Source organism: Monodon monoceros, unplaced genomic scaffold (assembly GCF_005190385.1).
Source record: "Monodon monoceros isolate NGI ecotype Baffin Bay Population unplaced genomic scaffold, NGI_Narwhal_1 Super_Scaffold_1, whole genome shotgun sequence".
Classification (NCBI taxonomy): domain Eukaryota; kingdom Metazoa; phylum Chordata; class Mammalia; order Artiodactyla; family Monodontidae; genus Monodon; species Monodon monoceros.
In genome coordinates this window covers 70,250,417-70,394,093 of record NW_021703765.1, presented here as the reverse complement: position 1 = coordinate 70,394,093, position 143,677 = coordinate 70,250,417, and the positions used below count along the sequence as shown (strand labels likewise).

Sequence of the window (143,677 nt, the reverse complement as noted above, 5' to 3'; positions counted from 1 at the left end):
TATCCCAAATAATGGATCATAGGTACTTTGCTAAAGATCATTTGTTAGCAAATATTAAGGCCAGACTACTAAGGAACATAAATAAATAAATATGGTTAACAGTAAACTAACCACCTGTACACTACCATCCAAGGACTCATTTAAAGTTATCACTATTAAGATGTAGGTACAGGGCTTCCCTGGTGGCACAGTGGTTAAGAATCCGCCTTCCAATGCAGGGGACACGTGTTTGAGCCCTGGGCCGGGAAGATCCCACATGCCGCGGAGCATCTAAGCCCATGCACCACAACTACTGAGCCTGCGCTCTAGAGCCCGTGAGCCACAACTACTGAGCCTGCATGCCACAACTACTGAAGCCCGCATGCCTAGAGCACATGCTGTGCAACAAAAGAAGCCACCGCAGTGAGAAGCCCGTGCACCAAAACAAAGAGTAGCCCCCACTCGCCCCAACTAGAGAAAGACTGCACAGCTACGAAGACCCAGAGCAGCCAAAAATAAATAAAAATTTATTAAAAAAAAAAGATGTAGGTACAAAACAAAAATTTTCTAACTTACTTCCTCCTCCATTCAACTCCCTCTCTACCATTTTAAACAATTACAAAACATGCATTATTTAAATTCTCTAACTGTTCTCAAACCAAATAATAGTCCAATAACACATTATGAATTTTACTAATCATGTAAACACAGACTAAATCATGTTTTCAAAGTGAAATAATTGAAATCTGTTTGGTACCCCTAATGGATCAAGTAAGTGTATCACACCAGAGCTTTTCCACCATATTGTGTTAAACAGACTACACACACATTTGAAATTAAAAAACAAAACCAAAACACTATTGCCCTCAATTTTTGCCACTTTTCTGCTTAAAAATAAAAATTGAAGAAATTTAATTATGGGACAGGATTCTAGAATGATGGCAGCAGCCAGGGCACAGTTGTTTTTGAATCCTCCTGAATTCTCCCATAAAAAACACATGGAGCAATCTGGATAGCAAAACTGAAAGCCTGCATTTACAACAATACTAAGTGATAAGGTATTCTCATGAAACCCAGAATACAACCGGGTGGGGACAAACTACTGACTGCTAAAGACTCATGTGGAACTACCATCTGTGTGAGAAAAAGCAGAGGGAAGCAACAGGGTATTTGAGGAACCTGAACTTAGGAAAACCCCGAAGAGACAACAGACACTCACTGGAAAGTGCACTGGGCCAAACTGAGAACAGCAGTTGAAAAGGAAAGGAGTTTTGCACATTTCAACTTATGCGTGAGCACAAGGAGACTGGCAGTCTGAAGGGGATGAAGTAATCTGGGCCCTATAAACTCAAAGTTAAGCATCTGAAGCTCCTTTCAGAACAGTCTTGTGCTGAGGAAAAACTACTGGGAACAGAATCCAAATTAAGCAGAATAGAGACGAGAGCGGTAAAGCAAGAAGGCAGCCCAGATACGGAACTGGGAGGAGAAAGGGCCAGGAAATGTATGAAAGTACAAGGTTCCCACAAAAAAACTCAGAAGAGGGAGCTCTAGAACCATGAAGCTAGATAAACTTTCACAACTCACCTCTTTTTTCTAATAGTTTAGAAAAATTAATCTAACTTTGAAATGAGCACAGGAAAGCAGTGTGGTTACACCTAAAAGTCATTATAAAGAAAACAAAAAAGGGGGGATGGGGGGTACAGACAGTATTCCTAAAAACAATGAAAGCATACTAGAAAAACAATACTTTAAAACACATGAATATAATTTTATATTTCAAAATCAGCTTTAAAAATTTAAGAAAATGACATAATAATGCCAATAATGCCCCAAAGGGGGGAAAAAAATCAAAGCAATGCGACGTAAGAAATACTAAAAAATCACAATTTAAGAAAAATTTCACGAAAAAAAATTCTATATTGAATCAATCAATCCCTAATGACCAACTCTGAGAAACAGTCTAGTATAATTACTGGATCTTTTAAAAAGCAGAATTCCCGGCATCCTGGCAAAAAGTCCAAGTCACTTGTAATGTTAAGACTATCAGAATATCATTAGTCTTTGACAGCAATGCTACACGGCAGAAGACAACAGAGGAAACCAAACGTGAGCCAAGAACTTACAGGCAGTCAAACTAGTAGGAGTGAAACTGTAGGGTCATATGGTAAATTTGTTTAACTTCTTAGAGCCAGTTTCTTTTTAGAATCTATTAGTGTTCCCCTTATTTATTAACTGTATTTAGGATCCTTATAGTACAGAGTTATATTTTCATTTTTTATCCTGTCTCATCATGTTTCTCAGAGACACAGTAAAACAACTTTCCAATGGGGAGATTTTATGTATAAATTTATAGCGTGCTACAAGCAAAATATAAAGATAAGTGCTAACATGTCACCTAAATAAGATAAAGACTGCCGAATCTAAATGTTTTTATAAAGCAGTAACTGAGGTTAAAATTGTGATAGTATAGTATACATACTATATATAATATTATGTGTGTGTATGTAGTTTACTTTGCCCTCCCGCCTAAAACAAAACAAAAAAAACAAAACAAAAAAAAACAAAACAAAAAAAACAAAACAGGGGCTTTCCTGGTGGCACAGTGGTTAAGAATCGGCCTGCCAATGCAGAGGACACAGGTTCGAGCCCTGGTCCTGGAAGATCCCACATGCCGTGGAGCAGCTAAGCCCGTGCGCCACAACTACTGAACCTGCGCTCTAGAGCCTGTGAGCCACAACTACTGAGCCCACATGCCACAACTACTGAAGCCCATGCGCCTAGAGCCCATGCTCCACAACAAGAGAAGCCACTGCAAATGAGAAGCCCGCGCACCACAAGGAAGAGTAGCCCCCACTCACCGCAACTAGAGAAAGCCCACGTGCAGCAACAAAGACCCAACTCAGCCAAAAATAAATAAATAAATTTTTTTAAAATTAAAAAAAAAAGAACCTACTAAATTCTTTAAAAAAAAAAAAACCCACCAACAGTACCTGAAACAGAAATTCTTTAAGAACCACTGATTTAAAAGAATTCTTTGAACACTTATGCCTACGGTCATATTGTCCCTATTAATAAGGAAGCTATGTTAAGTTTCAACATAATAGAAAAACATACAGAGTCCAAAAATCCTCTCAATCACTGAGGTGATAAAAGTATACATCAAATGACCTAGGAAGGATCTGGCTCACCACTGAAGAGTCACATCACTTTCATGATATATATTCATCATACTTAACCACAAGTGTATATAACGTATAATATACCTGGTCTACAAAAATACTTGCATGAAAGGGGTGAATAAATTGTATAAATGTCAAAGTTTTCTAGTAATACACTGACTACTAAAACAGGACTATTCAAAGGGTGGTTCAGCCCTGGTGTTGGTCCACGAACCATTCATTGGTAACCGATCCACTTCAAGTTAAGTTAAAAAAAAAAAAAGGAAAACAATAAATGTTTCAAAACCTTTACAGCAATTTGGTAATTTTATGCCTGTTGACCCTGATAATGAAAATTTGGGGCATGCGTTTTGTAAGGTTTTTTAATCTGGTAATTTATTTTTGGTGTATTTTAACAAAAAAATCTGTCTGTGACAAACTGGGAGGAGGGAAGGAGGAGGAACTGGTACATTACCAGAAATAGTTTGAGAAGCAGAAGCCAGCAAACTTCTTCTGTAAAGGGCCAGATAGTAAATATTTTAGGCGTTACAAGCCATACAGTCTCTGCTGCAACTACTCTACTCTGCCATTACAGCATGAAAGAAGCCATAGATGACATGTAAACAAAATGGGTATGGCTGTGTTAAAAGAAAACTTTACAAAAACAGGCGGTGGGTCAGATTTGGCTTGCAGGTCACAGTTTGCTGATTCCCGTACTGTAACATTCAAGAAAAATAGAATAAGAAAGGAGACAAAGCACAGAATGTTCCAAAAGAACAGAACCTTGGAAAGGGTTTTGGCAATAAAGTAAAAGGAAAAGAGTAAGATTTTTGGAAACCAATCCTGAAGAGACTGCTATCAATGTGGTCTAGATCTCATTCAGCTATGCGATCAGCCATGTTTCTAGTCATATGTTAAACAGGTTGTGGTGGATTCTTGCTTTGTTATAATAAACTACAGTGCCCTATGATGATACTACACAGGTAAGATGTCTTTGTTTATATACTTCTTAGCAAAGGACTGAATCCTGGTTTAACTGGCAGGGAAGAACACTGTCTGACATTACACTTATATAATCAAATCTCTGGTTGATTAAAAAAAAATCACATCCTTGAAATCATAACATATAAAACAATCCAATCTCCTAACAGATTAGTTCTGTCCCTCATTATCTGTGTTTTGAAATAGCTTTTGTGCCTAAGAGTTGCAAAGCTCTGCTGGTGGTATGCATTATTATGGGTATAAAAAGAAGATTTTGCCTTCAAAAAAGTTATATTCTAGTGATTAAAGTAAGATACATCCATAAATACCCAAAATGCAATGCAAAAATGACACTACTTTTCCTACTAGACCCTAAGTTACTTGAGAGCAGGATTCATGCCCGAGTCTTCTTTCCATCTCTTCTAACAAGCACATAAAATCAACCAACCAACCAACCAACCAACCATTTGCTGAATGAGTAAGGTGTGAGTAAGGGTGAGTAATTGCTACCTGCCTTTCACAGATGAGGAAGCTAAGGGAACAAAAATTTTATAGCTGGTTAAAAGCAGATTCAAGACCACAATCCAGATTTCCTAACCCCTATTATTCAGTTTCCCACCAGACCCTGATTGCTTCAATATATGTAAAGAACAAAATCCCACCAGCAGCAGACTTCCAACCATCTTAAATAAAATTATGAAACTTAAAAGATACCTAAAATATCTCTGAAGAACAATCTCTCAACTGTAAACTGTAGGCCAATAACTATACTACAGGAGTAACACAGGTAATCGATGTGGCAGAGAAGGAGGGAAGAGCAGAAAGTACCCTTCAAAATATGACCCGGATCCCTGATACCCAAGAGTTCCCAGATACCAAAGAACAAGAGGGCTACAAGAGAGTTAGGGGTAAGAGATAACTCTCAAAGGATTGAGACCACAGCTTTGGGTGGTAGCTCTCAACATTTTCATGTTTTCCTCATGGTTTCAATTCTAGAATTTTGGGCAACGTACTTGAAGGGACTAAGACTCAAAAACAACAATGATTTAATCAACAATAAGTATAATGCAATCAGTACTACTGTAAAATAATGTCCATAATGTCTAAAGTAGCTAGCTGTTCTCAAACTTTTGTTTATGTACATTATATCTATTGATATTTATGTTAGAATTAAAACTGTGAACGTTAAAAATATTTATTTTGAAACAAAGTATTACATATTACATAAATCACATGTTTTAATGAAACATAACTTTTCCAAGACAAACAAAAAATAGAAGAATGGCACTGTTTTACATTTTCGCAAATATCTTCAATGCCTACTTTAACAGAAGTGCATTATCATATCTACTTTTGCATTTAATCTGACGTGATCATTTGTTTTGGTTGAAGTATATGAAGAAGATCCAGCCTCACCCAAATCTGTAGTTTAAAAGGGGAGTATTGGGACTTCCCTGGTGATCCAGTGGTAAAGAATCTGCCTTACAGTGCAGGGAACGTGGGTTTGATCCCTGGTCAGGGAACTAAGATCCCACGTGCCGCAGGGCAAGTAAGCCGCGCGCCACAATTACTGAGCTCGCCCGCCTCAACTAGAGCCCACATGCCCTGGAGCCTGTGTGCCACAACTAGAGAAGAGAAAACCCGCAGGCTGCAACTAGAAAGAAGCCCGTGCGCCACAAAGAAAGATCCCGCATGCCTCAATGAAGATCCTGCGGGCCGCAACTAAGACCCGACACAGCCAAAAATAAAATAAAAGAAAGAGGAATTTTTTTTTTTTTTTTGCGGTACGTGGGCCTCTCACTGTTGTGGCCTCTCCCGTTGCGGAGCACCGGCTCCGGACGCGCAGGCTCAGCGGCCATGGCTCACGGGCCCAGCTGCTCCGCGGCATGTGGGATCTTCCCCGACCGGGGCACAAACCCGTGTCCCCTGCATCGGCAGGCGGACTCTCAACCACTGAGCCACCAAGGAAGCCCTGAAAGGGAAGTATTTTAATAGCCTTTCAGATAACTGGATATTCTTCAATACTGCAACAAAACTCAACAGATGGGGACTTCCCTGGTGGCGCAGCCGTTAGGAATCCACCTGCCAATGCAAGGGACACGGGTTCAAGCCCTGGTCTGGGAAGACCCCACATGTCGCAGAGCAACTAAGCCCGTGCGCCACAACTACTGAGTCTGCGCTCTGGAGCCCGCGAGCCACAACTACTGAGCCCACATGCTGCAACTACTGAAGCCCACATGCCTACAGCACGTGCTCCACAACGAGAAGCCACCGCAATGAGAAGTCCGCGCACCACAATGAAGAGTAGCCCCCGCTGCTGCAACCAGAGAAAGCAACGAAGACCCAAAACAGCCAAAAATAAATATATATTAAAATAATAATTAAAAAATTAAAAACAACTCAACAGATGGTAGTTTCTTAAAGGTTACATGCAGTGTGGAATCTGAAACCCTACCAATGAACTTTTTGTACCCTGTTACATTAAAAACCATCAGTCTATTTTGCACTTTGCATGAATCTTTCCTTAGCAAATAGTTCACTAGTGTTGTGTGACTCCTAAAACATTGATACACTTCATTATTCAATACCAAAAATCCATATTTAACATCACCACTGATCTCATCAGAGAAGTCTTTAAATAGTGGTAATTTGTCAAACTCAAATTTTATCATTGGCAACAAATACTACCAGCTCCTTCATTTTTGAGAAAATGTTGCCAAATATTCAAATCTGAATAACAACAGTTTTTCTGTCAATTATTCTCTCAAGTAAAAATGGTATCCCATGAAAAATGTTGCTAGGTCAGCATGCAACTCAAACAATCCTCCATGTTAAAACCACCACGGAACTTCAACTTGCAGAAGAAGTAAGTGCCTTATAATTTAAGGTACTTATAAGAAGTTATAAGCGCCTTATAACTTCCCATTACATCACACAGACTATTAAAAAGAGGTGTGCTCTAGTATCCACCTGTTAGTCACTTACTAGCCAGCCATCTAGCTCTGTCGAGGTATCACAGTGCTTGTATTTAAGTAACCCTTATTTTACTTAATAATAGCTCCAAAGCACAGGAGTAGTGATGTTGGCAATTCGGACACGTCAAAGACAAGCTGCAAACTGCTTCCTTTAAGTGAAAAGGTGAAAGTTTTCAACTTCATAAGAAAAACAATCATATGCTGAGGTTGCTAAGATCTACAGTAAGAATGAATTTTTGAAATTGTACAGAAAGAAAAAGAAATTCATGCTCATTTTGACATCACACCTCAAACTGCAAAAGTTACAGCTACAGGGAATGATAAGTGCTTAGCTAAGGTGGAAAAAACATTAAATTTATAAAATAAGGTATTTTGAGAGAGGGACCACATTCACATAACTTTTATTACAATAATCTCTTACGGTGCCTAATTTATAAACTTTATCATGGGTATGTACGTATAGGAAAAAACATTTAAAAAAAAAGTATATACAGGTTTCGGTACTACCATGGTTTCAGGCATCCACTGGGGATCTTGGAACAGATAAAAGGAGACTATACTATATCTCTACAACAAAAGTAGACTTTGGAACAAGGAATATTAGGAGAGCTATTACATAATGAAGGAGGGGTCGATTCATCAAAAGGACATAATCCTAAATATGTATATACCTAATAAGGGGTTCAATACTCACAGAACTGAAAGGAGAAACATGCAAAGCTGGAAACTTCAACGCACCTTTCTCAGTAATTGATAGAATTTTTAAAAATCACCAACGATCTGAACATTATCAATCAACTTGACCTAATAGATATTTATATAGCATTTCAACACATGTAAAGATGCTCAATATAATTGGTCACCATGGAAATACAAATGTAAACCAACAATGAGATGCCATTACACACCACTAGAATGGCTAGAAAATGAAGCAACTAAAACTCTCCACTATGAGAATGGAGCAACTGGAACTTACACATTGCAGGTGGGAATGCAAAATGCTACAGGCTTTGAAGAACAGTTTGACAGTTTCTTTAAAACTTCAACATATACTTACAATATGACCCGATATTCCCACTCTCAGGTTTTATACAAGAGAAATAAAATCATGTGTCCAGAGAAAGACCTGTATTTGAATGTTCATAGCAGCTTTATTTATAATAGCCAAAAAAAAAAAATGAGAAAGAGCGTCCATCAACTAACTGGTGAATGGTAAACAAATTGTGATATATCCACACAGCAATTAAGAACAAACTTCTGGGGAATTTCCTGGAGGTCCAGTGGTTAGAACTCAGCGCTTTCACTGAGGACCTGGGTTCAATCCCTGGTAGGGGAACTAAGATCCTGCAAGTCTTGAGGCAGGGGGGAAAAAAAAACACAAGAAATTTCTGATACACCCAACAAAATACATGATTTCAAAAACATTATCCTAAGTGAAAGAAGCCAGAATCAAGACTATTGCTGGGCTTCTCTGGTGGCGCAGTGGTTGAGAGTCCACCTGCCGATGCAGGGGACACGGGTTCGTGCCCCGGTCCGGGAGGATCCCACATGCTGCAGAGCGGCTGGGCCCATGAGCCATGGCCGCTGAGCCTGCACGTCCGGAGCCTGTGCTCCGCAACGGGAGAGGCCACAACAGTGAGAGGCCCACGTACCGCAAAAAAAAAAAAAAAGACTATTGCTGTATGACTCCAGTTATATGAAATACTAGAGAAAGCAAAATTATATATAGAGAGAGAGACAAAATGCAATCAGTGGTTGCTAAGGGCCTAGGAGTGAGAGGAGAAAATTAACTGTAAAGGGGCACAAGGGAATTTTTTGGAGTGATGGAAAGAATTGTCCTATTCTTGACTGGGACTGTAGTCTCCCAATAATAGCATGTATTTGTCCAAAACTCACAAATTATTACTTTAAAATGAGTGAATTTTACTGTAGGCAAATATACCTCAGAAAGTCGATTAAAATTTTAAAACTTAAATGGGAAAAGAAAAATCTCAAAGCTGGAAGTGGGAAAGAAATCATAAGAGCCAAAATAAAAGAGCTCAGAATTACTGGAGAATACCATACACATTTACATGCTAATAAATTTTAAAACTTAAGTTCAATGAGTAGTATGCTAGTAAAATGTTAAATACCAAAACTGATACAAGAAAACATGAAACAAATCCATAACAGAAGACGCTGACCAATGTAACAAAAAATTACACAATCATCCCTTCTTTACCCCCACAAGAGCACTAAAACCCAACAGCGTTACACGAAAATTTAAAGATTTCTAACAAAAATGTGGCAGGTATATTCACCTCCAAGTGCTGTGGAGGAAACAGGTCCTTAAATTGATAAGATAAAATGAAAAAATAAAACTATATGACAATCTTGTTTACAAATAATGATGTGAAAATCTTAGATAAAACTCAAACAATTAAAGCAATACCTCAGGAGACTTACTAAATACTACTAAACAGGTTTTGTTCTAAGAATGCAAGGGTTTTAAATAAGTATAACTATTGATATCATACAAGCAAAAGATTCATGCAAAATGTCATGACAGGACTTCCCTGGTGGAAGAAGAGAAGAAGTAGATAAGAATCCGCCTGCCAATGCAGGGGACACGGGTTCAATCCCTGGTCTGGGACGATCCCACATGCCACGGAGCAACTGAGCCCATGTGTCACAACTACTGAGACTGCGCTCTAGAGCCTGTGAGCCACAACTACTGAGCCCATGTGCCACAACTACTGAAGCCCACGCACCTACAGCCCATGCTCTGCAACGAGAAGCCACCACAATGAGAAGCCCGCGCACCGCAACAAGATAAAGCCCACGTGGCAGCAACGAAGACCCGTCGCAGCCAAAAATAAATAAATAAATTTATTTTTTAAAAAAAAGTCATGACAGCAAGACTTTTAGGGACTTCCCTGGGGGTGCAGTGGTTAAGAATCCGCCTGCCAATGCAGGGGACACGGGTTCGATACCTGGTCCGGGAAGATCCCACATGCCCCAGAGCAACTAAGGCCGTGACCCATAACTACTGAGCCTGTGCTCTAGAGCCTGCGAGCCACAACTACTGAAGCCCGTGCACCTAGAGCCCCTGCTCCGCAATGAGACGCCACCGCAATGAGAAGCCTGCGCACCGCAACGAAGAGTAGCCCCCGCTCGCCACAACTAGAGAAAGCCCACGTGCAGCAACAACAACCCAACGCAGCCATAAAAAAATAAATAAATTTATTTTTAAAAAAGACTAACTTTTATAAAATTCAATGAATCCCACACTTTTTAAATTTATTTTTATTTATTTATTTTTTTTGCGGTACATGGGCCTCTCACTGTTGTGGCCTCTCCCGTTGTGCAGCACAGGCTCTGGACGCGCAGGCTCAGCGGCCATGGCTCACGGGCCCAGCCGCTCCGCGGCATGTGGGATCTTCCCAGACTGGGGCACGAACCCGTGTCCCCTGCATCGGCAGGCAGACTCTCAACCACTGCGCCACCAGGGAAGCCCCTACACTTTTTTTTTTAAAAAGAAATGTGATTCATAATTTTTATTGGCTCCTCTCCCTTTTTTAAAAAAAATTATCTATTTATTTATTTATGGCTGTGTTGGGTCGTTTCTGTGCGTGGGCTTTCTCTAGTTGCGGCGAGCGGGGGCCACTCTTCATCACAGTGCGCGGGCCTGTCACTGTCGCGGTCTCTCTCGTTGCGGAGCACAAGCTCCAGATGCGCAGGCTCAGTAGTTGTGGTTCACGGGCCTAGTTGCTCTGCGGCATGTGGGATCTTCCCAGACTAGGGCTCGAACCCGTGTCCGCTGCATTGGCAGGCAGATTCTCAACCACTGCATCACCAGGGAAGCCCCTCCTCTTCCTTTTTATAAAAAGCAATAAAAAACTTTTCTTTTTAAATATAATTAAAACAATCCACATTACAAATATGATGCTTAAACATTAGGGGTCTTCCACTTAAAAGACCAAGGGACACCTGATTCAATTAGTTATAACAGTATATTACAGATTTTTTACTCCAGAGTAATTTTTTTTGAAGGGACAGATAAAACAAGAGAATTACAAAAATTACTGAAAAATATATATCACTACTTGATTCTATATAAAATTTAAGCAAAGAACCATTAGAATAATTTCTCTACTATAGTTGTTGGATATAAAGCAAATCTGCAAAAATCAATGCTATTTCTATACAGCAGTGATAACCACCTAGAAAAAGAATAGGGAAATGTCTCCATTAAAACAGCAACAAAGGGTCTTCCCTGGTGGCGCAGTGGTTGAGAGTCCGCCTGCCGATGCAGGGTACACGGGTTCGTGCCCCGGTGCGGGAAGATCCCACGTGCCGCGGAGCAGCTAGGCCCGTGAGCCACGGCCGCTGGGCCTGCGCGTCCGGAGCCTGTGCTCCACAACGGGAGAGGCCACAACAGTGAGAGGCCCGCGTACCGAAAAAAAAAAAAAAAAAAAAAAAACAAACCCAGCAATAAAAAGTATAAAATACTTGGTAATTAGTGTAGTGAATGTAAATTTAGTGTAGTAAACTTTAACGGGAGAAAAACTTGGTTAGTTGCAGAGAAGAAACATACTATAACATCATGAAGGAGACAATTTTGCACAAGTTAAAAAATAGATGTGCGGCGGAGCAATAAATTAGGAATTTGGGATTAACAGATACAAACCACTGTATATAAAATAGGTAAACAACAAGGATCTACGACAGCACAAGGAACTAAATTCAGTATCTTGTAATAACCTATAATGGAAAAGAATCTGAAAAAATACATATATGTATAACTGAATCACTTTGCTGTATACCTGAAACATTGTAAATCAACTATACTTCAATAAATAAATACACAAAACTTAGAAAAACAGATGTAATGTACTCCCAATTAAAAACACTAACAAGGGACTTCCCTGGTGGTCCAGTGGGTAAGACTCCGTGCTCCCAAAACTGGGGACCCAGGTTCAGTCCCTGGTCAGGGAACCAGATCTCGCATGCTGCATCTAGGAGTCCGCATGCTGCAACTGAGAGGTCCACGTGCCAAAGCTGAGAAGTCCGCTTGCTGAAACCAGGAAGCCCACATGCTGCAGTTAGGACCCGGTGCAGCAAAAATAAATAAATAAATGTTCTTTTTAAATTTAAATAAATAAATAAATAAAAATAAAAACACTAACAAGGGAATTCCCTGGCAGTCTAGTGGTTAGGACTCCACACTCTCACTGCCGAAGGCCCAGGTTCAATCCCTGGCCGCGGAACTAAGATCCACAAGCAAGGTGAGGCAAAAAACACAAAAAGCAAAAACAACAAACATTAACAAGATACTTTACAGAGCTTGAGAACTTGGAAAAATAAATGGGAAAAAAAATCAAAGAGCAATCAGTGAAAAAAAATAGGATTAGCCCTTTGGAATACTAAAAGCAATGCCTAATCAAGGGGTTGGGTCTCAAACTCATAAATGACTTTCTCTTACAAAATAAATGCAAATAGATGGCTGATTCATTCATTTGCTGACCATCTCTAACACTAGTTTCTGTCCAGTGTTTAAATGTTACCCTCATAATAGACACAATCTTTCATTTCCTAAATCATAGCTTATGCTACCTGTGGTACAGCTAAAATGAACAATTCATGACCAAGACAGAATCTTTAACACAAAGCTCATGTGTAAGAAGCACTGCAGGTCAAATGTTATTTTTTCTTAAATATCTCTAAATGAATGTCTTAGGTCATTTTGTTGTATTATAGTTTTATCATATCATACACACTGAAATAAAGCTAGAACTTAATGCTTGTCATGTGGACAAGAAAAGTTGTAGTCACATGCAATTCACCTCTGGAAGAGCACCTGTCCTTCTGAGTTACCTCACAGTAGACTCTGGGGTATAAGCTGACCCTCACTCTCCAAAAAGCTTATAAGCCTGGTCTGTGTTTGGTAATTCTATAGGCTGTTCCTTTTCACCAAGTTAGGATTTAATTTCCTGTCCTTAGCCTTTGAGATTTGATACAAGAGAACACAACTGTGAGTGGCACTTCCCAAAATAGTGTTAAGGGAGAACTGTTCTAGGTACTGTTAAGATGCCAAGCAAACCCCTCCCTTGAGCATGTGTCTTTTAACATTTAAAATAAAATTAAACAGGTTTCTTTTTTACTATCCAACTTACCAGAGCTCATAATATGCTAATTCAAACTATGAATTTCCAAAAGAGGGATTTAACAAGCAGCCTTTCTCAAGCTTACTTGATTAAAGGTTCCCTTTATTCTCAGAGAATCACTAATGGCAAAGAGCCTTGGCTTTAGAGTTAAAAATACTTGTGTTCAAATTCTAGCTCTGCCACCCAGTAACTATATAATCTTGAGTAATCAGTTTTTTCAACTGTAAAATGGGGGAAACAATACTTAAACTTCAGAGGACTTGACTTAAGGGTAGGTTATACACACAGAGAGTGTTAACAAATGTACATGATAAATTTTCAACAATACTGCAATTTGTCCTCCTGAGAACAAAAGCTGATGATACTTATTCCCATACACTCCCTCTCTCCTCACTTTTGTCTTTTCCTTTCAGTGGTCATTCCTGGGCTTAACATTCCTATTTGATTTTCTTTTAATTGAACTATTAAAGTCATACCCAAAAGCTCTCCTATGTATTGACTCACACCTTTCAACTGAATACTAGAGTATAGAACAAAAGGAAACAAGTTAGTGGGGCTGAGATACACTATTAAGTGGAAAAAACAAGATACAGCATCATAGTGTATAGTATGCTATCATTCTGTTAAAAAGGCATTACACAAAAGAATGAAGTTGAACGCTTACTACCATCTACAAAAATGGACTCAAAACAGGTCAAAGTGTAAAAAGCCAAAACAATAAAACTCTTAGAAGAAAACATACGAAAAAGCTTCAGGCTTTGGATTTAGCAAGATTTCTTAGATATGATACCAAAAGCACAGGAAACAAAAGGAAAAATAAATTGAGACCTCATCAAAATTCAAAACTTTTGTGCACCAATGGATACTATTAACAGAATGAAAAGGCAACCTATGGAATGGGAAAAAATATTTGCAAATCATACAACTGAGAAGGGATTGATATCCAGAATATGTAAAGAACTCCCACAACTCAACAACAAAACTAAACAACCGGAATAAAAAATGGACAAAGAACTTGAATACACACTTCTCCAAACATATACAAATAGCCAAATAAGCACATAAAAAGATGCTCAACATCAATAGTCATCAGGAAAATGCAAATCAAAACCACAGTAGATACCACTTCACACCCATCTGGACAGCTATTATTTTTAAAAAAACAACCAACCAAACAAACAAAAAACCAGAAAATAACAAGTGTTAGAGAAGATATGGAGAAACTGGAACCCTTGTGCATTGCTGGTGGGACTGTAAAATGGTACAGCTACTATGAAAAATGGTGTAACTTCTCAAAAAATTAAACAGAGAATTACCATACGACCTAGCAATCCCACTTGAGTATGCATCCAAAAAATTTGAAAGCAAAGTCTTTAAGAGGGCTTCCCTGGTGGCGCAGTGGTTGAGAGTCTGCCTGCCGATGCAGGGGACACGGGTTCGTGCCCTGGTCCAGGAAGATCCCACATGCCACGGAGCAACTAAGCCTGTGCGCCACAACTACTGAGCCTGCGCTCTAGAGCCCACGAGCCACAACTACTGAAGCCCACACACCTAGAGCCCGTGCTCCACAACAGGAGAAGCCACCACAATGAGAAGCCCGCGCACCACAACGAAGAGCAGCCCCCACTCGCTGCAACTAGAGAAAGCCCGCATGCAGCAGCCTGATGCAGCCAAAAATAAAATAAATTTATTTTAAAAAATGGTTAAAATGAAAAACTATGTTTTGTATATTTTACAATAATAAAAAAACAGGGTTATACACATACATGCCTATATGCATATATTTCTAGAAGAATGGAGAGAAAACACATGTTATAAATTTTCTTGTAGAGGGAGGCTGTAGGATCAGGAATGAACACAATAAAGAGGGGTTGAATACAGTGGTCTACTCTGTATGCACTAAAAACCGATCTATAAAATATTAATGGTATGAAAAGATGTTCATGATATATTAAGCAGATAACAAAATACTATTTACCATTTAACCTTACACTTACATACACACACACACACCTGCCCAGAAAGAGTCTAAGAAGTGACATTAAAGATCATTAGGGAAAGATGGGACTATTCAGTAAATGGTGCTGGGACAACCGGATTCCTAACTCACCCACAGACAAATTAAACTTTATTCTAGACGTCTTAATTTAGTCTTATCTAAAGCCATCTCAATTTAGACTAAATTCTAAGTTTGTGAAAGGCAAAGTATTAACCCTAACCCATTCCTACTTAAAGAAAAATATAGGAGAATATCTTTAAGACCCCAGGCCAGAAAAGGATTTCTTATGACACAAAAGCACTTGCCATAAAAGAGACTGATAAATTCTAGCCCTAGGTATAAACCCATGAACACAAACACCAGGAATACATACAAGAATGCTCACAGCAGAGCTCTTTGCAATAGCCCCAAACTAGAGGCCTAAATATCCATCAACAGAAGAATAGATAAAGTATGGGATATGCACAGGATGGAACAATATACAGCAGTGGAAATGAGTACTGTAACTCAGACAAGTCTTGGGAACAATATTTATTAAAAAAGCAAATTATAAAAGATAATATATATCTTTATAATACGCAAGTTTATAAAAACAGAGCAAAACTAAACATTACGTTGTACAGTAAAACATAAAAACACAGTAAACGTAAAACTCATTTTTTTAAAAAGCAAAGAAATGGTAAACACAAAATCACAACAGAGGTTACCCTGCAGGGGTAGGGGACAGAGGCAGGAGGAGGGACCAAGGAGTACATAGAGAACTTCAAGAGTATTCGTAATCCCATAGTTATTTAGTTATTTGGTGATGTTCCTGAGTTTTGATTATGCTTCATAACTTACATACACAGAACACATTCTTCTGTAGATAATAAACATCATATAAAAATGAAAACACAGTATGAAGCTGTTCCTATTTTTGTGTAAAAAATGATCTACCCCAGGGGCTTCCCTGGTGGCACAGTGGCTGAGAGTCCACCTGCCAATGCAGGGGACATGGGTTCGTGCCCCGGTCCGGGAAGATCCCACATACTGCGGAGAGGCTGGGCCCGTGAGCCATGGCCGCTGAGCCTGTGTGTCCAGAGCCTGTGCTCTGCAACGGGAGAGGCCACAACAGTGAGAGGCCCGCGTACTGAAAAAAAGAAAAGATCTACCCCAAAGGATAATATGAAATGTTACCATGAGTTTTCTAGGCAATTTAAATTTTAGGTAGCTATAATTTTTAAATTACTCCTTATCTGGGATTTCTGATTGTCAGTGAACTTTTGTGTAAATTTTTAAAAAGGGGGGGGGGTCACAAGCATATGCATTTTTTTTACAGAACTGAAAGACAAGCAACAAATTTAATGAAGGATTTCTGTGGGTTGGTGGGACTCTGAGTAGTGTTCTTACCGTTTTCTGTTTATCTACATTTTTCAAATCTGTACCAATAAAATACGTATTACAGTTCCATAATTCCTTATCTGATATTCCTGCAACTAAAGATGTCTCAGAATCCTGATTTTTTCACTTTAAGAAAGGCAACACAGTACATACATTAGCATTGCCCAACATCCCGAGAAGGGTTTCAGGCAGTACTCCACAATCAAACACAAACATTCCTGGGAATTCCCTGGCGATCCAGCAGTCAGGACTCGGTGCTTTCACTGCAGGGCCGGTTCAATCCCTGGTGGGGGAACTAAGATCCTGCAAGCCGCGCGCCATGGCGAAAAAAAGCAAAAGCAAAAACATTCCTGCAGCAAAGTGAAGAGTTACACTAAGTGTGATAAATAGGTCATATAACTAACTTCACATCAGTTAAGGTCTTGTGTTTTTACTACCAGAAGAGATCTAAATTAGGTTTTACTACCAGAGGAGTGGAATTATTTAGTATACAAGACCAGAGAAGAAGTAAGCCTTCCAATTCTGTCCACACTGGTCCAACAAACTTGAAGCTTAGCCACTTGCATACTGTGCATTCAGCTGAGAACAAGTAAAATAGCCCTTAAATTAATATTTCATCCCTCCAACAAACCAAAGCATTTAAAACTCAACAACTAAAAAACATTATTATTTCTCTCTTTGGCTAAAGCTTTCAAGCCCATTTCAAAAAATGAAGTTAACGAACAAGAGACAAACTTTATTTGGAAATTATCAAAATCATAATGTATATCAAAAACACAACAAAGCCACCAAATAAACTGTTGACCAAAAGAAATAGTACCACTCACAGTATTCTTTAATCCCACAATTGTGCACTGAGGACCTATAATACACAAGGATTTCACGTGGCCTTCAAATTCAAATCCGTAAACTCACAAACGGGCCCTGGGTCCACACTATCAAAAATGCCAAGAGCTCAAAGATGAGTGCATTAGGCTATTCCATGTAAATTAAGTACTGATCTTTGTTTTCTTGATCAGGATACCATTCATAGACCCCAATCCAAAGGCATGTGAATTCCACTTAGAATAACTGCATGTTAACACTTAGAAGACCAGAACAATGGCCGATGGAACATTTGTTAGAACATTAAGGTATCCGACTGTCAGTGATACTTAATGCAGTGGTCAAATTTGGTGAAAGTATTTGTGTCTTCAATATGCAAGTGCCCATATCCAGCGTCACTGGGGTACTGATTGCTATCTCCTTATCCCTAGCCCATCCTTGAGGCAACGAACTGATCACAGGGGGCCACAACCTGATTGCCTTTAGGGGCCAGGTAAATAATATAAACTAGTGACATAGAGACTCAGTGTACAGGAACAGAATGTGGTAGGGACTGAGGCAAATTAGAAAATGTACTCCATGGGGGACTTCCCTGGTGGTCCAGTGGTTAAGACTCTGCAGTTCCACCACAGGGGGCGCAGGTTCGATCCCTGGTCAGGGAACTAAGATCCCACAGGCTGCAAGGTGCAGCCAAAAAAAAAAAAAGAAAATGTACACTATGAGTAAAGGCACTCAAATATTAAGACACTTTTGACCAAATTCAGTCCTTCCAGTAATCAATGATTGGGACACACAGTCTATATAATGGCCCACCCTGAAATCTCCTTTCTCTCAAAATTGTCTTAATTACATTTGCTGGCATTTAACCCAGCAAATGCCAAACAGTCTCTAACAACACCGCAAACTCATGGAAGAGAGAGGATCCTGTTTATTCTGCTTTAGTTACTATGCTGGAGTCCCAGCAGGCATAAACTCATTCATTAATTATAGAAATCAAATCTACAACTTTTTCTGTCTAACCAAGTGAGTTATGTGGTCAAACAGTACAAGTAGTGCATAACTATCTAAATAACAGGCCAAAGCAGACCCTGAACATACAGAACAATTAGAATTATGACCAAACAACAGCAGATCCAACAGATTTCTTCCATTTGCTAAGAACAATGGAAACTCATACACCCTTAATGATGAGGGAGACCAATGTTTTTCTTCCTCTTGCTAACTAATCTCTACTCACCATAAAAATCTGACCTGTAAGGAGCTTGCCTCTCTGTACCCTTCTAAAGACTGTCTTCCACATTAAAAAAAAGGGGGGGAGGGGTCAGTAACAACATAAAATTAAAGAACCAGAAATACAGGCTGATAAAGCACTCATCTGTTTTTCCTAACGATACACAAACATCATACATGTGAGCAGAAATCTAGATCATAAACTCTTAGACCTCCAGGACTGTATTGTAAAATATGGTAGCTGCTAGCCACATGTAGCTACTGAGCTCTTGAAATGTGGCTAGTCTGAACTGAGAAGACTTTGTGCTAAAAATATAACATAAAATATTTCGTTAATAATTTTTGTATTGATTATATACAATAAATGATATGATAAATATTTCTGATATACTGAGTTAAATGACATTATTAAAATTAATTTCACTTGCTGCTTTTAATGTGGCTACTAGAAAACTTTAAATTATATATGTTCCTCACATTATATTTCTACTGGACAGTGCTTCCCCAGAGAAGGTCATATTTTACAACTAATTCCTCTAGTGAGTACCTTCGTGGCAAAAAGAGATATGGAGCCCCCCCCCCGCAACAAAACCACAACAACTTCAGTCATTAAACCAGTCCCAGGACTACTGATGATGCAGCAGGTTGCCAGAGCAATCTGGTCATTCACTTACCCAAAGGGAAGTAACAGTCATCTGAGGCTAATTTCTTCCTAAATGATTCTAGCATGTAAAAAATACAAGGAGTAGTCTGAAGAAAAATCTGTGAGCCAAAAGATTATATTTTTTCCCTCAATGCTGGATTTTTAGGTAACTAAAACTGAGGTTCAACTTTGGTACTACACTGTTAAGAACAAACAGATCTAACCTAAAACCACTGCTTTTTTCCTCTTTTATAAACTCTAAGATACAAACATTACACAAAAACTACTCACACCCACTAGGATGTCTATAATTAAAAAGATGGACAATGACAAGAATTGGTGGGCATTTGGAGAGATCAGAACCCTCAGACATTGCTGTGGGAATACAAAATGGTGCAGCCATTCTGGAAAACAGCTTGGCAGTTCTTCAAAATGTTAAACACAGAAACCCTAAGAGCCAGCAATTCCATTCCTAGGTATCTACCCAAGAGAAATGTAAACATATCTGCACAAAAACTTTTACATAAATGTTCATAGCAACATTATTATACATAATAGCCAAAAAGTGAAAACCCAAACAACCATGGACAAATGTGTATAAATAGACTAATGTGGTATATACATACAACTGAATATTTGGCAATAAAAAGGAATGAAGCACTAAAACATGCTACAACATGATGGACCCTGAAAACATTATGCAAAGTGAAATAAGTCAAAAGACCACATATTTTATTACTCCATTTATATGAAATAGACAAGTCCACAGAAACCATAAGCACATTAGCAGCTGCCAGGGCTGGGGAAAAGGGGGAAACGAAACAGGTACAGGGTTTCCTTTGGGATGGAAAAAATGCTCTAAAATTGACTGTAGTGATAGTTGCACAACTTTGTGAATGTACTAAAAACCACTGGATTGTATATTTTAAATTAGTGAGTTGTACAGTATGTGAATTATATCTCAAAAAAGCTATTTTAAAAACATAAACCATTAGAATGAAAATCATAATGTTATAGAAAGGGACCTATATGAAATCCTTCATTTTAGATAGAACAGAATGAACAAGTGAAAGCTAGCCATATGAAAAGGAAGAGAGAATTTCAACTATGGTTGTCTGCATTACTGGCCCGAATTCCTCACCCCTCCCCAAATATGCTCCTTAGCCCTGTGATTCTGCAGCTCCTCCCACAAAAACGGCAAGGTTTAGTTTTGTGGCTCCTTGTCTTTGGGTTCCACCACATGACTTGTTTTGGCCCAAAGAATGAAGCAGAAATGGTAGTGTGCCAGTTCTGAGCCTGAGCTTCAAGAAGCCTTGCATGTTCCCACTTGCCCTCTTGTGCTTCTACCACTGTCATGAGAAGAACTTCCCTTGGGTAGCTGCTGCCCATTCAGCCTGGGCTGCAAAATGCACACACATGAAGCAGTCACCCAGCTGACTTATAGATCTGAAGCAAGAAGCAAAGTTGTCCCAGCCAACGTGAAGATCAATTGATATTTTAAGCACTGAGTTATGGGGCAATTTGTTATGCAGTATTATGGTGGCAATAGTTAACCAATACAGTAGCCAATTCTCCCACTGTATTTTGAAAAGGTTCCAAGAATGAAAGTGATTATCAAGGTAAGTCCAGCTTAGCACCTTGAATAAAAAGTTTCATTTACTCAGCTTAAGAGAGCGATCTATGTATCTCAAAAGATATTTAATGCTTGTCCCTTTAAGCTCTTAAACTAAAGGTTGAGAGCAATTTAAGATATTACATACTCTTCCATCTTACTAATTTTATTATTTTAAGATTATTATTTTAAAAAATTAAAGACAGAATAATACTAATTTAAATAAACTAGGTACCAAACCACTGAAGATAAAGACATGAACAAACTATAACTCATGTCCTCAAAACTTTACGGGGAGATAAACAAGGAAACAAACAACTGAAAGAGGCAAGTGCAGTGTACTAAGAGAACAAAAAGAAGGGTCATCCAGGAGCATAGATGAGAAAGAATGAAGAGGTTACCTGTTATTCCCTTTTTCCTAAGTTGGTTGATAACCTTTAGTTTGGCTTTTAGAATTTCTGCTATCCATGAATACCAGCCTAATACATCATCCTTAGGCCTGCAGGTTATTTTCACCATCGTGCAGCATGCAAAGGTTCAAAAACAAACTCCTAATTCCCCAAACTTCTGGTTTATGCCTATCCCAGATGACTAGGTTATTTAATTAATTAATTAATTTATTTATTTGGCTGCGTTGGGTCTTCGTTGCTGCATGTGGGCTTTCTCTAGTTGCAGCGAGTGGGGGCTACTCTTCGTTGCTGTACACGGGCTTCTCATTGCAGTGGCTTCTCTTGTTGCGGAGCACTGGCTCTAGGCACGCGGGCTTCAGGAGTTGCAGCACTCGGGCTCAGTAGTTGTGGCTCACGGGCTTAGCTGCTCTGCGGCAAGTGGGATCTTCCCAGACCAGGGCTTGAACCTGTGTCCCCTGCATTGGCAGGCAGATTCTTAACCACTGCGCCACCAGGGAAGTCCCAACTAGGTTACTTAATTCTGACCTAAGACTGAATCACTACTGTATCTATGAAATTTAAAATATGCACACACCAGGGCTTCCGTGGTGTCACAGTGGTTGAGAGTCCGCCTGCCGATGCAGGGGACATGCGTTCGTGCCCGGGTCCGGGAAGATCCCACATGCCGCGGAGCGGCTGGGCCCGTGAGCCATGGCCGCTGAGCCTGCGTGTCCGGAGCCTGTGCTCCGCAATGGGAGAGGCCACAACAGTGAGAGGCCCGCATACCGCAAAAACAAAACAAACAAACAAACAAAAATAATATGCACACACCAAGCCATATATTTTTAAATTGCCCTTTCTGACAAATATATGATATCGCTTGTACATGGAATCTAAAAAAATGGTACAAATGAACTTATTTACAAAACAGAAATAGAGTCACAAATATAGAAAACAAACTTATGGTTACCAGAGGGGAAGTGGGGGAGGAATAAACTGGGAGATTGGGATTGACATATACACAATAATATATATATAAAATAGATAACTAATAAGGATCTATTGCATAGCACAGGGAACTCTTCTCAAAACTCTGTAATGACTTATATGGGAGAAGAACCTAAAAAAGAGTGAATATATGTATACGTATAACTGATTCACTTTGCTGTACAGCAGAAACTAACACAACATTTTCAATCAACTATGCTCCAATAAAAAATTTTTATATTTAAATTTAAATTAAAAAAAATTTAATTTCCCTTTCTGAATATTAATTATTAAACAAGAGACCAAAAAAATGAGTCAAAAGAGAAAACAGTGTTTTAGAAACAGGAAAAAAATGAAATGTAAGTTTCTACTTTTAAAAATGTTAACTTTTTAAACAGAAGCTTAAATACAAAAAAATATGAATTTCTTAAATAGAAGCAAAAGAGAGAAAACGTTAAATTCTTCAAAAGCTAGTTTCCATATAGCTTATAGCTCTCCTCACACCTCAAAGGAAGTTTCCTGCAAAATATTTTCATTTGAAAAAAATTTCCCTAAAACTGTTTTGCTAATTGCAGAAACAAAATAGCAGAGCTTCTCCACTTACATAGGTGTCATATATGTCACATATTTAACCAGTACCTGTTTGGGAGATAAATTATAAATAGTTAGCAGTCAGTCTGTGGGCAGCTGAAGAAGACTGGAGATAAATGGAGATGACTACTCTAAAGGGCCTGTGGTCCTTTGTAAATGTCTCCCTTAGGAGTTCAGTTCCCAGGCTGAGCCACTTTCATTCTCTAGGTGCTGTATGGCTATTAAGAAGTTAGGGGAATCTGGCCACAACACATGACCCAATTTAACAGTAACAATTTTACTTTTGTATTTTCTTCAAAGAGGAATGAGACGTTATGCAAGTTATTATTTTCTCTCTTCTATGTGCCCTGTCATTTTATTTTTAAGGAGACATTCTATTCTAAAATCCTGCACCTGGCAAACTTCACCTCTAAAGTATTCATTCTATAAAAGAAAAAAAAAAAAGGGACTTCCCTGGTGGCACAGTGGTTAAGAATCCACCTGCCAATGCAGGGGACATGGGTTTGAGCCCTGGTCCGGGAAGATCCCACATGCCGCGGAGCAACTAAGCCCGTGCACCACAACTAATGAGCCTGCAAGCCACAACTACTGAGCCTGTGTTCTGGAGCCTGCAAGCCACAATTACTGAAGCCCATGCGCCTAGAGCCCGTGCTCCACAACAAGAGAAGCCACTGCAATGAAAAGCCCATGCACTGCAACGAAGAGTAGCCCCCGCTCGCCGCAACTACAGAAAGCTCGCACTCAGCAACGAAGACCCAATGCAGCCAAAAATAAATAAATAAATAAATAAAAAATTTTTAAAAATCTGAGTCTCTATTATGCATATAGGTCATTAAACCATGAAATTAATGCCTTTGATCCTACCTTTACAGAGTTCACTGCCAACATGGGAAAAGAGCCACATAAATACATTCAATACAAGGTCAGAAAACCGTAAAAGCACTGCCATCTGACAGGATCAGATAAAGAACTACAGGCATCAGAAGAATATTTCTCCTGGGCCAATCAGAAGGCTCTGTAGCAAGAGGACAGCATTTCAGCTGGACCTTGAAAAGACAGGTAGGACTCACATATTTCAGAGGCTTGGGAGAAAGGCTAACCAGGTATACCAGCCAGCTTAAAGAAAAGGGGAAACAGCGAGTAATCCAGTTTGGCTGAAATAACAAATTTTAAAAGAAAAGTAGGGTTACAAGGCCAGATTATTTTGAAAAGCAGACCGAAGATTGGATTTTATACTGTAGGCAATTAAAAAAACCCTAAGAATGCAAATGTAATACAATCCAAACTAGTGACAATGTAAAGATCAAAAGAAACAAAGACTGAATGTACACTACATAGCACTCATTCCCCATTAAGTCCTCTTCACAACTCCTAACTGAAATCCAGGACTTAAAAAAAAAAGTAGAAATCTCTAAAACTTAAACTACAGTAAAAAACCAATTTCTTTCCAAGATCAATTTCTCCTCCTTGGCTTCAAATACACAGTTCTCTCCCTTATATAAAATAAATAAAAACAAAAGATCCTTATGACTCTGCTGTCTATATCAACCATCCTCCTTCCTTATGTCTTTCACATCCCATCTCTCAAACAAATGGCCAGTACCCAAAGGACACCTTTATTTCTTCACTACCCATCCCTAATTTGCGTTTCACCCTCACTCCTCTGATCTTTATTAGAGCACTTTCAGTAACGACTTCCTTTGCAAAGTCAATAGCCTGTATTTTCTTCATTCTCTTTGAATCCTGAAGCTTTTTACACTACTGCCCCTAAAAATTCTCTGTGCCTTTTCTTTAATCACCATTGATTGCACTTTCCTAATTATCCTACCTCTGATGGAGCTTCCCTTGACTCCTCCTCTTCCTCCCATTTCTCAACTGTGAGTTTCCCAGGCCTCAACTCTAGTCCTCCATTCTGTCCTCTCTACACTCTCCCTCCTGGTTAACTGACCTCATCTCAAATCTTTAACTAACTTTAGCTAACCTAGCTGTGGTCCCAGGATGTATTCCTGTAATAAGACTAGATTGAACCCTATGAAGTTAGGTTTGAAAATGCTTTTTAAGATATTAGGCCTTAATATTTTTAAGGTATCAGTGCTTGTGCTAATCAGTAGCATAAGTAAGAGCATTCACTCTCTAAAACTAGCTTTTACTTCTAACAGTAGTATTTTTGCAAGCACTTTCAAGAAATGAATGTAAATTTCTGGGCATTTATAAAATCAGAGTGTACAGTCAAAGGTTTAAAAGTTAAGGCTGTCAGGCAAGGCATGAAGATTTAGTCAAGTTTGGAAGGTCAAGCTAGACAATTCTGGGCAAAAATTAAGACAAGGAAATAACAAAAGGTCAAGCACTGTACTTAGGCCAAAATGTGTGTATAACCAGGTTGAAGAAACAATTAACAAAACTTTGCTACACATGTCTTATTTAGGTCAAGAGTGAAGCCCAAGCCTGAAGCCCTCAGATAAAGGGAAGTGAGCGTGCCTGGCAGACTTGGTGTGCAGTAAGAAAAACAGATAACCCACCACTAACAGCCCCTCCTCAGGCATTTTAAGGTAGAAAATTTTCCTGTGCATTTAAAAACAAAACAAAAACGAGACAATGACTAGGATTATCCACGATTATGAGGGAAACTGCCTTCAAAAGATCAAAATACAGTTATTACGAAAAATTTTAGCCTTTATTCAAGTCACAATTTTTCTTGTTTTGTGGTAAGCAGCACTGGACTATGAAACTTGTGACTAAACGGAGATGACCTTATAACACATTTCAAAGGCAACAACAGAAATCAATGACAACTTGCAAACTAATATTTCTATTTCTTTTTTTTTTTTTTTTTTTTTTTTTTGCGGTACGCAAGCATGTGGGATCTTCTTGGACCGGGGCACGAACCCGTGACCCCTCCATCGGCAGGCGGACTCTCAATCACTGCGCCACCAGGGAAGCCCTCTATTTCTTTTTATATGGCATTATTCAAACATCTCCACAGAATTCTTACTAGGATATCTCAAAGTTTAAATGCTGTTTAAATTGTGAAGCAAGAAAAATCTTTTTTGTGGGGGAGGGGAAAGATAGGGATAGGGGATTAAGAAGTACAAGCTACTATGCATAAAATAAATAAGCTACAAGGATATACTGCACAGCACAGGGAATAAAGCCAATATTTTGCAACAAGTTTAAATGGAATATAATCTCTAAAAAATACTGAATCACTATGTTGTAGAGCGGAAACTAACATAATATTGTAAATCAACTACACTTCAATTTTTTTTAATATTTAAAAAAAAAAGAAAAATCTTATCTGCAGTGAGGAACTCTGCCTGGAACTGGTCTGGGTCTAAAAATGTAGAGAACAAATAACTTGCTTCTATATTGCATGTAGCAATTTTCAAAGCATTTTCACATATATTACCTCACTGAATCCTTAGAGCAACCCTGTGGAGTATGACAGGCATAATAACCATTGTACAAAATTCAACACTGGGACTAAGACAAGACTAGGTCACAGTTAATCAGAGATGAAAATCACCTTCAAACTAAAGACTTCTCAATTTAAAGAAACCAGAACATGGGACTTTGCTGGTGGTACAGTGGTTAAGAATCCACCTGCCAATGCAGGGGACACGGGTTCGATCCCTGGTCCGTGAAGATCCCACAGGCCGCGGAGCAACTAAGCCCGTGTGCCACAACTACTGAGCCTATGCTCTAGAACCTGTGAGCCACAACTAATGAGCTCACATGCTGCAACAACTGAAGTCCACGCACCTAAAGCCCATGCTCCACAACAAGAGAAGCCACTGCAAGGAGAAGCCCATGCACTGCAACGAAGAGTAGCCCCCGCTCGCCGCAACTAGAGGAAGCCCGCGCACAGCAACGAAGACCCAACACAGCCAAAAATAAATTAATTTAAAAAATAGAAAGGAAAAGAAAAAAAATAAATCAGAACAGAATTAGATCCTATCTTAGGATTTCAAATAAAATTTAATGAGACAGAACCGAATACTTTGAGTGATCACTTATATTCAGTATAATTTATAAACATGTAAAAAGCAATTAAAACACACTTCTACTTTAGTGCATTTTTAAAAAATCCTTTAGTGGTTCTTCATTATCAAACCTGGAACTCCAAAACAGAGATAATCAAGTTTTCTTACCAAGTTAGGGTGAACCGGACCAATCAAGAAATGGGATTTTCTCTTAGGTCTCTATTTGGCTGCTACATATTCATCGGTCTAATGCCTTAAAAGTATTTTCAAACCTAACTTTTTCATAGGAGCTCAATCTAGTCTTATCACAGCAAATGAGTGGGTCTGATTTATTTTAAGCTGTGGCCCTAATGAGATCTACTAACAAAATCTGAGAGGTAATTCATTGTGAGCATCATGGGAACTAACTGTAGATTTTCCCTGTAAAACTGAATTTGGTCACATGGAGCCCCTCTAGACATCTAAGAGGTTAAAATTCCAGAAAAGTAGCACTCTGCCTCTAACTCTTTAAGTGAGGATTAGAAAATATGCTATAGAAACTCAAAGTTGCAAACGTTTCTTGATTTATACATACAACAAATAAAACCACTCTTTTCCTTTAACTCCTAAGAAGGAACCATTAAACTCCAGAAAATATAGAATTTTGAAAATAAAATTATACTTATGGCTCTATTGTCAAGGACAGCCATCACATTAAGTTTCAGGTACTAAATGTAGCCAACTAAAACAGCACTTCATTAGACGTTTTCTTCTTAGGGCATCCTTGATTTTTCATAAGATGCTTTGATGAAACAGGTAAGAATGATGAAAACTAAATAAGTTATTAATGTTGAAGTAAAATACAATTATACAGAACTACATAACACCTCAATTCAGTGGCATTTATCATCTCTAAAATAAATGATCACAGAAATCTATTTTGAGAAATGCATGAACATTAGGCATTTTAATTCGTTGTACTACTTGATAAATTACAGGCTGATATGGTTACCAAGTCCCCAGATCCCCAACGCTGAGGAAACATAAGAAACATTGAGGAAGGTTATTTCAATACAAATTCATGGTCTTATCTTTGGCTAATTTTAGCTTGAATCATGTATTGCCAAAACATTATTATCTTTTTTTTTTTTTAATTTACTTATTTTGGTTGCGCCAGGTCTTAGTTGTGGCAGAAGGACTCCTTAGTTGCAGCATGCAAACTCTTAGTTGTGGCATGCATGTGGGATCTAGTTCCCCGACCAGGGATCGAACCCATGTCCCCTGCATTGGAAAGCGGATTCTTAACCACGCCACCAGGAAGTCCCCAAAACATTACTATCATAGCACTTTACAGGCAAAACATGTTTTAAAAATAATAAGCAAATCTAAAGTCTATAATGCTAGACACACATTTTCAAGTAAATAGTTTCTCTCTGAAAAACTTTCACCAGATGCAATGATCACAAGACAATCAGATATGATCATAACAGATACAGTGATACATAACAGAAATCCAAAACCAGATATAACTTCCATTCATTCTAGAGATCTGCTTTGCTTTTCATTCTCCAGTTTAGCATTATTTGCAAATACCTGACATTGACAATGTTCACTGTCACACAACATATCACCTCAATATAATGCAGTCCTTAGAACAGATCTTCAGACAGGCAGCCCAGGGGGAGGCATGTTCATTCACTGTTCAGTAAATATTTGCCAAACCACCTATTATATGCCAAGCACTGGACAGAGCACCAAAAGAGAAAAACTTTTACCTCTGTGTAACCTGTAGTTTGTTTACTATCTGTCATCCCTCAAAAACACATACAAAATGAGGCCATGAAGAGCCCCACTAATGAATTTGGATTTTATTCTAAATGTGGCCAAAAGCCATTAAAGAGTTTTAAACAGAGGACTGACATGACCTGAGTTAGGCTGTCAGAAGACTACTCAGGAGAATGGATGGCCACTGTGCGGAGAATGGAGGGAACCAGTGAGGAGGCTAACAAGGAACTCAAGCAAAAGAGGGCTGGCTTAGAGTAGTGACTGTGGACAAGGAAGCAGACAGATTCAGTGTTGGAATCTTGGTGTGCAACGGTCTTGACTTTGAACCGTTTTTCTATTTATATCCTTGGGCAAGTCACTTACACTCTCTGAGCCTCAGTTTCCTTACTGAGCAATGATTGTAAAGCCCCAGCACACAGAAAACACACAATAAATTATGATGATACTACTTTGGTAATGAAATTCATGTGAATGAGGTTCACATGGACTGACTTCCTTTTCCCCCTACACAGCAACATTCACCCTAATATAAGTAATTTTTACCAAGATTCAAGTGCAAGTATATACAAGTACTGCACTGACTCCAAGAAGAGAGAAGGTACTATTTCTCACAGAACTTACGCTAAAACAACTGCTCATAAATATACATTGAGCAAGGTGTTTCTCTCAAATTCATAAAAGTCTAGTTTGCACCTTCAATGTGTGTTTTCATATGCACGCTTTTATTTCCTCAGTTTTTATGAATAAAAAGGATACAAGCAGAATCTTGTGGTTAATCGTGACCCTTGATAAAGACTGTGGTGTTACTACCAATTATTTTAATTTCTTCTGTCAATTGCTTTTATTTAAAACTATTAAGGGATGGTACCCTTCACTCTTACAACACTGAGACACCAGGAAACTAAGTTACCAAAAGCTCTCTTTTGTAAGTATATGTATTACAAACACTCATCTATCTGTAGCTTCCTCTTACACTTAATATTCTTTCAACAAAGCACGAACCACACTGAAAACCTATCATATTCAATTGTTCAGTATTTACTAAGCAGGAGCTATGGGCAAGACAATGTGCTAGGCACTAGAGGAGGACAAAGGTTAGTGTAACTGCATCCTTACCCTCAAAAAACTTACCATCCAGTGAGGAGACTAGGTATTTACACTTGAAAAGGAAGAAGTGAGGCAGACAAAACAAGTGTCAAAAACAAAGAGCTGGGACTTCCCTGGTGGTGCAGTGGTTAAGAATCTGCCTGCCAATGAAGGGGAGGCCTTCCTGGTCCGGAAAGATCCCACAGGCCGCAGAGCAACTAAGCCCGTGCGCCACAACTACCGAGCCTGTGCTCTAGAGCCCTCGAGCCACAACTACTGAAGCCTGCGCACCTAGAGTCCCGTGCTCTGCAACAAGAGAAACCACCGCAATGAGAAGCCCGCGCACCACAACAAAGAGTAGCCCCGGCTCGCTGCAACTAGAGAAAGCCCATGCACAGCAACGAAGGCCCAATGCAGCCAAAAATAAATAAATTTTAAAAAAAACAACAAAGCTTACTTTCAGTTGGGGTGGTCAGAAAATGCTTCACAGCTGGGTAACAGAACTTTGATAGAATTTGCTAGGAAAAAAGCAGGCACAAGAAACCAGAGAACAGCATGAACTTCTGTGTAGCGGCTTTTTTTTAAATCTATTATGAAAATGTTTAACACGTAAAAGTATACAGAATAAATGGACTCACCACTGAGATTCAACAATAATCAACTCATGGCCAATCCTGTTTTATAATTTACATGTCTTACTCCACAAAAATCCTAAAGGAACCTATTTTCATATGTTCCTACCTTCTTCACTGACTCCACCTCAGACATATCCATACCACCACAGTAGTCTCCACAAGGTTGATTTTCCTAAAGACCACCTACAAATAAAGTGCAAACCTATTTTCAAAAAAATCAACTCTTGATTGTTGATCAAACCAAGGGAACAGTGACAAAGATACTGCAAAATGACAATCCAAAACGGTTTACATGTACTTTGGGCATACCCTTTCCATACTTATATTTCAATGAGAATGAATAAAATCATGGAGAATTCATGCCAAACAACAACAAGAAAAAGCACCACAGTTGAAGTATCTGGGACAAATCATTTGGGCTCCTGAGCCTAAGTTTCCTCCTCTATAAAATAGGGAAAGATCACCTACCTCAGGGACTTGTGAGAATCAAGTAGGTGTATATATTAAATGTCACATGGATAGTTCTTTATATTATTGCCTGGTTGTCCTGGGAAGAACTACTCAGGAAGAAAGCTGCCTGGCTTCCCAATCCTTTCCCTCCATACACCACCCTCTTCCAAGATGCTGTAAAAACTTTCTCCATCTCAAAACATGCTAAAGGTGAGGAGCTAAGCATTCTGATTTCAAGAAGCTTCTTTCTTTACCTGTAAAGCAAACTAAGGGACCTGAGATTGAAGGAAGTATTTCAGGAGGATAAATCTTATAAACTGTCAAACTTCACTAAACAACCCTCCTTTAAGTAGCAGAGCCATCCAACATCACACAGTGTGTGGCCAACCTACCTAGTAAAACACTCTCATTATCCCCAATTCTTGGCCACTGTGCTTACTCTTTGAACCATCCACGGCCTCTCTACAGCACAGTACAAACAGAAGGATCGTCATCAGGACTCTCAGCTGGGCCAGAGCGTTAAGACGCTCAAGATGAGTGAGTTAGCACAAGGCACGCAGGGGCACCTTCACTTCCTTTCTTATTCTGTCCATAAGAAAGCTCTAATTCTTTCGAAACATTCTAATCCTGTGTTCCGAATCACCTGCTACAGAGAGGCAGCTCACTGTTGCTCAAAACAAAGTAGTTTAAACGTCTTTTAAAAATACATATGTTGTCACAACTGTTCACTAAGATTTTAATTCTTGCTTTAGCATTGCTTTCTCTCAATCTCTCAGTTATCTTCTTTTTGAGATTGTATATACATCACTGAAGTTCCCTTTTGAATTATCGTCTTCAATCACCAATCCTCTTCCCCTATGTGAAGACACAATGAGTTCCTGACTTCTCATAACCCCAACCACCACAAATCATCCACTCAGTTAAAGCCTTCTACCCAAGGCCATTCCTTATTTTCAGATATTACCCATTTCTTTGCTGTTTCCCTAAGATAATTATAATATACTAAAACATGGCACCTTACAGTTTACCCTGTGCTTTGTAAAGTTATTCATTTAATCCTTACAGCTTATGAAAAAGGTAATCCCCCTATTTTATAGGTAAGGAGAAAAGAATGGAAAACTTACTATCTTGTCTAGTTGTAAAGCGAGTTAAGTGCTGAACCCGGCATCCAAACCAACTCTAAACGCCATGCTCTTCCCACTCTACTATGCTCTTTTCTAAGAAGGGAAAGCCTCTAGTTCTATCCCAAACCACATTGGCTTCACAGAGTAAACCATCTTCGAACAATCGCTCTAGACTGCAACCAGATTTTCCATCCCTGCACCTACCATCATCCCATTTCTTGCTTCCTCCCCACTCCACTCCTCAACGATACTATCGCCATTCCTTCAACTCCCTCCTGCAAATATTCCACCTCTGCCTGCTAAAGGGAGGTGTCTCATCCCCCTTTCCCCAAACCGCAGCACTCCCTTCTCAAGATAGGTATGTTCTCATTCCATAAACTACATAGTACGCTTCTCAGTCCTTAACAAGATATTTTATAACTTTAAAAAGTCCCATTAAAATGGACATAACTTGTAGATCCTCCATCCCCATATGTGACCCAGGGCACCGGGCCACTTCATATTCTACAGAACAGGATACCAACCCTTACAAAGATTCTGCCCAGGCCCCACTGTCACCAATGACTTCCTGTCCAGAATCTAGTTATCCAAACAGTCTCCCCTTCCAATCTCTTCACCAGGGTGTCCCTCCAGGGTTCCCAAGACTCTCTCCTTCCGCAGCTTTCCTCCGCTCACACCTGGGCCTCTGCCCACCTTACCAACTCCCCATTCACTCCCCATCCCAAGGCTAAGCAGCAGCCCCAGTAGAGGTGGCTCCTCCTCTCTCACAACTTCCAAGTTCGGCCTCTTATCACCTGTTCTCAGAAGATGCCTCTTAGCTGCGTGGCCCACCTTTGCCCCAGCCCACCCCTCTCCACCTTTTCCATTGCTCCTGCCCATCAGCCACCCCCTCAGGCCAGTTCCGGGGTGCCCGCGGAAATCCACTTCCCTTCCGTGGGCTTCCCACCCCGGAGTCAAGCTCCCCTTCCCCATCACCTGCTCCGCCCATGACCAGATGACATCCGCCGCGGAGGCCTCCTCCTCCTCCAACCCCCTCCTCGGACGCTGGGTCCCCGGCCGCTCAACGCCTTCCCCGAGCGCCTGCCGCCCCCTCCGGTGGGGGTGAGGGGGGCGTGCACCCCTATCCCGCGGCCCCCCCAACAGGCACCTGTTCCTTCTCCTCTTCCCCCAGGGCTGGCCTCGCCGGCGCCCCGACCCCCACCCTCGCCGCGCCCCGGTCTCCCGGAGCCCCGCACTCACCACGAGTAGGTCTGCTCCGCCATGGCGCTGACTCTGGAGGGCTCCGCTGCAGGATATGACCGGGCCCGGCGGCGGGGGAACGAACGGACGGCGGGCTCGCTGAGGCCGGGAACGGAAGGCGCGGCCGCGGCCCGGCGCTTGCTCGCTCGCTCACACCGCGGGCGGGCGGGCCGGGAAGGCGGCTGGCGGGGAGAGGCCGGGCTCCGAGGCGGCCCCGCTCCCTGGGCCCCGGGGCGGGGCGGGCTCCGCTCTCGGCCTCCCTCACCGGCGGCGGCGGCGGCGGCTCCGCTGCGGCTCTGAACCCAACATGGCGGCGGCGGCGGCGCTGAGAACAAGGGGGCCCCGGGGCGGGCGAACGGCAAGAGGGCCCCGCTCTCACTGCGCGCTGGGCCGCGGGAACCCCGCGCTCGTGCGGCGGCGGCGGCGGCCGGAGGACATGGCCAGCGGGCGGAGGCGGAGGCGGCGGCGGCGGCGGCGGCGGCGGCAGCGGCTGAGGGGGGCGCTAAGCGGTGAGCCGAGGCCGCTCGGCTCACACCCGCGAAGGGGAGGTGAGGAGGGGGCGGGGGCGAGCCTTGGCCCTGCGCGGGTCACGTGTCCAAAACACGCTCACGTGATGCGCGCGCCCCGCCCCTCGCGCCGGGCCCATGCGCGGAGACGTCGGTTCCTTAGTTCGAGGCGACAGTTGCTCTCTCGGCTTCTGACTGTTCGGCCGCCTCCCGCCGCTTGGTGCCGCACCCTCCCAACGCGGAGCGGTCGCCTGGGACCCCCCCCCACCTCCCCTTACCCTTTCTGAGGGGCTGCTGCAGCCAGCCAATCAGGGGCCCCGATGCGCGTCTGTTGGCTGCCACTCAGCTGTCACCCATCAATCAAGAGTCTGCTGGCCGTGGGTTCCCAGCTGTCAGTCAACTTGTCAGTCAGCAGGCGGAACGCTGCATGCCTTCGTTCGTATGTTCGTTGGTTCATTCATTCGTTTAGCAAATATTCCACGCAGCCAGCTTTTATTGCGCCGACTCTGTGCCAAGTCCTCTGGGGCCAAGTCGAATACGCCACACTTGCCTATAATCAGTCAGCAGATATTTACGGGGTGCCAACTATGTATCAACTCATTCTGCTGGGTCTCTGCCCTCTGAGAGCTTACATTCTAGAGGAAACGGCATAGATAACCCAAGCCGACAAATAAGTGAAGATCATTTCAGATGCTGCTAAGTTTTATGAAGATTTTAACACAAGGTAATGGGACAAAGAGTGTGTAGGGGTGGGGACTCGTTTCTATAGGATGGTGAAGGAAGGCCTGGTGGAGGAGGTGACATCTGAGGATGAGGAGGAGCTGACCACGCAAGAGCAAATCTCAGGGAACAGCCCATCTGGAGGACTGGAGGCAGGCAAAGAAGTAAACTTAATAGAGCTAGACCCAGAGACCAACAGAGTGAATCTGGGGCTTAGGAGGAGAGAAGAGGCAGAGATGAACTGAGCCCAGGGGCTGCGGAATACTTTTCCAGGACCTGATGAGGCAGTCTGAAAGAGTGAGCGGCTTACTAGGAGAAATGACATTATAGAAAAAGAATGACATGAGGAAAGGCCCAAAGATGTGAAGGCTTGGAGTGAGCTTGGATCCAGGAGAGGGATGGATGATTCCTGCTGGAGAGTGTTGAGAGACTGAAAAAGTGCTCTGAGGCCAGAGTCTGAAGGACCTAGCTAAGCCTCCCTGCCACTTACTATGTTCACGAATGAAAATGAGCAGTGCAGCTCCAGGTTCTAGAAGCATGCCTGGGCAACAGACACACTAGACTTCCCAGACCCCCGTTCTCCACAGGGAGCAGAGCTGGCACACCTGAAAGCAGCATACTCAAGATCCTCTGCAGCTGGACCAATTTCAGGCCAGGATCTAGCACTGCTCCAGTTTCCCAAGACCTGCCCAGCCTTACACCACGGAACACCAGGGAACACCACGCCCTGAATCTATCTCCAAATGAATCAGTTAGCCATTGCCCATACATCTGCCACTTGCCCATTCCCCAGGGGGAACCCTTTCATGAGAAAACCAAGTACACTTTTCCTTCAGAAGCCATCTCTCTTTCTTCCTCCTTCCCCCACTGCCAGAGGCTAGGACCAGTCAGGTTCAATGTGTTTCCTGAAGCTCCACCAGAGAGCCCTGGAAAAGGGCAAGATGATAAGATCAAGGTTTCCCCAGAGGGTTAGAGGCAGGGCCCCAAGAATATACCAGATCACCAAGGGCCACTCCCCTGCCCATTCACAGAAAGGTACCAGCCTGCAAATATCTGCCCAGCTCTAAATGGCGCTGGATGTGGAGATATCATGGGAGACAGGAAAGCAAAGAGCCTAAATTTTTTATTTCATTTAGTTCTTACAGCTTTTCCAGGTGCTCTTACAGAATGTCAACTGTACGCTTGAATGTGATATACAGTCATTCTGAGTCTCAAATGGGTGAGGCTTCAGGCCCCATGAGAAAGGCCAGAAACTATTGGCACAAATGGCTTTGGGAGGTGCAGAGTCTCCTTCCCTGGAGAGCTAAGAACAAAACAGACCAGACATGTCACTAATGAAACAAAAAGACACACTGAGGCCCTGGGCAATTCACCTGGGCTTTCGTTCCCAGTGAGTCAGAGAAGGCAAAGCCAAGCGCAAACTTGGTATTGGAGGGATGGAACAGGAGGTGCTGAGGAAAGAAAGTCAAGGCCTTCCCAGAAGCAAAGGGACCATTTTTTGCACCGAGAAAAATCTGGTGGAAGAAAGGAGGGAGAAGGGGTCTGGGTGAAGGTATGGGGTCCGAAATGAGAAGTAAGGTTTTCTTCTCTCCGTGTAAACCAGAGGCCCTCCAAGCATCTCTTGGGAAGACATGTGAACGCAGACCGTATAAGAAGCCAAACAGCATTTGGCAGAGCTGGGAGGTATCCAGGCCATGGAAAGCCTATGTGCGTGGTCCAGGCAGATGGAGTGTGAGCCCAGAAACTGGTGGCTTAAGTGTCTCAGGCTAAGGTTGCCCAGATGTAGAAGGCACCTCCAGGTCCTGGTCAGGACCTCTGCAGGCTTGAAGTCCCCTGGAGAAGGCCAGGCTGAAATAAATCTCAAGTCTGTCCATTGGCTGGAGGCCACCCAGCCTGGGGTACTTGGGGAGTGACTTTCAGTTCCTCTGCCAGCAGCACTCAGCTCCAGGCTGGAGCGGTCCCAGGTGGTATCTATGGCACCTCTGGGCCTCAGCCGGGGAGTCAGGTGTGCTTGGCAGGAGACACAGGCATAGGCTCCCCCCGGGAGGGGTGACTGGCTCCCCCCACTAACCCCCAACCGCCACACAGGTGGGAGGGCCACAGCTTGTGAAATATTTGTTGAAAGAGGCGATGGAAGTTCCTCTAATTATCACCACGGTAATTATAGGACTGCTCCTTCTACCAAGTGTGTTCAAAAGAGACTTGGTGAGTCTCCCCAGGACGTGTCATCTGCCTCAGGTGCAGGCTCCAGGGAGCAGGCATTGCCAGGTTTGACTGGGCTGCTTAGGTGCTGCTTCTGAGAGGGTCAAAGGCTCAGGTCTGACTGGTCCCCATCTGCCTCTGCAGCCCATTTCTCACCTCTATGCAATACTCCCAACACACACACACACACACACACACACAAACACACGCACTGAGCCGCTTGCAGCTTCCAATGGGCTATGCTCTTCTTTGCTTCAAAATCTCTGCTTCTCAACTGCTGCTCATTAAGTTTGAAGCTTGGCTTCTATGTCCCCTCCTTCAGTAAGTCTCACTTGACCAAACCTAGGCTGGGTTAGGTACTCCTCCCCCACGCTCCCACAGACCCCTGAATTTCCCGGTGTCTTAGCACTTAGCACAGAGAATGGTCACTGCCTGTTTACTTGTCATCTTCTCCCTCTGGATTGCGAATGCCTTGTGGGAAGGGACTGTGGCTTGTTGCCAGTTCCATCTTCTGTGTCCAGCGCAGAACTCAGCTCAGAGAAGCTCAAAGTTTGTGGAATGAATGCTTGAGGGAGCGAGAAGTCAAACCAGGTTTCGGAACAACTGGTTCTGCCTGATAGTCTCATGATTCTGTCCATGATCTCAAATTCAGCACCCCCTCCCATCCCCCACGGCCTCCTCCCGGCTGAGAAAGAGAATCCTTAGGGGCAGAGAAATCTCTGTTAGAGACATTATAGGAAGAAAGATGATTGGAGGTAAGGTACATGGTAAGCTTATCAGGTATCAGCTCACTTGCAGTCTTTGATCATGAGGGGTTTTTTTTTTCCAAAAAAAATACTTTACTTTTTAAGAGCAGTTTTTTTTTTTAATATTTATTTATTTTGGCTGCACCTGGTCTTCATTGTGGTATGTGGGCTTCTTAGTGGCGGCATGTGGGATCTAGTTCCCCGACCAGGGATGGAACTCAGGCCCCCTGCGTTGGGAGTGCAGAGTCTTACCCACTGGACCACCAGGGAAGTCCCTTAAGAGCAGTTTTAGGTTTACAGAAAAATTGATGGGAAAGTACAGAGAGTTCCCACATACTCCCTCTTCCCCAACAAGGTTTCCCTTATTATTTACATCTTGCATTAGTATGGTACATTCCGTACAATTGATGAGCCAATAATGGTATATTCTTATTAACTAAAGTCCATAGTTTACATTAGGGTTCACTCTTTGTGTTGTACATTCTATGGGTTTTGACAAATGTATGATATGTATCTACTTCCACAGTATCATGCAGAATAGTTTCACTGCCCTAAAATTCCCCTTTGTTCCCCCTATTCATCCCTCCCTCCCTCCCTCCCTCCCACTAAACCTCTGGCAACCACCAGTCTTTTCACTGTCTCCATAGGCTTGCCTTTTCTAGAATGTCATATAGTTGGAATCATACAATATGTAGACTTTTCAGATTGGCTTTTTTTTCACTTAGCAATATGCTTTTAAGTCTTCTCTGTGGGACTTCCCTGGTGGTCCAGTGGTAAAGAATCTACCTTGCAATGCAGGGGACACGGGTTCTATCCCTGGTTAGGGAACTAAGATCCCACATGCCGCGGGGCAACTGAGCCCACATGCCACAACTACTGAGCTCACGCGCCTCAACTAGAGCCTGCGTGCCGCAAACTACAGAGCCCATGCACCCTGGAGCCTGTGTGCCACAACTAGAGAAGAGAAAACCCACAGGCCACAACTAGAGAGAAGCCTGCGCACCACAACGAAGAGCTCGCGTGCCGCAATGAAAGATCCTGCATGCCTCAACGAAGATCCCGCGTGCCACAACTAAGACCCAATGCAGCCAAAGGAAAAAAAAAATCTGTCTTTTCGTGGCTTGATAGCTTGTTGTTGTTTTTTAATCACTGAATTATATTCCATTGTATGAATGTACCAGAGTTTGCTTATCCATTCACCTATTGAAGGACAGCTTGGATGCTTCCAGGTTTTGGCAAGTGTGAATAAAACAGCTATAAATATTCATGTGCAAGTTTTTGCATGGACATAACTTTCAATTTATTTTGGAATACCATGGGATTTTTTTTTTTTGGTCTGTGTTGGGTCTTCGTTGCTGCGCATTGGCTTTCTCTAGTTGCAGCGAGTGGAGGCTACTCTTCGTTGTGGTGTGTGGGCTTCTCATTGCGGTGGCTTCTCTTGTTGCGGAGCACAGGCTCTAGGAGCATGGGCTTCAGTAGTTGTGGCATGCAGCCTCAGTAGTTGTGGCACACGGGCTTGGTTCCTCCATGATATGGGATCTTCCCGGAATAGGGATCGAACCCATGTCCCCTACATTGGCAGGCGGATTCTTAACCAGTGAGCCACGAGGGAAGTCCCACCATGGGATTTTTAGAAGAGTGTTGTTTAATTTCCAAATATTTGGGGCTTTCCCAGCTATCTTATTGTTATTAATTTCTAATTTAATTCTGCTGTGGTCAGAGAACATATTGTGTAAGATTTCAACCTTCTGAAATTTGTTAAACTTGTTTATGGCCCAGCATATGACTTATTTTGGTGAATATTCTATGTATGCCTGACAAGGATTTGTATTCCATTATTTTGGGATGTAGTGTTTTATAAATGTCAATTAAGTCAAGGTGGTTGCTAATATTGTTTAGGTCTTCTATGTCCTTACTTTTTCTTTTTTTTATATACAGCAGGTTCTTATTAGTTATCCATTTTATACATATTAGTGTATATATGTCAATCCCAATCTCCCAATTCATCCCACCACCACCACCCCTGCCATGGGTTTTTTATCTAATAGTTGTATCAATTATTGAGAGAAAGGTATTAAAATCTCTAATCATGATTGTGAGTTTGTTACTTCTTCCTTTAATTCTATCTGGATTTCATGTGTGAAGCTCTATGATTAGGTTAATACACACCTAAAACTGTTATATCTTCCTGACGAATTGCCTCTTCTATTGTTGTAAAATACCTCTGTTACAGTCTTTATTTTGAAGTCTACTTTATTGGATATTAATAGAATCACTCCAGCTTTCTTATGATTTGTGGTTTTATTTTTCTATTCCTTTACTTTCAACCTAAACGTGGCTTTGTATTTAAGGTATGTGTCGTGGTTGGACCTAGATATTATCATACTAAGCGATTATCATACTAAGGAAAGTAAGTCACAAAGGGGAAGATAAATACCATATGATATTGATATCACTTACATGTGGAATATAAAATACGACACAAATGAACATATCTACGAAACAGAAACAGACTCACAGACATAGAGAGCAGACTTGTGGTTGCCAAGGGGGAGGGGAAGTAGGGGTGGGAAGGATTAGGAGTGGGAAGGATTAGGAGTTTGGGATTAGCAGATGCAAACTATTATATATATAATGGTTAAACAACAAGGTCCTACTGTATAGCACAGGGAACTATATTCAATATCCTGTGACAAACCATAATGGAAAAGAACGTGAAAAAGAATATATATATGGGGACTTCCCTGGTGGTCCGGTGGGTAAGGCTCCATGCTGCCTACGCATGCCGCAACTAAGAGTATGCCTGCCGCAACAAGATCCCACATGCCACAATGAAGACCCAGCATGGCGAAAATAAATACTTTTTTAAAAAAGAATATATATATATGTGTAACTGAATCACTTTGCTGTATAGCAGAAATTAACACTATATTGTAAATCAACTATACTTCAATAAAATTAAAAAATAAATAAATAAAGTGTGTGTCTTGTGGACAGCATATTTGGGGATCTCGCTTCTCTGCCTTGTCTGACAATTTCAGTTGTTGTAATTAGAATGCTTAGCTCACTTACCTTTGATGTAATTATTGATATGTTTAGGTTTAGTTCTACAATTTTGCTATTTGCTTTTTACTTCTTCCATCTTTTTTTGTTGTTGTTCCTCTGTTCCACCTTTCCTGCTTTCTTTTGGGTGAACTGAATACTTTTTAATAGTGTTTTTTTTTATTTTTATTTATTTATTTATTTTTGGCTGCGTTGGGTCTTTGTTGCTGTGCACGGGCTTTCTCTAGTTGCGGCGAGTGGGGGCTACTCTTGATTGCAGTGCACGGGCTTCTCATTGAGGTGGCTTCTCTCGTTGCGGAGCACGGACTCTAGGCACGTGGGCTTCGGAGGTTGTGGAATGTGGGCTCAGTAGTTGTGGCTTGCAGGCTCTAGAGCACAGGCTCAGTAGTTGTGGCGCATGGTCTTAGCTGCTCCACGGCATGTGGGATCTTCCCAGACCAGGGCTTGAACCTGTCTCCCCTGCATTGGCAGGCGGATTCTTAACCACTGCACCACCAGGGAAGCCCCGAATTGAATACTTTTTAGTATTGCATTTTAATTCCTCTCCTGGCTTTTTTAGCTCTACCTTCTTTGAATTGTATTTGTGATGGTTGATCTAGTGATTACAACATGAGTCTTTAACTTATCACAATCTACTTAAAATTAGTATTTTACTACTTCACATAAGATGTAGGAATTTCACAACAATATAGCTCCACTTATCCCCACTCTCACCCTGTATGCTACTGTTATTATAGAAATTACATCTCTCTATGTTATAAACCCCACAATACAAAGTCATAATTTTAGCTTTTAAACAGTCCTATGGGGACTTCCCTGGTGGTCCGGTGGCTAAGACTCCATGCACCCAATGCAGGGGGGCCCAGGTTTGATACCTGGTTAGGGAACTAGATCCCATATGCCACAACTAAAGATCCCACACGCGGCAACGAAGATCCCACGTGCCACAACTAAGACCCGGCACAGCCAAATAAATAAATAAATATTAAAAATAAACAGTCCTATGTCTCTTAAAGGAATCAAGAGGACAACAAGGACCTACTGCATAGCACAAGGAACTATATTCAATATCTTGTAATAACCTATAAAGGAAAAGAATCATATATATATATATTCATACACATATGAATCACTTTGCCATATATCTGAAACTAACACATTATAAATCAACTATACTTCAATTTTAAAAATTAAAATTAAAAAAACAGAAGAAAAAAATAAAGTGTTTTATATTCACTCACATATTTACCATTTCAAGTCCTTTTTATTCCTTTCGATAGATCTGAGTGTCCATCTGGTGTCATTTCCCTTCAGCCAGATGAACTTTCTTTGGCATTTCTCATAATACAAGGTTGCTGGTGACAAATTTAGTTTTTGTTTATCTGAAAATGTGTCTAGTTTGCCTTCATGTTTAAAACATATCTTCACTGGATGTAGAAATCTGGTTTGAGAGGGTCTTTTTTCTCTTTCAGTACGTTAAAGATGTTGATCTATTAGGCTCTATCCTCTGTTGTTTGCAATGAGAAGTCAGCTGTCATTTGTATCATAGTTCTCCTGTTTATAATGTGCCATTTTTCTCTAGCTGTTTCCAAGATTCTTCTCTTTATCTTTGGATTTCAGTAGTTTGACTACACCATGCCTGGGCCTGGTTTTCTTTGCATTTATCCTGCTTGGACTTCACAGAGCTTTTTGAATCTGTAAATTTATCTTGGATTAAATTTGAGAAATCATCAGGAAATATATCTTCGTTTTTTTTTTTTTTTTTTTTTTTTTTTTTGGCTGTGCCGCATGGCTTGCTCCATCTCAGTTCCCCGACCAGGGATTGAACCCAGGCCATGGAAATGAAAGCCTGGAATCCTAACCACCAGGCCACCAGGGAACTCCCTATCTTCGAATATTTTTATGTCCCATTCTCCCGTTTTTCTTTTTCTGAAATTTGAATTGCATGTGGTGTGTAAATCTTTGAATGTTGTCCCACCGGTCCATGAAGCTCTGCTTAACTTTTTCCAGTTATTTCTTTTTCTCTCTGGTCTTAAGGATAGATAATTTCTATTGATTCATCTTCAAATTCAGTATTTCCTTTGTCATCTTCATTCTGCTATTGAACCTATCAAGTTAATTCTTCATTTCAGTTATTGTACTTTTTAGTTCTAGAATGTCCATTTGACTTTTTTTTATAGTTTCAGTTTTCTGCTGAGGTTCCCCATCTGTTCCTTCATTATGACTATATTTGCAGGGAGGGGCCTTGAAAATATTTATGAGTTGCTTTTAAATTCTTGATGCTAATTCCAACATCTGGGTAATCACTTTTTCTCTTTGAAATTCAGTCAGTTTTCTGTCTCTTCCTATGTCTAGCACTTGATTTTTGTGTGCTGGTCATTGTCAATGATACATTGTAGAGACCCTGGATTCTATTATGTTTCTCTCAAGAGTGTTATATCTTATTCTAGCAGTCAATTAACTTGGCTGGATTCAAACTCCAAACTTTGTATCGCTTGTAAAGGGCAGCAGCTGAAATTTCCACTCAGTTCTTTCAGCTTCCAGCCACTGATTTCACTGGGATCCCTGGAGCTTCCTGTGCATATGTGTAGTTCCGTGTACAGGGATGGATTTAGACAGAGTTTATATACAGATTTTGGTGTTCCTCTACAGCTAATTTTTTCCCCTGGGATTTCCTGCTTAATTTCCCAGCAATTAGCTTGGAATTCTGTACTCTTGACACCTCAAACCAGTAAGATCAAAGCTTTCTACACATCCCTACCTCCCACACAGATTAGAGAGTGCCAGAGGTAAGAGGCCACAAAAACTCAAATCTCATCCAATGCAGCTCTTATCTTTCAAGTGTTGACTTCCTTCACATTTCTGCCTCCTATTGGATGTTGTCTCAGTGCCTTCAAATAATTGGGGTTTTCTGGTACATATTTTGTTCAGATTTTATCATTATTTGAGGGAAGGTTAATTCTGCTATTACCACCCCTTATATTCTTTAACCCTTTATTCATCAGGGTACCCCCTTAAGGTCAGTATAATTAACCCCCATTATTAAGTGGAGGAAACTGAGGCTTTGAAAAAAGTGAAGCCATTTGCCCAAGGTCACATACCTAGTTCATGGCAGAGTCACAATTTGAAACCAACCAAATGACATAACCGTATCCTTGCTGCACTTCATAACCATTCCCAAACATCTTCAAGGTGGTTTGGATTCTAGCCTAGAGCCCACTGGAAAATATCCAAGGATGGGAAGAGGTGAGATCCCTCAAAACCCCTATTCAGGCTAGGGTGGTAGTTTTCAACCCCCATCATCAGAATCATTTGCAAAACTATGCAAAATAGAGATGCTAGGCCCCATTTAGTGGATTAGTATCTCCAACAGTAGGGACTAAGGATCTACATTTTATACTGTTTCCTGATGATTCTAATGCCCAGTCAGGGTTAAAAGTCCCTCTGGTAAAGGCAAAGTACCTCCCACCAGTATTCCTCTGTCTACTGTAGCTCAGGACTCTCACTTTTCCATCATGCTTCACCTAGGTAGTGATACCAGTGCTGGGGTTAAGGCTGAAGGTTCTAAAGTCACTCCACTTAGATCCACATCCTGGCTCTATCACTTGTTAGCTAGGGGGCCTTGGGCAGGTGACCAGACCTCTCTGAACCTTTTGTCTTCTTTCCTCTTAAATGGAGATAATAATAGCAGTAACCTCACAGGGCTGTTGTAAAGATTCCATGAGATAACGCACATGATGCATTTTGTACAGCACCTGACACCTGTAAGCACTCCACAGACAGTAGCTATTATTATTAACACATCCTCAGCTTTTCTGCCGCCTTGAACTCTGTTCTGTCTCCTACCTAAACCTGACTTGCAGAATTAAACCAGACCTACGTTTTCTAAGGTATTTCAAAATCCCTCTCTCCCAAAAGTTAACCCAACCTCTATCTTTGCCACTGATCCATCCCCACCAACCCCCTCTGCCCTGGAGCAAGAAGCATTTATAATTGAGCCCAGAGCCTGGAAGAGCTTCTTAGAAGTGACTCAGATGCCCTTGGCCTCAGCTTGTGCTCCTTCTTGCCTATGTTTGGGACCTTCTAGGCCACACCCTCAGTGAAGCCCTGAGTGGCAACTCTGAATACCAGAATGGGGTGTGAAAATCACAAAACCAGACTTAAATTGTTGAAACTAACCACCTCTGTTACTGAGAGTCAGGCCTGAGTCAGACTCAGGGGAACCTGGGCCCAACTAAGGGAACCCACAGAAGGGATTTCCCTGGCGGTCCAGTGGTTAAGACTCGTGCTCCCAATGAAGGGGGCACGGGTTCCATCCCTGATCAGGGAACTAAGATCCCGCATACCACACAGTATGGCCAAAAATTTTTAAAAAAGGACCCACGGAAGGCAAGCTCCTAACACCTCATTTCTAGAAGCCGGATAGGCAGCTCGGGGGATATGAAAGGACTCACCACCACCCTCGGAGCTGGCCCTCCATCTGCCAGACTTCTCCTCAGGACTCCTCCCCAGGGAAACCTTTACTGGGTGGCACGTGGCCCGCCCCAAGGTGACTAGACCCTCCTGGGACTCTACTGCCATCCAGAAGCATCCCTCAGCCTCCATCCCGTGTCAGGTCTATAGGTTTTGGTGAACACTGAGGACCAGAGGCATGCTCAGAGCTGGGAATTCTCCTGGGAAAGAAGGCAGGAGGATCCCCCTATTTATTGGGGGTCCTCTATGTGTCAGATCCTGCACATCCTTTATCTTACCTCAGCCACTGTAATGTTGGCTGTTTTCCTCACCACTGAATCCCCAACACCTAGCAGAAGAGACACTTGCTATTTAATTACGATAATAGTGAAATAGCTACCATTTATTGAACGCTTATTACATGCCAGGCACTGTTCAAAGTGCTTTGGGTCTCTTAACTCACACGATATTTGCTGGATGAAAAATCTGATAACTACCCTATGAGGCTAGATTCTTTCTTCCTATTTTACAGAAGAGGAAACTGAAAATGCAGAGAGGGAAATAAGATGTGGTCGAAGGGCAGACAGGTAATAAATGGACAGGGGCCAGGATTTGAATCCAAGGAAAGGTGATGACCTGGGAAGTGAAAGATCTGGGGGTGGGGGGTCTGGCTTTGAGGAATGAGATGGGGGTGCAAAGGCAGAAACAGAGTGGACTTTGGAGGAGGCGCTTCTGAGGGAGAGCGAGCAAGCAGGGGGTGGGTGGGCGCTGTGTGGGACAGCCGGCTGGCCGCCTCCTAGAGCAAGTGCTCTGAATGCTGCAAGACAGCCCAGTCCACTCCCCTAAGAAATGCTGACATCATGTCCTCAAGGACCACACCCCCTGCCCACAGGAAGGGGTGGAAATGAACTTCAAATTTCATCATGGCCACTATGGGGTCTGCAGGGCTGTAGGGTACGGCTGCTGTCCCAGCGATCATAAACCCCTATTGCCGTAAGCATCTCTGGTCACATCCTCTCCTAGAAGCCCAAAGCCGGGGCAGAGTTTCTGTGTGTGTGTGTGTGTATGTGTGTGTTTGGTGGGCGGGCAGTGGGGGTGCAGCAGGCGGCTCCGCAAGTGCCACCTGAGATGAGTCACAGGTGACGCCCCAGCCCTGGAGCCTGAGCCTACCTGGGCAGGTAGGAGCACATTGCCAACCCCACCAGTGGTTCTGAGGACACCCACCCAGTTGGTCTCATTCCTAAAATGAGACAGCCGGGGTTGGCTTGTTGAGAAGGCTGCAGGGTTGACCTGCCCTCCTGGGCAGGTCATTCCATGGACCTGAGTTCTCAGGAGAGATGGGGCCCCCGCAATGCAGGACCTGGGAGGAAACAGCGGTGGCCCCTCTGCCCCTACCTAGCTCATCCCACAGTGACACAAAGGATCAAGTCTGCCCTGGACACTCAGCCCCACCTACCTCAGCCACTGGGACTCATCACAACACATATCACTTCCATGTTTCCTTGACTCATCTGGTCACTTGCTTGTTATCTCCCCCACTGCCCTGAAGCTCTCGCCCATTGCTCCCACTGTACACCTGGGACGGAGCCTAACACAGAGCAGGTGGTGAATAGGTGGAGATGAGCCGCAAATATAATAGGGACCACGGATACAGCCACACCTCTACCTATAGTCTTGGCCCCCCAAACCCCCCCGCACCCCACCCCCACCCTAAGCTGGGCCAGCAGGAAGTCCTGTCCTGGACATGGGTCCCCTTCACCAAGCATCCCAGTGATGCTCCGGGTTCTGACAGGCGCTGTGGCTCTTTCCGAGGTCCCGGAAGGGAGGAGTTGCCTCAGGTGTGACTCAAGCTGCTGTTTGCTGTCTGGGGTTCTCAGGCCCTGCCCCCCTTGCCAGCCTCCCCCGGCCTGTCGACGGAGGAGGCTATTTGCTGACCCTGCAATGTTTCCTGTGGAGCTTCTACAGGGAGGGGGATCCCTTGGCAGAGCTGTTTGGGCTCCACGTGAGCCCCTTCTAGCCTTCATACCACAGGCTTCTCCATCCGGAGCAAGCAAGGACCACGTGGGCATGAAGGAGGGCAAACACAGCCTCAGATTGTTCCTTGAATACCTGTTCTCTCCAATCTCAGGCCCAGCCCTCTGTCAGGCCCTCTCTGCCAGTTATCTTCCTCCTGTGATTTCCCCTTGGGCCCCATTCCTCCCTCTATCCAGCTTCCTTCTGCCCTGCCAAGACGGTTGGGCTGGTTTGAACCTGTCTGAATCCCAGGTTCACACACCTGGACAGGATATCAGTTCTTTCCCAAGAAGCCCTCAGGTCCCATGCAAATCAGGGGGTGTGGCTGGCCGTACCTCATACCTAATGTCCCAAAGTTATTCAGGGACTGGTCTATTTCCAGCCCACAAGACTCCACTGGAGGGCACCGTGGCCTGATTGCCCAAGCCTCTCTCAGCCAAATCATCCTTACCCAGTGTCTCTGCCCAGCAATCAAGAAGCTGGGGGAAGAGAAAGCACATTTTCAAAGCACCCACTCTGAGTCTGGGCCCTACTGGACCCTTCCAAATTTAAGATCTCAGAATCCCCTAACTCTTCCATAAACTTTTTTTTTTAAAATAAAGTTATTTATTTATTTATGTTTGGCTGCATTGGGTCTTCGTTGCTGCGTGCGGGCTTTCTCTAGTTGCAGCAAACGGGGGCTACTCTTTGTGGTGCGCGGGCTTCTCACTGCGGTGGCTTCTCTTGTTGTAGAGCACAGGCTGTAGGCGTGCGGGCTTCAGTAGTTGTGGCACGTGAGCTCAGTAGTTGTGGCTCGCAGGCTCTAGAGCACAGGCTCAGTAGTTGTGGCACACGGGCTTAGTTGCTCTGCGGCATGTGGGATCTTCCCAGGCCAGGGTTCGAACCCGTGTCCCCTGAATTGGCAGGCGGATTCTTAACCACTGCACCACGAGGGAAGTCCCTCTTCCGTAAACTTTAAATGAACACGTCCTCTGTGTCAGGCTTTATCACTTATCTTTTTTACAACATTCTTGTGAACTATTATTTCCATTTGAGAGTTGAAGGGACTGAGGGTCAGAGAGGTTAAGGGACTTTCCCAGGGTTATACAGCTAGTAAATGACTCCAAGGTCTGTGCTGATCTCACACCGCCACATTTTATCCCCAGCTGTGGCCTTAAAGACATGCTCAAGGAAAACAAGGTCGGAATTACAGCATTCTACCCACCTAAACAAGGGATGCAAACTCCAGTGCCTCCTGGACTCCAATAGATCATTTAAATGAGTGAAGCCGTCCAGGTGTAACAGAAAAGGGATGAGTGGAGACTGTGGATAACTGGAGAAGTCACACTCCATCCAAAGGGTGTAGGTGCTACTCAGCTCTAATCAAATGCTGCCATGTGGGACCTTGGGTCAGTGTGGACACATCTTCCGATTTTCTGAGAAAATCTGGAAATCTGAAACTTTTGTGTGAAATTTGCAAACAAAGGGTATCCACATGCTGGCTGTATCGGGTTGACAATTTGGTCCCCTAGAAGATGCTCCACGATCTTTGGAAGGATTCCATGTCTCTGAACCACCTGGTTTGGAGTTTTGCACTACTTTGGGACCCTCAAGATACCCCTCTATCTGGGGAGGGGAAGCTGGGGGCGGTGAGATGTAAATCATACACATTCAAAAGGCAAGACAGTTGGGGCTTCCCTGGTGGCGCAGTGGTTGAGGGTCTGCCTGCCGATGCAGGGGACGCGGGTTCGTGCCCCGGTCCGGGAAGATCCCACATGCCATGGAGCGGCTGGGCCCGTGAGCCATGGCCGCTGAGCCTGCGCGTCCGGAGCCTGTGCTGCACAATGGGAGAGGCCACAGCAGTGAGAGGCCCGCGTACCGCAAAAAAAAAATAAAATAAAATTTTAAAAAAGGCGAGACACTTAAGAAAATACACATGGGGGAATTCCATGGTGGTCCAGTGGTTAGGACTCGGTGCTTTCACTGCTGGGGCCCAGGTTCGATCCCTGGTCAGGGAACTAAGATCCTGCAAGCTGCACAGTGTGGCCAATAAATACGTTAATTAATTAATTAAAATGATTGGTTTTTTTTTTAAAGACATATGCTTATGTCACAGGATCACTTGAAGGTCTGAGCCCAACAGTTGCCAACAACAGCATCCAATTCTAGGTAACTTAGGCAGAAAGGAGTTTGTTGGAAGGATGTCTGGAGGCTTAGAGAATTGATGGGTGGGACAGGATCTGAGAATTGGCAGAAACCCTCAGGAGCAGGATGGCTGGAACCACAGCTAAGGATTTCCCCACAAACAGCCTGCTGCCTCTTCTGGACACTGGCGGCCACCTGAAGTCCAGACCACCTCTCCTCCTGTGTAGCCTTCAGCCTGTGCTTCGAGGGGTTCCCTCCAAATGATCCAGCTTGGTGAGAACAGTATTTGATATTTTTGTTCCACACAAAATCTGATTTGATCTACAAGATGGATCCTCCAAACACAGGAATGAGGTTCCCATGCTGGAAAGACAAAGACACACACACACACACACACACACACACACACACACACACACACACACACACACAAGGTCCAATCCATGGTCTAAGCTGGAAGGGGTCTTGAAGAGCCTCTTATCTTTCAGTTTCGGAATGGAGAAACTGAGGCACAGGCCAATGACTTGCTCAAGGTCACAGAGAGAGCTTGTGGTCAATCCACATGTTGAACACAGACTTCCTGACTCAGGTTTTCCAACTGAGCTGTAAAGCACTTCAGAACTCATGAGAAAGGAGACAAATGTGAGGTATGGCAGGCAGGAAGCCCTCTTGACAGAGGAGGATGCAGAAAGATGGAGAGATCTCTTTTTTTTTTTTTTTCAGGCTGCACCTTGCAGCATGCAGGATCTTATTTCCCTGACCAGGGATTGAACCTGCACCCCCTGCAGTGGAAGTGTGAAGTCTTAACCACTGGACCGCCAGGGAAGTCCAGGAGAGACCTCTTAAGATGGCTAAAGCTGTGGTAGGCCATAATAAAGAAATGAAAATAATAATATGAAAGCCATATCTTTGTTGTTGGAAATGCAAAGCCTGAGGCCTGGCTTCCATTTCGACCAGATTACCAGGGGATTCCAGAGCACATTAAAGTTTGAAAAGCAATGTCTATTCAGTGTGGGGAAAGCAATGCAAAAAAAATAAAAATAAAAATAATAGCTTCACAAGAGATAATGTTCTAGGTCATAAATTAGGAGGTGGGTTCCCAGAAGATGTTTATTTTGTGATTAAGTTTTATAACATATTTCAGGGTTTTGCTCAAAAATTACCTCCTCAGTGAAGCTTTTAAAGGTCATGCTCTGTAAAATTATACCCCCTATCGCCAGCTCTGTGCTCCTTTACTTCGTCCCTACTTAATATTTTTCTGGAACGCTTATTACCATGTGAGAGATGAAAATGTTAGTTGTTGTTTGTATATCGTCTATAGCTCTTCCTACAAAGTGAGCTCTGCAAAAGCAGCAATGAAATCTCAGTCCCTGCTGTACCCCCGGCATCTACAACAGGGTCTGGTACCCAGCAGGTCCTTCATAAATGGTTTCGGAATAAATATGTTATATGGTATGTGTTGAATATTATATAGTAAACAGTTATTGGGGTTGCTGTGTACCATGTTGTGTGTTCAACACTTTATGTACAGTAAGATCTCCTTGAATCCTCACACGTCCTCGTTATGCAGATGGTGAAACCGGGGTTCGAGAGCCTGGTCTTTGCCCAAGCTCATAGCTAGGACGTGGCAGAAGCGGGATTTGAACACAGCAACAAAGACAAGGGCCTGGAGTAATCTGGAGGTGGACTGGGGACAAGCCTGGGCTCAAGAAGCTGTGGAACTGAGGTGAGGTCCTGGAGGGGGAAACGCTCTCCTAACGCAGAGCTCTGTTGTTTAAGAGCTGGGGTTGGCCAGGCGAGCTCAGGTATTTACCTGGGGACTCTGAAGCCACTCGGAGGAGGCAGGCGGTGGCGTGGGGACTCCTGCCATTGTCAGCACAGCCTGGGGCTTGTCATGATGCGCTCAGAGTACAACGTGCTGCGTAATGCTGAGAAGGCAGCTCAGAGCCTCACAGCCTCATCTCCTGCAGTCCATCCAGAGGCTCAGAGGCCCAGAGAGGGCAAGCTATTTGCAGAAGGATATACAGCCAATAAGCCATTGAGGGGAGGCATCAAAATCTGAGTCCCAACGCTACAAGGTCTCTCCATACCCCAAGCAGCTCACACTGGGGAGCGAGCGACTCTGCTACAGGCTCCACAGTTGCGGCTGCTTCTGCTTTGCTCCCAATAACAGTTTTTTTTTTTTTAATAAATAAATGTATTTATTTTTTTATGGCTGCATTGGGTCTTCATTGCTGCGCACGGGCTTTCTCTAGTTGCGGAGAGCGGGGGTTACTCTTTGTTGCGGTGCACGGGCTTCTCATTGTGGTGGCTTCTCTTGTTGTGGAGCACAGGCTCTAGGTGCACGGGCTTCAGTAGTTGTAGTGCATGGGCTCAGTAGTTGTGGCACACGGGCTCTAGAGTGCAGGCTCAGTAGTTGTGGCGCACAGGCTTAGTTGCTCCACAGCATGTGGGATCTTCCCTGACCAGGGCCTGAACCCGTGTCCCCTGCATTGGCAGGCAGATTCTTAACCACTGCACCACCAGGGAAGCCCCCCAATAACAGTTTGAGGGAAGCAGGGACTCATACAGGGCCATCCCCTGCTCTTCTCTGTCCCCCTAAGTCACCTATCTTCAAAATACAACCCCAATTCAACCACTGTCCTCTGTTGGGTCCTCCATTGGCTTTCTGCATCATGTCCACAGTTCTTTGGTTTCTAGAATGTGCCTTGCTCCTGTGTGCCTCTGGGTTTTCTACTCTGCCTTCCACTCCACCACCCCACCCCCTTCCTTTGCTCACCAGCACTTCCTCAGGAAAGTCCCTTTCTCTGACTCCCCAAACGTAGACAGGGTTCCACTTCCCTAGGTTTGCATAACTCCCCAAACTTTTCCTCCACGGAGATGATAGAAATTTGTAATTTGATATCAGTCTCTCTCACCAGACTGTCAGCCCAGGAGGGTTGCTTTATTTTTCTCATCTGTAAAATGAGGATGGGAACTGCTATGGGCCGAATGTTTGTGCCCCCTCGCCACCACTACCACCAAATTCACTTGTTGAAGCCTTAACCCCCAATGGATGGTATTTGGAGATAGGGCCTTTATGGAAATAATTAAGGTTAAACAAGGTCATGAGGGTGGGGCTCTGATCCAATAGGATTAGTGACCTTAAAAGGAGAGACAACTGAGAGCTCACCTTCTCTGTCTCCCAGAGCACGAAGAGGTCCTGTGGGCACACAGTAAGAAGGCAGCCACCTCTAAGCCAAGAAAAGAGATCTCAGAATGAAATCTAACTTGTTGACACCTTGATCTTCGACTCCCAGCCTCCAGAACTGTGAGAAATAAAATTCCTGTTGTTTAAGTCACTCAGTCAATGGTTATTTTGTTATGGAAGGCCAAATGGACTAAGGCATAACAGAATCCAGCTAAATAATTGTTTTTTCAGGACTAATTTTTTTTTTTTTTTTTTTTGTGGTACGCGGGCCTCTCACTGTTGTGGCCTCTCCCGTTGTGGAGCACAGGCTCCAGACACGCAGGCTCAGCGGCCATGGCTCATGGGCCTAGCCGCTCTGCGGCATGTGGGATCTTCCCGGACCAGGGCATGAACCCGTGTCCCCTGCATTGGCAGGCAGACTCTCCACCACTGCGCCACCAGGGAAGCTCCCAGGGCTAATTTTTAACACCTGTAAAGCACTTAAAACTGAGCCTGGGGCGTAGTTAGCCCATCAACTGTTAAGATTGTCACACACCAGGTGTATTTGCAGAATGAATAAACAAGTCTATTTTGCAGTTTACATTCTTACGTAATGGTTTTGGGGTTTTTTGTGGGGGAATCCTATCCTTTTGTGTGATGAATGGTGCTATAATCTGTATGTTCATGGGCCCCTCAAAAGCACATGTTGGAAATCCTAACATCCAATAGGATGATGTTAGGAGATGGGGCCTTTGGGAGGCAGAGCCCTTGTGAGTAGGATTAATACCCTTAAGTTTCTCCCTCCAGTTTTCTTGAGATATAATTGATACACAGCACTGTACAAGTTTAAGGTGTACAGCACAATGATTTGACTTGCATACATCATGAAATGATGACCACAATAAGTACAGTGAACATCCATCATCTCCTATAGATACAAGAGTAAAGAAATAGAAAAAGGGACTTCCCTGGTGGCGCAGTGGTTAAGAATCCGCCTGCCAAGGCAAGGGGCACGGGTTCGAGCCCTGGTCAGGGAAGATCCCACATGCCACGGAGCAACTAAGCCCGTGTGCCAAACTACTGAGCCTGTGCTCTAGAGCCCCAAGCCACAACTACTGAGCCCACGTGCCACAACTACTGAAGCTCGCGCGCCTAGAGCCTGTGCTCCGCAACAAGAGGAGCCACCGCAATGAGAAGCCTGCACACTACAGCGAAGAGTAGCTCCTGCTCGCCGCAACTAGAGAAAGCCCGCACGCAGCAATGAAGACCCATCGCAGCCAAAAATAAATAAATTAAATAAAAATAAATTTAAAAAAAGAAATAGAAAAAAAAATTTTTTTCTTGTGATGAGAACTCTTAGGATGTACTCTTAACAACTTTCATATGTAACATACAGCAGTGTTAATCATATTTATTGTATTGTACATTATATCCCTAGTACTTATTTATCTTATAACTGAGGTTTGTACCTCTTTTTTTTTTTTTTTGGCCACGCCCGGCGACTTGAGGGATCCTAGTTCTGCCACCAGGGTTCTGGGTCCTCAGCAGTGAAAGCGTGGAGTCCTAACCACTGAACTGCCAGGGAATTCCCTGAGGTTTGTACCTTATAACTGCCTTCATCCAACTCCTCCTCTCCCTACCCCCACCTCTGATAACCACAAATATGATCTCTTTTTCTATGAGTTTGTTTTTGCAGTGTAATTGACCTACAACACTATGTTAGTTCCTGTTACACAACTTAGTGATTCAATGTTTCTATACATTTAAAAATGATCACAATGATAAGTCTGGGTACCTGGCACCATATAAAGATATTACATAATTACTGACCATATATAATAGTTTTCTTAAAGTGAACTTACCTGCATTATATCCTAGGATATTCACAGATGAACTCCTTATAAAAGGAGTGTATTTAAAAAAAAAAATTGGAGTCCTAACAGGCAGTGCGTTTTCAACTCTTTTTTTCCTGGAACGTCCACCAGAGGGCTTCTTGAGCTCTTTCTCCTTCCAAAATATCCTCAGCCCGAGGTGACCACCATGGGAAGGAAGAGACAGTGGAGTTTTATCCACAGGAGTAAACAAAGCTAATACAATCATAGTTGTAGCTGGGTGGGGAAAAAACTCAAGCTGGGGTGAGACGCAGCAAGGGGGTGTCTTGGTTTCACTGGCCCTGGGTGGGAGTCTTGGTGACTTCTCTGAACATCAATTTCCTCATCTAGAAGTGGAGATAATCCTCTCAAGCATACAGCATTGTCGGGAGGACAAAATATTGATAAAAGCATTTTGTAAGATGTCACCTGTTGCTCTCGAATCACTAAATTTCATGGACCTACTGGATCTGAGGTATCTTGTCTTAGGGATAGTGCAGGGACCACCCCCCCAACCCCAAACTTGCCCAGTTCAGCCCACCAATGTCTGTTGTTTAACACTTAGAACTTGGATGCATTTGGACTGGACATAAATTATTTTTGCCATGGTCTCTGCCATATATGCTTGTCTCACTCTTGCTTTAACTCACCTGCCTGGCCCCTAAGGTTCTCTGAGCTTGCAACTTCTGGTCTAAATAGAGAATTCTGTGCCGGTCAGATGATACCTGGAATGCTGCATTAATAATTCCAATCACTGCTATTTATTGAGCCAGGAACCAGGCTTTCTGCATAATATATGTAAACCAAATATACCCAGGGCTTCTGGTGGCCTTGTCTCTGCATGGTGACTTATTTGTCAGAAAAATGGAATTAAAATCTTCTCCCAATCTCTCAAAGAATGCAAAGGGGTGAGTACATTTTAACAAAAGCTTTGTTGCAGTATAATTGACATACAATAAACTGCACATATTTAAGGTGTATAATTTGACAAGTTTTGACATAAGTATACACCTGTGAAATATACACAATCAAGATAATGAATATACCTGTAACATCCAAAAGTTTCCTCCTGTGCTTTGTAATCCTTTCCTCCTGCCTCTGCCACCCTCCCTCCATACCCAATAACCACTAGATTGTCTTCTATCACTGTGGATTACCTTGCATTTTCTAGACTTTTATCTAAGTGAAATCACACAGTATGTTCTCTTTTTTTTTTTTTTTGGCCGCGCTGTGCAGCATGCAGGATCTTAGTTCCCCAATCAGGGATCGAACCCGTGGCCCCTGCATTGGGTTTGATCCCTAGTCAGGGAACTAAGATCCTGCATGCCCCACAGCCAAAAAAAGAAAGAAAGAAAGAAAAGAAACTACAAACTCCAAAGTATTTGCACCACTTTACATTTCTTGTGTGTATGTGTGTGTGTGTGTGTGTGTTTGGCCGCGCAGGGTCCCTGGCAGTGGCAGCACAGATCCCTAACTACAGGACACCAGGGAATTCCCCTACTTTACATTTCTAACAGCAGGGCATGAGAGTTCCACTTGCTTCACATCCTTGCCAGGGCTTGATTAGGTCAGTCTTTTTCATTGTAGCCATTCTTATAGGTGTGGTTTTGGAGGGAGCTCATTTTCAATGCAGAGTAAGACTTCTCCAAAACACTCCTTCTTCCCTTACAGAGGTCTCCCTGGGAAAAGCAGTCCCTTGGACCCATACTCAGATCTCAAACCCCCTGATCACTTTTCTCCCAGGCTGTAAACCGCGGCTGGGATCTTGCAAAACAAAGGGAAGGTATCATGGAGCTGAGTTGGCAAGAATCCTCTCCCCTTAGAGGGTGGGGAGGGAAAGAGTATGAATAATCACACCTAGATAAAAATAAGTTAGCTCATCTGATCCTCATATTAATCCCAAAAGATTATAAAGATCCTTAATCAAATTGTAGAGATGAGGAAACAGGCTCAGAGAGAAAATGACCTGCCCGAGGTCACATGGCCACATCCTGGATTTGCATCCTGGCACACCTGATTCTAAAACTTGTGTTCGCTCTCCTCTCCTGCCGAATCCTCCATTCTGGATGCCACAATCTTAGAAGATCTCCTCTAGGCTCCAGGAGTGACACTGGGCAAGTGGACTGTCTGGAATGCGTCAGCTGAGGAGTGGACAAAGGAATTAGGGCCATTTAGCCAGGAAGAGAGAACTCTCAGCAGTGGCATGAAATAGTCTTCAGACATTTGAATAATTGTACTCGACCAAGAATAGACCGTCTTTAACACGCTCCTCCTCTAGGTGATAAAAATATTTTTCAATATTAATCATGTAACAATCAATCATCATCATCATTTTCTTTCATTTTAAAACCACTAACAATTAGGAAGTAGGTATATATTTCAATTTTAAAGATATTATTGATGGGCTTCCCTGGTGGCGCAGTGGTTGAGAGTCCGCCTGCCGATGCAGGGGACACGGGTTCGTGCCCCGGTCCGGGAAGATCCCACATGCCGCGGAGCGGCTGGGCCCGTGAGCCATGGCCGCTGAGCCTGCGTGTCCGGAGCCTGTGCTCCGCAACGAGAGGCCACAGCAGTGAGAGGCCCGCGTACCGCAAAAAAAAACCAAAACAAACAAACAAACAAAAACGGTATTATTGAAAGTCAGTAAAATATTTCATGCATGAACCACAATTAGCATTGACTGACCAAAAGTATGACACTTTGTCACTTACATGCTGTTTCACTGTTTTAAATTTAAACACAAATAAAAACTGCAAGTGGCCATATAGATTGACAGAACTGAAGTAGGCTAGGTTCTGTTTCTTCATCTTTACAATCACTGTATTATTATTTGTTTTTAATCTACTGTTTAAATGAGGAATATGAAGTACCATAGGGGTTGGAGTCATAAACCAGGTCCAGTGATTTCATATTATTATAAACTTACTTTTGAAACCAAGATAATTGAGACCAGCTGTGTCAGGGACCAGCTGTATAACTGAGAATTCTCTGAATTAACTTCTTACATGGAGACTACAATGTTTATTAAAAGAGGAGTTATTAAAAAGTGCTCGTTTTTATTTGTATTATTTGTGTTATATTTTAACTTCTATCATTATATTATCTTTTTTTCTTCTTTCTTTCTTTCTTTTTTTCTTGCCACGCGGCTTGTGGGATCTTAGTTCCCCAACCAGGGATTGGACCCCGACCCTAGGCAGTGAGATTGTGGAGTCCTAATCACTGGACCACCAGGGAATTCCCTATATCATCATTTCTATTATTAAAACTCAACAGCAACCACAGAAATTGTTTAGAACCCAAATTGTTTAGAACCCAAACCAACTCAGGGGAGAGAGTCTTGTCACTGTCATTGTTTAGAATTGCTATTGCATTTTTTTTTGCTTTTATTATTTTTCCCCAGTTTTATTGAGAAATAATTAGAATTGCTATTGCATTTTGATCTTTAAAATTGCCATTACACTTTCACAATAAAGGACTTTTAGCCTGTTTTATTACTGTTTTAAAATTCTCTACACAAAATGTTCCCCTTTGCTGCCTGACCGCTCCCACTGCCCCGCCATTGTTACATCACACGGACAAGAGATTGGACATCTCACGTGGAATGAGTGGCTGTGTGTAGCCATGTAGCAGCGACTTCCCTGAACCTCAGTTTCCTCATCACTAAAATGAGAATTTAATAATATCCCTTCTAGAGGATAGCAGAGAGGTCAAATGATATAATATGCATGTAGATTTTTGGGTTTTTTCCTGTCCGTTGGGCTTTTCCTTTTCCTCTGGGGTGGGGGGTGGTGGTCTTAAGAGGAGACTTTAGTCTTGCTGTCTCCTTACCGCAGATGAGGACTTCTGGGTCCACTTTGTCCCTGTCATCACACTATCGACAGCGGGAGCTGCACTGCCCACTGAAGAGGGCATTCTTCCCATCCCCCACCCTCAGCCCTCCTCACCTACCTTCGTCCAAAGTCATCCTCACGCACAGACCTTGAGAGCAGTTTAAGAAGACCTTTACCTAAGGCAGGGGTTCGTGCATCAGAATCCCCGGAGAGCTTGTGAAAATCCAGCCCTCTTGTGAAAATCCAGCCCGCTGGGTCCCACCCCTAGCGTTTGTGATCCAGCACGTGTGAGATGAGGCTGAAGGACCTGCATTTCTAACAAGTTCCCAGGTGACGCTGATGCTGCTGGTCCTGGGACCACACTGAGAACAGCTGGCCTAACTTAACCACGGCAATTCCATCTTGCTTTTCTAGTGAGTGATTCAGAGTGGGCCTGAACTGGTGGACCAATGAGGTGCAAGGAGGGGCGTGGTCTGAGCTAATGGGCGTGAGCAGCTCCTCCCTCTCCTCCCCGCCCACCCCCCGCAAAACCAAGATGCCTCAGTGAGTGGTGGCAGCCACTTTGCGACCATCAGGGGAGTTGGCCTTCAGGGAAGCTGATGCTGTGGACTGCTGAGGGGGAGGGTGGAGAGAACCTGGGATCCTAATGTTACGTCAAGCCCACCCAACTCTGTGATTGATGATGGTGATGATGATTGGAATCTGCGAACATCACTTAAGTTTTCTGAAATCAAATTATTCCTGACCCAAGACTTCCACGTGTTAGGGGGGTGGTATTTAGGCTTAGTTGTAACTCAGGGCTTCCTATTTCTTGTCTTGTACAGGGGTGGTAGGATTCCTATCCAGGCAAAAAGATTCGGGGGAAGCCTTCTGGCCTTTGGTCTACACTGGTTACCCTGATGCGCTCTCTGATCAAGCCTGTGGATCCCCTGAAGGCTGGTAACATCGCTATTTCTGTGCCAAGTGTTGGCACAGGGGTCTTCGTTCAGACTGGCTACTCGTATTTCAGATCCAGTCTCCCCAGATGCTCAGGAACCCCAAACCTGTCTCTAGTCCTGGGGTATCTCCCACTACTTCAGCCTCTAACCCTCCAACTGTTCTTCTAAGCCCCTGGCCCCACCCCCTAGGTCCTGTGGAATCTCCTTTCAATAAGCCTTTAGAACCACTGTCGTCCTCTCTTCTCTGTGGGTGGGTGTTACCCTGGAGTTGTGCAAAATGGCAGCCCTGTGATGCTCCCTTCCTCTCTGAACTGCCTACTCCTGTCTCTGACCTTTTCACTACTCGTGAAACATCACCCTTCTCAGTAAAAATGTCAAAGTCCCCATGAAGCCCCTTTTTGTAAATTGCTAAGTACACAGTTCCCAGAGTCTGCTGACTGTTAAAAGTCTTTCTTCTCCGAGTTTCTGCTGACGCGCAGAGGGGGACAGAGGGACTTTGGTCTCATCGTTTGTTGACTCCTCTGGGGGCAGGTGTGGGGAGGATGGGGTGGGCTGGAGGAGAGGGGGTTTCCATTGACAGGTAGGGCTGGTTCTCTCTCGATGTATTTAAAATCAAACACATCTCAAACCACAAAGATTAATTTCCTTTTGAAAACATCCCTCCCCCCTATCTTTTACATGGAACACTCATATGCTTCCTGGTACAGATTTTGATTTAATTTCATGAGAACCAGTAATCCTGACCTTATTATGCTAAGGGAATATTACCCCTCCCTCTCTGCTGGGTCACAGTCTTCTCACATCAATGGCTCACAGTGAAGGGGCCATGTCCAAGAGGCGTGTGTGTGTGTGTGTGTGTGTGTGTATGTGTGTGTGTGTGTGTGTGTCTTCCTGGCTACAAGAGGGCAATCTTGTTTGACCAGACCACACTAATTAAGTGCTCAGCACTGGGTCTGCCACATAGTAAGTGCTCAATGAGATGCTATTATTATCATTTGTAGCCAGTTACATTCCTAATATACATTCTTCCCATGTTTTCTTTAGTAGAACCCAGCTCTCATTGCCTAGAATAAAGATACTTCCCAGCCTCTCTCAAACCTAGGCAAGGCCATGTGACTGCATTTACTTCAATGAACCGTAGGTAGAAGTATTGCACAAGACTTTTTTTTTGGCCGCGCTGTGCAGCTTGTGGGATCTTAGTTCCCCGACCAGGGATCGAACCCAGGACACAGCAGTGAAAGCACCGATTCCTAACCATTGGACCACCAGGGAATTCCCTGCATGAGACTTTTAGAAGCCTCAGCCTTTAATTCAGTTCTGACACTAACCCCCCGGGGTTCACACAGACCCAACAGGTTAGGGGTTTCATATCACAAGATGGTCCCCACCTCAGACGCCAGTCACAAGTATTGGGTTCACAGGTACTGGGGCATTGATGCTTCTGTGCAACTTGGCTACAAATCAGGGTCTCCCCTGACCCCCTCCTCACATTGGATGATCTGCTATAACAGCTCACAGGACTCAGGGAAACACTTTACGTACTGTTACCGGTTTATTGTTGTTGTCGTTTTTGGCTGCATCTCGCGGCATGCAGGATCTTAGTTGCCTGACCAGGGATTGAACCCGCTCCCTCTGCAACAGAAGTGAGGAGTCTTAACCACTGGACTGCCAGGGAAGTCCCAATTACCAGTTTATTATAAAGGATATTATAAAGGACACAAATGACCAGCCAGAGGAAGGGGTACATAGGTGATTTCCAGAAGAGTTCCACGTGCAGGAGTTTCTATCCCCGTGGAGTAGGGGTGTACCACCCTCCGGGCTCATGAATATATTCCCAAGTGCAAGGAATGCCAACCCTTTCATTTAGGATTTTCATGGAGATTTCATTACATAGGCATGAATCACTGGCAATGGGTGATTAACTCAACCTCCAGCCCCTCTACCCTCCCCAGGGGTCGTAGAGGTTAGAGGTTCTAACCCTCTAATAATGCCTCAGTCTTTCTGGTTCTGGTGAGGACTCCCTGCAGCCCCCAGTCATCAATGGCCTCCTTAACAAACAGAAAGACGCTCTTAATCACTCTGGGGGTTCAAAGGTCTTAGGAGCTCTATGTCAGGAATGGTGACTAAGATCAAACGGTATAACAAAAGATGCTCTGCTCACCCCATCACTCAATTTTACAAGAGTTTAGGAGCTCTATGAAGACCAAATATATATTTCTCATGACATCCCCATATCTCCATAACTATGCCTACTGCTCAGTGGTCTGGTCTGCTCCACAGAGGTGCTCTCTGCCCGTCTCCACCCTGCTCCGTGCCCGCGGAGTCTCTCCCACCCACCCCCGTCTCTGCCTGGTGGTTGGGTTCAGCAAGTGGAGAGGCCAGCAGGAGACTGGAGGGTTGGACTGGAGCGAGGCAGAGGTGGAGGTGTGTATTGCCCTTCCCCGCCTCCAGGCTTTGAGTCACCTGTCCTCCCAGGGCAACCCTTTTCACGGCACTGGTGGCCATCCCAGCCCTCACCCAGCCAGGCCCAGGCCTGCCAACAGTTCCCCACTGTTACTGGCCCCAGCCCCAGCCCGGACACTCCATCCTTTGGGTCTCCCTACATCTGCTCCCACTTTGGTAAAGAGCCCTGGCAGGAAAGCTTGGCTGCATCATTTCATTTGAGAGAGTGCCAGCTGTATCCTGCCAGGACCCTGACTAACTCCCTCAGGGTGTAAAACCGAAGCTGCACAAAAGCAAAGCCTTCATCCCACCCTGTCCTCCAGTCTCTGGTTTCCCGTCCCCAGAAAGTGTTCCCAGGCTCCTTTGCATCTCTCCATCCAGAAACATGATTGCCTGGTTTCTGTTAGCTTGTTTGGGATTATCAATAACTTGTGAGTAAAGCCAGGCACGTGAGTGGACATGACCCCAATGCCAGGTACCGAGGACACTAGTTCAGCTTGATTTCCCTCTTGTCCCTTTGTATCCTCACAAAAGCCTTGTTTCCAGTGGGCAGTGTCCAGAAGCCACAACTTTCTGGAATTACCCATGTCCTATGTTGAGGCTACAACTGATTGACACTAGTCCAGCAGTGAGTCGGAAGTCCTCCAACAGGGACCAGCTTTAGCAAGACCAAGCACTTCCTGGTCCCATGAATTCAGATGTGTGTAAGCCAATCTGAGAAAAGTTGTAGGGCTAGGAATGCCAGCCGGCAGCCTGCACCTGTATTTGGCCCCTCAGCTAATTTTTGGACTCGCTCATCTGGGTGGTCTACTTTTCCCCAAAGAAGCCAAGGGGCAATTTTCATGATTCCTAAAAGATGTTGTCGGGACTTCCCTGGTGGTCCAGTGGTTAAGACTCTGCCCTTCAAATGCAGGGGTCGCAGGTTCGACCCCTGGTCGGGGAACTAAGATCCCGTGTGCCACGTGGCACGGCCACAAACAACAACAAAAACAAACAAAAAAACCAAAGATGTTATAGTTTTGTTCCCATGGGGCTAGTTCATCCTGCGGCTTGGAGCCAGGCTTCTTGGGTTCAAATTCCAGTTCTGCCACTTCCTAGCTGGGAGACAATGGGCAAGTTGCTTAACCTCTCTGTGCCTCAGTTTCCTCATCTGTGAAATGGGGAGAATAACAGACCTTTCCTCATAGGGTTCCTGCAAGGGTTAAAGGAGCAAATAAATGTAAAACACTTATGCAGGGCTTGGCAGGTAGTAGGTGCTCAAAAACTAGCTATTTTCACATTTATCCAAATGCCTGCTTTCTGTATACAACTGCAGTTTATCTCACTGAATTCTCACAACAACCCATTCAGGCCCACATTGTCCCTACTTTACAAATGAGGAAACAGGTTTAAAGTGGTTATGGGACTTGTTCAGTCAACAGCAAAGCTTGTAATAGTTTGCCCTCTAGGCAGCACCATCACCTAGCCCTGGGGCTGAAGTGTGACATCCTGGCTAAAGAATTTGTTTGCTCACTTTGATTCACACCCTTGTAAGTCTCTCTGGGCTTTCTGCTTATCAAAACCACAAAACCACATTTTTTATCCTGTAAACACCTAGAGGGCTGTGTGAGACAGAGTTTCTGCAACTTGCTTGATCCTGAGAAAATTGCCTGAGGTGTTTGTTCAAAGGAGGGATCCTCCGGTATTTCTGCTAAGGAGGCAGATTCAGAAACAATGGGGGTGGGACCTTGGATTTGTTTTTTGTTTGTTTTTTTTGGTGGTGGTGTTTGTTTGTTTGCCCTGGTGACCCGGAGTTCTAAAGATAAGTCAGATTTGGAAACTTTTGCTGCGTGGAATTAGAGCGCCCTCTGCTGTCGATGAAGAGGATGACAATAAAACGGACGGAGGCACTCCCAGGCTGTCTGGTCCCTTCCTCCTTCAGGTGTTTTTCCTGCCTCGAGTCTTTGTTCTACCCTTCGGGGTCACTATGTGCCCAGATCAGAGCTGGACAGGGGCAAAGGGAGTAAAAGGAAGGCCAAGGCTCTCCATGATCTCACAGAATTTACAATCTAATTGAACTGACAAGACATCTTCAGGAAATCATGAGAAATGCATTCAGAAACACTGGATGGGGCTCCATCCGGCAACTATTTCCTGAGCATGAGCTGTGTCTGGAGCTCCACTAGCATAGGTAATAGCACTTGGGAGCCCTGGGCGCCCAGGAATAGAGATACCATGGTTCTTGCCGTCTGTGGCTCACAGCCAGGTGGGGGTCCAGGGACAAACACCTGAGATGGGGGACAGAACTGTGGGCATCACGATAGCCTGGGGAATCTGGCTCATTGGGGGGGTGGGGAGGAGGTACCATTCAAATAAAAATAATGTTATTGTTTTTCTATTTTATATCTATGAAAATAAATATTCATGTTAAACTATTCAAATAATACAGACAAGGATAATCAAGAAAGTAAAAATCACCTGAAATCTTACCACCTAGCAATAACTGCAAATATACCTTTGAAGATCATCTTTCCACATGGCTCACTGTGGTTTATACTGATACACGTATACACACCCAGTCACTTCATTATACATGCAATATTTTATCGAGGTTTCTTTTCTTTCTTTCTTTTTTTTAAGCTTGGGAAGGTCCATTGTTTTTTAGGTTTTTTTAAATTAATATATCTATTTATTTATTTAGGCGGCGCCAGGTCTTAGTTGCAGTATGTGGGATCTTTAGTTTTGCCATGTGGACTTCTTAGTTGCAGCACGCATGAGGGATCTATTTCCCCGACCAGGGATCGAACCCGGGCCCCCTGCATTGGGAGCATGGAGTCTTACCCACTGGACCACTGGGGAAGTCCCCTTTTCTTTTTTATTAAGATCTTTACTGAAATATAATACATACACCATATGGCACCCATTTAAAGTGTCAGTTCAATGGTTTTAGTATATTATCATAGTTGGGCAACCATCATCATAAACTAATTTTTTCCCAATTTTATTGAGATATAGTTGACTTATAACATCATATTAGTTTAAGGTGTACAACATTATTTGATATACGTCCATATATACTGTGAAATGATTACCACAATAAGTTTAGTTAATATCTATTACCTTGAAGATATTGTAGAGTTACAATTTTTTTTTGAGGTTTCTTTTCTTTATTTCTCTTCCTCTCCTCCTGCTATTGTTTTTGTTTTTTTAATGCATTCCGCTCTGCCAAAGAGAACTGATGCTGACAGCTTGGAGTATGTCCTTTCACATCTTTCTCAAACACATACATACAACCACACTTATTGTTGATTTGCAGAGAACACTATTCAGTTCTCTGCCCTTTGATGCAAGGAGTGTGCACACTTTGGGCTTCACCCCAGATCTACTAAAGGAACCCTTTGAGTGTGGAGCCAGGAATCTGAGTTTCTAATCCTCAACCCAAGGCTTTCTGTTGCTGCTGGTCCTGCTCCAGTGAGTTAGGGAAGGCTGGCTAGTGAAGGTTCATGTTGCTGTGAGAAGGAGAAGGGATCAGGAGGAGACCCAGGAGGATCTTGAGGTTCACAGGTGAGGGTCTCCAGGAAAACAGCTTGTGCAAAAGTCATAGATGGGAGACAGTTTCAGGTATGCTCTGGAGATGGCAAATAGTGTGACTGGATAGAGAGTAGGTGGGGCTTAAGAGTCAAATAAAGTGGGTGGCAGGGACTCTTATGTGGAGAACTTTTGCAAACGAAGAAAACTCAGCCTGGGTAATGGGAGTGGAACGGCTGTTTTAGTAATCAGGTAATGATTATCATTCAGTAGTGGGGAGTGCTTACAATGTGCCAGGCACAGTGCTTTCTGTGTATTACTTCATTAATCCTCCTAACAACTCACGAGGCAGATAGCATTTTCATTATCATTGTACAGAAGAGCAAACTGAGGCACAGAGAGGTTAAGCAAGTTGCTCAAGGTCACAAAGCTGGTAAATGTCAGAGCCAGGCTCAAACCCAGGCAGTCTGGCTTTTAATCACTCTTTTATTCCCTCAGCACCTCAGTCTCCTCATCTGTAAAACCAACACAAAGGTGACAAGTCCAATGAGCAGAGTTACGCTTAACCAGAACGACAAAACAACGATGACAACAAAATAATAGTAACAAGTATTTAATGAGAGTGAACTGCCTCACAGAAAGAGGTAGTGTGGAATAGTGGTCAAGGGCTTGGATTCTGGCATCAGGGAGATCGGGATTCAAATCCTAGCTCTGCCAAGCACTAGCTGAGCAGTTTACATAGCCTCCTAGAGCCTCAGTTCCCTCATCTGTAAAATGGGGATAAAAGTACCTACCTCATGAGGCTGTTGAGATGTTAAATGAGAAAAAGCATGAAAATTGCATATACCAGCGACTGCTCAATAAAGGTTAAACGGTTAAAAGGTTAAAGGTAGTGGGGCTGGGAGGAAGAATAGTCCAAGTATGAATACAGGTGTGCCCCGAGGTGGGGGTGGTGGGGTGGTAGGGTTGGCGGTTAAATTCCAAGAAAGCCCTGAGATTGGCTGACGGGGCACCCCTCTTGCGCCGCTTCCTAAGGCCAAGGAGAAGACTTGTGCGTTGCCAGAACTTCGGTTTTGCAAACATTTACTCACTCAGTAGGCGCGAATGGTGATAAAGTTCACAACTACGGTTTACTGAACACCCTCTGTGTCCAAGACCATCCCTTAGGTCCGCAGTTCCCAAACTACGCCTCGAGGTGCCCCTGGGAGCCGCAGAATATTCTAGAGGATTTTTGAAAGGAACACAGCGACATCTGTCGCCCACCTTGCGCTAGCTCAAGGTAGTTTGCAGTTTGTTAGATGATGTCATAACTTTGTGAAACTGGGTTTATGGCAGTTATTCTAATAAAAAGAAAGTAGTATCGTGCAAAAATGATTGTGGAACAGGAAATGAAGGTGGTTACGTCCAATCTAATTCCAAAGTTTAAGCAGTTGTGTAGAGCCCAACAAATCTCTGCATTAGGTGTACAAAGTTGTCTCAAGCAACCCTAGGAGATCTACACCTCTGTTTTATAAATAAGTCATGAAAGGTGAACTCAGTGCCTGAGGCCACCCAGTGCGGGGTTGGGGTGTGTTTGTGGGGGGCCCGTGAAATGCACACTAGGTCCTGAATGATTCTCAAGAAGGCAAAATGCCTCTCCCAACCTCTGAGTCTGTTTAGTTGTGTCCCCTGATTGTGGGGAAGGGCAGGCTGGGGGCTGGAACCGCCGTTTCCATTGTCTGTTGCCAAGTATCAATAACCGACACCCTTCTCATTTTCAGAGGGAGCCCTAGTTGGGGGGGGGGGGGCCAGGACAATAGCCTCTGTGTGTACTGGAGCTGAAGTTGGACCCTGAGGGTCTCTCTCCTTAGACACCCTAGAGGCTCCCCCCGCCCCACACCACTGTTCTCCTCCCAACTAAATCCACCTTCAGTCCCGGAGTCACCAGTTCAGCCACCTGGCTGCCGGGGTGGGGGGGGGGACCCAGCAGTCAATGAGCCCAAAAGTTGTGCAAAGTACCCAGGCCCCACCCTGTCTGGCTCCGTCTTCTAGAGGAAAGTCTCCGAGGGCAGCTGCAGGCGGCAAGCAGCCTCCTGGACGGGGTAGCAAGGAGGAGAGCCATGAAACTGCGAAGGGACAGCATGCAGCATCTTCCCTGTCCTTTAGCTGGACTTCAGAATTCTGCCCCCAGTAGTGAGCTGCCTGACCCCAAAGCTACTTGTGCTAGAGGAGAAGGGAAGCACTGAGAGCAATGTGGGGGGCCCACGTCCTCATGGGGCAACTGCCAGCACCATCCTGTGCAGAGGGCCGGGCTCTGGGAGTAACAGTGCCTACTTCACAGAGCGGTTCTGAGCATTTCATACGTTACTAAAGCCTGGTGCGGAGCTAAGTATACGTTGGGCGGTGTGCAATGAAATTTATTCATTCCACAAATATTACTGAGCACCTACTAAGTACGGATGAGGCAACATACTAAGCACTGCGAATACAGCAGTGAACAAGACAGACAAAAGCCCTGCCCTGGAGCGGGGGTGGGGGACCCGACACTCTAGCAGAGGCAGACAGACCATAAATAATAAACATCATACGTGTAAGTAAATTACAGAGCAGTGCTGTCCAATATAGAATGTGAGGCGCAAATGTAATTCAAAAGTTTCCAGTGGTACCATTATAAAAGGAAAAAGAAACAGGTGAAATTAAGTTTTCTAATTTTTAAAGTATTTAGTTTTAAAATTAAAAACTTTCACTCAGTAGATCCAAAATATTATCATTTCAGCCAGAGGCATCAGCCACATTTCAAGTGCTCAGTGGCCGCACGGGCCTCACAACAGCTGAGTGTGTCAGGTGAGTGCAAAAATGAAGAAGCCCCTTTCCCCCTGCTGGCCTAGCCTGGCCTGCAGGGAGGGCCTTCTGGCCAAGGGCGCCTTCTCCCTTCCACCATTGCCAAGCATGACCCTGGCTCTGCAGACCCCTGAGAGATGCCCCAGCCTGGGGGCAGTCCCTCAGCACCACCCTGCCCACTCCAGGCAATGGTGCACACCCCTTGTTCTGGGAGCTTAGGGCCACCCCAGGGGACAGAGAGCAGGAATTTTTGTCCAGGCTCTTACCGGAAGAGGGAAGGGTGGGGGTTGGGGATGAGTTTTTGCCTAGGACTGGCATTAGCGGGAGGTGAGTGAGGGTTGGAACCTGCCTTTATTTAACAGTTTGATATTTTTTGTTCATCACAGATTTTTGGCATTAATTTTTCAAATTAATGAAAAGTATATTTTATTGATTCATAGATCATAAAATTTGCCCTCTTAAACTGCAAACTTCAGTGGTTTTTAGTAAATTCACAGAGTTGTGTAACATCACCCCATAAATATTAGAACATTTCCATCATCTCCAAAGAAACCCTGTACCTATTAAGCAGCCATTCCCTGTGCCCAGCCCCACCTCCCCAGCCCCCAGCAACCACGAATCTACTTTCTGTCTGTATGGATTTGCCTATTCTGGACGTTTCCTATACATGGAATCATACAATAGATGGCCTTTTGTGTCTGGCTTCTTTCACATAGCATGATGTCTTCAAGATTCATGCCTACTGTAGCATGAATCAGGACTTCATTCCTTTTTATGGCCAAATAACATGCCATTGCACGGAGAGACCACATTTCTTCTATCCATTCATCCACTGATGGATATTTATGTTTTCTCTATTTTTTAGCTCTTGTGAATCACGCTGCTGAGAACATTCGCAGGCAAATTTTTGTGTGGACATTTCTTTTAAGTTCTTTTGGGTTTTGCATGAATTTTGAATTTTTAATAGAGTATATAAAAATATTTTTTCATCTTGATTTCATCTTGAGTTTTTTGATATCCCCTTAAAATTTGCACCTGCACCAAGTGCTTCACTGGCCGCACCCTGCTTCCACTCCACAAATCTTGTCCCTGCTAGCTGTGTGACTTTGAGCGAGTTGCTTACCCTCTCAGAGCCTCAGTTTCCTCCTCTGTAAAATGGGCACAATCCCTGTACCTACTCTGTTAGGGGGCTGTTAGGGGGCTACACTGAGGTAATGACGCTCGTTACAGACCCAGCCCACAGTAGACTTAGTCAACGTGTTTTTCCCTCCTGGGAGGCCAGACGTTGGGGCTGGCAGTGGGGGGTCCTCAGGTGGATGTGTCCTAGCCTTGCCCTTGAGGAGAGTTGACCCGACAGCCTAGAACTCTGCTGTTTCTGTTCCCAAGGCTGTTTTTGTTCTCTTGCCTCAGCCTGGCCCCCTACGAGGTCGCTGGGGGAGGGACCCAATGCTGGTCACCCGAAGGCCTCCCTGGCTCCCAGTACCTTCCATCCCAGCTGTCCTGGGCCCCCCACCGCTGCCTCCCCCGCCCTCCGCTCTGCCCACTCCCATGGAAGGCCACGGCTCCCTGTCCCTCTGCGCTGCCATGAGGCCTGCACTTTGCAGGGTGAAGTCCAAAGTTCAGTCCCTTCGCTAAGCACATGGATAAATATGAACCTTGGAGAATTTCCCCAGCTCCAATGTAAACAGAGCGGGCAGGGGCCCTGATTCACTGGCCACTGGGGCCAGGGTTGGGGGTTGGGGGTGCCCACAGGGCTTGGCTAGTGGGGTTTGGGGGGGCAGCGGGCGCAAGGAGCCTGGTTTGGGCCTGCCTGCTGGCCGGCCAGCACGGAGCCAGCCCACGCCGGGGGGGCGGGAGGCGGCCGGCTCAGTGGCCCTGGGCCGCGTGGCCCGCGCTAGTGGAGCCATGGTTTCTAAACTGAGCCAGCTGCAGACGGAGCTCCTGGCGGCCTTGCTCGAGTCGGGCCTGAGCAAAGAGGCGCTGATCCAGGCGTTGGGTGAGCCGGGGCCCTACCTGCTGGCCGGAGACGGTCCCCCGGACAAGGGGGAGTCCTGCGGTGGCGGCGGTCGAGGGGAGCTGGCCGAGTTGCCCAATGGGCTGGGGGAGACGAGGGGCTCCGAGGACGAGACGGACGACGAGGGGGAAGACTTCACGCCGCCCATTCTCAGAGAGCTGGAGAACCTCAGCCCCGAGGAGGCAGCCCACCAGAAAGCCGTGGTGGAGACCCTGCTGCAGTAAGGACCCCTCCCCTGTCCCCAGCTCCCAAGGAGCCTGGAGGGGCCCAGCCTCGGCTCCTGACCAGCCCTTGCCAGTCCAGAGTCCCATGGGCTGTAGCCTTTAGGCTGGCTGTCGGCAAGGGGGACAGGGCCCATTAGAGCTTGGAAGCGGGGGTGGGGTGGGGTCCTAGCTCGGAGGTTGGAGCCTCCAGCCCCTGACCCGGCCCTCTGCGGGGTCCCGAGTCTCCATGAGCCAAGGCTTTCAGCCCGGTGCTTGGGAAGTGGGGCATGCCCCAGGGGAGCCCCAAGATGGGGACAAAGCAGCAGAGTCCACGATTCTAGTCCCTGGACAACGGGGGTGGGGAGGCAGGGAATTTTTAGCTACCATGCCCATTTCTACTCCCCCAATCCCAACTTCCCTGCTAGGCACCCGGATGCACCAGTGGGGAGGGGGAGCCCAGGCTGGGGTTTTGGGGGGCCCGCTTGGCCTCCCCGGAACTTAAGCATTCAGTCAGCAGAACCCAGGTCTTTCTTACCTGAGGGAAATGGAGCCTTAGGAAGGGAGCTGCTCCCCTTTCCGGCACAGCCTCAGGCCATGCCCCTCACCAGTGGGTACCGTTAGAAGCCTCCCCACTCTGTACCCCACCCACTGGCTGACTCCCCATCTCCCGGAGAACTGGGTGGGTCTGAGCCCGATGCCTCCCCTCTCCTCAGCAGAGCTGACCTGGTTACTAATTACCCACGGGCTTTATTATTTCTCTTTTGTTTTATAAATTTATAAATGGCAAAAGGCTCTGATAAGGCCTGTGATCATTAACTTGGAGGGCTGGTAGCCTGGGGAAGCCTGAGCCAACCAACTTCGCACGGAGCAGGGGTGGGGGAGGTTGGAGGTGAGGGAACGGGAACCTGGGGGCTGCAGGGACTGCCCCTCCCCTAAGGCTCTGTAACCTCTATCCTAACAGCCAGGTGGGCACGTGCTGAGGTTTCACAGGTATCATTTCGGGTAGTGTTGAGATGAACTCTGGAGGCACCTGGGGACAACTGCTCCTCAGATGAGGGAACTGAGGCTCTGAGGGGGACGGAGCTGGACTAAGGCCACCCAGCTGGGGCTCCACACCCACTCTCTTTGGTGCCCTCAGTCACCATGACCGGGGCCAGGGGCCAGCTGGGGGTGTCTGGGGGTTCTGAGCAAGAGTCCCAAAGACCACCTCTTTTCTGTCCAAGGTCCTGATCCCAGCTTGGGGTTGGGGAGGGCTGGATCCCTGCCTCAGGGAGCTCTCAGGGCCTGACAGGCCTTTTGAGGGCCTGGGCAGGAGGCAGGGGAGTAGCCAGGGCCCCCTGACTTGGCAGGAAGAGGAGGGCAAAGGGCCCTGCCGCGTTGCAGGGGAGGGGCAGAGTCTGGCATCTCCAGACCCAGGGCGAGGGCAACCCGGACAAGGGTGGGGCAGGGCCAGTCCTGCTCAGGGCCCCAGATGGGACTGGGGGCTTTCGGGGGAGAGTGGGGGCAGGGAGTGCCAAAGGCCTTACCTGGCTGGGTGGGGCCTCTTGATCAGCAGCCCCTTTGGTGGGATGATGGGTGGAGGGAAAGGCTTGATCCACAGCACTCGAGCGGGAAGCAGGGGTCAAAGTGCTCCCTGGGGACCAGCAGAGACCTGGAAGCTGAGGGAGAGAGGGGAGACATGGAGGAAGAGACAGGGCGTTAGGGGAAATGGAGAGAGAGGCCTGGAGAAGCAGAGTGGAGCGGACCAGCAGAGCCGGGAGGGAAGAGGGGCTGACACGCAGCTGGGAGAATGGGCTGGGGAGAGAGCGAGGCGCCCCAAGCTGCAAGGAGGCTGGAGTGCTTGCCTCCCGCCCGATTGGGTTTTCTTTAATGCTAACAGCATGCTATTTACTTTCCATTTAAATTTGAGATGTTGCTATAAATTATCAACCAGCTCCTTGTTCCTGCGGGGTTTATAACTAACTACCTGGGTTACTTATTGTTCAGGTAACAAAAGGGATCTGAAAACGCCCCGAGGGGAAAAAGTGGGGCCTTGAGCCTCAGGGCACAGGCTGCAGAGGGGTGGGGGACCCCCATGAAGGCCTGGCCAGTGGGGGAGGTTGAGGCTGGAAAGGATGGTGAAGAGGCAGGGCTTCCCGTGGAAGCCAAGTGTGACCAAGTGTGACCTCGGGCAAGTCTCTTCTCCTCCTGCCTCCGTTTCCCTACCCGGACAATGAGTACAATTCAAACTCCCTGCCCTGATCCCCTGATCTCTTCCTGACGGACCTCCCTCCCTCCCTCCCTCACTTTCCTCCAGTTACACTACACTTTGCTGATTCCCACCTCAGGGCCTTTGCATGTGTTGTACCTTCTCCCCGAAACCCTCTTTCCAGATCTTCCTACGGTCAATTCCTTCTCCTCTTTTTGCTCAAATGCCACCACAGTCACTCCCTCTTCCACTACTTCCATTGGCTTTCCCCTGAAACTTATCATTACTTATTATTACCTTATTTTGTCTGTTTTCTATCTCCTGCTATGACAACAGAAGCTCTTCCAGAGGCTTGTTCACCGCTCAGACCCCTGATATCCACCCCAGTGCTGACACACAGCATGAATGAATGAGGGACTAGGCTTCTCTGAGCCCTGGGGATGTCTGCTGTAATGGCCAAGGGAGTAACACGTTCTCAGGGCTCCTTCCTCAGTGTCCTCCTGGGCCCTCCTGTCCCTGAGCAGCTCAAACTCAATCTTGAGGGTCTCTGGTCCTCTCCGTTGGGCAGCACCAAGGCACTGAGACCCAGGAAGACAGCGGCCAAGGTGGGGCAATCTGACATCCCTAACTGGGGCCAGCCTGCCTGGGCTTGAACCCCAGCTCTGCTCAGGCAGGCAATTTCACTTTTCTGAGTCCCAGTGTTCTCTGCAAGGCAGAGCTGATCATAACGCTTACCCACAGGGTAAGCATGTGAGTGCAACGAACAGTTGCTATTATCAGTGGTCCCATTTTACAGATGAGCAAACTAAAGCTCGGAGAGGCAAAGTGACCTGCCCAAAGTAACTCGTACAAAGCAATAAGGCCAGGACTTGGACCCAGGTCCTCCTAATCCCACACTTTGCACAGCACCCTGAGGTGGCATGCCTGTCCTTGATACATTTATCTCCCTCTTTACCCTCCTGGGTCATTCTTGCTGTTAATGTCACCATCGACCACTTCCACGTAGTGCTCGAGGACTCACGAAGCGCTTACAAGTGCATTAAGCTTGTTTTCTCCTCCTGACAACCTATGAAATATTAGCTCCCTATCACAGTTGAGGAAACTGAGGCATAGAAGTTAAGAAACTTCCCAGGGCCACCCGGAGAGTGAGTGGCAGAGCTGGGATTCACACTGAGAACTCGGCTCCCCCTCCGGATGAGTGGCCTTCAGGCTGGTCTCCCAGCTCTGAAGCCTTGGATCCACTGAAACCCCACGGGCCAGGGAGCAAGAGGCCCAAAGCCTCGAACCTCTGATTGACCCTAGAACTGGCAGGAGGCGGAAGGAGGGGGTTGTGGGCAGACCTTCACCTTTCCTGGGCCCTCTTCCCTCTGCTGTGGGGCTGGAGGTCCCAGGATTAGGTCGCTGCTGCTGCTGGTAACAATATTGTTCCACTTACTGAGCACTTACTGTGTGCCTGGCCCTGTCCTCAGCATTTCACTCCTATTAGACACTCATTCAGTTCTCCCAATAGAGAACAGGGAGGCAGGCGTGAATTTCCCGCTGTGTTACAGGGGAGATGCGGGCCATGTGCACATTGGGCGCGAGGCCGCAGTGGTGGGATTTGAACCCAGGTTGGTTCGACTCTCAAACCCATTAGAGTGAAAGCAGGAGATGCCTGGAGACCTGGCCTCTTAGTTCTGCGTTGGGGAAAATGTCCTGCAAAGAGCCATGTTCTTGGAGACTGTGTGTGTGGGGGGGGAGGGGGGGAGAGAAAGAGAGCAGAAAACAGAGAGACACAGAGACAGAAGGAGAGAGAGTGAGAGAAACAGAGACAGATAGAGACACATGGGGTCAGAAGGACAGAGACAGACAGTAAATCTTTAGTTTGAGCCAGGAGAGGCCCTGTTGAAGGAAGACTGGGCTCCTTCTCTCTGGAGAACAGACAGAGGGAGGGAGGATCTCTCAGGAGGGTGATGACTGCAGTTGGGGGAGGAGGGAGGCTATCGGGCAGCCCAGCCCCGGAGTCAGATAAACATGTTTGCCACGGAGCACAAGGCTGGACTTTGTCCTGCCCTTCCCTCCCAGCTCTGACTGGCACCCGGGGACCGGGGGAGGTGAGGCTCCTACGAAAGCAGGGAGATAGGGCTTGGGGAGAGGTTGGGGGGTTCAGGAAAGTGAAATATTCTTGAGTCCCAGCAAAGTCACCTTGGACAAGTGTTCACCTTTCTGAGCCTCAGTCTTCTCACCTGTAAAATGGGCATACTTCCTAGGGTTATTGTAAGATTTAAATGACCAGCCCTTACCTGGCTCACCATAAATACTCAAGAAACATGAATTCTCACGGCTATCATTTCTACACAAATGGGACTTTGCTGGACCGACTGCTGATTAACTATATCTGTCCCCACCTTCCATTCCTCCCTGCCTGTATGGGAACTGCTGATAAAAAAAGGAGGAAGTCAGAGGGCCAAAGTGGATGAAAGGCTCTGTGCCCTCATGTCTCGGAAGGGCATTGTCAAGGACGCAGGCGAGACTGGTTCTTTGAGGAAAGAGAGAAGGGCCAGGGGAGAAGGCAGTGTGGGGTGGGCTTCAGAGCACTGGGGGGTTTCTTTTCTTTTCTTTTTTTCACAATTCACTTTTAAACATTATATATGCATATGTAGCATATTATATGATACTATATTATTGATACATAATTTATGAAGTACAGAAGAATAACAGAGAAAACCCTCCCCTCTCACCCTGTCCCCAGCATCCAATCAGTGACTCCAGTTCATTCTGTATACTTCTGGTATTTCATGTGAACAAAGCAAATATGTAGAAATCTTCTTTTATCCCACTTAAAATTTTACACACATAGCACAACAGACCTACCACACAAACTGTTCCATCTGGGCTTGTACAGAGCTTTCTCAGTGGGTTTTTACGGCTGCATTGTACAGAGGCATGCAATTTGGTTAACCAGCATCCTTTTGCCGGATGCTTAGGTTGTTTCCAATCTTTGGCTGTGGCAAACAACATGGAGATGAATCACTTCCTACACATGCCATTTGTCACATATGCCTCAATTCTAGAAGCAAACTGCTGCATCAAGGCTGTGGGGACACAGGCTTAGGATCACACAGACCTGGGTTTAAATCCCAGCTCTGCCTGTTTCAGCACTGTTGTATCTGACACATGGTTGTAACAGAAGCTCAAGAGAGGATGAAGGGAAGAGAGGAGGGCTGAGACAGAGCAGAAGAGGGAGAGAGAAGAATTTCTATCGTACAGGCAACCTGACCCCTTCCATTCCCCACAGTGAGCGGAGAACAGGAGATTGAGCCACAGGTGGCCTCAGGTCCCCTTGAATCCCTCGAGTGAGAGAACTGAGCCCACAGAGTGGGATTCCATGCTCAGACACACTCATTTTTCTTACAAGGCCTTGGGATGCCAGCCCCTAACCCCTTCACCTGGGACTCTGTTGAGAAATTAGCCACCCGCCTCAGTGCTGTGGGGAGACTGGCTGCGCCACCATCTAGGGTTTAGTGCAGATTTTCAGGAGGCGTTTTGATGCTATGTGATTTTTATCTGACAGACTGACTTAGAACCAAACACTTTAAGCTGGGGTGGGACTCTACTGGGCTAACCCTGTGACCTTCGGCAAGAGATACAAGTGACACAGTGCTCTGAGCCTCAGTGGCCCTGGATGTAAAGTGGGAGAATCATGTTTCTCTCCTTGTTTTCAGACCCCAATTTTTTTCCAGTAGATCTCTCTCATCTATCCATCCATCCACCCACCCATCCACCCATCCATCTAACATCTACCCATCAACATCCCATCTATCCATCCATCCATCCATCCTCTCACCCACCATCCACCATCAATGCACTGACCATCCCATTACCCACCCATCCATCCATCCATCCACTCATTCATTCATGCATTCACCAAGGGCACACTCTATGTCAGGCCTATTTTGGATGCCGAGAACAAGACAGTTCCTGCCCTCCAGGTGTTTATAGTCTCTCACAGTGGTTAAGACACAGCCACAAATAACATTTCTAGGTAGAATTGCGGGGGGTGGGAAATCTTTAAAGGAGGCACAAAGATGAGTACCCTCCCCATCTGGCTTGTGCAGCTTCCCGGGGGAGTCTGTTTTTGTCTACATCTGTATCCATGTCTCTGTGTGTCTGTGTTTCGAAACCTTTATCTGTTCCTATGTCTGTGTGGGACTGGTTGGGGCCTGTGTCCACATGTCTGCCATGTGTATGTGTCTGCAAGTCTCTGTCCCCATGTCCTTGTGTCCTGGCATGAGTGCCCATACCTCCTGTCCCTGAGTCTAGGTACAGGCTCCTGGGCTCCACGCCTGCTTCCATCTACCATCCTCACCCCCCGGGTGGACAGGGCTCCCAGCACCCACCCTGGGCTGAGCAGCCTGTCCTTGTCCCCCCGCCTCCCCCCCCAGGGAGGACCCATGGCGTGTGGCGAAGATGGTCAAGTCCTACCTGCAGCAGCACAACATCCCGCAGCGGGAGGTGGTCGACACCACCGGCCTCAACCAATCCCACCTGTCCCAGCACCTCAACAAGGGCACCCCCATGAAGACACAGAAGCGAGCCGCCCTGTACACCTGGTACGTCCGCAAGCAGCGAGAGGTGGCCCAGCGTAAGTAATAACCGACTGCAGCCCTGTCTTCCCGGCAGGGCCTGGGACTACCCGCAGCTCGAGGGTGGGAGCTGGAAGCCTCCCACCCCATTCCTCGGACAGGCAGACTGAGAGGAAGTCGGGAGGATTCAACCAGCATGTATCAGCTGTTCTGCGCAAGGCGCTCTGGGGGAGGGGAGGAGGGTTGGTCTTGGGCATCCTCTTTGGGTGGGTGAACTGGGCCCCTGCCTTCCAAGAGCTCCCTGTGTAGAGGGGAAGCAGGAGAACAAATCATTATGATTCGGTGAGCACTCACCGTGCGCCAGGCCCAGGGCAGGGCACTACAGAAAGCGTTTCCAAGGTTGAGCTGGTGGAGGAGGAGAGAATAATCTCTTCCTCAGGGAGGCAGGGGCATCAGGAAGGATCAACTAGAAGTATGATCTTTTGACTAAGTCTTAAAGTGTGAGTTGAATTTTGACCCATGAAGATGCAGGGATGGGGTTTCAGGCAGAAGGAAGGGCAGTAGAGGCTCCGAGGTGAGGTGTGTGCTTAGGGAACCCGGGCCTCATACCCCACAAAATCCTAAGTGCCCTTCCGCACTTTTGAGCCTAAGTGTAAAAAAAAAAAATGTTTTTGATGTTGCTTTTATAATTATCCAGGTTTTCAAGGTAATACACACTGAATTTATAAAAAATAGAAGTAAAGATTTTACAATAAAAATTAGGTGTCCTTCTCCTAAGGCAGCCACTGGCATTCCTGGTCTCATACGTAACCTTCCAGGGGTACTGTATGTATATACTGGCTATATACATATTTCCCCTGCTCTTTGAAGGGCTACTAGCTGTTCTGTTATTCGGAGGCGCCATTAACTGGCCTCCTACCAAAGAACCAGCTGAGAAAGTGTCTGGGTCTCTTCTCTCCTGGCTAATACTTATACTTTAAGCTTGATTTTCAAGGCTGCAATGTTGAAAATAGCGCGGAATCTACTCAGGAGATACAGTTCAAGTTTCTGCTCTACTGTGCGACCCTGGAAAAATATTTAACCTCCCTGATCCTCAGATGCCTCATCTATAAAATGGGATGGCATATGTGTCAAATGTGAACAAATGCTGATGCTTACCTGGAGCCTTGTATTGAGGACTGTGAGATTATATCCTGGCCTGGTAGCAAAGTACGCAGGGGTTGATTAGTGATGTCTCCCTTGGACACAAGTTAGGAAAGGGGTGGTGTGTGTGCTGTGTGTCTGTCATCACTGGATTAGATGATTTCTAAGTTCTAGCTGTAAGCTCCTCTGGCTCAGCATCCTAGGAATGAGAAAGAACCACGGGCATGGTTAGGTGAACCAATTCCAGCATGGTGAACCAATTCCAGCATGGTGAACCAATGCTGGAAGGTGGGATTGGCCAGTGTTTTGCTAATGGCTCTCTGTGCCCACAGAGTTCACCCACGCAGGGCAGGGTGGGCTGATTGAAGAGCCCACGGGCGATGAGCTACCAACCAAGAAGGGTCGGAGAAACCGTTTCAAATGGGGCCCAGCATCCCAGCAGATCCTGTTCCAGGCCTATGAGAGGCAGAAGAACCCCAGCAAGGAGGAGCGGGAGGCGCTGGTGGAGGAGTGTAACAGGTAGAATGGCTGGTGGTCAGCAGGGCTGGTTTGGTCTGGGCTGGGGGTAGGCGAGGGGGGCTCTGGGTCCTGAGGGAGGCTCCCCAGGTTTTGAGAGCTCCTGCTGTTGGCCCAGGAGTTCTCAGCTCCTGTTCAGTGTCTGACACCTAGCTCCATTCCTGGCACCCACCCCCCACCGACCCAAGCAGCCCTTGAGTGGCTGCTCGTCTCACTCATCCTCACTACAACCCTACACTTACTGGGCTCACTCTATAACTGAAGAGATTAAGAGAGGCTAAGTCACTTGCTCAAGGTTGCACAGCAGACTGGGCTCGGAACCCAGGTCTGCCAGCCTCAGCAAATACTCAGGTAGAGCCCTACTTCTCAGAACCCTCCCCCCAGCCCCAGGGGAGGGTTCTTCTGTGCCTGATCCAGAGGCTCATGAGTGGCCATTTCTGCAGGGCGGAGTGCATCCAGAGGGGGGTGTCACCCTCACAGGCGCAGGGGCTGGGCTCCAACCTCGTCACAGAGGTGCGCGTCTACAACTGGTTTGCCAATCGGCGCAAGGAAGAAGCCTTTCGGCACAAGCTGGCTATGGACACGTACAGCGGGCCACCACCAGGGCCAGGCCCAGGCCCTGCGCTGCCTGCCCACGGCTCCCCTGGCCTGCCCCCACCAGCCCTCTCCCCTGGTAAGGTCCACGGTGAGTGCCATGTGGGCAGGGGGATTGGGACCGTGGGTAGAGGGAATATGGGGGTGGGTGGGAGAGTTGGGGAGCACCACCCCAGTGGCAGCAGCCACCGAAACCTCTTAGCACTTCCTTACAGCTCCAACCCCACTCTATTTGCACTGTTTTATCCACTCCACTCCTCTCCATTCCATTGACCACTCAACTTCCCCACTGTACTCCATTCCATCCACTCCACCCTCACTTGCTTTCAGTTACTTCAACTCATTCCAGATCAAACCAACTCAATTCATTTCAGCTCAGTTCAATTCAATTCAATTCAGTTCAACTCATTATAATCTAATTTAGTTCATTTAAATTTGGAATAGTTTGATCCAATCCAATTCCCAATTGATTCAGTTTAACTAAATGCATTTCAAGGAAATTCAGTTAATTTTCTATCAGTTCAATTTCAATCCAATTCAATTCAATTCGACTCAATCAAACTCAATTCATTTCTGGTTTGATTCAATGATACTCAGTTTCATTCAACTAATTCCAGTTCATTCTATTCAACTCAAGTTTGCTGTGGTTTAATTTCATTACCGTCAATTCAGTTTGGCTCAGTTGTCTTTTTTTTTTGGCCACACTGCACTGCACGGCATGCGGGATCTTACCCCGACCAGGGATCAAACCCCGTGACCCCTGCAGTGGGATCGCAGAGTCTTAACCACTGGACTGCCAGGAAAGTCCCTGGCTCAGTTGTCTTTTATTGAGCACCTACTTGTGTTCAAGGAGTTGGAAGCAACCAGCACAGGGCCTGGCAGGAAGTGGACACTCAAGCAAAGTCTGCTGGCTGCATAAAGATGGGGTGGGGGGTCTGCGCAAACCAATGCAGTTTGGAATGATGGGGACCATGGAGGCGGGCAGGGAAGTGGGGTGCTGAGGCTGGACACTGCTCCCGCTCCAGGAGTGCGCTATGGACAGCCTGCAACCAGTGAGGGGGCGGAAGTGCCCTCAAGCAGTGGTGGTCCCTTGGTGACAGTGTCTGCACCCCTGCATCAAGTGTCCCCCACGGGTCTGGAGCCCAGTCACAGTCTGCTGAGCACAGAAGCCAAATTGGTGAGTGTCCCGCCCCATCCCCCCCCCCCCCCCCCGCCCCGCCAATCTCCTCTTGGCTGGAAGATTCTGGAGCAGTCCCCATGGAAGTAGGGTGGGACCCCACCTGACTCAGTTTGGCTTCCCCTCCAAGGTCTCGGCCACTGGGGGCCCCCTGCCCCCTGTCAGCACCCTGACAGCACTGCACAGCTTGGAGCAGACATCCCCGGGCCTCAACCAGCAGCCCCAGAACCTCATCATGGCCTCGCTTCCCGGGGTCATGGCCATAGGGCCTGGTGAGCCTGCCTCCCTGGGCCCCACGTTCACCAACACGGGCGCCTCCACCCTGGTCATTGGTAAGCTGGTGGGGTAGACGGGGGCATCTGGGTGAGGGGCTCATGGGGCTCCCACAGAATCCAGGAGCAGGATGAGCCACTGGGACTCATTCCTTCATGTATTTATTGAGTGCCCACTCCGTGTTCCACTGGTGATACACAAGTGGACCGAACAGCCCCAAATCTCAGCCACCCAAGTCGGGAGGCAGACAATAAGCAGAATATGGGTTGGCCAAAAAGTTGGTTCAGGTTTTTCCTAACAGCTTACAGAAAACCCCGAACGAACTTTTTGGCCAATCCAATACATAAGTTACATAGTACCTTAAAAGGGAAAACAGCTATGGGAAAACAGAGCAGAGCAAGGGGGACTGAAGTTTTCTAGGTTTTAGGTTTTAGTTTGTTTTAAAAAAAAGCCCAGAAAAACTTTATTCAGAACTATTATGCAGAAACTCAATATATAAGACAGACAGGGAGCTGCTGGGAGCCAGGTACAGAGAGTTAAGCCCCAGGGCCTTTGCATCATTGTGGAACCCCAGGGCTCCAGGGACCCTAGTTTGACACACCCCCTGCCCTTATGACGAGCTAGCAGCTCAGAGGGGGAGTTAACTTGCCAGGGCTGTAACTTAGTGAAGGTTCCTAGTACAAGGCTGTTTCCTGATTACCTTGTCCCCTCTTCCTACCCACTGGCCCTAGGAGGGAGTGATGGTGCCCCTGGGGGTCAGGGCTGGGCCTGGGGAGGCCATGGAGGCAGCAGGAGGTCTGGCTGACTCCTGCCCCTCCCGCTCCAGGCCTGGCCTCCACGCAGGCACAGAGCGTGCCAGTCATCAACAGCATGGGCAGCAGCCTGACTACCTTGCAGCCCGTCCAGTTCTCGCAGCCTCTGCACCCTTCCTACCAGCAGCCGCTCATGCCCTCCGTGCAGAGCCACGTGGCCCAGAGCCCCTTCATGGCCACCATGGCCCAGCTGCAGAGCCCCCATGGTGAGCACCCCTCAGCCCCCCTGCTGGGGGAGGTGGTGGGAGAGACTGGCTGTCTTTGAGCCCAGGGGAAGAGGGCGGCTTGGCAGATGCTGTGGTCTGTGTGTGTCTGATTCAAGTGTGAGTGCTTCTGTGACGGGGGCTCTGCGGGTGCTCAGATGAGTGTCTGTGGGCTGGAATACGTTTCAGTGTGTGAACCCGTGTGGTTGCGTATGCACGCACATGGGTTTGTGTGAGTGGGTGTTTGTGTGTGCACACCCACGTGTGCCCTTGGGGCCATATGTATTTCTCAGCTTTTAGAAAGGTAACGTGGTGCATATACCATGAATGACACACCTCCCAGCAGGGCTTGGGGCAACACCCTGTCATCAAACACCATGATTCCTGCAGCAAAAGGTAGAATTCCACGAAGTGGGTTAATAAAGGCTCAGCCTCACATCAGGTTCAGGTCAGATTTTGCCACCAAATGAGCTCTAGTGCCAACCAGACAAAAACCTGTTGGCTTTCAGACCTTTCCGGAACTTGGACTCTTGGATAAGGGCTTGTGGACTTGAACATCTGTGTATTTGGTTGAGGGCACCATTTATGCGTGTATGTGGGTGGTTGTGTTTTCATCTGAGTCCATGTGAGAATACGTGATTTATGTTGTTTTCTACTGGCATCTGTGTGTGTATTTGTGGGGCTGGAGACTGCAGGTGAAATTCTGGGTTAGACTGTGGAGAGGGGTCCTGGAGATGCAGAAATGCTGCCCCCTCCTCAACCCCTAACAGGAGCCCTGGCCTTTCCCTCCAAGGCCGGTACTTAGTGCCCTAACAGCACCTGTGCCTCCCGTTGCCCTTCACACCTGTCCTCTCGAGATGACCGCAGGAGCTGGGTTTGGCTTCCCAGCCTCGCCCAGGCTCCTCTCCACCGAGACAGGCAGAGCAAGCCCCTGCGGTTGGGGAGAGCGTCCAACCCCTCTACCTGGAGCTCCCAGTTTTGGAAATCAGCCCTGAGTCCCCAGCCACTGCCCCACTGGGCTGCTCACCAGGCCCACGCCCCATTTCCCCTGAGCCCCCCACCTTGAGGCCCTCCTGGGAGGGGTCCAGCCCAGCCCAGGTGCCAAGTCTGTGTCCTCCTCTCTTCTCCCTCCCTCCCGGCCAGCCCTCTACAGCCACAAGCCCGAGGTGGCGCAGTACGCCCACACGGGCCTGCTTCCGCAGACCATGCTCATCACCGACACCACCAACCTGAGCGCCCTGGCAAGCCTCACGCCCACCAAGCAGGTAAGGCCCAGGCCTACCCCGGCCCCTCCCTGGGTCCTGCCCCAGTGCACACCCTGGGGGCTCAAGAGCTGCCCTTCTGCCAGGTCTTCACCTCAGACGCTGAGGCCTCCAGTGAGTCTGGGCTTCACACACCAGCGTCCCAGGCTGCCACCATCCACATCCCCAGCCAGGACCCTGCTGGCATCCAGCACCTGCAGCCCACCCATCGGCTCAGCGCCAGCCCCACTGGTGAGTGGCCTTTCCCTGCCCCCCCACCGCCGTCCCCATAGCTGGGGAGGAAGTCGTGGGCAGCAGACGGGGGGCAGGGAGGGGGTAAATGCGAGGGGGCACCTGTGCTCCCCTGAAGTGAGCCGAGGGGGGTGTGAAACCACAGGAAATGGGCCTGTCTCACAGGAACATCTATTAACTCAGTTGAGGAAAAAGATAACCGGAAGAGGTGGTAGGGGGTAATCATGAGGTAAGAACTGGGCTTGCTGGGGACCAGAAGTGACTCATGGATGTGTTGCTTCAGCTCAGGGTTTAGCATTTTTTTGAATTCGTTGCCAACAGCTAAAAATTAAGAGCTTTCATAGACTTCTGGCTCCTCTCGCAAAGTCAGGATTCGTGTTGCCCCATGGCAACCACAGAGTGTGGGCTCTCCAGCCCACCACGTCCCACCCAACCCACACATTTCCATTCCCTGAAGACCTGAGTCTGCAGCCCACAACGTCAGGGTGAAGAGCAGGCACTTTGGAGTCAGGCTGCCGGGCTTTGAGACCCAGGGCAGCCACTTGCTAAGTGTGAGCTTCAGCATCCTCCATCCAGCCCTGGTGGCTATAGGGACAGTCACTGAGGGCTCCACGGTCCAGGCTCTGTGCTCTACCCATGAGGTGTGTGTTGGCATCCCCGTTTTACAGATGAGAAAGCACTGAAGGAGGAGAGGGACTTGGTAGCGCTTCCAACAGCCACTAGGTAGTGGGGCCAGGACCTGAACCCAGGTCCAAACTCAAAGCCCATTCATGCTCTCTTGAGGGTTCTCCTGAGACGCAGAACCAATAGGAATACACACACACACACATATATTTAAGGAATTGGCTGATACGACTGTGAGGGCTGGCGAGTCTGAGAGCTGCAGGGTAGGAAGTGATGCTGCAGTCTCCTTCTCCAGGAAACCTCAGCCTTTGCTCTTGAGGCCTTCAACTGACTGGATGAGGGCCACCCACATTATCAAGGGAACTCTCCTTTACTTAAAGTCAACTGACGTAGGTGTTAACCACATTACAAAATACCTGCACAGCAACGCCTGCGCTGGGGTTTGGCTCAATGACTGGGTACTAAAAGGCAGCCGAGCTGACGCATAAAACTAACCACGACACCGGCTCACCAGCGCTTCTGTGATGTTCCCACTAAAATGTGCTGGGAAGGCCACTCCCTCGTGGCCCTGGAGCCTGGCGGGGGGTTAACAAGGCCCAAGGGCAGAGGTGTGACTCTGGGGTCCGGTCACCTGCTGAGATTCAGGAGGTGGCGAGGTGCCACTTTCCCATCCCGAGTACCCCTTAGGGATGGTGGGCGGGGAGGGGTCGGGATGGGCGTGGCAGGCAGCCAGCGGCCTCCTCTGCCTCTGCAGTGTCCTCCAGCAGCCTGGTGTTGTACCAGAGCTCTGACTCCACCAACGGCCATAGCCACCTGCTGCCATCCAACCACAGCGTCATTGAGACCTTCATCTCCACGCAGATGGCCTCTTCCTCCCAGTAACCATGGACACGGCCTCCCAGGGGATGGGCCCTGGAGCCTACACAGCCTGCTGCAGGGGTGACCAAGACATCTGAGCCTGCAAAACTTTCACTGCCCCCAGGCTGCTGCTCTTCTCTGGAAAACTGTGCCTCAGTCCCCACCCTGTTCCCCTCAGAAAAGGGGGGTGTTCTGAGGCGCCCGAACCCGAGGAGGGCTGCTTCAGTGCACAAGAGGGAACCGTGCAGAGCTTGGAAGCAGAGCTTGTTCCTGGTGGGACTCGGGAGGGACTGTCCCTGCTGCTCAGGGTAAATCTTGTCACTTGGAACGGAAGGGGGCAGCCTTGGACTCTGGTACCCCCAGGCCGGGCCTGTGGAGATCCCTGGCACCCCGCAGGGAACTGCCAGCCACACTTCTCAGGACACCAGCCTGTGTAGCTGGGAGAGAGGTCACAGGTCAACGTGGCCCCATTCTGTCACCTGTGCCCCAATCAGGCCACTCCACCCAGCCCCCCTTCCTGCTTTTAACCCACACACCCATTTGGACCCACCTGTCCCCCCTCACATAAGCATCGCCTGAGTGGCTCCTCTGTGCCAGGGCCTGGGGCAAGCAGGCCTCTCTAGCTTCCCTCGTCCTGAGCCATCCCTCTCCCCGGCCGCCATGACCTCCCGTTTTCTTGGGCATCTGTCCCCCTGTGCATCACACCTTCTGATGTCAGCCTGACATCTCACCTCTACTGGAAAGCCCCCCACCCCCGCAGGCCTAGGTGTTGTCCCTGCTCCTATGGGAGACTCGTGACTCTGTACCTGGTGCCAAGTCAAGGTCGGGGGGCAGCAGACCCTTCCCTGCTTTGGGGGAGAAGCTGCTAAGCTCAGAAGGCAGTAAGGCCGGGGCAGCTGGCAGAGCTGAAGGGCCCAGAGGGAGAAGAGAGGCGAGACCAGAGGAGAGGTTGCCGCCTGGAAGCTTGGCACCCAGCTAGCTGAGGGGAGGCGTTCACAGCCCCCCACCCCGGGGAGGCTGAGGTCCTGAGGGACAAGGGAGCCATGCCAACCAAGGGCTCATCTCCCTGGGGCTGCTGCAGACAACCCAGCCCTAGTGGATTGCCTCCATCCTGGATTGAGGAAGGAACCAGGGGGGAATGGCATCCCCTGCAGCTTGCAGCTGGCTAAGGGCGAGCCTGTACATTTATTTAACTCTTAGTAAATGAGGAACATGTTGAAACGTCTTGCTTGTCCACACATCGCCCAGATGGGATTGGGCAGGCTCGGGGGGGGGCGGAAGGGGACCAGGAGCCCAAGGAGGGATGGGGCCGGCACACACGCTCTCACATCCCACCTCTGTCTTCCTTGCTTTGCCGAATCTCCAAGGCCAGGCAACGAAGCCAGCACTTCACCTTCACCTTGAACTTCTGCTCCTTCTTGCAGGATACATAGGTCCACGAATCCCCCAGGCCACGAGTGCTGTGACACTTCCTGAAGTCTTGACGCTGGGGTAGGGGAACACTTCTGGGGGTGTAGGCAGGACCCCTCCTGTGTGATGCTTACTTATAGTGGCTCATCAGGATTCAGCACAGACACGAGGGCGGCACCCAAATCCCTCTGTTACATTCTGGGTCCCTCGACAATTTATTTTCAATTATCCAGTTGGCTCAGAGACATGATCATGCATGGTGTATTCACAATGTGAAGAAAGAAAATTCTGGAAAACCAGGTGGAGGCAGGGATCTCTCTCCTTCTTTTCCAGACAATGTTATATCAGGTCTGTGTGGCTTGGAGGGAGATGCACAAAACTCCTCCTGGGGCTTGGCATCTCGGGGACACCCTCCCTCGTTTTCTTCAGGTCATGTCCCACACCAGGCTGAGAAGGCGGAAGCTCTACCACTTGGCCATCAGCCTTCAATGACTGGGAGGCTCCTCCTTCTTCCTGAGACCACAGAATGTTCTGGTACCACGGGTCTGCCCCAGCCCCAGTGGGAGCACAGAAGGGCAGGCCTTGCTCGCCCTACAACTGCTTCTTTGCCCCGACCCTTGGGCCAGCCCCAGTCATGGGCGACGTCTAGACTTGCAAGCCAAGTCCTTGCACTTGGAGAGGGAGGCGGGGCTTGGACATGCCTTGTACCCTGTAGCTGCCTGAGCTGGGCCCCGTGCTCACAGGCAGGGCTCAGTTTGCAGGCATGGCTGCTGCACTCTTTGCTGGCGGGGACGGGGAGGTCTCACTGGCCCTCTTTGCCTTTTTCTTCCTTTTCTTCTTTTTGGTCCCAAACGGTGCCTGGTCTCCGTTGAGCCCGGTGGACTCCCTTCCCTGCTCCCCAGATGCGGCCTTGCTTGCGGTGGTGGCCGTGGGGGCGAGGTTGGTGCTGTCCTCCTTGGCTTTCTTTTTCCACTTCCTTTTCTTCTTCTTTGCCTTTTTCTCCATGTTGCCAGGGCCGTGGATGGCGGACTCCTGGATGATGTCAGAGACTGACACAGCCGCCTCCCGGCAGCGCTGCAACTCATCGCCGTCCTCGCTGCTGCAACGGGAGTGCAGGCCGGGTCAGCTGGAGTCGGGACGGGGCCCCAAAGCTGCCTCTCGCTGCCTCTGTCCAAGCCACCAGAGAGCGGCCACAGACAGAGAGTGGCAGTTGGAGAACTCAGGCTTGGCAGTGAGGCAGAGCTGGGTTCCAATACTGGCTTCTCTGCTTCACAGCTGTGTGACCTCACATGTGACTTAACCTCTCTGACCCTCAGTGTCTTCATCTATAAATTGGGGATCTTAACAGAGCCCAGGCCTCACAGGGATGTCCCAGGAGTGCAGTGTCTGGCACAAGATGGGTGCTCGAAAAGCAGTAAACATCCAAAGCCAACAGCCAGTGGAAACTCTTCCCCCTCCCACTGAGGTACTATTTCCCCAGCTACTGACAGGGCTCCTTCTGGGCCTGGACCTCACTGGAGTTGGCCTGGCTATTTCAGGGGCAGGGGGACTGGCCAAGACAGAACACAGGCAACAACGAGGGAACTGGAGGAGTGGGTGTGCCATCTCACCTGGAGCTGGAAGGCAACCGTTTCCGGCGGGGCTGGGGAGCAGCTTCCTTCTCAGGGCCTCCAGGGATGGACGTGAAGAAAAGGCGGAAGCCTGCAACCCACAAGGGCGGAGTCAGCACCGCCAGGGGCACCCCAGGGGCCGAGGCTGCCCCATCTCTGCCCTCAAGGAGCTCCCAGTCCAGCGGGCATCGCTCCTGTCTAACTACAAAACGGTGCATCGTGGGATGAGAGGCACACTTGCTACCTGCTGCAGTGAGAGGATGGGGTGCTTGAGGGGATGCCGGCTGCCGAATCAAGTCAGCAAGCCCTCAGAGGCTTCAGGGAGTCAGCAGCTGAGCCTCCCGCCTAAGGCAGCTCGCAGAGTGGCTAATGAGTTGGGCAGGGGACAGAGACTCATGTGGGAGAGGCTGCAGGATGCAGTGGCTAGGCACTCCTGCTTAGGGTCACCTCGGGCCAGTGTCTGCATTCCTCAGAGACCCAGTCCCCTCACGATTCCCCCCTGTGAACAGGATCACCATAATACATGCCTCGGACAGGGGCTGCAGGGATGAAAGAAGATAAAATGCCAAAAATGTATTTCCCAGCTCCAGACTCACAGGAGGCACTTAATAAAGCAAAGTATAACTGCTCACCATCATCCTCCAGGACGCCTCTCGGTACCTCAGCCTTTCTTGGCTCCTTCACTACTTCTGAGATGGTAATGGAGCTAAGGGAAGAGATGGTGGATTTAAGATGAGATTCTGGGTAACAATGAATTCTTTTTAATTAAAACTTGCCTTTCTCCCTTTAAGTGGAGGGGGTAGGGTAATGTGATACTAAGTGCAAAGGTGGAGAGCACCCTGGCCTGATGGGGACGCAAATGTCCATAGTGCCAGCTCAAACTGCGGTGCCTCACTGGTTTAAACCCTACTTTATTCCAGAAAGTGCTGAAGAAGTTTTGAAGATACTCACAGTACAACAAAATGAGTGCAATTTCAAGTAAGGCAAAGAGAAAACAAGAGCAGGAAGGACAGAAAGAGCCAGACGTGTAGCCAGGAAGCCCTACACACTTGCTAGACAGCGGGTACACATTTTGTTCTGAACTTCCTGGCAGCAAGCACGAAAAGGGAAATATGACCAGTCTAGAAAAAAACAGTTCAGAGGTCAGCTCCTAGAGCAGGGCAGACCTGGTTTTGTTGTTGTTGTTCGTTTTTTTTAAATTTTTAAAAACTTGAGTTAATTGTAGATTGACTTACAGTGCCAAGAAATAATACGGGGAGATCCACGGACTCTCCCCCACCCCGTTTCTCCCTCTGGTGACACTGCGTGTAACTAGGGTCCGTTATCACAACTGGGAAACTGACTTTGCTACAACCCACCGACCTTTTTCAGATTTCAGACCTGGGTTTTGAATCCTGATTTTGTCACTTACTAACAAGGGACTTCATCTCTCTGAGCCTTTGTTACCCGTCTCTACACTGCGAGTAATAAGAGTCCCCACCTCCGAGGGCTGTCACAAGAATTAAATGAGACAGTGGATACCAAGCCCTGAGCACAGAGCCTGGCTGCAAGCCAGTGCTCAGTAAACAGCAGCTACAACGATGCTGAAGATGACTACTGTTGTCAAGATAAGCAATGAGCTTCACAGGACCCCCTTTCTCTAGAAGCACAGAGAGAGTGGGGAGAACTGACGAGACCAGGAAGCAGGTCTTGGGGGAATGCTGTCGGGGCAGTCACCTCACACGCACCGCAGAGACCGACACTCTCAGCAACATCCTCGCAGCGAACACAGCAATGCACTGGGTGCTTCTCCTAACTGCCTTCTGTAGGTGCCAGAGGCCTCCCCGAAGTCCTGTGTGGGACGCGGTCTGGGGAGAGGGAGCGGAGACGCGGTCTGGCCCAACTGGGCGCCGCCCCTGACCTGGGTAGTATCTAACCCAGTGGTTCAACGTTGGTCCGCAGGGGACACCAGGCAATGACTGGAGACACAGTTGGTTGTCACAGCTGGTGGAGAGACGCTACTAGGATCACATGGGTAGAGGCCAAGGATGCTGCGAACCATCCTATATGCACGGTATAGCCCCGCACAACCACGGATGATCCAGTCCAAAACGTCCATAGTGCCAAGATGAGAAACCCTGATCTAACACAAGGGACCAACTGGAGTATCATTTCTTTGGAGAGAAATATGGGAACACTGCAGGGAATATCCTGACCACGTGTAACCCGCATCCTGTTGGATTTCCACCTAGGGAAGCATCCATTGTGGATCCCTGCAATGCCAGGCAGGCCCTGGTCACCCTGAAGCCGAACCATCATGGAGAAAAACCGCTCCCATGGGTTGAGATGCTAATTGACCTTCCTAAACATGTTTAACACATTCCCAGGTTGGGGGACTGGCACTAATGCCATGAGGGTGCAGGCTGCTGAGGCCTGGCCCAACATTCTGTCTGGGAAGAGCAGCTGGTGTGCACTTTGGGAAGGCTTATTTGTCCTTTTTCAATGACTACTTCAAATTGAAGGACTATGGCCTGAACACCCTCAATCTCCTTTTCAAAACCTGCTAGGCTGGGGACTTCACTGGTGGCACAGTGAATAAGATGCCGTGTTCTCAATGCAGGGGGCCCGGGTTCGATCCCTGGTCAGGGAACTAGATCCCACATACATGCTGCAACTAAGAGTTTGCATGTCACAACTAAGGAGCCCTGGAGTGGCAACTAAGACCCGGTGCCACCAAATAAATAAATAAATATTAAAAAACAACAACAACAAAAAAAAACCCTGCTAGGGCTCTGTCAAGTGGGGATGGATGTAGACCAGCGTATCCCGGAACACGTCCCATGACACGCCATCAGTCATCCATGGAACAGAGGCATTGTGGCCAAATGAATTCACAAGATACTGGGCTAAACAAAGTTACACAGGTCTCTTTACTGCAGGACTTCTCAGGGCCTTGAATACACTATTAGGAATCTAAATCTCCCAGGCACGGGGGTATGCAGAGTGCAGCGTTTCTCCTCCTCTTTGCTGTTGGACCCCTTTTGTCAAGAGCCACACTCTGGACTCGCATTTCTAGGCACCTATTTTGGGAATGCTGACCTGGATCTTTACAGATTGTATTCTCACAGTGCCTGGCATACAGAAAGCACCCAAGAAACAGGAATTCAGTCGGTCCCTTGCCCTCTTGCAGAGGGAATGAGCTCGGGTTCCCCTCTTCCTCTCGTGGTAGCAGGACTGCACAGTGGTTAAGAGCAGGGCCTTTGGAGTCAAAGCCACTCTGCTCCTTCCTCCCTGTGACTTCAAGCAAGTGCTTCCTCTCACAGAGGGGAGCCTGTTGCCACATCTAGAGAAGAAGGACAACGACAGGACCTTCGTGGTAGAGTGATTATGAAGCGATGAGGTGACAGATGCCACATGCTTGCTGCGATGCCGACTTACACACTCTGAGCTTCCAGGCCATGGGAGCCCTTACTCTTCGTATTAATGAATAAGGGCAGGTTACCTGTCCAGCAGGGCTCCCAGCATCTTAGCTACGTGCGCTCGGAATTCAGGGGTGGTCTGCAGCTCGTTGCCGTCTTGTTCGTGCTCATCCACCTTGTGCCTACAACACACACGAAAAGGACCTCACTTACTGCCAGCTCAGAAGCTGCCCCCATGAGGGCGGGGAAGACATGTGTCTGGTTCGCACTGACATCCCAGGGTCTAATAGCCTCTGGCACACAGCAGGGGAGCAATATCAATGAATGAATGCGTGAAACGTGAACCCAAAGTGCACAGTACCTGAGGCTCGGTTGGGTGGTTGGCAACTGAGTATTTGCAGCACCTGTGAAAATAACGAACACCAAAGTATTTATAGAAGAAACGACTATAGCATCAGTTGTGTGCCGAGCACTATTTTATGTGATTTACATGTATAACTCATTGAATCTTTCCAATGACCCCATGGGGTGGGGGTTACCATTATCCCCATTTTGCAGGAGAGGAAACTGAGGCAAGGAGATGTAAAATAGCTTAGCCAGGGTCAAACAGCCAATAAGCGACAGAGTTGGAATGAAGACCCAGGCGATCTGGCTCCAGAGGCCCCCCCTTAACCACCATGCTGGACAAGCAAGTGTAATTTGATTCCAGTATTTATTGAGTGCCTACTATGTGCTTGGCTGTGTGCTAAGTGCTGTGGAAGAGACAGAAGAAGGGGGCTCAGTTATGTTGATCACTGGACTGGGAGTCTGGCTGGGGTCTCAGCCTCCACATTCATTAGAGGTGCCTTTCCGGCAAGTTCATTTATTTAAGAACTATTTTCCTGACCACTGTGTAGGCCCTGGGGATACCATGGTGAAGGGATACCAGCCCTCGTGAAGTTCACATCATGTAACCTCTCGCTCAATAAATATCTGTGGATCAAGTACAGGCCAGAGTTGACTCTAGGTGCTCGGGATGCAGGGATGAAAGGAAAAAAGACAGGATAAATAAAGAGGCAATTGTAGAAGAAAGGAAAGCATTATATACGAAGGGAATCGCACAAACTATGATGATGGTGGAGAGAAGGCATGTAACCCAGCTTTCCCGAAGAGATGGTGTCTCAGCTGTATTATTAAAGGATGAGTGGGAGTCAGACAGGAGGGGGAAAGCAGTCCATGAAAAGAGACCGATCACATAATTGCTGCTATTTATTGGGCCTTTAATGTGCACCAAGCACTGCACATACATCATCTCAGTTCCTTCTCAACCTTATGGGGTAGGTGCTACCATTACCCCCACTTTACAGATGAGGAAATTTAAGTACAGTGAGATTTAAGTACCTTGCCCAAATTTTTTACTGCTAGTAAGTGATGGGGATGGAAAGGCATTTCTGCTTATAGAAAATGAAGAGAAAACTGCAGAGTTGTGGTGCCCACAGTATGGTCTGGAGCCTACCTACGGGAAGTGTGCAGTACGGCAGGAAGGCAAAAAGGGACAGGCAGGCAGGGAATGGATTACCAAAGGGCTTGTAAGTCCTTTTCAACAAAAGCAGGGGTTCTTTGCCATGGCCTGCTCTGGCAGTCTGGTAAAGCCTGGATCCCTTCTCAGAATGTTTTAGATGCAAAAAATGTAACACATAGGATTACAAAGAAAACCAATGATACTGAAATTCAGTTATCATTAATAGTAAAAAGCCAAATTTGGGATAGTATTAATATATGTGCTTCTTCATTAATGTATTAAATAAGATCTACTGATGGGTCTAAATATTACTGTAATTTTAAAGCAGGGATGAGTGGAAATAATTTTTTTCAACATTTTATTATGAATAAAATATTTTTGATGTATCTGCAAAGACTGTAATGGGATTTGAAAATCTGCGACTTTTGTTAAGACAAAGTAACAGGTATTGCCAAGGCTACTGTGGCTTGTTCACATGCATGATGGAAAGAGATGCTAAATTTCAAACAGAGATTAATGAAAGTAAAGATGAAATATTTTTCCCATTCAGATTCACGGACCCTCTGGATTTTGTCCGGGATTAGGTACCCTTAAGTTAAGGAGTTTTGGATTTATTCCCAAGGCACTAGGGAGTCACGGTCAGAGAGACGTGTAGGACACAGCTCGCTGGCAGCCCCAGGGAGTGAGAAAGTGTTGGAGGCGGGGAAAGGTTGGACGCGAAAACCCAGTAAGGGTCGCAGGCACCTCGGAGAGGTGGTGGGCTGCCCAGGGTGCGACAGTTAGGATGGACCCAGGGAAGCAAAGTCAAGAGACATTCAGATGACTTGGTTTCTCTGAAGGGGATAATGGAACAACCCTCCCTGCTGAACTTGTCCGCGCTTTGACTCTGAACCCCACCCAGGCCCTGGAGCCTCCTCGCGGAAAGAAGTCTAATTCCAGGGACTCCCTCTTCAACATCCATCCTCAGGCCGCAGGGGAAGATCCTGCGCCCTTCGGCCAGACTCCCCGAACATAGTCCCCTACCGGCTCTTGGCTTCTCCGGGCCCCTCGGGCGCTGCTCCAAGCCCCAGGCCGGCATCGCCGCCTCGCGGCACCGGTCCAGCTCCTCCGCATCGCTGCTGCTGCTGCTCTCCAGATCGCTCATGGCGCCAGTGGGCGCCGCCACCTTGAAGCACCGCAAAGGGTTGTGGGGAGTGCCTCCAGGAGCGATCCTCTTTCAAGATCCCACAAGGGAGCGGAGCAGCACAGCGCATTGTGGGGATTGTAGTTCTCAGACTCAGGCCGCCATTGGTCCTAAACTGTTATGGAGGTTTCCTTAAACGTGAGAGTTGGAAGGGCCTAAGAAATCAACTTATCTATCCTTGAGGAGGAAAATGAGACCTATAGAGAGGGAAGAATTGCTTAAGGTCACACAAGGGGTTAATGAGCCAGGATTGGTTCCCAGGTTTTGGTAAATCCGTCTGGGCATCAAGAGCACCTTAGGGAACTTTTTAAAATGCAGATTGTTGAGTCTCACTAAAAACTAGGCGAATCAGAATCCCCGAGAGTGGGACTCAGGAATCTGTATTTCCTCCAACATCCTAGGGCCTTGCTGCTACTCAGTGTATAATCCGTGAACCAGCAGCACCGGCAAACTCCAGAGCTTGTTAGAAAATGCAGAATCTTGGCTTCAGCCCAGACCTCCTGAATCAGAACTTGCATTTAAACAGGATCTCCAAGTGATTTGTGTGCACATTAAAGTTTGAGAGGCACTATCCTAGGTGATTCTGTTGCACAATATGGTTTGGGAAACATTCTGCGTTTTTCTAGCTCAGGATTTCACTCAACCTGCACATCGGAAACATTTGGGAAACTTTAAAATACCGACTCCTAAGATCCCCCCAAGACCGAAACATTAGAATCTCCACAGTTAAGATACTCCAATATAAAATATGAACAAAATCACTTTTGTCTTTGGAATGCTTTTCTTTGTGTTTTATCTTTGAAGCTGAGTGTGTCAAAATTTTTAAAAAATAAACTCTCTGGCCTCAGCTTTCCTATTATGAAAGAGAGGAAGGTAACTTATTCATCATTCTATTAAACAAGAATTGGTCCACTACCTACAATGTGGGCTCTACTGGGCTTTATAAACGATACAGAGGGTGTGGGATGGACTCACCTGTCTGCTCCATGGAAAGGAGGCACTCTTTCCACCCCTGAAGGCAAAAAGAGGTGGGAAACAGGCTGCTATTGATAAATTGCCCAGAGACTATTGAGAACCAATTATAAAGTACATTTTTCCCCCCTACGGTGAGTAGTCCATTAGAAAGTGGGGCAAAGGGGAGGGGGGAAAAAGCAAACTTTTTAATGGGTTGATTGGAGTAAACCTGATCACATGATGTCCTTTGATGCTAAAGATGCTATTACTTTCCTTACATCCTTGGACAATTAGGTACTGTTTGTGTGTGTATTGCAGGAGTTGAGGGAATTTTTTTGTTTGTTTGTTTTTATATTGGAGTATAGTTGATTTATAATGTTGTGTTAGTTTCAGGTGTATAGCAAAGTGAATCAGTTATACATATACATATATCCACTCTTTTTTTTTCATTTTAGATTATTTTCCCATATAGGCCATTACAGAGTATTGAGAAGAATTCCCTGTGCTATACAGCAGGTTCTTATTAGTCATCTATTTTATATATAGTAGTGTGTATATGTCAGTCCCAATCTCCCAATTTATTCCTCACCACCCTACCCGCCTTCCTCTGGTAACCATAAGTTTGTTTTCTACATCCGTGACTCTACTTCTGTTTTGTAAATAAGTTGAGGGGATTTTTAAAAATTTATTATATTTTTACTTTTGGTTGTGTTGGGTCTTTGTTGTGGTGCGCGGGCTTCTCATCGTGGTGGCTTCTCTTGTTGTGGCGCACGGGTTTAGGTGCTCCGTGGCATGTGGGATCTTCCCAGACCAGGGCTCGAACCCGTGTCCCCTGCATTGGCAGACAGATTCTTAACCACCGTGCCACCAGGGAAGTCCAAGGGGACTTTTAACACCACATCATCCTCGCTCTCCCAGACTTTGCTTTTCTTCATCTCAGTTTCCCTACAGTCCTCACTTTCCAGAGTTGAGAGGCTCAAATGTTTAAGCAATAATGCCAGGACAGCCTTAGCATCTGTGGAAATAAATGAAGACCATCCGAAAGAGAACAAAGATTATTTATTCCCAACTTGCTATAGCCAGGGAATCAGCCACCATCTGTTGCCTTTGGCAGAGACTCCAATGCAAGCAGGGCGGTGGGACAGCTTTATAGTGGGAAAAAGGGAAGGCTTCAGGCATACCCTGACTGAGGCTGTTTGCACAGGGAAGCTGGAGGCGGGCTAAGCAGAAGCAGGCTGTCCTATGTGATTGGTTAGGGAGCTTGTTTGGCTTTCTTTCATCGATCCTAAATTGGAAGGGAGGGAATAAGGAAGCTGGCAGTTATTGACCAAATCCTGATGGTTTGGGCTTGATTGATGCAGGCATTGTGGTTTGGCTTCGGGCTGGTGGCTGCAGAGCTTGTGGGTCAGAGTTCTATTGTCGAATATGGTCTGGCCATTGTTCGTTTGTATATCTAGTGTCTCATATCCCTCGTCATTCGTCTACTGGCAAGGTTAGGTGGAACTGATGGGGTCTGGATTAAATGGCAAAAATGCACAGAGAGGTCTTTCAGAGGAACGAGCTGGGTTCTTCTTCTTTCCTTCTTTCTTCAGCGTGAGGGTGGTGCTGTCTTGGACACCATAGCTCATCAAACTCCACCCATCCTGCAGGACTTGGCCTTGGAACTCTAGCTGTTGCTCCTCTCTGAGCAGCCCCTCCTTGACTTCAATCTGCAGCTTCAGGTTCAGGACAAGGCTTTCAGGGTAAATGGCATAGGCATGGCTCCCACCACTGGGATTCTTCACAAAGACCTGGATCTCAGGGGAGATGGTCTGCAGCAGACAGATGCGAGTGTTGGAGAAAACCCCGTAATCAGCCAAGGAGTACTGGCTACTGAGGAGCTGTCGCTCCCCACCGGGCTCCTGGAAGGACAGACGCTGTAGGAATGTGGAGCCCAGTTTCCACTGGATCTTCCTCTTAACCTTCTTTATGGAGTCATAAGGGTTCACCATGATGATGAAATCCAAGGAACCCCACTGCTCCACTGTCAGTTGGATGTCTCGTGCACCCTGGAAGGGAGAGGACAAAGAGGGGTTAAGTCCACACCCCTCTGTCTGAGTACAAAAGTGCCCTTTACCTGTCCTCATCTTTACAACGACAGCAGCAGCTGCAAACATTTAGGGGGTTCCAATCACCTTCCAGGCCCTGTGCTGGGTGCCGTTCATCCTCTTCTTAATGTATTTTATTCTCACAGCAGCCCTATGAGGTTGGTTCTGCTATTAGCCCATTTTACAGATGAGGAAACTGTGGCTGAGCAGGGTTATGCCATTTATTGACCATCACAAAAGTAGTGAGGAGCAGAGCAGGTATTTGTTTGTTTTTCTTTCTTCCACATCTTTATTGGAGTATAATTGCTTTACAATGTTGTGTTAGTTTCCGCTGTACAACAAAGTGAATCAGCTATATGTATACATATATCCCCATATCCCCTCCCTCTTGAGCCTCTCTCCCACCCTCCCTATCCCACCCCTCTAGGTTGTCACAAAGCATCGAGTTGATCTCCCTTTGCTATGCAGCAGCTTCCCACTAGCCATCCATTTTACATTTGGTAGTGAATATATGTCAATGCTACTCCCTCGCTTCATCCCAGCTTCCCCTTCCCCACCCCCCATGTCCTCAAGTCCGTTTTCTACGTCTGCGTCTTTATTCCTGCCCTGCCACTAGGTTCATCAATACTGCTTTTTCATATTCCATATATATGCGATAGCATACAGTATTTGTTTTTCTCTTTCTGACTTACTTCACTCTGTATGACGGACTCTAGGTCCATCCGCCTCACTACAAATAACTCGATTTCGTTCCTTTTTATGGCTGAGTAATATTCCACTGTATATATGTGACACATCTTCTTTATGCACTCATCTGTTGGTGGACATTTAGGTTGCTTCCATGTCCTGGCTATTGTAAATAGTGCTGCAGTGAACATTATAGTACATGTATCTTTTTGAATTATGGTTTTCTCAGGGCATATGCCCAGTAGTGGGATTGCTGGGTCGTATGGTAGTTCTATTTTTAGTTTTTTAAGGAACCTCCATACAGTTCTCCATAGTAGCTGTATCAATTTACATTCCCACCGACAGTGCGGGAGGGTTCCCTTTTCTCCAAACCCTCTCCAGCATCTATTGTTTCTAGATTTTTTGATGATGGCCATTCTGACTGGCGTGAGGTTTGTGGTTTTGATTTGCATTTCTCTAATGATTAGTGATGTTGAGCATCTTTTCATGTATTTGTTGGCCATCTGTATGTCTTCTTTGGAGAAATGTCTATTTAGGTCTTCTGCCCACACGAGCGGGTATTTGAACTGAGGTCAGCCAGACTCCAAAGTCTGTTCTTCACCACCGGAGGCCACACTCAAGGGCCTGAGAGCCCCAGATGTCTGAAGAGCAACATCTGGAAGGTGCTGGGGGAGGGGAATGGTGGGCTGACCTCTAGCTGATCCTTTTAAGAAGGAATATAGGCCCAGCATTGCCAAGTCTTCTGATTTGTCAAGATAAAAATCTTTTCGTGATGGTTTTTATATTCAGGAAAAATCCAAAGGCATATACTTTTCAGCCCATCTGTGGGCCTCATATGGCTGGTGGGCCCCCAGTTTGTAATCTCTGCTCCTTATTAGGGAGCCCCTGATTCTGCTTCTGCCTTCTGCTCTAAGCACCTCAGTCTTTTGCACACAACTGTAGTCCTTTGCCCCTCATCCCCTACCCTGACCCTCTCCCTGGATGGAGTACCCTTTGTTCTGAGTGTCTACATCCGTCCTTGGCTTTTAGGGCCCACCTCATGCCTTAATTTCTTCAAGGAATCTTCCTTGGTGACTTATGATGATGACATTTATTTTCCGATTCCACAGCCCCACAAAGACCTGGGTGTGAGTTCTGGCTCTGCTGCTTCTTAGCAGTGTGACCTTGGTTAATTCACTTTACCTCTCTGAGCCTCAATCTCCTCATCTGTAAAATGGGGATAGTAACGATAAAGATAATAATACTACTTGACCTTTCTATTTTATAGACTTGTTCCTGAACAAGTGCTATGCAAATCGTAAAGCACAATGTGAATAAAATAGATTATTATGTTCTTTACCTGTACTGTGGGTTTGGCATCACATTATAATATTATATGGCAGTTTTTTGTTTTCTGAGTATCTTCTCTGGTAATTCTATTTAGCAGTTTTGTGCAAGTTTGCTTCCATCTGGCAAGTTTCTTAAGGGTTGTGGCCACGTCTTATTTCTGAACCATTGTTGCCCCCTTGGTCACCCACCATCAACCCCAAGCCTGGTGCTGGCACAAAACACCTGATTGAATTGACTTGCCTGGGCTCAGCTTATGCAGAGAATGACTGAGAGCAAAGAATCCCAGTGATTCTTTGGTAGGTTATGGGAAGAAGAAAAAACAGGAAAACAAGAATTTGAAGATAAGGAACCTGAAGCTCAGACAGTTGAATAATTTCCCCAAGTTCACAGAGCTGGTAGGTGGTGCAGCCAGGCCTCAAACTGACACTAAAGTCCTCTTGGCTCCATCGACACAGAATTAAATACTATGCAGTTATCTCATTCTGAGCTTCAAGCTCCTGGCAGCACAGAGAGGAGCCATTACCTTCACGTTCCATCTGGGGACTGGGTTATCATAGTTGTCATAGCAACAGTCCTGTTTCAGGCACTGGCAGGCCCTCTGAGCAACTATGTCCCATCTGTAGCCTTTTGCCACATTGTGGGTGGGGTCAGCCGGATCCAGGATGATAGGCCTGCAACACAGAGAGAAGGCGCCCAGGTTCTTTCTGGTTTGGAGGCCCGCAAGCCAGAAAGAAACCTTCTTGGCAATCATCTGAGCATCTGCTATGTCCAGAGCCCAGGACTGTCAGTCTAGGAGGGCCCAAAAATATTGCCGGAGAGTAACAGAATGGAGAGGATTCTGTTTCCAAGAGTTCCTCTTGGGCAGAGTACTTTAGGTGTTTGCAAGGGATTTTTGAGGTGTACGGAGGGTGAGAGCCCCAAAGGCATGCTGGAACAGTAACAGCAGCCCACTCAGGCAGGTGGGCCTCAAGTTCAGAGCTTTCATTTTGCTGAACAGGCTACACAAGTGAGTTCAAGGCTAGAGCTGCTGAATTGCTTTGGATGACAGTAACACCACCACCACTATTTACTGATGTTTATTGAGGCATGGGCTCGAACCCTATGTGAATTAACCTATTTTAATCCCTACAGCAATTCTATAAGGTAGGGCCTATGATGATGATGGTGGTGATTTTCCCCCATTTTACAGATGAGGAAACTGAGGCACAGACCTCCCTAGGTTATCCCTAGGGATTCTTACCCATCTCCTCTGCCTCAACAGAGGAGAGGTTGGGCTGTCTCCAAGCATCTCTCCTCTAGGTAAATGTTGAATAAATACTTTAAAGAATATTGGCTTGAAGGGGGTCTAATAGCCTATTTGGGTTGCTTGGGGTGACCACATGTGCTGGATGGCAAGCCCATGATCAAGACCCGGCCCTTGTACTCCAGGAGCTTTTGACTTAGGTGGGAGCTGAGATTTTTATCTAAGTGACACAATGTGATAGCAGGCTACTGACATGAACTAGACACCTTAGGCTCCATGCTCTCAACTCCCAACATCCCTGACTCCCTGAATGGTCCTGCCTCATTTAGAGTAATAACATGCTGACCTATAGGGTGGGGTCACCTGACCCAAAGTGACCCACCAGGTGACCTGATATGCAGGCCCTGTGCCCAGAGATCAGACTTGTTCCCTCTGGAGTTTGGACCAGGAATGATGGAGGTTCCTCATCAACTAGGAGTAAGAGGGGAGCCGAACAGGTGTGGAGAGAGAAGCAGTGAGAGGAAAGGGCGCACGTGGGCAATAAGAGTGAGCAACAGAGAGAAGGGGAGTCTATAGATTTGCCTCAGGTCCCAGTGGTTTTCCAAGGTCAATTTTCTGGGCATCCTTACAATAAATCCTCTTTTCATTAGGAGGCCAGGTTTTTCTCCGTTGTAAAAAAAGACCCGACACTCACATAAGGGAATAATAAACAACCTTGCGATATTGCTTGCATTGACCTAAAACTTCTAATGTAAAGAGATGTCCCAGGCTGCGTTCCCCCAGAAGCAGATCCTAAGATCAGGATTTGAGTGCAAGTCATTTATTTGGAAGGAGATACCAGGAAGCACCAATAAGAGAGTGGGAAAGTGAGACAGGGAAGGGAAGGATGCCAGTAAAGGGTATGTGTCTAGGTGATTACCACTGTGAGCAACTGGGGGCTAGTCCCCCAGGCTGGACTCTGGGAAGTAGTAGAGAACATGTGTCCCAAAGAGAGTCCCTCCATCTGAGATCAGGGAGCTGGGGTATTTATACACCAACTTCCACCAGTCACTGGGGGAAGCTGAAAACCCACAGGCAAAGGGACGCATGTGCTGACAGCTGGAGGTTGAACCAGCCTTCCTGGAAACAGTAAAGGCCCAGGGGATACAAATGGGTACAGGCAGCATGTGCTACAACATTTATCTGGCATCTACCATAGGCTAGATACTGTAGGCCCTTTACAAATATTTTGTCTGACTCTCCCAACAATCCTGCATGTTTGGTGCCAATTATTCCTGTTTTACAGATGAGGAATAGAGATGAGAAAATGGTGGAGCTGGGCTTACACTTGGGTCTCCCTGGTTCTTTCCAGTTTCCCGTGCTGTCACTAAAAAGCTAAGGTAGCTTAGCTTTTCTGAAATGTTTTTCTGAAATGGTCTTCTGAGGGCAAGAGGGCTAAGGTAGGGTGGGGTGGTGGCTCGAGGAACAAGGAAAAGGCTTATAGCCTCTAAGGTCCTTGCAATTTTGAAAGGCAGTCAACTTGAGATGTCAAGTGTGTCAGGGTGAGATATCAGCTTTCCTACTTAATAAAGCCCACCCAGAAAACTTGATACCACCTTTCCCTTAATTCTCTTTCTTTTCTCTTCGAGATGTGGTTGGCATGCAGTGATCTAGTACCTCTCTTTTTTGAGCTGTTTTCTGACAAAGTCCTCAATGATCGGGTTCTGGAACGTGTAGTAGTTGGTCCAGTAGATACAGAGTAACTTATACTGCTGAAGCAGTCTCATCACGGTGGCCAGGCCGCTGTCCAACCCGAAACATGCCTCCTCCTGAGTACCCACTTCCCAGGCGTAGATGGTCAGTAGCTCAAGGGCATAGAGAGGGGGTAGCTCGGCCCTAAGGCACCAGGATTTCACGCACTGTTGAAAGACATGGGAAGAGAGAGCGAGACCCCAAGATTCCTTATAAGGATGACATTGAACCAGAAACTAGAAAAGTCCAAGTTGTGGTCCCAGCTCTGCTACCTAATGGCTGCGTAGTCTTGACCAAGTCACTTTCCCTCTCTGGCCCTAAATGGGTTTCTCCATTTTAGAATTAAGCAGCTAGGTTACTCCAGTTGGTTTCAAACTGTGCTTGACATAACTCCCGGAAATGGAGTGATAAAGGGGTGTCCCAAGGAGTGAGCAGGTTGGGCTCTGTCATCAGCACTCCAGCCTAAGCAGCTCCATTTTAATCTATTTAGGCTTCTGAAAGATTTTTTTTTTTTTTTTGCGGTACACGGGCCTCTCACTGTTGTGGCCTCTCCCGCTGCGGAACACAGGCCCCAGACGCGCAGGCTCGGCGGCCATGGCTCACGGGCCCAGCCGCTCCGCGGCACGTGGGATCCTCCCAGACCGGGACACGAACCCGCGTCCCCTGTATCGGCAGGCGGACTCCCAACCACTGTGCCACCAGGGAAGCCCCCTTAAAGATTTCTTTTAAAGAAAAGTCTTAGCTAAAGAGAAAAAAAATAGTATGCGTGTGTTGGGGGACTATAGGACTAGGTAATAGCTGAGAATCCATGGTGAACATTAGGGTTGCCTCTCTAACAGGCGTTTCTTCCTTCCCCATTGTATAGTAGCCATGCTGTTTGGATGGAATTGACCCAATCCTCCTCTCCAGGGTTGGCCCTGACAGGATAGGGTCACCAGTATAAACCTATTCCCCTTGCCAAGTGATTGGTTCAAGAGAAGCTTTGTAATCTAAGTTGGCTTAATTTGAGTCAAGCCTAGTTCTTTTGTTCAGTGGTTGAAAGAAGAGAAGTCCTCTCTTGTATGTGGATGTGAGGGCAGGAACAGATGTGGCCATTTTGCCACCATGAGGGAAGCCAGCCTGTGGACCAAGGTGACATATAGAATTGAGAGACGCTGAGAGTATTACAGAGAAACTGAGCTGGAGCATTCATCAAACAATGCCTGAAGCCTCCTCTCCACTGCTGTGGGTTTTCACACATAAGCTGATAATTCTCTTTATTGGTTAAGCCAGTTTGAGTTGGTTTTTCTGTTTTTCTGTTACTTGAAAAAGAAAGCATCTTAATGGATACCAGTCACCTCCTGTCTAAAGAACCTCTCTAACATTGAGCTAGGAAATGAAAATTTCTGTCAAACATCCAGCTATTTAGTTTGTGGAAGCAAAACTGACATCTTGTCCTGTGGCCATTATAAATAAGTTTTATATCACACCCCTCAAAAAGACAAAAACCCACTTTGACCTTGAAACAAACAGAAACGAGGCCATCTGGTCTAGTTCCAGTCCCCAAAATAAATGAAACCTGTGCCTTTCCTGTAACTAACAAAAACAACTTTATCCTTGACTTTAAAATGTTTTTAATTGATTTCAAACTTATTTATACATTAATGAATTTGTTTTTGTAACATTTTGTGAATTCACATCTCACAAAGCTGTAAATCTTAACTAATAAAATTATAATTTTTTTAAGAATGTAAACTCATGACAAGACAATTTATTTTCTCCAATACTAGTGAAATTTTACTAGCGAGATTCTTAAAATTTACATGACAAAGAAAATGCAGAATGCCTGTAATCATAAGATGTAAGCCTTAGGAAAAATGAGCCGTTCATTTCTTTTAGGACTTTTGATAGACTATTTAATGGTACATTAAAAAAAAAAAAAAAAAAAGAGCAAACCAGAAGAAAAGATGTATGTTCCCTTCCAGTGCTGATTTATGTTAGTGATGCTCTGATTTCTCCATATTTTGGATTTCTCTGACTTTTGCGAAGTTGCAATACTTCATGACCTTTCTAGATCTGATAAGCATGTGAGAAATTTGCTATTTTTCCACCATCAACAGAGATGAACTATAAACCTAGTAATCTTGGTAATCGTTTTTTCTTTAAACGCCTATTATACATATTTTTTATTGGATTAAGCCTTTCCTTCTGCAGTCTGATTCCCTTGCAACTTCTCTGCAAGTTCTTATTTAATGAATGACTTTTTATCTCTTGTTTCTGGTTGCAGCTGGAGGTTCCACTGAGACTGTTCCAAAACTGAGTAAACTGTGTTGCCTGAGAAATGCGCCCCATGGGCTGTTTACATTCAGACGTGCCCCTTTTTTCAATTCCGAGGGTGAATCTTGTATGACAATAGCTTTTATTCTTCTGATGTTTCTCTCCTCCCTCCCCACCTCTACTCTGTTTTTATTTCTCATTCTAGATTGTCTGATTCTTGGACAAGTCTGATTCTGGTTCTTGTACCTATTTGCATGGGGCCACTTATGTCCCCACTGATGACTACAATCGGTGACTCTGCTTTTATGGTTTGACCATCTGGTGGTCTCTGTCGGGAGACGGATGATAGGAAGTTATTCTCTGCTGAGTGGCAGTCGATGAGAGTTTGATTGTATTTTGTGTTTCTCTCTCTCTCTCTCTCTCTCTCTCTCTCTCTCTCTCGCTCTCTTTTGGTCTGTTTGTCTTGAGTATTCAGATATCTCCTGGGAGCCCTGTTATTGTTGTCTTGTATGCCATTATGAATTTAAATCACTCAAAAATTGGGGGGTAGGGGTGCGGTGTGTGCACGCACACACATATGATTCCTGGAAAACAGCCCTGTAAAATTAGGAGCTGATGGACTGTTAGATTTTATGCTGTGTTTATTTTGGACCCGTAATTAAAATAGTAAAATCACAGCTGCCAATTCTTTTTGTTTTTATGTATGTAAATGAAAAAAAAAAGGATTTCATAAAAGAATGGTCTGATTACAATATAATCTATCTGCCAGCAAATCTCTTCCCCCCAACTCCACTATGGGAAATTTATGAAGTGTAATAAATTCGTGGATAAAGACTCATATGGCCACCAAAGGGGACTGAGTCAGAATTTCACCAGAATCTTTTATTTCAGAAGTAGGCAACTTCATAAGAGCAGATTGCTTAACAAAATGAGAATTAATTACTCAGGTTAATGTTCTATTGATGACTATGTGAGAGAAAAAAAAAACACAAAAAACCCTTTCTTTCTTACTCTCCTACCCTCAATATACGGAAATACATGTGCAAACTAAGATACATTCTGTAAATGATATATTATTCCAACTGACACCTCAGAATAAAAAAAATCCCTATAAAAATTCCTATTATAGGGCTTCCCTGGTGGCGCAGTGGTTGGGAGTCCGCCTGCCGATGCAGGGGACACGGGTTCGTGCCCCGGTCCGGGAGGATCCCACATGCCGCAGAGTGGCTGGGTCCGTGAGCCACAGCCACTGAGCCTGTGCGTCCGGAGCCTGTGCTCCGTGGCAGGAGAGGCCACAGCGGTTAGAGGCCCGCGTACCGCAAAAAAATAAATAAATAAATAAATAAATTCCTATTATAGATTATGAACTAACTAATCCTCAGGAAAACAAAGATAATTATTCTGTAAAATAATAGCATATGTAAATTGGCCTTGCTTATAAAACTATTCAGAATGATGGCTTAATATTCACGAAGTGTCTTTATTAAGTTCCTTTTCAGGAATATGTAGCGTTTACATACGTTCAAAAAATCTGTCCTCCTTCCTACCAGGATAGAATTAGATAAATCAAGAATAAATCGGAACTTTCCTGGTGGCTCAGTGGTTAAGAATCCGCCTGCCAATGCAGGGGACACGCGTAGGAGCCCTGGTCCAGGAAGATCCCACATACCACATAGCTACTAAGCCTGTGCGCCACAACTACTGAGCCTGCGCCCTGGAGCCTGCGAGCCACAACTACTGAAGCCCGCGCGCCTAGAGCCCGTGCTCCGCAATAAGAGAGGCCACCGCAATGAGAAGACCGCGCACCGCAACGAAGAGTAGCCCCAGCTCGCCGCAACTAGAGAAAGCCCACGGGTAGCAACGAAGACCCAACGCAGCCAAAAATAAATAAATAAATTTAGTTTTTTTAAAAAAAGAATAAATCAAATGTATAAGTAAACTTGTATTCATGTCAGAAATATCATCCAATTAAGTATGATAATCCCACGGTTAAGAATCAGACACAGGGAATTCCCTGGTGGTCCAGTGGGTAGGACTCATCCTTTCACTGCAGGGGGCACGGTTCCATCCCTGTTAGGGGAACTAAGATCCCGCATGCCGCGTGGCACGGCCAAAAAGGAAAAAAAGGATCAGACAGAAAAGGACAAATATTGTATGACTCCACTTATAAGAGGTCCCTAGAGCGGTCAAGTTCATAGAGATAGAAAGTAGAATAGAGATTACAGGGCTGGAGGGAGGGAAGAATGGGAGGTTATTGTTTAATGGGTATAGTTTCTGTTTTGGATGATAAAAAAAGTTCTGGAAATAATGGTGATATTTACACAACATTGTGAATGTAATTAATGCCACTGACTTGTACACTTAAAATGGCAAAAGACAAAAAACCCTCCAAAACAAAACAAAAAAACAACCAAACAAAACACTTATGTCAGAAGCTCAGCCAAAACACTGGGGAAAGCCCCATCTTTTTCCCAAAATGGAACTGAGTTAAATACTTCAAAAGATAGAACATAAACATCAGCTTGTTGGTAAATTAAAACACAAAAGAAATCAAGGACAGCTCTTCACATGGGGAAATGATGCTCAAAAGTCCCTCTTGGAAACTGATACTGTTGCAAGGCTTATGAAAGCCCAGAATTATAGATAGTCAAAGTAACACTTTTTGGTTTATCATGAGCATGCACAAACTTGGGCATCTCTGAGATCAGTGATATTCTTACAGTTAACATTTGGTGAATAGAACCCAGAGAAGCTCACTTACATGTTCCTTGGTCCCTGACCCCAGTAGATGAGTTGGTAAGAACCATAAAATAATTTTGAACCATGAAAGTGAACGACAATTCCTGTGATGTTACGTTTCCAGACAAAAATGAACTATCAACCTTTTTAGCATCACGGGATTCTAGTTTTGTTTAACATACAATATGAACTCTTTGTGTCCTTAAGCATTGATCAACAAACACATCTTGTAACACTTAGCTAAATAAAAGTTCTCAAATAAAAGAAAACATCAAATTAATAATACTGAATCAGGGACTTTCCTGGTGGCACAGTGGTTAAGAATCCGCCTGCCAATGCAGGGGACACGGGTTCGAGCCCTGGTCAGGGAAGATCCCACATGCCGCGGAGCAGCTAAGCCCATGCGCCACAACTACCGAGCCTGCGCCCTGGAGCCTGCGAGCCCCAACTACTGAAGCCCGTGCGCCTAGAGCCCGTGCTCTGCAACAAGAGAAGCCACTGCAATGAGAAGCCCGCGCACCGCGACGAAGAGTAGCCCCTGCTCGTCTGCAACTAGAGAAAGCCTAGGCGCAGCAACAAAGAACCAACACAGCCAAAAATAAATAAATAAATAAATAATAACACTGAATCAAAAAACTGTTTCAAAAAACCATATGCAGACAAATTCTTGTCTTAGAGGCAGAAATTTTTGGGGGTTTTTTGTTTGCTTGTTTGTTTTTGGGCACATGGGGATCTTGGTTCCCTGACTAGGAATCAAACCTGTGCCTCCTGCAGTGGAAGCATGGAGTCTTAACTACTGGATCGCCAGGGAAGTCCCTTAGTGGCAGAGACTTGAACAAAGAAAGGGCTATAGAAGTAAAGCTGATACGTTGTTCTGCGGACATTACAATAAATGTTCAAGTCATATACAGGAAGAAAACATTTTGTACACTTAGACAGACAGACAAACAAAGCAAACAGATCATTTTGTTGAGTTCTAGCTCTCCAAATCCACAAAACCTTGGATCAATTCCTCTTAAGTGACTGACTGACCAAAAAAACCAATTTCATTCTTGGCTTCGGTGATGCTAACATCTGAAGATACATCACAACCTTGGTAGAAGTGATAATCATGCAAGAAAATGACTGCTTTTCCACCATAAACATACTAACTATAAACTAACTTTGGTAATATTCTGATTTTTATCTTTAAATACTTTTTTTTTCTTTTTGGACTGGACTGGTCTTTCTAAAATCTGACCCTTACCATTTTTTTAAAAATAAGAAAGCATCTTTTTTCTTTCTTTCTCATTTTTTGTTTGTTTCTGAGTCTTCCTTTCATAAGTTCAGATGACATGTTCATCTGGGTAGTTTGAAATATACCTGATACCATGCAGACATCATATGTGAAATCTAAAAAGTAGCTGCTGTGGATGTACTCACTCAGTAATGATCATGAGACTCAGGAACTCAATCATTTGGAGGGGGAATTGGTGCAGTGTGGAATTAAACGAATTTTTCCACTTGTTAGTCCTTAATCAGCTGAGATTAATGTCCAGAGAGCCCAGAGAAGTTGGCCTTAGCCAGCACTGGACTTTAGCTGGACCATTACAAGCACTCGTTCTTCGAAATACAGTACGTTCCTTATTTCTCTCCTTCCTCCTCTGTTTCTTTCTCCTCCCCCTCCTCTCCTTCCTCCTTCTTCATCTGCATCTTCTGCCAGGTTCACATTTTAAAAGGTGAGCCTTAGGCTTCCCTGGTGGCACAGTGGTTGAGAGTCCGCCTGCCGATTCAGGGGACACGGGTTCGTGCCCCGGTCCGGGAAGATCCCACATGCCGCGGAGCAGCTGGGCCCGTGAGCCATAGCCGCTGAGCCTGCGCGTCCGGAGCCTGTGCTCCGCAACGGGAGAGGCCACAACAGTGAGAGGCTCGGTACCGCAAAAAAAAAAAAAAAGGTGAGCCTTCTCTCGCACCCCACCTCCATTGCCTCTTGGTGCAGTTTCCCGAGATGACAGATATGGTTCCTGCCTTTTTCTTCCCCTCCCTCCTCCATCTTCCGCTCCTGCCCCCAGCCCGGCAGCCTCCTCACCTCCAGGTACCAGTGTTTTACCAGCCGCAGGAGGCTCTTCAGCTTGGCGGGCCGGTGTTTCACGAAGTTTCTCTGCAGCTCGCTGAAGGATGGGGAGAAATGTCCAGGGGAACCGCAGGCCTTAATCAGACTCACATAGACCTCTGGGGAGGGATGAGAGTTGGGAACAGAAGGCCCTGAAGAGAGAGGAGGTGAAGGGGAGAGAGTGAGGGTTCAGGAAGCCCCAGGTTGCTGACTACTCCATGGGGGAGAGACTGGTAATTATTGGAGTATCTCTCCAGGGAGACCTGGGACCACGTAGCTTAAGAGACTAACAGTTTGCCTTCTTGGTTGTCCTTCTGGAGAATCAAAAGTGAGTTTTCCAGAAACAGACTCACAGGCATAGAGAACAGACTTATGGTTACCAAAGGGGGAGGGTGGGTGGGGGAGGGATGGATTGGGAGTTTGGGATCAGTAGATGCAAACTATTATACATAGGATGGAGAAACAACAAAGTCCTACTGTACAGCACAGGGAACTAGATTCAATATGCTGTGATAAAACATAATGGCGTATATTATGGATAACTGACTCACTTTGCTGTACAGCAGAAATTAACACAACATTGTAAATCAACTAGACTTCAATAAAATACATTTTTTTTTAAGTGGGTTTTCTATTCCTCAGGCTACTCAAGGACTATTGTCCTCTCTTGATGTGCCCAACACCCTCAGTTTCCCTTAATGTCTGTTTTGGATCTCTCAGCGATTTATATGAAGCTTCCATCACTATAGGGAAGGACTAATTCCATATAAGAAAGCTGGGCTCAGAGAGCACGTTTGCTGAAGGGTGGGGCGTACATCACTAACACTAATGCCTCCCACTGTCTCTTTCTGGCTCAGATGGGATCCCAATTCTGACACTTTCTCCATGGAGCAACTCCCAGCAGCCACTCTAGTGGCTAGTTAAGAGGAGCCAGTGCACCAGATGAAAGCTGGATCATCTGAGCTTGTAGCTGATACCGTTACTAGTGCCATCGGTGCTCCTGGGAAGCAGCTCTCAGCCAATGGCTGATGGGAAGCAGAAGCTGGTGGATGAAACACTCAACAACCCACTTGGGAGACGTGCTCTGCACTTTTCCCAGAGCTCTGCAGGGCACAAGCCCAGCTGCTCAGCACGGTGACTAGTTCAACCTGCATCTTGTTGTGCTCCCCGCCTTCCGTCTCACTCCCCTGCTTCCCCACCAGCATCTCCTGGGACTGCTTATCCTCACATCCCTGTCTCAGGCTCTGCTTCCGGGAAAGCACAGACAATGACAGGCCCCCGCCCCCGGGGTAGATGTTTCAGAAGCTCCCAGGGTTGCTCTTACTCCTTCCCCTCCATGGCTCTCACTTCCTCTCCAATCATATATTTATCTGTGTGATTCTTTGATAAATCTGTTTCCTAAGTTGAGCCACAGGACAGCCAGAGTTGAGTCAGTCCCAGGCACTGTGGTCACCCAGCACCCAGCACAGGACGTGGGTTGAATGGGTGAATACAGGTGTCTGCACGTGGCCACGAAGGAGAGGTGAGGAAGCTGCGGGTCCCCCGGGAGGGTGGTCGTGTGAGTCTGGTGGGCTTCCGCTTACCCAGCACCCTGTAGGCCGGCACGATGGTGACAGTGATGGGCTCCGCAGTCTCCCAGGACTGGATGGTGAAGGCGACAGCAGAGTGGACTCCCTGGACCAGCCTCAGGTCCTGGAGCTGGAGGCTCAGGAGGTCCTGGCAATACCTGAGCTTTTCACATAGCAGGCTCAGAATGTCGTCGTGGTGCCTGGCCTCCTCCTGGAAGCTGTGGAAACCACTCAGGAGCATCACCAGCTCCACCTCTGAGCTGTCCCTGAGCACTGTGCCGTTCCCGAAGGAGCCCACCTGCAGAACACAGAGTCCCGTCACCCCGAGGCCACTGCCTGGACCAGGCAATCCCTGATGCTCTTTCCACGGATGATCGCCACCGCCCTGAGGGATGGGCGGGGAGTATTTCCTTTTTTAAAAATTATTTATTTATTTATTTTTGGCTGCATTGGGTCTTCTTTGCTGCGTGCGCGGGCTTTCTCTAGCTGTGGTGAGCGGGGGCTACTCTTCATTGCGGTGCACGTGCTTCTCATTGCGGTGGCTTCTCTTGCTGCGGAGCACGGGCTCTAGGCGTGCTGGTTTCAGTAGTTGTGGCACGCAGGCTCAGTAGTTGTGGCTTAGTGCCTCTAGAGCGCAGGCTCAGTAGCTGTGGCGCACGGGCTTAGTTGCTCCGCAGCATGTGGGATCTTCCCTGACCAGAGATCAAACCCGTGTCCCCTGCATTGGCAGGCAGATTCTTAACTACTGTGCCACCAGGGAAGTCCGGGTGGGGAGTATTAACATCCCTTCTTTACAGGAGACAAAGAGGGGATGTGGAGAGGCAAGCCTCTCGTCCAGGGTCACACAGTGGGTGCTTCCAACCAGGCAGCCAGACTCCACAGCCCACGCTTCTTATTTACTCCACTGCCTCGCTTCCAAGACTCAGCCTTATCTGCAGAGTGATCCCCACTCCAAGGGAACAGTCATCCTCCACAGGGTGGTGGTTGGAGGATTCTGGCGGGGGCAGATGTCTGAATAATTTCATGACATTAAAAAGGGGGGCACAGGGACTTCCCTGGTGGTCCAGTGGGTAAGACTCCGCCCCCCCCCCCAATGCAGGGTGCCCAGGTTTGATCCCTGGTTGGGGAGCTAGATCCTGCGTGCATGCCGCAGCTAAGAAGTCTGCGTGCCACAACTAAGATCCCGCCTGCGGCAACTCAGACCTGGCACAGCCTAAATTAATAAATAAATGAAGAAATAAATATCTAAAAAATAAAATAAAATAAAAATAAAAAGGGGGGCACAAGATTGCCTGGTGGATGAGAACCGCGGGCTGGGGAACAGGGCCGCCTGACCATGACCTCGCCCCGTGCCCGTTTCTCAGTTGCATCATCCTCTGAACGCTGCTCATCTGGAACCTCAGAGTAATGACGGCACATGAGTCACTGGCTGATTGGGAGGATTCGACAAGACAATGTGTGCCAAGGGCTTGCCGTGGTGCCTGGCACACAGGAAGTCAGCAATATATCCCTCTTCCTTCTCCTGCTCTACTCGACCTAGATCATCTCTTCTGCTGCCTGGAGTTCAGCTTCCCCATCTGAATTGAAGGAGCCTGAGCTGGATGATTTTGAAAGGGTCTTTTTGATGTTCTGAGATCCTAAACTTGCTCTTCAGCGCTGTGGCCTCCGGTATACAAAGTCCCCCAACTCTCTGGCCTTCTCTCTTTCTCACTCCAGGTCGGGAGGTGGAATTGCCAGGGATGCCTCAGACCTCAGGTCGGCTACCTCTGGTGGTGGGTGGAGTCAAGGAACATTGATGATGACCCAGCTGCCGCCAGTTGAGCCCTCGCTGTGCCTGGCACCACTGAAAGCCCTTTATACACACAATGTCTTTTAATCCTCACCCCCATTAACTGAGGTGGGGGGACTAGTATAATTATCCCCATTGTACACATGAGAAAAGGAAGGCAGTTGGGGGTTAATCAACTTGCCACGGGCTCACAGCCAGGACTGATAGTCACAGTCAGATAGAGGGTCAGAACACCAGGTGTGGTGGTTCTACCTCTTTCTTCCCTGTTACCCAAGTCTATGTGGCAGGCTCTTCTTCTGTGCAGGAGTCCGCCATCTTTTGTTTCCTCTTCCTTTCCCATTTTCTTTCTCCACCTGCGTTCGGACTCAGCGTTTCTGCCCTATGTGAGAGGGTTGGGAATGGCACTCTGGGTGTGGATGAAGAGCACATCCCGCTGAAGGCTGTGCCTGTGCTGCCCTTCCCACCTTTTCCAGTGGTAAGATACAGGCAGAGAGGGAAGAGCGTTCTAGAACAGGCTTCATGACTTGCTTCAGTCCAAACCTATTCAAACCCAAGGACAAACATTCACTCTTGCAGACCAGCACAGCTTAACAGATTTTCAGGGGTGGGGGGAGGGTTTAAAGCCCAAATAAAGTGTTAATTTCTCGTTGGCCAGGGGGCACAAGCCGCCCACACAGGGTGGGCAGGTAGCTCCCTCAGCATCCAAACTCCCTCTGTGGGGAAATGAAACCCACGGGGTCATTTGGAGGAAAGGTGCAGTTTCAATACACCCATACAAAGGGAGTAGAGTCATAAGATTTATTACTTTCAAAAATAGATAACTGGGCTTCCCTGGTGGCGCAGTGGTTGAGAGTCCGCCTTCTGATGCAGGCGACACGGGTTCGTGCCCCGGTCCGGGAAGATCCCACATGCCGCGGAGCGGCTGGGCCCGTGAGCCATGGCCGCTGAGCCTGCGCGTCCGGAGCCTGTGCTCCGCAACGGGAGAAGCCCCAACAGTGAGAGGCCCGCGTACCGCAAAAAAAAAAAAAGAGAGAGAGATAACTAATGAGAACCTACTGTATAGCACAGGGAGCTCTACTCAATGCTCTGTGGTGACCTAAATGAGAAAGAAATCTAAAAAGGAGGGGTATATGTATTTGTAAAACTGATTCACTTTGCTGTACAGCAGAGACTAACACAACAGTGTAAAGCAGCTGTACTCCAACCTAAATTAATTTAAAAAAATTTTTAATGATTTATTACTTACAGATCCCAGAAGCAAGGGGACACAGTGAGCCGGGGGAAGGGCAGTCTTCCACCCCAGGTCACAAGCCAGCAGGAGATAGAGCAGGGTAGCAAGCACCTAGTACTTACAAGGTGATTGGGGCAGAGGTTACTAACTTTTCACAGGCTTAACTCTAAGTGGTTTTTTTTTTTAACACCTTTATTGGAGTATAATTGCTTTACAATGGTGTGTTTCTGCTTTATAACAAAGTGAATCAGTTATACATATACATATGTTCCCATATCTCTTCCCTCTTGCGTCTCCCTCCCTCCCACCCTCCCTATCCCACCCCTCTAGGTGGTCACAAAGCACCGAGCTGATCTCCCTGTGGTATGCAGCTGCTTCCCACTAGCTATCTATTTTACGTTTGGTAGTGTATATATGTCCATGCCACTCTCTCACTTTGTCACAGCTTACCCTTCCCCATCCCCATATCCTCAAGTCCATTCTCTAGTAGGTCTGTGTCTTTATTCCTGTCTTACCCCTACGTTCTTCATGACCTCCTTTTTTTTTATTTCTTAGATTCCATATATATGTGTTAGCATATGGTATTTGTGTTTCTCTTTTTGACTTACTTTACTCCGTATGACAGACTCTAGGTCCATCCGCCTCGCTACAAATAACTCGATTTCGTTCCTTTTTATGGCTGAGTAATATTCCACTGTATATATGTGACACATCTTCTTTATCCATTCACCTGTTGGTGGACACTTAGGTTGCTTCCATGTCCTGGCTATTGTAAATAGAGCTGCAATGAACATTTTGGTACATTACTCTTTTTGAATTATGGTTTTCTCAGGGTATATGCCCAGTAGTGGGATTGCTGGGTCGTATGGTAATTCTATCTGTAGTTTTTTAAGGAACCTCCATACTGTTCTCCATAGTGGCTGTATCAATTTACATTAAAAAAAAATTTTTTAAACCCTCTTAGCTCTACATTTAAAAAAAGTTTTATTTATTTATGTTTTTTGGCCACACAGTGCAGCATGCAGAACTTCCCTGACCAGGGATCGAAACTGTGCCTGCTGCAGTGGAAGCTCAGAGTCTTAACCACTGGACCACCAGGGAAGCCCACTCAGTGGTTATATTAAAAGGTTCCACCAGGGAAGGCAAAGCAGGAACCTGTGGGGATAACCTAAACCTATCTAAAAGTCCAGACTCTGAACTTTTGGTGTTAGTAGGGTCACCATACTGTAAAATGCCTAGGCAGCCACTCAGAAAAACAAAATCGTTTTCCTCAAAGTTGTTTTCCTCATCACCCCTTTCTAGTTTTGACCCTCTTGCATTATGATCCCAGCTAGGACAGCAGGTGACATGACGCAGCTGCAGGAAGGGCTTGGGGAAAAAAGCTCAGTGAGGGCAGCCTGGAGTGGAGTAAGATAGATCCTGGGTGAAATCCCAGCTTCACCACTAGCTGTGTGACCTTGGGCAAGTGACCTCACCTCTCTGAGCTTCCATTAAAAAAAAATTTCCATTATCAAAAATTTTAAACAGAAAAATAGAAAGAGAATACAATGAACACTTATACATCCACCCAGATTCAACAAGTCTAAACTCTGCCATATTTGCTTCAACTAAGCCACTTTAAAGTAAATTACAAACGCTAAGGACCATCGTCCCTAAATACTTTAGCATTTGTGTCCAACAAAAGAGAACATTTCCCCCCATAACCACAAAACTATTACGCCTCAATAAAACAGTTCCCTGGGACTTCCCTGGTGGTCCGGTGGTAAAGAATCCACCTTCCAATGCAGGGGACTCGGGTTCGATCCCTGGTCAGGGAACGAAGATCCCACATGCTGCAGGGCAACTAAGTCCACGTGCCACAACTACTGAGCTCCCACGCCTCAACTAGAGAGCCCATGTGCCGCAAACTACAAAGCCGACACACCCTGGAACCCGCGCGCCACAGCTAGGGAGAGAAAATCCGCACGCCACAACTAGAGAGAATCCCGAGCCTGCACGCTGCAACAAAAGATCCCGCATTGCCACAACTAAGACCTGATGCAGCCAAGAAAATAAATAAATATTAAAAAAACAATTCCCTTATATATATATTATTTAATATTCTGGCCATATTGAAATTTCCCCAACTGTTCCCAAATTATATTTTACAGATGGTCCATTCACACCAAGATCCAATCAGAGACCTTGCATTGCATTTGGTCATTATGGATCTTAAATCACTGAGTCTCCATTCTGCTCATCTGTAAAATGGGAAAAGAATAATACATACCTCACAGGGTACAAAAATTAGACATAATACATGTTAAGGGGTTAGGCTAGTGCATCCAAAAAAGTACACTATTATTATTAGCTTCCTTACTGGACTTGCTCTGCTCAAGGCAGCAGTGCATTGGGATGGAGTGTCTTGAGATGTCAGTAGCATGGGCTAGAGATAATGAGGCAACAGGTCCTAGCATCCTCAGGGATGTAGACCCACAAGCTGCATTTTGCCCAGCCCTGGCCTGGGGATGGAGGGAACCAGTCTCACCTTGACCACCTTCAGCACCCCCAATTCCTGGTCCAGCCCATGCTCCCCTTGGAAGCTCTGCTCCCTCAGGAACTGCTCCACGGTCTGCACAGTCTCCAGCACCTCTTTTTTCCACTTCTGGCTGGGATGTAGGCAGTCAGTCACGAAGGAGTTCAGCCTGGAAGCTGGGGTGACAAACAGCTCCGGGGGCACTGCCATCTCTGTCTTGAGAGTACCACTGGTGGCTAGATATATACCCACACACCTACCCAGCTCCTGGCACACACACTCTTCTTTAAGGGGACTCCTCCTCAGCTGACCTCCAGCACCCTGTGGAATAAAGGACCAGAGTGGAGAGGAAACAAGGGTGTCTGGCTGACCAGGGGATCCTCTTCCTGGAGGCCGTTCACTGCAGCTGGGGTACTGAGGGACACTGGGTGAAACCACCTTCACAGGCGGGGCTTTTAGTCACCCTTTCTGCTGTAGGTTTCGTTTCTCACCTCTTAGTTTCCCTTTTACAACTTGGAAACTGAAACTGGCTTGAGGATGGCCCTGGGAAAGGCAACTCCCCCAGGAGATGGGAGTTGGATGGTATCCACCAATCCCATCCCCACAACCTTGTCACCCGAAACAGGCTCAGCAAGAGCAGTGACTCACTCGAGGTTGGGCTGAACAGTGGGAATTCTAGGGTTCCGCAGAACGAACTCTGGAATTCCAGTCTGCCCTTTGCCAGACTCGTAACCTCTCTGACCCTCACATAAATAATCCTTAAAATGGGTTTAAGAATACCTACCCCATAGGTTGTGTGGATTAAGCGTGAGAACATTTAGCAGAGAAAACATTAAGTAAATGCAAGTATTGTTATTCCTTCACTGTACATCTAGTGAGTGCTGGCTGGGTGCCAGACATTGTGCTAAGAAGACAAGGTAAGATGTGGTTCCTGCCCCAGGGGCTCCCAGAGCAGTGGGGGAGACAGAGGAGACACAGAGAGTCCAGTGTCCTGTGTACTAGGAGAAAAGAGGGCACAGAAACCTGGTGGAAATTCAGGCAGAAGAGTTTCTTTGGGGTCACCTGTGGTGTCAGTGAACACCTGCTTGAGATGACTCTTAAAAGACTGGGAATGTGGCCAGGGGACAAAGGGCACAAGACAGGATAAGGCTGAGAAGTGTGAATCATCCTGGTATGTGCCAGGACTCGGCTGTCAGGTCTACGTTGGCTTGGAGGGCAGGGAGGGGAGAGGGGAGAGCTGTGCCTGGACAGGTGGGCAGGGATTGAAACTCGGAATGCCATTCATTCAACAAACATTTGTTGAGTGCCCGCTATGTGTCACGCAGGTGTCCTGGGGATACAGCAGTGAATAGGCAAAATTCTCGGACTGCAGAGGGCTTACACTCTAATGGTGGAGACAGATAATAAACAGGATAAATAAGTAACATTATAATAATTAAGACGGTGATAAGTGCTAATCAGGAAAATAAAGCAGGGAAAGAGGTTAAAAGGTACTGACTACGTGTGGGGGATAAGAAGTGGCAACGTTTAGGGGTTCAGTCTCAAAAAAGGTGGTTAGGGAAGGTCTGAAAAGGAGACATTTGAGCAAAGACATGAAGAAGGCGAAGAGTGAGCTGTATGTATGTCAGAGGGAAGAATGAGAGAAGGTAGGACTTCCCTGGTGGTCCAGTGGGTGAGACTCCACTCTCCCAATGCAGGGGGTCCAGGTTCGATCCCTGATCGGGGAACTAGATCCCACATGCATGCCACAACTAAGAGTCTGTATGCGGCAACTAAGAAGTTCACACGCCCCAATGAAAGATCCTGTGTGCCGCAACTAAGACCCGGCTCAGCCAAAAATAAAAAATTTTAAAAAATTTTAAAAATAAAAATAAATTTAAAAGGAATGGGAGAAGGAACAGCAAGTGCAAAGGCCCTGTGGTGGCAGTATGCCTGGTGGGATTGAGGAATAGCAGTGTGGCTGGAATGGAATGATCAAGGGGGGAGAGTGGGAGGGGATGAGGTTTGAGTACAAGGGTAGGGGGTAAATTGTGTAGGATCTTGAAGACCACTAAGACTTTGGCTTTTACTCTGATTGAAATGGGGAGCCACTGGGGAGTTCCAAGCAGAAGAGGGACATGGATGGACTTTCATTTTAAGAGTATCACACTGGCTGTTCGTGGGAAGATTGGATTAAAAGCAGAAGGTGGGGAGTGGAGGTGAGAGCAGAAGCAGGAATTCAGTTAAGAAGCTACTACAACAGTCCAGACAAGAGATGTGGCGCCTTGGATCAGAATGGTAGCAGTGAAAGGTAGGGAGAAGTGGTATGATTCAATTTTCTTATTATGGAAAATTTCAAACATGAACAAAAGTAGAATAATACAACGAACCTCCACGTACCATCCCCCATCTTCAACAATTATCAACCTGTAGACAGTTTTTTAAATGTTTATTCAGGTCTTCTGCCCATTTTTATTTTTATTGGCTGCCCGGCACGCGGGATCTTAGTTCCCCAACCAGGGATTGAACCCATGCCCCCTGCAGTAGAAGCACAGAGTCCTAACCACTGGACCACCAGGGAAGTCCCAACCTACAGACAATCTTGTTTTAATGATATCTCCATCCACATCTCCCCTCCTGTATTATTTGGAAGTGAATCCCAGACATCATATCATTTCACTGGCTATATTTTGAGTATAAACAGGTCTTGCTAATGGATAGTGTGTGATGTGAGAGAAAAGTTAGAGTCAAGGACCACTCTAAGGCTTTGGCCTTAGCAACTGGAAGGATGGAATTGTCCTTAACTGAGAAGGGAAAGACTGGGCCAGGGCACCGTGTAGCATGAAGGTCGGGAGCTCAGCTTTGGAAGCAAACTTGAGTGTCTAGTGAGATCCAAGTTGGCTAGGGAGTTGCATATTTGAGTCTGGATTTCAGGGACGAAGTCTGGGGTTGAGATACAAATTACCAGCATAGACATATTTAAAGCCATGAGGCTGGATGAGATCACCAAGGGAGTGAGTATAGAGCAAGACAAGAAAAGGACCAACGACTGGGCCCTGAAACACTTAATAGTATTAAGTGATTGGGGAGAGGCAAGCATCCGGCAAACAAGACTGAGAAGGAGTAGCCAGGGAGGTGGAAGAAAAATCAGGCGTGTGTTTTGATAGCCAAGTGGAAACATTGTTCTAGGAAAGAGAAAGTGATCCACTGGGTCACATATCAGGTGAATCTGCGCTGACTTTGTCCTGAGGGCAGGTGGCAAATCAGAAGAGCGGCCAGAGGTGAAATGACCATTCTGGAAAGACTGGTCTGGCTGCTTCTGTGGGGAGGATGGATTGCAGGGGGCAGGGGTAGATATGTAGGGAGAGGTGTCAGGACACTGTACAGTGATCCAGGTGAGAGGGAAGGTGACCCGGACTGAGCTGGAGAAGGGATGGGATTCTAGGTCTACCTTGGGGGAAGGGTGAACAGGAGTTGGTGACTATAGGTATGAGGTGAGGGAAAAGACAGGATGGCTATCAGCTCTCCGGCTTGGGTACCTGGGTAATGGATGGAGGGTACTATTAACAAAGGGAGGAAGACACAAGGAGGAGTGGGAAGTGGGGAGGTCTAGAAGGGTAGCTGCTTAAGCCAGAGAGCTTAAAAAAGTTGTCCACATTGCCTAATGCTTCCGATAAGTTCAGGAATACAGGTCTGAGAGGCACTCAAGAGGCTACTGGTGATCATTGCGGGTGAAATGTAAGGGACAGCTGGGAGCAGAAGCCAGATCTTAGGTGCGGGGTTGAAGAGTAAGTTGGGTGAGGAGGATGGAGACCAGGAGTGTAGATAACACTTTCAAGAACTTTGTCGTGAAAGGGAGGAGAGAGACCAGGTGTTAGCTGAGGAAGTGGTGGGGTGGAGGGTGTTTGTTGTCTTAAATACCATTTGGGGGAAAAAAAAAACCCTCAATCATGACACGTTTCAACTTAAACTTTCCAACTGGCTAACCCCAAACGGAAAGAATCATATTTTTAATTACATAAATTCTAAAAGTCTCCATATTTTCAAAGTTTGGTAGTGCCTGGTCCTTAAACAGTCCTATATTATAACAGTTTAAAGAGCAGTGGCAATTTCGCAAACCAAAGTCAACAATAAAGTGAGATTCCAAACATTTGTCCTATGTTTATAATGACAGATAATGAGCTTCAAGGCAATATAAAAGTTATTCAGGGCTTCCCTGGTGGCGCAGTGGTTGAGAGTCCGCCTGCCGATGCAGGGGACATGGGTTCGTGCCCCGGTCCGGGAAGATCCCACATGCCGCGGAGCGGCTAGGCCCGCGAGCCATGGCCGCTGAGCCTGCGCGTCCGGAGCCTGTGCTCCGCAACGGGAGAGGCCACAACAGTGAGAGGTCCGCGTACCACAAAAATAAATAAATAAATAAATAAATAAACTACTGAAAGAAAAGAACTATCAACTCAGAATACTGATGTAGCCAAGATATCCTTAAAGATTGAAGGCAAAACAAAAATGAAAATAAAACAAAGGCTGATGAAGATGAAAGAAGACAAAAGAGTTAATTATCAGGTAGCTAGATACAAAATGATGGGAAAAGAACTTCTTCAGGCTGAAGTGAAATGACACAAGAGTTCCTAAAGTTGGAACATCTTCAGGAAGAAAGAAAGAGGCACAGAAGGGGTAGCATCTGGATAAATGAGATAGCTTAGTTTTCTCCTCTTAAATTATTTTACTATAAGTATGAATTTTGAAGGAAAAAATTATACCACAATCTCAGAAGGTGAAGTTCAATTCATGCTGAGGTATTAATATGACAACTATAACATAAAGAACAAAGGGTAAGGAAATCTATATTGCTGTAAGACTTCTGTAATACATTTTACATTCGTCAAAGCAAAAATTGCACCCAAGGACTTCCTTGGTGGCTCAGTGGTTAAGAATCTGCCTGCTAGTGCAGGGGACACGGGTTCAAGCCCTGGTCCGGGAAGATCCCACATACCGCAGAGCAACTAAGCCTGTGCGCCACAACTACAGAGCCCGCATCTCCCAACTGCTGAAGTCCACGTCCCTAGAAGCCTGTGCTCTGCAAGGATAGAAGCCACTGTGGTGAGAAGCCTGCGTACTGCAAGGAAGAGTAGCCCCTGCTCTCCACAACTAGAGAAAGCCCAGGCACAGCAATGAAGACTCAGTGCAGCCAAAAATAAATAAGTTAATTAATTAATCTAAAAAATTGCACCCAAAAAAGTTAAATAGGGAAGGAAGATGATATTGAAGACTACAGTAATAAGGGAGAAAGGTCAGGACTCAGTCTGGGCTCAGCTTCACTGAAACAAAAGGCAGGAGAGTTTCTCAGGGCTGAGGTGGGGTTGATCTATGGGGTGCTTCCAGAGCATTGAGTTAATCCTGAGTTTGCAATTGTTTTTCTCTGTGATTAGGACATCTCTGTGTGCTATTTTGTACCCATCAAAGTTAGGCTCCTACTCTCCAACAGAGACTGGGAAATATATATGGTAGAATGAACGTAAAAGTCAAATGTAACCACTGTTTCTCAATGTTGGCATTTTATGTGTTTTGTACTTGCTTTCTTTTGTTCATTTGAAGTTTGGAAATGTTTGAAGATACACAAGAATAATGATAAGTGCGGGCTTTACTTCTCAGGAAATCACAAATAATTCATATATAATCTTAATATTTCCCCTTCTCATTGTTGTACCACAACTCATATCAGTTTCCTTCATTTTATTCTTTGTATGATGTACAGTCAAGTTTGCTTGCTACAGTTTCATGATTTTTTAAAACTCTGCACTTGTTTATTATTGCAGTTTTTAAAAGTCCATCCCACGGTAAAATCTCTAGGTACAAAGAAACCCCACATGTGTTTTAAAGATAAACTCGTCTTAAGCAAAAAATAATCAGATTTTTTAAAATGAGGATCAGAGGAGACAATAAATAGAAACTAATTGGCCAAAATGGGTACTTTCTAAATCAGAAAACCTTGGCATTTATATATTCTGAAAGTGTTGACTTGAAACATAGACTACCCCCAAGCAGCAAGGGAAGGAGAATGCTTTTACAGAGGGGACAAAGAAGTTGGGAGGGCTCTAGTCAAGAGTTCACGGCTTTTCACTGGCTGAGTCTTGCCAGGAAAGAAGAGGAGTCTTTCTTCTTCCTGTTGGGCTCTGCTATGGTCACAGGGCAAGACAGCTCCCCCTCTGGTCTCCCAGCTCTACGTAATTGAGGTTTCCCTTTATTAATTTTTTACACCATGGTCAAGCTTTGAAAACAAGCCTTGTCTTCTCTAGGCGTCTTTGATGAATTAAACAATGGACAAAGTAACGTACAGTACGTCTGTCTGGGTTATAAAATAAATATGAGTAGATAAATACCACCCATTTAATCAATGAATAAAATTACATTATTAATTCACAATTTTTTTTCAGCTTAAAACAATAGCCAATTTTTATAGATTATTTATCTTTTATACAGCAGGTTCCTATTAGTTATCTATTTTATACATATTAGTGTATATATGCCAATCCCAGTCTCCCAGTTCATCCCAGCACCACCACCACCACCCCCGCTTCCCCCTTGGTGTCCATACGTTTGTTCTCTACATCTGTGTCTCTATTTCTGCCCTGCAAACCGGTGCATCAGAGCCATTTTTCTAGATTCCACATATATGCGTTAATATACAATATTTTTTTTCTCTTTCACAGTAGCCATTTATTATCACACAGTTCTGTAAGTCAGAAGTCTGTTCTGGCTAACCTGGGTTCCTTACTCAGGGTCTGGCGGTATGAGGCCAGCTGAGTTCTTTTATTGCTTTAGATGACACTTAGAGGGCCAGGAGAGTGTGGGGAGGATGAAAATCAGGAGAAAATATAAAGGAAGTCAGATTGATTTCAAATTATTACATACAACTGTCTGTCAATCCAACGGTAATTGTTTGTTGTCTACTTTTTGCTGGATATCTTCGTATTTCATATCCAAAATCAAGGCCACAGACTCAGCTTTCTACTAAGTTTGTCTCATTAAAGAATTTTTAAGACCATACCAATCCAAATAAAAATGGTAACATATTCTACTAGAAATGTTTATAAATTATCGTGGGAGAGCAATATAAAGCAATATTTTGTCTTGGGACAAAAGGAATGGTTCCTAGAAGAAGGAACAGCTGATCCAGGCATTGGGTGCGGCGGAGTTTTGCCATGTCACTCAGGGTGAAAGGTCTCCAGGAAGAAGGAAGGCTGAACATTTACCTATGAATTTAAACTGCTGTAATTTTTTTTTTTTTTTGCGGTACGTGGCCCTCCCACTGCTGTGGCCTCTCCCGCCGCGGAGCACAGGCTCCAGGCGCGCAGGCTCAGCGGCCATGGCTCACGGGCCTAGCCGCATGCGGGATCTTCCCGGACCAGGGCACGAACCCGTGTTCCCTGCATCGGCAGGCGGACTCCCAACCACTGCGCCACCAGGGAAGCCCTAAACCGCTGTAATTTTTAATAATCTTGCGAGGAGCAGATTGTCAGGATATCCTATTTATCAGGAGACAGAAGTGTCTACAAAACTGAGCCGTCACAGGTTCAGATGGGTCCTTGCTTTCTGGTGAGCATTTCAGAAAGTAGAATCTAGGAGGCAGGAAACCTGGATCAGAGCAGGGAAGAGCCAAATCCTTTCATAGACTTCGACATAGCGCCACCTAGCGGGTAGCTGGGAGATGGCTGGAGCCTTTTATGATTACCTCATTAATCAAATGTTAAATATGTCTGCAACTGTCACTCAAGAACTAAAGCCTCTCCAGGCTTTTTATATTTGAAGGGAAAAAGCCAAAATATGTGGGGAAAAATTTTTATACTTATTCATTTTTGCTGCACCGGGTCTTAGCTGCGGCACGTGGGATCTTCAGTTGAGGCACGAAGGCGTCTTAGTTGCGGCATGCACGCAGGATCTAGTTCCCCCACCAGGGATCAAACCTGGGCCCCCTGAATTGGGAGCATGGAGTCTTACCCATTGGACCACGAGGGAAGTCCCTGTGGGAAAATGTTTAAAAACAACAACAAACTCTCAGATTTCGTTGAGGGTTCGGTAGCAAGGATATTTTTTAAACGTACAATTTAGGACCTTTCCATATTTTGAATCTCAAAAACATCTAAAAGTCATGATTTTTGATCCACCTACATTTTGAAATTTCACTGTGCGGTAAAACACGATGACAGTAATAACAGATTTCTTCTTTCTAGTTATTCATTGGCAATAAAATGAAAGTGGCTAGTCTATCTCATAGGATGGGAATTAAGCACGGCCAAATCCCATCTCACCTTCCCTTCTTACTACATGATTCCTTAGTAAATAGGTTGTGTGTCCATCAACCTGGACCCACATATTCTAAATAGTTGAGGTAAAGCCAGTGAGAGTTTAATCAGGTATTAGTGAGGTGCGAATATTAATCAGTAAAGCTGAGGGTTTTAGGTCTTAAGAAAATATTAGTGAAATTAAAATGAGTTTTACCTACGATTGAATAGAGATTAAGCATGAATTTTTTACTAATATACATACATATGCACATATATACATGGAGTAATATTAATGAAATTAAATGGAAAGGTCTGATTTTATCTAAAAGCCAAGAAAAAATTATAATTGTTGGCCATAGGCAATGTTCTTGAGATTTATAAATACTCAAATACAAAATTTCTGAAAATGCAATTCATTTTGAAATTTTGGTTCAATGTTGAATAAAAACATTCGTGGTGACCTCTTAGTCGTTAGTAAATCATAAATCAAAATATGATCAGATTAAAGAGGTGAGGCCTGTTGTGAATAGGGTGGGAAGAGGATGCTTCAATATAAAAAAGCCCCTTGTAGGTGACTCTCACTCCAGAACTGAGTCACTTTAAGAAGGAGAATCTAGTAGAGGAGAGGTGAGTCTAATCTTACGTAATTTCTTTTTTACCTCTCAGTTTTCTACAAAAGGCAAATATGACAGCCAAATTTTGGGGAATGGAGTAATTTTTTTTTTTTCGGCCGTACTGCATGGCTCGTGGATCTTAGTTCCCCAGACAGGGATTGAACCTGTGCCCTTGGCAGTGCAAGTGCGGAGTCCTAACCACTGGACAGCCAGGGAAGTCCCTGGAGTAATTTATTAATACAGTAAGTGTTGCCGAGGCCAGCTCAATCCCAGACCTAGTGTGTACACTTAGGGACCCTTGGGCCCTCTGCTCCAGGAGCTGTAGGCAGGACTAGGTTTCAACACCCAGGCTGGAGAGATGATTCTCTTTTTCCTTAATCAGATCCTGGATGGAGTCCTCTACCACATGGTGAATCGAGTTTCCCCCATTGACTGATTCAACCTCTCACCTGCTGCTGGGGATCTGAGCCACAGCCGAGTCGGACCAGCTGGCGGGAGTTGAAGGATCTCTGAGTCTAGACCAGGATGTCCAGTAGAATGTAACCCACATATCTAATTATAAATTTTCTAGTAGCCACATTAAGTAAAATAAAAGGAAACAAGTCAAAATAATTTTAGTCAGCAAAATGTTATCACTTCAACAGGTATTTACACTGACGACACAAACGTTGTTTAAAAGATCTCAATGAGATAGTTGAAATTTGCTTTTTCTTATTCCGTCTTCAGAATCCATTATGCATTTTTACACTCAGAGCACATCTCAGTTCAAATAAGCCGAATTTCAACCTGTGGTTGGTGGCTACAGTACTGGACAACCCATGTCTAGTCCATTCACTAACTCAAGTCAAAGCTAAATGATGGATTGAGTCTTTCTTTCCTTTTTTTTTTCTTTAATGTAATGCATCTCTCCATCAATGCACTTAACTTTTTTTAAAAAATAAATTCATTTATTTATTTTTGGCTGTGTTGGGTCTTCGTTGCTGCACGTGGGCTTTCTCTAGTTGTGGAGAGCGGGGGCTACTCTTGGTTGTAGTGCGCGGGCCTCTCATTGCCGTGGCTTCTCTCATTGCGGAGCACGGGCTCTAGGCGCACAGGCTTCTATAGTTGTGGCATGCTGGCTCAGTAGAGGTGGCTCACAGGATCTAGAGAGCAGGCTCAGTAGTTGTGGCGCATGGGCTTAGTTGCTCCGGGGCATGTGGGACCTTCCCTGACCAGGGCTCCAACCCGCGTCCCCTTCATTGGCAGGTGGATTCTTCACTACTGTGCCACCAGGGAAGTCCCTGGATTGAGTCTTTCATTCTAACTAGCACTCCAAATATCAGAAGTTCTGGGGCAAAGGTCAGTTATATTTATACTTATATTTACATTTTATATCATTACCTAGCACAATGGATGGCACATATTAGGAACCTGATGTATCTATACAAGTAAAAAGGATAGAGCCCCAAGCACTAATGGTCATTCAACTCATGGAAACTCTAACAACTTGCTCATTTTTCCACAGACAGTGACTATGGCTAAACATTTTAAAGAAGAAAGTAGATGTCTCATCTGCCTAGGTTATCTTGAAAAGCCTACGTACCTAAAATGCAGATATGTCTGCTGCCTCTGGTGCATCAATTCAACACAGAGGAAGCCCCATTGGAAGCGTTCATTGTGCCCGTTCTGCTCTGTGGTCGCTGAGAAGAATGAGACCAAGACAAATGGTCAGTTGAGGAACCTGGTGAGAGGCCCACCTGAGTAATGCTCCACAGTTTAACCCAAGGATGCTAAAGCTCCAAGGTGAGGCATCTGTCCTAACTACTGCAACCACTGCACCACCAGGGAAGCCCTCTATAGCTTTTTTTAAAAACTTTTTTTTAACTTTTTATTTTATGGTGGAGTATAGCCGATTAACAATGTTGTGATAGTTTCAGGTGCACAGCAAAGTGGCTCAACCATACATATACATGTATCCATTCTCCCCCAGACGCCCCTTCCATCCAGCCTGCCACGTAACATTGAGCAGATTTCCCTGTGCTATATGGTAGGTCCTTGCTGGTTATCCGTTTTAAATATAGCAGCGTGAGCATGTTGATCCCAAATTCCCTAACTATCCCTCCATCCCACCCTTCCCCCCATAACGGTAAGTTCATTCTCTAAGTCTTCGAGTCTGTTTCTGTTTTGTAAATAAGTTCATTTGTATGAACATAGGGCTCTTGGGCACTTGAAACGTGTCTAGTGTGATGAAGGAACAAATGCTTAATTTGATTTAATTAATTTAAATATGAACAGGTACATCTGGCTGGTGGCTACCAGACTGGGCAGTGCAGCTCTAGAATCCAAAGAGGGGGAAGATGTGACCACCTGTCCCCTGCTTGCTCCTTGCAGAGTAGTTTACTAGCCTTTCCACCGCTGATCTGACCAGTGACATCTTTCAGTCTAGCAGTTTCATCTTTTTGTTTTGTAGGGAAAAATACTGATGCCTACAGGACTATCAAATTCTATTAAAATACAATCTATTCCACACAAGATTCATGATCCAAAAGGAAACTCAAACCCTACTTTGTCTCATTTTATATTGACTTGAAACAACTCCCTTGACTTGTTAAGGCTTCGGAAGAAACCCAGACCCTATTTCCTCTGGCAGGTTTGACAGGGATGTGAGTGGCGAAGTTCCTATCCCACTGCTGAGTTCCTCTTTCCCCACCTCGCAACGCATAACCTCCCCTTCATCCTCCCAGGAAGGGAGCTCCTGATGCTCAGTCCCTGAAGGAGATCTCTGTCCAGTGTTTCATGCCCAGAACACAGAAACTAGGCCTGGCATTAGTGACGGTTCTGATTTTCCACACGACGATGGCACTTGCTACTCCTGGCAACATTTTCTGAAGCAAAATATGAGATCTCAGTTGGTGAAAGTTGGGGTGAATCTCTTCCTGGAGGCTCCCTTCTCAGATTCCTTCAGAACCGGGAGTGACATGTGGGTTCCCCCCGGGGCTCCTGCAAAAGGAAGGAACCCTGCCCCAGCACCATAGCCGAGATGGGGGAGGTTTAATGCTGAGACCGCCTGTAATCTAAAGGTTTGGGGGAAGAAGGGAAGAAGCAGGAATGAAGCATCATTGGGGGAAATATCCATTTAATACTAAAGTATCTGAGGGATCAAGGGCTGGGGTTACTGCATCTCAGGTCCAGCGAGCATCCCACACAAAGAGGCTTAGGAACAAGGATTAAAATCATAATTGATGCCAAACTCAAAGGAGAATTTCAGTCTCTCCCAGGCAGCAGACGTGTGGGAGAAAGTGCAGAGGCTCTGGATCAAAGGCTCCAGACTGCCTCACCCAGTTCCCCACCCATGGGCTGTGCGACCCCCCATAATTCATCCACCTTCTCCAGCCTCTGTTTTCTCTTATGTGAAATAAGGACAATGATGGCTGCTTTTCATTCACCACCAATCAAACTGCCTGAAGACACTATAAAGGGCTCGACAGAGGTGAGAATTATTAATAGAAGTTGTTATTGACTCAATCACAGTGATTCTGAAACACACTTTTGTCCACTTGGAACCCTATGAACATTTGCCTAGCTGGTGATGGGATTTTTCCCCTGAGCTTATTGAGGTATTCCTGCCATACAAGAACTGCACACATTTTAAGTGTACAATTTGATACATTTTGAAACACATATAATCACATGAAACAGTAGCGATGGGATTTTTCATTTAGAAGCTGACACTGGCAGTTGCCTTGCTGGAGGCAATCTAGGGAAACACACACACAGACACACACACGCGCACATGCACACTCAGAATCACACCACCCAGATCACACGGACAACAGCCCACTGCTATGCACACAACCTGTCACCACTTAAAGGCAATGAAACTGCTTCTTGAAAAACGGCCATGGTTCTTTGCCTGGGAAGTCAGCTTCTTTCATCACATCCTCAGCCCTTGTTCCCAGCAGGAATTCAGAATCAGGGTGGCTCTCCAGATGAAAGCCAGCAAACAAAGCCCACCTTCCTTATCATCAGCATTTTTTCCCCAAGCAAATGATTGATTCCAGAATACGTACCATTTTCAGTTACCCCTGAGGCCACCTGCAATTACAGAAAAGAAAACACTATGAGTATCAGATCACGCTGTGTGTTGTTGACATGGATCTTTTATCCAATTGGTGACTTTAGAAAAACAGATGGGAAACTGTCCAGTCAAATGTCCCAAAAGATAGTATAGGAGACACTGGTGAAAATGGCACAAGCTTTTCCTGCACCATGAATCTTTCAAGTGCATATTGGTTGCCCCTTGCAAAATTCTTAATCCACTGAGGAAACATCTTTTTTTTTCTTTTTTTTGGCTGTGTCCGGTCTTCGTTGCTGCACCCTGGATCTTTGCTGAGGCATGAGGGATTTTTCACTGTGGCAGGCAGGCTCTTCTAGTTGAGGCGTGCAAGCTCAGTAGTTGTGGCACACAGGCTTAGTTGCCCCACGGCATGGGGGATCTTAGCTCCCTGACCAGGGGACCAGGGATCGAACCTGTGTCCCCTGCTTTGGAAGGCAGATTCTTTACCACTAGACCACAGGGAAGTCCCCTGAGGAAACATTTCTGATGAAGAAAGGTCCCTGCGTGATATATAAGCTGATGCTGCATTACTGAATGGCTTCTTAAATCAGGGGTCACTGGGGAGAGACTCAACGCTCCCCGAAAAGGCAACTATAAATCCCACCTTTAATGCACATGGTCAGATTTTCATATGTGAATTCAACCGAATTAAAAAAGAAAGAAAGAAACCAAGAAAGCAGCACTTCTATCTCAGACGAAGAAGGGTGAGCTTACCTTGGCATTAAATGGACTCTCTTCCTCTGCCCTGTCCCTGGGCAGCTCCTCCACCAGGCCCTCGGGGAGAGCTGGAAGGACGCAGAGTGACTGTCAGTCATTGGTGATGCTGCTCAGGAATCACTCAGGGAGGTTTGCTTGATGTGGACCCAGGGCCAGAGTCTATGGCAGCGACTGGTTAACAAGCAAGGACTGGGCATTAAGGGCCACCCTCCTTGGTGCATGAAGGAAGGCAAAGGAGAGGAGCAGGAAAGAAATGAGAAGCAGGGTCCAGGCTAATAACAAAGCCATATACTGAGTTCTTATTTGTCGCCGTTCCAGGGTATGAAGCTCACACCATCTGACACCTGCAGAGCTTGCGGTGATAATATTATTGAATACACTAAAATACCCCCCTGATTCTTATATGCTTGGGGCCAGAGGCTGAGGAGTGACCCCAGCACTGACAGATGCCGACCTGCATCGTCTACATGGAGCCTCATACCTCTCAGAAGCTGTGCACTGACCAGGAGCGCCAGGCTCCTAATGTGCGTTCACACTCAGGACTGTGCCCAAGCCGGCTGTTAAATGCACCTAGAGTGCCCTGGGCTCCGTGCCCACTGAGACCACCTCCTGATGGTGGGCAGTGTCTGGGACCCCGTAGATGTACACGGATGCTGCGAAGCTCCTGCCCTGAGACGAATGACCCCGTGGCTGAGTGACAAGTGCAGGTTAGCGGTCTAGAGCACCAGCCACATGCCCGGGCTCCCACGTTGGCTCTTCCATGTAGGAGCTCCTGAGCTTGGGTCAATCGTCTCTGCACCTCAGTTTCTCTCCCAGGGAAGTGGAGATAGTAAACCAATGCCCAGGCACAGCTGTGGGGAGGGTTGAATGAGACAATGTACATAAAGTGCGCAGTGGTGCTAGGACTTTCTTTGAGAAACGTGACGCTTGTGATTGTGATGTGTTAAGTGGGACATATCTACTGGGGAAACACGTATTTTTAACCGTACGTATTGCCTGCACAATCACAATCACATCACACAGACCCACACACAGACAACCCTAAAGCCCCATGGGCACTGACCCACACCACCTCAAGGGAACACAGCTCCTCCCAGGGGCTGCAGACCATGGCCATAGTTCTCTACCTGGAAACTCGGTCCTTACCCCACACCCGTAATCCTCATCCCAGGAAGCTGGAAATAGGGTGACTTTCTAGACTAAAACCAGCAAGAAAGCCCCACCTCCCTTTTCTTCTAGAGTTTTCCTCAGCAAGTGAGTGATTCTAAAATATGTACCCTTGGGCTTCCCTGGTGGCACAGTGATTAAGAATCCACCTGCCAATGCAGGGGACACGGGTTCGAGCCCTGGTCCGGGAAGATCCCACATGCCGCAGAGCAACTAAACCCATGTGCCACAACTACTGAGCCTGCGCTCTAGAGCCCGTGAGCCACAATTACTGAGCCCACGTGCCACAACTACTGAAGCCCATTTGCCTAAAGCCTGTGCTCCGCAACAAGAGAAGCCACCGCAATGAGAAGCCCGCACACTGCAACAAAGAGTAACCCCTGCTCGCTCCAACTAAAGAAAGCCCACGCGCAGCAACAAAGACCCAACACAGCCAAAAGTTAATTAATTAATTAATTAAAAAACAACAACAACAAAAACATGTACCCTTTTCACTGGTTCTTGAGGCCAACTGCAAATACAGAAAAGACGACACTATGAGGGTCAGATCATGCTGTATACTGCCTGCATAGTTCTTTTGTTCTCTTGGTGAGTCTAGAAAACCAAAAGGGAAACAGCAGTTGACTCAAGGGAAACCAAAGCAAAACAGACCAAACCTCCTCACGCCAAAAGGCACCGGCTTTTCCTGGAGAACATGTCACTAAAGTCCATTTTAGTTGGCAATTACATAATTCTTGTCCAAGGGGGAGAAATTGCTGCTGGTGGAAATGCTTGCTACCACAGTTCTGTAATTGACGCTACCATCTTTGAATGCCCTCCTGAATCACGTGTCAGTTGGTAAAAGACTCCTAAGTGACACTCTCCCCAGCATGGAAACTGTATATACCATCTATAATCTTCATTGTCAGATTTTAATACATGAATTCAATTGAACGTGAAATAAATGAACAAAGCAATGTAATGATCTCAGACAAAATCAAGCAACCCTACCTTGGTGTTAGATAGGGTTTCTTCCTCTGCTCTGTCATGAGGGAGCTCCTCCAATAGGCCCTCAGGGAGGTTTGGCTGACTTGGGCAAGGAGACAGGCTGCATGGATGTGGTTGGTAAACAAGCATGGACAGAGCTGCCGCAGGGCCACCTGCCTGGTGGACAAAGGAAGGCAAAGGAGAGGAGCAGAGAAGATGGGAAAGACACAGCCCTTGGCTTTTCAGCAGAAGGAAACCTGTATCACTGTGAAATATTCAATTTACAAAACTATATGCTATCATTCATGACAGAGTCCCATCACTCATCCTGCCCATTTTGAAGTCCAGTTAAATTACTGCGACATTTTTAACATCTTCCAAAAACCATTGCAGCCTCCATGGATCACATATGCTATTACCACATTTACCATCTGTTGTATAGAATTTTGCAAGTGATGAAAAGCAAACGTTTATTGGGGGACTGGATTTAATTCCAAACAAAATATTCTATTATATTCATTCACTAACATCTTGTCATAAATACAATCAGTTATAGAAGTTTTGAAAATACTGATATCCTACTATTTAAAAATGACCACCAATAATAGATGATATTTTTGCTTCCAGTCTTCCTGTTCTGTACCATTTATGTGTATTCATTGGTTAGTGGCTGTCCATACTCATAATAGCCAGACAACTGTGGGAGAGTTTACTAATGAGTTCATCCTCCAACATGACCCCCACAGCAGGCAGCCATACCAGCATTCCTAGATCAGCTTGTGGGAGCTACAATGGGCAATAAGAACCTTGCGCTCTAAACGCTGAGGATCTGCGTTCTGACTGTGGATTACTGCTTTCTGTAATGGAGGTGCAGACATAAAGGCAGGCCACTATTGTTCCAAACCCCACCAGCTGAGTGGCTTCCAGGGTATTTAAAGGGAAAGCATCTTTTTTTTTTTTTTCCTCTCTTTCATTTTTTCCTTTCCCTTTTTGGGGAAGCCAGATATTTAAAGATTAGGATATTCAAAAGTAATCGTATGTATGGGAGAATTTAGAAAGTGACTGCACATTCCCAGAGAAAGACACAGCCTCAGAAAAGACCTGAGAAAACCTTAAGCTTATACCACAGAGTGATTCCAGCACAGAAACAACCTATAACAATTAAAACACACACACACACAAAACAGCCAACACTGCGGAAGAGAAAGAATCAGATTTCCATAGGTACCATATTATAAGATTCAAATGTCCAGTATTCAACAAAAAAAGTACAAGGCATAAAAAGAAACAAAGTGTTTTTGGTTTTTTTTTGTTTTTGCGGTACGCGGGCCTCTCACTGTTGCGGCCTCTCCCGTTGCGGAGCACAGGCTCCGGACGCGCAGGCTCAGCGGCCATGGCTCACGGGCCTAGCCGCTCCGCGGCATGTGGGATCTTCCCGGACCAGGGCACAAACCTGTGTCCCTGCATCGGCAGGCGGACTCTCAACCACTGCGCCACCAGGGAAGCCCAACAAGAAAGTATTTGTCTAAAAAAAACCCGACAAAAACCATCCTCAAGGAATACAATATGGCAGATTTACTACACACTATCTTGAGATATTCAAAAAGCTGAACGGAGGCATGGGCAAAGTCAGGAAATTGATTATGCAATTAAACTAGATATCACAACAAAAAATATAGTAGGAAAATCCCCAAATACTTGTAGATTGAACAATACACTTCTAAATAAAACATGGGTCAAAAAAAGTCTCAAGGGGCTTCCCTGGTGGTGCAGTGGTTGAGAATCTGCCTGCCAATGCAGGGGACACGGGTTCGAGCCCTGGTCTGGGAGGATCCCACATGCCGCGGAGCAACTGGGACCGTAAGCCACAAACTACTGAGCCTGTGCGTCTGGAGCCTGCACTCTGCAACAGGAGAGGCCGCGACAGTGAGAGGCCCACGCACCGCCGAGAAGAGTGGCCCTCGCTCGCCGCAACTAGAGAAAGCCCTCGCACAGAAATGAAGACCCGACACACCCAAAAAAAAAAAAAAAAAAAGTCTCAAGAGAAAATTGTAAAATATTTTGAACCAAATGAAATGCAAATACAGTTTGTCAAAATGTATGGAAACACTGCCCTAAGAGGGAAATTTATAGAATTAAATGCAACATAATGGAAAATAAGATATAAAATTAATCATTAAGCTTCCATCTTAGAAAGCTATACAAAGAAATATAATACAAAGTGAGCAAAGAAATAATAAAAATTATTGCAAAAATCACTGAAATTGAAAACAAAAAATCAAAAGAGAATATCAATGAAACCAAAGCTGGCTCTTTGCAAAGAACAATAAAATTCATGAACCTCTAGCTGGGCTAGCCATAAAATTTAAAAAAAAAGAAAAAAGAAGACACAAATTACAAATATGAGAAATGAAAGAGGGAGTGATCATTACTGACCCTACGGACATTTAAAGGTTAACAAAGGAATATTTTGAACAACTCTATGCCCACAAATTTGGCAGCTTAAATGAACTGAACTAATTCCTTGAAAGACATAAACTACCAAAACCCACACAAGGAGAAATAGATAATCTGAATAGACCTATTTCTACTAAAGAAATTAAATCAATAATGAGTTATCTCCCCAAAATAAGAAAACACCAGGCCCTGATGATTTCACTGGTGAATTCTACCGAATTCTTACAAAGCAAACCATGCTTTTACTATATATTCCAGAAATCACGCTCTTATGTATTAATCCAATTAAGCTGAAAAATTATGTGCACACAAAAACCTGCACGGGACATTTTATGGAAGCTTTATTCATGATTGCTAAAGCAAGATACCTTCAATGGGTGGATAGGTTTTTTATTTTAAATAATTTTGATACAACCACGCAATGAGTTATTATTCAATAATTTTAAAAAGAGAAGAAGAGCTATCAAGCCGTGGAAAAACATGGAAGAAACTTAAATGTATATTACAAAGTGAAAGAAGTCAGTCTGAAAAATCTACATGCTCTGTGATTCCGACTATTCTGGAAAAGGCAAAAATATAGAGACAGTATTGGAAAGGGGAGAGGGATTAATAGCTGAAACACAGGGGCAGTGAAACTATTCTGTATGACACTGTAGTGGTGAATAAAGACATTATGCATTTGTCAAAAACTATAGAAACATATAACACAAAGAGTAAACCTTAATGTAAACTATGGACTTTAGTTAATAATTATATATCAATACTGGTTCGTTAATAGTAACAGATATACCACACTAATGTAAGATGTTGATAATAGAAGAAACTAGGGTGGGGGATGGGAGTATATGAGAACTTTCTCTATTATCTGCTCATTTTCTATGTTAATCTAAAACTGTCCTAAAAAAATAAAAAATAAAAAAATAAAAATAAAATAAAACTGTCCTAAATACTAAAATCTATTAATTAAAAAAATAATCTGAAAAAAAAAATCTGGCTGCACTGTTTCATGGAAAGACCTACTTTTGCTAATGTTCAGCAATCAGCTAATACCCAAACATTAGCTAAGACCTTGTTTACTATTAAATGTAAACCAAACCTGAGTTGTAAATGCATCTTTACTTCTCTGGTCATAGCACAAATTACTGACTTAGTTTATCTAAATTTTCACACATGGGAATAAAAAAAGAATATGGCTTAGCATTTCTATACTTTTCTTTACATATAGTACACTGAATGAACTTCAATCATTATTCTTCAATCTACTTAATGACTTAATTTCCAAAGTACCTTCAATTGACTCATTTGTAGGGTGCACTTTGGGGTATGGCAGGATGCCCATTTTTCTGACCCACTTCTGGGGGTGAGGTGCATATCTTCTTGAATGAGGATCAAATTTTCTTTTTGTATCCATCAGGCCAGATTCTGGGAAATGCACTCACAACAAAGAGAGCGGCTGACATGTTGCTAGCAGAAGAGCACAGGAAAATTAGTGATAACTTATTCACAGTTCAAACTTTTGATCCCATTATTCACCAGCTGCCTAGCAGAGCCTCCTGAATCAAAGTTGGGCTTTAGGAAGATCTTGCAGTTTGCCGTGCACTTAGACAGACTGCATGGGCAAATATGTTTATTTAGATGGGGCAACATAGGAAGGCAGCACAGTATAGACTGAGAGCATGGGTGCTGGTGCCTGATCACCTGGGTTCAAATCCCACTAGAAGCTGCATGAACCTAGGAAGATTATGTACCCTTCTGTGCCTGAGTTCTCTGCACTGTCCTTAAACAGAACCTATAGCATCACAGTATGAGGCGTAAAATGATTAAATACAAGGAAAGATTAAGAAAGAGTACTTCAGAAGTCCTCTTTAAGTGTTTGATCATTAAATGTCTGGAAGAATAAGTTAGAATCTAGGTAGGGTTGCCTCCAGAGAGAGGACTTGGATGGCTATAGCACAGGGAAGGGTGGATGTTTACTTTTCATCCTTTACGTGGGAAGGGCACTTTACCGCTCATGGGGAATATCTGTTATCATCTCCTGTGATCCCCAGGTCAGCCCTGTGGAATGGGCAGTGCAGGAGCTGTAAAACCCACATTCTGTAGTTCACAGCACTGAAATTTAGAGATTTTAAGTGCCTCGTCCAGTCACATGATGCACGATGGAATTGGGACAGGAATGTATTTGGTTCCTTGAGGACAGAGATCCCTGAACCCCTAAGACTTCTAGATTGCGCCCTATACAGAAATCAAGGGCTCCTCTCCCTCTCTTGTTTCAAAATACCCTGACCCAGGGTTTCCGTGGGAGAGAGTTGATGCCCTGGAGGAGATCCTGAGCTACAAGAAGGGCTTAAACCCTGACCCAGCCTCCTGCCTCTAAGTTTCAACTCCTGACCCCAAACATGGCAGATTCCTCCAAACAGAGCCCCTCTGAAGGACAAGGGGAAGTATTACAACCATGTGTCCATCCTCCCCCAGCATCTTCCCACTGTCAGCTGTCTCACATTGAGCCTTCCTGATGACCAGTGTGGACTACCCTGAATGACCAGTGGTCTGTTTGGCCCCCAAGCTGGCTCAGAACTCAGGACATTCCAAACCAACTGTCACATGACAGCTCTGCCAAGAATTAACTTCCTTTCAACGGACCAACCCTGATGAGCAGTTCATGTGACTTAACTGGGAAAGTGGGCATCTAGGCTGGTGCATTGGTAATTTAATGAATTGAGTCTGTGACCCTCAGTGTTTCACTGACTATTGATGTGAGCAACTGTCTGAGCAGCCTGGCTGGGGAGGGGCCCCGGCTGCACTGGCTCTGAGTGCACATCTTTTCTGCCCATCCTTCCTCACCAGAATCCAGGCCCTACAAGCTTCTCATCGTCCCTAGATCCTGCAGTAGCAGAGGACAGGCTCCCATCTCCTCCTAAAGGGACCCCTCCATAGCCCCACCCTAGAGACCCTACCCCAGGACTTTCTCTGAGGATGACCCAGGCCCTCCTAACCTCGGTCACCAAATGTTCATTCCACTAACCTGATGGCGTGATTGTCTCTTCTCTCCACTCTCCCAGGAAGCATCCAAACACCCAGTGATCCTTATGGAAATCCTGCCACGAAATCCCAGTTTCTTTCCTTTCTAAAAATCTCTGAATCTAGACTGCTAATAATTGGTATTGGATTTTGGCATCACCATTCAGAAGAGTTTGGCCTGTAATTCCCCCTTCCTGCAATGTCTATTGCTAAGATGGTATCAAAATTCTCCTGATCTGATAAAAAAAAGTATGGGTGTGGTTCCTCTAAATCTCTTCTCTGGAAGATTGTGTTCAAGACTGGCATTATTCCTATCTTAAATATTCGGAAGAATTCAGAGGAAGACACCAGGGCCAGAAGTTTGCTTTGTGAGAAAAATATTCTCGGTATTTTTTTTTATTTGATGGCTGCTTTACATATTATATGGTGCACAGATATTAAGTATACAGCTTGATGACTTCTTATAAATATAAATGTGTGTACTGTCAACATCCAAATCAATATAAAGAATTTCTGAAACACCTAGACAGCATTGTTTTTGCTATTTCCCAGTCAGCAACCCCCAAAAGGAACCCAATGTTCTGACTATGACCACTATATTTTATGTTTCTCTGCTTTCAACATCAAATAAATGGAAACACAAGTATGAACACCTTTGTATCTGGCTGAATATTATGTCTGAATAGTACTGTAATTCATCGATGTTGTTATGAGAAGCAAGAATTTATTCTGAATTGCTGTCTCAGTATATAACATTGTACGTATAAGCACAATAAGTTTACTTCCTCTACGTCTTACATACCCTGTGTCGTTTCTCATGGTGGTTACTCAGAATGATGCAGAATGAATGATTCTGTACAGGCCTCCAGGTGGACATAAGCATGTCTCCTTCACGTGTCTGAGGGAGAGAAGCCAGTCAAAAAAATATATAACATATCGTATGATTCCATTTATATGAAATGTCCAGATTAGGCAAATCCATAGACACAGAACATAGATTAGTGGTTGCCTGGAGCTAGGGGGAGAAGAGAATGTTTCTTGTTGATTGAAAGTGTTTAGTGACATGGGCTTCCCTGGTGGCGCAGTGGTTAAGAATCCACCTGCCAATGCACGGGACACGGGTTCAAGGCCTGGTCCGGGAAGATCCTACATGCCGTGTAGCAACTAAGCCCGTGCCCCGCAACTACTGAAGCCCGCAACTCCTGAAGCCCTCAACTACTGAAGCCCGCGTGCCTAGAGCCCATGCTCTGCAACAAGAGAAGCCACCGCAATGAGAAGCCCGCAGCACAACAAAGAGCAGTCCCTGCTCTCTGCAACTAGAGAAAGCTCATGCACAGCAACGAAGATCCAACGCAGCCAAAAAAAAAATTAAAATAAATTTTTAAAAAAAGTGTTTAGTCCCAGATTCCAAATGGTTTACTAGTTTTAGGAGTTAGTTCCTGAGTCTTAACACAAACTTTGGAAGGTCATTTATGTTCCTTTATGTCCTGGCCAGGGACATAGTTCTCTGGAATAGAATTGTGACTCAGTGTCATCAAACAAACAAAAATAGATGCAACTTTCAAAGTGCTTGAAGTAGATGTACTCAAAATGACAGAGGGCAAAAGTTGCCAAGTCGATGGCTTTAAAATTAGAATGTTGATGAAGCTAAATTTCACCTTGTCCCAGAACACAGGAGCATAAAGATGATTCTGTTTGAGGAAAATGAAAAAGGCAACCTTGATTAACAATAAAAAGGACAAATCGTACAGGAGAGGACAGCTGCTTCCCTGCTCTAAATGTAGGTGAAAATATACATTTTGCAGCTGTATTTTAAATATATAACTTTCTTGGAAGCCAGTCTCTTGTCATTATTTGACACTCTACTTCTGCTGGGGTTTTAACATTTTGAAAATGCAATCTCAAGTGCCCAAGTAAGAAAAATGGTCTAAAAGGACATGAAGGTCATATGTGGAATTCCTGTTTCATGTCAACATGCACTGAAATGAATTAAGGACATGAGAGGGAGGAGGTGAGAGCAAAGATGGCTGGGTCCTACTTCAGCTGAAAGGACAGGTCAACAATTGAGACAGTCACTCCCTTTGCTAAAATAATTGGGATACTTCTTGTTCAACTCAGGTTTCTGCAGGTCTACCATGTCAGGATCCTTTGGGGTGAAAATCACAGCCACCTGACTCAACAAAGAAACTAAAGCAAAAAAAGAAAGAAAGGAGGGAAGGAAGGAAGGGAAGAAGGAAGAAAGAAGAAAGAAACTTACTGGGTCAAGTGACTGCAAAGTCTAGCCCAGGTGTCTGGGGCTAGATGCTCAATGTCATCAGACTTCATTTCCATCTCTGCAGTCATCTCAGAGCTCCTTTCTTCCGTGTTGGTTTCATCGTCTCAGCGAACGGTAAAATACGCAGAACAATACCTAGGTCAACAATACCTTGACCCAGGTATTATTCTGTGCAGCATTGGGCCAAACACTTAACTAAGCTGTTTCCTCATTTATTCAGCCAACATTCATGGAACATAATATGCTACTCTTCTAGGCTATGAAACAACAGCGAGCAAGAACAAATCTCTGCCCTCATGGACCTTACATTCTAGGATGATAGCAGGTACCCAGTGCCAACTAAAAATTGTCTCTCGCCATCTGCCTCTACGAGGATGACGTCACTAGCCACTGCAGTCACTGACCTTCAACACACCCTGAAAGGAGTTCAGGGAAGAGATCAGGAACGTGGCACTCTGTGCTCTGGGAAAAACTGGCAGAACAGGCCTTCAGGTAGTTAGATCTTTTTCAGAAGAAGACTTTATGAGCCCAATTTCTTGCATCTTAAATCTAGGAAAGCACTAAAATCATTGACAGAGACATCTGTTCCTCGTGACTAGCAGCAACCTTCTGCCAAAACGTGTGCTTGATTGCACCTATCCCCCTTCACTAAAATCATATATATAACAACCTGCCCCCCCCCCCACCTCTTCAGAGCTGGTCCTCATTTTGCCACAAATAAAACTTAACTCACAACTGTCACCTTGTGATTTCTTTTTTCTCCAGTCAACATCACAAAATAACAAAATGTAGGTTAAATGGGTATGTAGGGTAAATGGGGAGAAGTTAAGAGGGGATGAAAGAGGCAAAAGAGTAGGGAGTGTATATATCGAGGGAGCGGAAGGGCTGCAATTTCAGAAAAAGATGTCCAGGTAAACACTCCCTGAGAAGGTGGCATTCGTAAGATAGGAATACAGTGTCTATTTCTCAGGCCTGTGGTGGAGATTTAGTAAGAAAATACACGGATTTGTAAAATACCTTCGATAGGTCCAAAATGGACCTAAGAAACCTCTCTGGAAATAGGCCCGCCTAGAACTCTAAGAAAGAGGGAAACTTTGTTCAGGGCGGAACTTGGATCGAGGTGGACGTTGCCGGGACGGAACGGTGATCCCCCTGAAAACTGGCCCGGGCGGAAACGTTGGTCTTGGAGGAACGTGGATCCGGGAGGAAGCTTGGTGAGGGCCTAACTCTGGCCGGGACGTACAGTTACCCTGGCAACGACGCGCGCCCGGTGCGACGGAAGGCGGTGCGCGAGAGGTAACCGGGGCGGGGCTTCCGGCGGAAGTGGGTAGCTCTCCACTGCTGGGTAGGGAAGATGTTGCGTCCAGGTTGGCGGTGGCTTTGCCTCGGTCTGTGCAGCCTCCTGCTGGGACAGGCGGAGGCCCCGAGCCCCGTGGAGCCGCCGGAGCGGAGCCGGCCGTATGCGGTGCTGCGTGGGCAGAACCTAGGTGAGCGGCCGTGGGCGGGCGGGCGGCGGGGTCGAGTCTGCGCTTTTGCAGTTCCAGGCAGCCGGAGCTTCGCACGCGCGGGTGGACGGCGGGGGCCGTGTGGGGGCAGGCGGTGCAGGTGCGACCCTCTCTCTCCGAAGGCCTGGGACAGAGGCCTGAGCTGCGGTTCAGCGGAAGCCCTGGTCCTTGGTGGGCTTGATACATGCTGGTTGCATGAATGACCCGGGTCACAATCTGGGTCCCCTCCTCTATGGCTGTGTGGGCCTAAGCTAGGCAATACGGCGCATGATATGTACCCCATCCCCTCTTCTTTTCTAATGGAACTAATAGTCATAGTCATAATGATAACTGGCATTTGTCGAGCATTTCCTATATACCGTGTTGTACTAAGCATTTTGTGTACGTGAGTTTATTTCAGCCTCACAGTAAGTTAATCAGAAAGGTACGGTTTTCAGCCCTGTTTACGGATAAGGGAAGTGAAACTCAGAGAGGTGAAGTTCTTTGTCCAAGGTTACACAGCTAGGAAGTGGTGGAGGCCAGTAGGAGAACCTAAGTTTTGTGGGGCTTGAAACATACCTTTTGGGAGGATGTCATCAGCATGCACATATATATATACACATACATACGTACATATGGGCGTACATGGCTTTGGAAGGGGCCCTGGAGCTTAAAGCTTGGCAAACTTCACAGTAACTCTGAATCTTGTTCTGCCAAAGTCCTTTCTTTGCGCTGAACGTCATTGGTATGTCTGTATATCTGCAAAGCTGCTACATAGTATTGTTTCTGGATTACCTTGACTCTCCATGAACTCATTGTCTGTCATGTATTGACCACTTACTGTGTCCGTAGCACTCTGCTAAGTGGTTTCTATACATTATCCTGCTTAATCCTTCAGAACAGGATTTCTCAGCCTAGGTACTACTGACATACTGGACCAGATGATTCTTTGTTAGGGGGTGGGGAACATACTATTGTGAGCACACACTGTTCTGAGCACTGTAAGATGTTTAGCAGTGCCCCCAGCCTTTACCCACTAGATGCCAGTAGCACACCCCACTCCCGGTCCAGATAATCAAAATGTCTCTCGACATTTGCCAAATGGATTTTGCCACTGGGGCAAAATCCCGCTGGTTGAGAACAGTACTATTCAAAGTGTGGTGGCAGAGCAGTGAAGTCTGCAAACTATTTGTTATCAGCAAAGAGATGTCTTACAGCATTTGAGATTGTTTAGAAATTTAACGGTTTGACATTGTTGCAACATCCAAGCAGCTCGAAACCACTTCTAGGTCCCTAACCCGGAATGCTTTCTAGGTAGAGGGAGCTGCTAATTAGTCATACACAGTAGGGCTAGGTAGTGGCCTGGGACAGACTAAAAGTTACAAAAACTAGTCCTTTACCACAGCTTTGTTTGAGAAACACTGCCCTAGACCATTCTGTGCAGTGGGTATTTTTATCTCCATTTTTAAAGAAGAGGAAACAGACACAGAGAAACTGTAACTTCTGTAAGGTCACGTAGCCTATAAGTGTAGACAGGAACCCAGACAGTCTAACCCCAAACCCTGCGTTCTTGACCACTGTACTGCACTGCCTGTCTTGGTGGTAATAATGGCTTTCATTTATCATGTACTTATTATCTGTCTGGCACTGTGTTGAGCGCTTTTCATATAAAATATGAAAAAATTTTTGAGCTCTAAAATGAGATTTATTTGAATAAGATACAGTTGACAGATAAAACAGTAATGATGTGGATATGCTTTTCTAATTTTCCAATATTTTGGTTGGTTGACAAACAGATGTCACAGAAGTATTCCAAATAAGAGTTGGAACTGCCAGGAATATTGTAGAAAAAATGTTCACATGCAGTGAAAAGCTGGATCAAATGTCTTTTGGGACCCTTCCAAGGCTAAGATTTTCAGATTCTTTTAGAATATGCTGGCCACTTTAATTATTATACTTAAAACAATAGATTCCATGTGACAGTGTTAATCTTTAAAAAAAATGCAGTATTAGAATAGTTCCAAAACACTACAAAAACATTTCACTTGAAATTCACTATTTTAATGACATTGATATTTACACCTTGTGAGATGGGTTTCATTTGCCCCATGTTATAGGGTAGAGAATGAGGCTCGAAAAGGGGAAGTGACCATAAGGAAGGACCTAAGTAGTCTTAACGGTTCTGCCAGGGCCTGCCATTCAGGCAACTAAAGGGAGGGAGAAAAGATAATGATGAAGAGTGGGAGATCAAGGCCCAAAAGTATAGCTATTCCAGTGGATATCGTGTACCTAACAACTCTTGGTTTTAAGCTCATTTTTTGTATTTTTTAAGACTTCCATTCTCCAATTCTAGTCCCCTGCATTCCTGCTTTGGAGGTTTTTGTTTTTGTTTTGTTTTTTTAGAGCCTTTCCAAAACGCAAAAAAATTGGTTTAAATGGAATAAGACAGCTTTAGGTCCAATTGTAGTCAGAGCCATAGAAACTCATGGAATTCTGAACTTTAAAAATTGGGGCAGGGGCTTCCCTCGTGGCGTAGTGGTTGAGAGTCCACCTGCCGATGCAGGGGACACTGGTTCGTGCCCTGGTCCGGGAAGATCCCACATGCCGCGGAGCGGCTGGGCCCGTGGGCCATGGCCGCTGAGCCTGTGCGTCCGGAGCCTGTGCTCCGCAACAGGAGAGGCCACAACAGTGAGAGGCCCTCGTACTGAAAAAAAAAAAAAAAAAAAAATTAGGGCAGGGACTTCCCTGGTGGCACAGTGGGTAAGAATCCACATGCCGATGCAGGGGACACGGGTTCGATCCCTGGTCTGGGAAGATCCCACATGCCGTGGAGCAACTAAGCAACTTATTTATTAAAATAAATAAGTTTGTTAAAAAAAAAATTAGGGCAGGTATTTAGGTAACAAGGGCTATTTTGAGATATGACATCTAACTCATGTAAGTCATGTTTAACAGAGACCTTTTTATTTTATTTTTGGCTCCATCAGGTCTTCGTTGCTGTGTGCAGGTTTTCTCTAGTTGTGGCGGGCAGGGGCTACTCTTCATTTCGGTGCGTGG

At 45.8% G+C, this 143,677-nt stretch overlaps 4 protein-coding genes and 1 non-coding gene across 9 annotated transcripts in view; 2 read left to right on the top strand and 3 right to left on the bottom strand.

Annotated features, from left to right (window-relative positions):
* The window catches only part of SPPL3 (signal peptide peptidase like 3), a 118,799-nt gene extending 85,084 nt beyond the window's left edge, over nt 1-33,715 (bottom strand). Inside the window, exon 1 of one of the 2 annotated variants that reach the window (XM_029220100.1) lies at nt 33,174-33,715. In XM_029220100.1, the coding sequence (XP_029075933.1) occupies nt 33,174-33,196 (23 nt within the window). In that variant the 5' untranslated portion in view covers nt 33,197-33,715. The remainder of the gene's footprint in view (nt 1-33,173) is intronic. The other variant, XM_029220107.1, reaches the window with a different exon arrangement.
* Nucleotides 33,716-60,485: 26,770 nt separating this feature from the next.
* Nucleotides 60,486-84,879, top strand: HNF1A (HNF1 homeobox A). 2 transcript variants are annotated; one of them, XM_029223771.1, is made up of 10 exons: nt 60,486-69,810; nt 76,406-76,605; nt 78,022-78,208; nt 78,649-78,878; nt 79,825-79,976; nt 80,107-80,308; nt 81,076-81,267; nt 82,408-82,529; nt 82,613-82,757; nt 84,136-84,466. In XM_029223771.1, exons 1-10 carry the CDS (start codon nt 69,482-69,484, stop codon nt 84,261-84,263), a joined length of 1,887 nt encoding a protein of 628 aa, XP_029079604.1. In that variant the 5' UTR covers nt 60,486-69,481; the 3' UTR covers nt 84,264-84,466. The 2 variants fall into 2 exon arrangements, with proteins under 2 accessions (XP_029079604.1, XP_029079597.1); XM_029223764.1 differs by having other exon boundaries at nt 69,023-69,810; nt 78,649-78,890; nt 84,136-84,879.
* TRNASTOP-UCA lies at nt 62,120-62,192 on the top strand. Its single transcript has one exon. It is a non-coding gene; the product is annotated as a tRNA-Sec (tRNA).
* On the bottom strand, nt 84,793-93,340 carry CUNH12orf43 (chromosome unknown C12orf43 homolog). 2 transcript variants are annotated; one of them, XM_029223792.1, is made up of 6 exons: nt 93,182-93,340; nt 91,019-91,061; nt 90,741-90,839; nt 87,892-87,965; nt 87,260-87,350; nt 84,793-86,745 (listed from the first exon to the last, which is right to left on the bottom strand). In XM_029223792.1, exons 1-6 carry the CDS (start codon nt 93,300-93,302, stop codon nt 86,400-86,402), a joined length of 774 nt encoding a protein of 257 aa, XP_029079625.1. In that variant the 5' UTR covers nt 93,303-93,340; the 3' UTR covers nt 84,793-86,399. The 2 variants fall into 2 exon arrangements, with proteins under 2 accessions (XP_029079625.1, XP_029079615.1); XM_029223782.1 differs by having other exon boundaries at nt 84,813-86,748.
* A 1,844-nt stretch (nt 93,341-95,184) lies between these two features.
* OASL (2'-5'-oligoadenylate synthetase like) lies at nt 95,185-119,673 on the bottom strand. 2 transcript variants are annotated; one of them, XM_029231351.1, is made up of 6 exons: nt 115,575-119,673; nt 110,043-110,325; nt 108,436-108,611; nt 101,298-101,539; nt 98,922-99,069; nt 95,185-96,343 (listed from the first exon to the last, which is right to left on the bottom strand). In XM_029231351.1, exons 1-6 carry the CDS (start codon nt 115,770-115,772, stop codon nt 95,789-95,791), a joined length of 1,602 nt encoding a protein of 533 aa, XP_029087184.1. In that variant the 5' UTR covers nt 115,773-119,673; the 3' UTR covers nt 95,185-95,788. The 2 variants fall into 2 exon arrangements, with proteins under 2 accessions (XP_029087184.1, XP_029087185.1); XM_029231352.1 differs by lacking the exon at nt 115,575-119,673 and adding an exon at nt 112,069-112,676 and having other exon boundaries at nt 95,186-96,343.
* Nucleotides 119,674-143,677: the final 24,004 nt, after the last annotated feature.

Excerpts from the sequence above, each read along its gene's own strand:
- HNF1A (XM_029223764.1), top strand. The coding sequence starts at position 69,482 with ATGGTTTCTAAACTGAGCCAGCTGCAGACGGAGCTCCTGGCGGCCTTG. Across the intron at positions 76,606-78,021 it reads GCAGCGAGAGGTGGCCCAGC|AGTTCACCCACGCAGGGCAG; the intron begins GTAAGTAATAAC and ends CTGTGCCCACAG. Across the intron at positions 78,891-79,824 it reads CTCCCCTGGTAAGGTCCACG|GAGTGCGCTATGGACAGCCT; the intron begins GTGAGTGCCATG and ends CTCCCGCTCCAG.
- CUNH12orf43 (XM_029223782.1), bottom strand. The coding sequence starts at position 93,302 with ATGAGCGATCTGGAGAGCAGCAGCAGCAGCGATGCGGAGGAGCTGGAC. Across the intron at positions 91,062-93,181 it reads CCCGGAGAAGCCAAGAGCCG|GTGCTGCAAATACTCAGTTG; the intron begins GTAGGGGACTAT and ends TTATTTTCACAG. Across the intron at positions 90,840-91,018 it reads ACCACCCAACCGAGCCTCAG|GCACAAGGTGGATGAGCACG; the intron begins GTACTGTGCACT and ends TGTGTGTTGTAG.
- OASL (XM_029231351.1), bottom strand. The coding sequence starts at position 115,772 with ATGGCAGTGCCCCCGGAGCTGTTTGTCACCCCAGCTTCCAGGCTGAAC. Across the intron at positions 110,326-115,574 it reads GGGTGCTGAAGGTGGTCAAG|GTGGGCTCCTTCGGGAACGG; the intron begins GTGAGACTGGTT and ends TGTGTTCTGCAG. Across the intron at positions 101,540-108,435 it reads TAAAACACTGGTACCTGGAG|TGCGTGAAATCCTGGTGCCT; the intron begins GTGAGGAGGCTG and ends GTCTTTCAACAG.